Below are 121,896 nucleotides of genomic sequence, written 5' to 3'. Positions count from 1 at the left end.
TAAATCCAATTCACTTGCAAGTCATGGCATCACTTTCCTGATGTCATGGTCCTCTTTGAGAGTGAAGGACAAACAATCACCCCAGCCACCCTTCCTGGGGTTGCTCAGAAGAGCCAATGAAATAATGTCAATAAATTAAAATGTAAAATTGAAAACCAAAATAAATAAATTATAAACTTTAAAACAAACAAAATAATGTTAGTAAAGTGCTTAGCACAGTGCCTAACACATAGTAGGCTCTTGATAAAAGTTTGGTCCTTTCCTCCCTGACATGCCAGCTACTTGGCACAAAATGTTTTATGTCTAGGCTGCAGTTTCTGCATTAGTAAAATCAGGGTTGGGGAGATTAGTTTGTATCAGGGGTTCATAGCCTAGGGTTTGTGAACTTTTATTAAAAAATACTATTTTTTTTAAATATGAAAACTTTAAAAAATATTTTATAATTATTTCAATATGATGGATTTTCTGTGTAATCCCACACGTTTTGTTTTATGAATTTAAAAACATAACCAGACACAGCCAAAGGGGTCCAGGACACAAAAAAGGTTAAGAACTCCTGGTCCAAATGGTCTCTAAGTTTCTTTCCAGCTCTAAATTCACCATTTACTTTCATCTGCTGCCTCACATCCCTTGGAAATAGAGTCAGGAGTCCATACTCTCTAAGCTCCACTGAGATTCATCAAATAATGTGGAAGAGGAGTGTGGTGGAGGGGACTGGGAGAGAGGGATGCTGCTTGTTTCTGCCGGTGTTGGTGATGTGCCCAAGGGTCTGTCTAGATATGGCTCACAGGAAGACAAGAATAAACATCTTTATGTCTCCTCCCCCAACTCTTCTTTAAAACAGTCGTTGATTACTGTCAGGAGGGAAAGAAGGAGGTTGAGTCCAGAGATTGGCCACTCTGCTCTTCTCAGAGAAAGGATTTACCAGGCCTGAAAGGTCCAGGGTCTCACATTGCATCCTGGGTCATCTCCAGTCGTCTTGATGAATATCAGGCCACTGGACCCAGATGGCTCAGGAGGAGATAGTAAAGTTGGTGACCTTGCACAGCCCTCCCTCACTGAAATCAAAGTCAACTTCAAGTCATGTCATCATCTTGACGTCATGGTCCTTTTCAAGAAGAAAGAACAAACACACAACCAGCCTAGGATTACATCTAATTGATCCTTTAAATACAGAGTCAAGGGCAGGGGTGGGAATGTAACTTTTAAGTTCAAGCTACAGCTCCTGGTTGCTATTTTTTTATGGGAAAAGGAATACCCCAAGTTGTATATCCAAAACTTGATTCATCCCCCCCACTTCCCACCAGATGCCAGCTCCACAAGGAAGATACATAGAAAATTGTGAAGAAACCCATTTATTCAAGTAGACATCAAAAGAGAAATCAGAGCAAGTATACATAGGAGAATATATATCAAACAATACAGAATTAATGTTCTCGCTTTGGGAGAACAACTCAACCAGGATAGAGAGAATTTCAGATCTCACCCCAAGGCAAAATTCTCCTTGAAATCTCTATTGTAGCAATCTAGCACACAATCAAAGTTCTGCAAGTTGGTTTATTTTCTTTTATTTTTTGCACTTAATAGTATTATATTTTCCCCTAATTTCATGTAAAGATAGTTTTCAACATTCATTTTTGTAAGATTTTGAGTTCCAAATTTTTCTTGCCCCCTCCCTTCACTCCCCCCTTCCCAAGACAGCAATTTGACATAGGCTATATATGTACAATCATGTTAAACATATTTCCACATTAGCCTTGTTATGAAAGAAGAATCAGAACAAAAGGAGAAAACCATGAGAAAGAAAAAACAAAAAAAGGGAAAATAATATGCTTTGATCTTATAGACCCCTCCCCAAACCTTTTTGAAACCCATGAGGGCCAAAGCCTGAACTAATTAATCAAACTGCTTTGCTTTGCTCTAAAAATGCCCTTTCCTGTGTCAGAAATTTCAAAGACCTGTTTGTGAAAGGATGCCTGTGACAAGAGTGGTGAGACTTTTAGTATCCCAGAGGCATATGCTATACAGGGAAAAACAAATAATCTTGGGATTGTAATTTCTAACTGACACCACTTTGTCAATTGTCTTGTCTTACTGTGTTTATGATTTATTCAACTAAGAAAATTCCTTTTTCATGGTATAGTTAAAGACATATGGATACCATAAATCTGAAGGACACAGACATCCTGGGATTTGTTCTAAAACATATTTGTGTCTTGTATTTTTATGTATGTATTATTTACACATTATTTATTTATTTATTTGTTCATTCATTCATTTATTTATTTGTCTTACATTCTTGTTATTTTCTCCAGTTAGGTTTTGTACTTCCTTTTCCATTTGTCCAATTGTCCTTTTAAATTCTTTTGTGATTTCTTTTTTCATATTTTTAAAGTCATTGGTCAGTTTTTCTTCTATTTCTCCAATTTGGATTTTTAAATCCTTCATGAGCTCTTCCAAGAAAGTTCTTTGTGCTTCAGACTAGTTTATATTCCCTTCTGAAGTTTCAGATGGGAGTGCAGTCTCAATGCTGACCTCTTTGGTATTTGTATTTTGGTCCTTGTCCCCATAGAAAGATTCTATGGTCTTTTCTTTTCTGGTTTGCTTCCTACTCATGATAATAACCCTTTTCCTGACTTTTAAAGTAGATCTCTTCATCTGGGGCACAGGGAGCTCTGTCCCATAATTCTTGTGCCTAAAACTTGAGGCTTTGTGTGTTGTGGCCTCTGGTTCTTTCAGATAGAAGCTAAAATGCTGCAGCTTACCTAGTGCTGAGCTGGCTGGTGTTGGAAAGCAAAAGCCAGGTGAGGTATTTTGGGGTTTCCCCGCAGTTAACCTGGAGCTAGCTCATTAAGTGTGGAGGAGGGATGGTCTGGCCACTGGAGGTCTCCTCTGCTAAGCTAGAGCATAGGCAAGCTCAGTGGTTGGCAATCCTGTCTGTGCTGGTGCCTTCCTGATTCCCCTGGTGTTGGCAGTTGCTGGCTTAACCCCCCTGAGGTTCAGGATCTTCTCCTAGTTTGTTGAAGTGGGATAGCTCCAGTCCTGCACAGGTCCCCTTCAGTCACAGCAAGAGGAACCCTCTTAGCTATCTTTCTAACCTCACAGGCAAAGAGTCTCTTTACCCCTTCTGCTGCTCCCACTGTTCCAGGGCTTTTCCCCAGGGAGATATTCTCTGGGCTTGTCAAGGTCAACAAGGGGAGGGAGATAGCAGTTACTGATCACTCCATCGTCTTGGCTCCTGGAGTGTCTTACATTCTTGTAGCAGGCAGTCAGAACTTATGTTTTGGCTCCTTCTACGTACAAGCTCATTAGCTTTGGCTGACTTTCAGGGAATAAACAATATGAATTTACATATCATCTAACCTGTTTGCCTCTTTAACCAAACTTTCAGGTCAACAATCTACATTCAGATCCCGTAATTCTTTGTCTGGATGTGGATAGCATTTTCCAACATTAGTCTTTTGGAATTGTCTTGTATGGCTGAGAAGAGCTAAGTCTCTCATAGCTAATCATTACTGTTACTGTGTACAGTGTTCTCCTGGTTTCGCTCCATTCATTCTGCATCAGTTCACATTACGTGTTGATTTCTTCTCAGAGTGTTTTACTCCCATTAGCAACTGAAGAAAGGTTAGAATTGAACATCTCTCTCAAAGTTGGAAAACAGAAAAGCATGAATCTCGTCTGTCTAGCTCTCACAAAACCCGCTGGTATGCGTCATCAAACAACCAATCTCTGCCAACAAGCAGGGAGTCCTGTACATTGGCCCTTTGAGCCAAGGGTTACAAGTGATAATAGCTAGCATTTAAATAATGTTTTATGGTTTGAAAATTGTTTTGCAGTTGTTGCTTTTGATCTTTACAACAACCTTGGGAGGTAGGTTTTACTGTTATCCCTATTTTAACACATGAGGAAACTGAGGCAGACTGAGGTTAAAGGACTTGCCTAGGTCACACAGCTAGTAAGTGTCTGATGTTGGATTTGAATTCAGGTCTTCCTAACTCCATGTCCTGTGCTCTATCCATTTCACCCTCTAGCTGCCAAATGTCTGTATGGAGGAGACCATGCTAGATCTAGTTAATGAAATCTGGGTTCACATTGTCTAATTATAATGAGCAAGTTTGGACCCGGAGGAAAGATGACAAAGTGTACCTCCCTTCTTCGCAGATGTGGGGAACAGTGAGTGTGGAACGCTGCATACTTTGTCAGATGAATTGGCTGGTTTTTCACCTCCCCTGCCCCTCAACTTTTTTATTCAATGACTAGACGTGTCTCTGGAGAGGAAATGGGAAAGGGATTTATTCTTACATAAACAGAGGGAGGGGTGTAAAAACAAAAGCTGTCATTAAAAATCATGTATGTATTGAATAAAGAAAATAGATCTGAGTTCATAGCTCACCCCTGACAAATCAGCTGTGTGACCCTAGGCAAGTCACTAAACATCTCTGTGCTTTAAGCCCCTCATCTGTAAAATAAAGACAATCACACCTGTATTATTGCCACATAGGGTCATTGTGAGGAGACCCAAATAAGATCACATATGCAGAATGTTATGTAATCTGTGTGCTCGTCCTTCATTGCTGAAGAAGACCATGCCATCAGAGAAATGATGACATGACTTGCACTTGACTTTGTTTTGAGTTAGGGAGGGCTGTGCAGGTCACCAGCCTCACTTCTCCTCCAGACTCATCTGGATCCAGTGACATCAGGATGACTGGAGATGACCCAGGATGAGGCAACTGGGGTTAAGTGACTTGCCCAAGGTCACACAGCTAGGGAGTGTCAAGTGTCTGAGGTGAAATCTGAACTCAGGTCCTCCTGACTCCTGCACTGGTGCTCTATCCACTGCACTACCTAGCTGCCCATGTAATCTTTAAAGCATGCCAGAAATGTTAGTTAGGGTGAAGACTATTAATTTAATTCCATAACTAACACCCACAAAGATTAGTATTTGAACTCAGGACTTCTGATTCCAAAATACAGGGAGATTAAAGATAGATTTATAGACCTGGGAATCTACATAGAGAAGATAATTGAACCCAGGGTACTGAGGAAGTCACCAAGGGAGAATACAGAGGGAGAAGAGATATTCCAGGCCAGAGCCGTAGGGGACACCTATGGCTAGTGGCTATGACCTGGAGGAAGCTTCAGTTAAGGAGACCTCCCAGAGAGGTAGGTCCCTTTGACTTTGGCCGGGACACAGTAGCAGGCTCTCAGCAGTGGCCCGGAAATTGAGGCTGATCTCCCTCTGCTCTCTAGGGGCCCTTTGGGCAGAGTTTGGCTGCCTCTCTGAAGGCCTGACTCCACACCCCACCCCAATCTATTGCTTTGTCCTACACTAGGAGGGAGGGTATCCTCTCATCCCTGGCCCCTTCCCCTGCCTGAGCACCCAAGTGGTGGTGGGAGAATAGCTCTATTTGGGACCTAGAAATGGACAAGGAGGGTTTTGGTCACTCCCTATTCCGGCTGGATTCCCAGAAACACTGGGTCAGTGAAGGGGGTGGGAGCAGACCTAGACAAACAGACCAAAGGTGAATGGGGCCTGCAGGCCCTTGAGTGAGATCCAGCTAGAATAAGGGGACATGGATTTCCTGAGGTGAGTGGGGCAAGGGGCTGATCCTCCACCCAATCTAGGAATATCAAGCAATTTCCACCTTCCTGGAGAGAGGAAAAGGAGTGGGTTTGTTCTTCTGGGTCTCAGCCCTTGCCTTTCTGAGCTCAACATTAGAGCCAGGCCCCCTGACCCGAGTCCTTCTTTAAGCCTTTGCCACAAACCTCAACTTTCTGTCCCCTAACTCCTGATTGCTGAGCCCTTGTCCTCACCCCTGTGCCTCCAGTTTCTATACCGCAGATACCATAACAGGCTTTTGATCAGAAGCCCACATTTGTAAAGATGTAATCTATGGTTGATTAATCCATCTCTAGATCCCAACCCTGTGCCCTCAACCCTCATTCTCAAGCCCCCAACCTTCACCCTCTGTCCCCCTGACCCACCACTCCTGTCCCAGTCTCTAACCCAAATAATCTGAATCCAGACTCTTGATCTCTGTCCACTTCACCCTCTATCCTCCTGGCCCCCCTGCCTCTGCCCCTTGTCCTTCATTTGAATCCTCCAACCTTGGACCTCTGTCCACCAAACTTTCACCCCTTGTCCCCTTACCCCTCAGCCTCTATGTCCCCCACTGCCCTCATCACCCTCTGTCATCTCCCACTAGGCTGAGTTTCTTACTGGCAATGGTGTTGCAACAAGTGGGCAGCAGCCCACGGCCAGAGGCCATATTTGGACGCCTCACAAGCCCCGGCTTCCCTGAAGTGTACCCCAACAATGAGGAGCAGAGCTGGAACCTGACAGTGCCCCCTGGCTACCGAATCCGTCTCTATTTCACCCACTTCAATCTGGAGCTGTCCTATCTCTGCGAATATGACTTTGTGAAGGTATCTTGGAAGCCCTTGGGTGTGGAGGAGGGTAGTCCAAGGCCAGAGGACAAAAGGAATATGGAAAAAAGACAAGTCCTTGTCAGGCTGCTCCTGGATGATGTCTCAGGCACCAGCTGTGTGACCCTGAGCAGGTCTCTTAACCATTTACCTTTCTGTGCCTCAGTTTCTTTTTCTGTCAGATGAGGAGGTTGGACTCCATGGCCTCTAAGGTTTGATATGGGGGGAGTGCACAGCCCCCTTAGGACCAGAAGGCCTGGTCCCTTGGGTGACTTTGGGAGAAGAGAGGAGACTGGTACCACAGGCAGCCCCAGGATGAGGGGAAGCTGGCTTCTGAAGTCTTAACTCTGTAATAAATGCCCAGGATCAAAGGGTGGGACCCTCAGTTCTAGAGATACATGGAAGCCAGAACATGGGTGACATTCACCGGACCACCCAGCTCCTCTTTACACAGAACAGACACACTTGCTTATCTGCTATGATTTGCCCAGACTCACCCCGTTTTTATTTGTCCACTCGTTTTGCAAATGAGGAAACTGAGGCACAGGCAGATAAAAGGACTTGTCCAGGGTCACACAGCTAGCAGGTGCTGAGGCAGAATTTGAATGCAGGTCTTCTTGACTCCAGGCCCAGGGCTCTATCCTGCCCCATACTAACTCTGTCCTCTCTGCCCTGCCCACCCCACCTCAGACCCAAGGGGTTGTTCAGGGCTCTGTTGACCTAAGGGCTGGTAGACCCAGACTGGGAGGGGGGACATCCTAAGAGGGAGTCAAGAAAGAAGGGCCAGGGGCCTGATAACTCTTCCTCTCTTTGCCCTGCCTGGGAGGTAGCTCTACTCTGGGGACAAACTACTGGCCGTGCTGTGTGGGCAGGAGAGCACAGACACAGAGCAGGCGCCTGGCAACCACACCTTTCACTCAGTGGGCAGCAACCTCAGAGTCGCCTTCCGCTCAGACTATTCCAATGAGAAAGATTTCACCGGCTTCGAGGCTTTCTATGCAGCTGAGGGTGAGTGGGTTGGTGGGCCGGGGCTGTCAAAATGGGTGGTGAGGTCCCATAGGAGCTCCCCTCAGCCTAGCATGTAACCTAACCCCACACACGCATCTCATGCCTCAGTTTCCTCATCTGAAAAGCTGAGTACACACCAACCTGCTCTCCTCTTTGTCTATTTCCTGAAGAGCTAGGGTTAAATGTAGTATCTTAGAGCTGAAAGGGACCTTAGAGAACGTCTAGTCCAATGCCCACCTCCATTTTGCAGATGAGGAAACTGAGGTCAAGAGAGGAAATGACCAGCTGAAGTTCCCAGAAGGAATACACTTGGCAATCAGTTGATGGCTTGATTGATAAGAATTCTTCTCCACTTAGGAACACATCCCCCTCCTTCCTTCTCTGAGAGAGCAGCAGGCCTGGACTAACTCTCTCCCTGGCCCCAGCAGGTTGGGAGTCTGATGGGTCACCACCTGCCCCTCTCTCCTGCAGACATTGATGAGTGTGACGTGCCACCCGAAGCGGACCCCATCTGTGATCACTACTGCCACAATTATCTGGGAGGCTTCTACTGCTCCTGCCGAGTAGGCTTCAGACTCCACAAAGACAAGAGGACCTGCTCTGGTGAGAGGCTGCCCCATCCTGCCACCAGCCCCCCACCTTCCCTGCTCTCCCCCTCCCTCATCTTCCTCCCTGCCTTTTGTGAACACTGCAGGAGGCTCAGTGCCCACCCTTCTCCACCTACAGGCTGCCAACCAGGACTGGGACTCCTGGGTTAATGAGAAGGTATTCCCCCCTCCCAGAGCTAAGGGCCACCATCAGAGAGAAGGGCCACCCTCTGAGAAGCTGCACCCAGTGCTGGGCATGACCTTGGGGGTGAGAGAAGGGTGGGGAAAAGGTGCCATGGTGGCAAGAACACAGGCTCTGGGTTCAAATCTCACCCCTGGTGTTTACCACCTGTATGATATTAGGCAAATCACATTACTTCCCTGGGCCTCAGTTTCCTTCTCTGTAAAGTGAAGAGGTTGGATGAATGGCCTCCAAGGTCCCTCCCAGCTCTAAGTCCATGACCTCATAATTGGACAGGTCTGGCTTTTGCCTCCCTCCCATTTTCTCCCACCTTTTCTTGCCTTCTGCCTGTTGCAACTTCTTTTCCCCATGGTCTTCTGGCTCCTGGCTCCCAGCCTCTTCTGGAGGGGAAGGGGAGCACCTACTGCTGGCCAGGCCCGGGGTGCAGACCCTGGTCTGATGGAATCTCCACAGCCTCTATAAGAAATATTATAACTTGTCATTATTATTAGACCACAGCAGACCAGTTTCTGCTCTCCTGTCCGTCTCCTTGGACAATCTCCCTGGCGTCCCTCCCTTCCATCCCCCTGCCCCCAATCTCTGGGTGAGAGCTGAAAGGGTTGCCTCTGATATAATTTCTCTCCTATCTTTATTTTCCAGCACAAGATAATTAACACCCCTTTAGCCAGGGAAGCCCAGACTGGGCATGGGCCCTGCTGAATGAAGCATCAGTGCCTTGAGGCAGCTTTTGGCTGGGCTGCCCTCAACAGACAATAAACCTGGCTTTCTCCCAGTGCGGGCTAGTGGCTGCCTCCAGGCGTGTCTTTGTGGGGGAGGGCAGGCCAGGGCCCCAGAGGGCCAGGTTGGGAAGCAGTGCTGTGACCTTAGAAACTGGTCCCTTCGGCAGTAGAGGTGGTTACGGATCTATGGGGCTCAGCAGGGCCATGAGGCTTCCGCTGATTTCTCCTCATCTTTCTCTCTTTCCACAGAACAGGGAACTTTAGAGCAGGGAAGGGCCTTAGAATGCAAACTGTCAGAGCTGGGAGGATCCTTAGAACACAGAATGTCAGAGCTGAGAGGGGCATTAGAACAGGGAATGTCAGAGCTGGGAGGGCCTTAGAACAGACTGTCAGAGCTGGGAGGGGCCATATTGACCACCTAATCCAATCTCCTCATTTGGGATACTAGGAAACCGAGCCGAAAAATGAGAAATGACTTTTCAAAAGTTACCCAGTGAGTTAGTAGCAGAGATGGGTCTGGATTTCAGGTCCTCACCCAACCTTGCTCAGGGGAACTATTTCTTCCAAGACTCTCGATAGTTGTGCCAAGACTGTCTCAGTGCAGCCGCCCCACGATCATCTGCTATTTAGGCAGCTCTGGGTTTCTGTGCCCTTGCCCCCCTCCCTCCTTGAGGCCTCACTTTGGCTCTTACATGACTCCCCAACCCTTCATAAGCAGGAATGCTTCCCTCCTCCCACTGGTGGCTGTTTCGCTGCCTTGCCTGGGAAGGCTCAGAAGCTGCCACATCTGTGTCTGGGCCCCAGCAGAGACCCTCTCCAAGCCCCTGCTGCTTGCACTCCTTCAGTCTTGGCAATTCTGCCCCTTCCTTACTTATTGCAGGAATGCTAAATGCTGGGCAGGTGGAGGCCCCTGAATCACTTCTCAGACCTAAACTCTCAGGTCATTGGGATCTATACAATACAGTGGAAAGAAACCTGGGCTGGCATCGCAGGGCCTGGATTCCAATTCTGGCTCCAAAACTTGCTAAGAATGTGGCAAGTTGTCTGAGCACATCCCATCACCAGTCTGGGTTTCAGTTTGCTCATCTGTGAACTCAAGGGGCTCGGCACAATGATGCATGTGGAAAGTCCCTTCTGGCTCTCTACCCATCACCCTGGAATCTCTGCAGGGGTTCCAGAGTAATCCTGCATTGGGAATGGAGCCAAGGAGCATCACTGCCCCATCCATTAGAGCCTAGGAGGGACACGGGGAGCTAGCTTCCAAATCTATCCTGCCTCCCAAAGGGCCAGGCCTGTCTCTTGTCCTAGTGGAAAGCTCTTGAGGTCATTAGATTGGATAACTGGAAGTTCTGGGTTCTAGGCTTGAATGCTCTGACAGAGACAGAGACAGAGACAGACAGAAACAGAGAGAGACAGAGACAGAGAGAAACAGACAGAGGAACAGAGACAGAGATAGAGAGACAGAGACAGAGAAAAGGAGACAAAGAGACAGAGACAGAGGAGGACAGAAAGACAGAGAAGAACAGAGAGAGAGAAACAGAGAGACGGAGACAGAAACAGAGGGACAGAAGCAGACAGAGAGAGAGACAGAAAGACTTTCCAACCCATAGTTTAGATGCATCTCTCTCCTCCACTTGGCAGAAAGTATAAACATAACACAGTGCATAGAGGCCAAGACATACAGTCCAGGCATATAATCAGGAAGACTCTGGGTTCAAATCCTGCCGCAGACACTAGCTGTATGCCCCTGGGCAAGTCATTTAACTGAGGCTCTATTCCTCAGTTTCCTCAAATGTCAAATGAAGAAGTTGCACTTTATGGCCTCTAAAGTCTCTTCTAATTCTAAATCTATGGCCCCAGGAGTCAGGAAGTTCACATCCTGCCTCTGATATTAGTTACATGTCCATAGGAAAGTCACTCCAGCATGCATCTCAGTTTCCTCATTTTCAAAATGGGAATAATAATTCCATAGGTCATGTAACCTAGCCTTTATGACTATTATTGGGCTGCAGTGGGATAATATATATCAATTACTTTTCATTACTATTAATTACTTGATAATGCCGTAGAATTGTAAACTATTATTATTTTTTGAAATCAGAGGACCTAGGTTCCAATTCTGCCTCTGATACACGCTTCTATGTGGCTTGGATTAAATGATTGGATTAGATGACCCCTAAGGTCCCTTCTCACTTGACATCCATAACATGATGAGCTCCAAAGTCCCTCTTCTCCAACCCAGGGAAGGGAGACTGTCTTCCCAAAGATGGATGATGAGAGAAGAGCTGTCCTGGGGTTCTCAGAAGCTAGAAGAAAGCAGAATGATTGTAGTAGCATGGAACCGAGTTCAAGACAGATTCCTGTTGGTGCTCCCCAGCTCATGGTGGAGCCCAGGGTGTTGTGTAAAAAAGCTTAGTTTCTTCAGTCAGAATGTATCGTCCAAAGAAGTAAAGACCCTTCCAGAAAATCAATCTACTCTGTCGGGCATCGAGGCAGTTACAACAAAGTGGAGAAGACATTGGGGTCAGAATCCTGAATCTAACCCACATTCTTGCAGGAATCCCCTCTACAGGGGACCTGATGAGTGTCATGTTGAATTAGAGTTTCCCTAATGTAGAACGGGCAGCCTCAACAATCAGCCTTCCTGCTGGGTGACCACTTGTGGATCATTGTAGGAAGGAGGCTGGAATTGTAACATTGTCATTTCCTGCCTGTGTGGCCCTAGGGAAATCACTTCTCTGGGCCTCAGTTTCCTCATCTGTAGAGTGAGGGAGTTGGGTTAGATGACAAATCCTTCAAACAATCGAGCACTTACTCTGTGTTATGGCCTTGTGCTGGGTGCTAGAAATACAAAGATAAAAGTGATATAGTCTCTGCCTTCAAGGACTGTACAATTTAATGGGGGAAACACCACTGGTCAGAATTCTGGGTCTTGTAGTTTAAGCATGCACAAGATATATGCAAGTGAATAGATGATGGTTTGGGAGGCAACACACTTGAGGAGGGGTCTCAGGAAATATTCTGTGTAGAAAGTGGTGCTTGAGCCCAAACTTGGAGAAGAGAGATTTCAAGACTGAGGATGGGAGAACATTACAAGCTTGCGAAATGGCCAATGCTAAGGACCAGAGATAGAAGCTGAGGTATTGTGTGTGTGCAGAACATTGGCCATACCAGAATGGTTGGGTAGAAGAGTGTGTGGAGTGATGTGAGAGACAATTGAGAAGGTGCAAGGGGTCAGTTTGTGAAGATATGTAAATGCCAAAGAGCACTTTCCATTTGATTCTAGAGATATCAAGGAGTTTTTTGAATAAGAATATGATAGGATGTCTACATTGAATATGGATTGGAGTGGATAAAGGTGGCAGGGAAACCAAATTGGGGTCCAGATGAGGTGATAAACTAGGATTGTGGCTGTGTGAGGGGAGAGGAGGAGACCTACAGGAGAGACACTGTGGAGATAGAAATGACAAGATTTGACAACAGATTGGATATATGAGGTAAGTAAGAGTGAGGAGTCAATGACGACATGGAGGTCATGAGCCTGGCTGAGTGGAAGGCCAATGGTGTTCTTGACGATAGAAAAGTTAGGAAGATGGGGAGGCGGAAAGATAATGATTTCTCTTTTGCATGTGTTGAATTGGAGATACCAAAAAGACATCCAGTTTGGAATGTGCAAAAGGCAGTTGGTGATACCAGACTGGAGTTCAGTAGAGAGATTAGGACCAGATACATAAATCTGGGGGTTATCTGGATTGAGAAGTTAACTTGAACCTATGGGAACTGATGAGATCACCAAGTAAGATAACAATAATAGCAATAATTGTTGTTGTTCAGTCATTTTTTTAGTCATGACTGAGTCTTCATGACCCCATTTGGGGTTTTCTTGGCAAAGATACTGGAGTGGTTTGCCATTTCCTATTCCAGCTCATTTTACAGGTGAGGAAACTGAGGCAAACAGGGTGAAATGACTTGCCTGGGGTCACACAGTTAGTAAGTGTCTGAAGCTGAATTTGAACTCAGGAAGATGAGTCTTCCTGACTCTAGGTTAGGCTCTCTATCCACTGCACCACCTAACTGCCAAAATAATGATATTATTATGTAATAGTAATAATAGCTAACATTTATATATTACCTGCTATGTACCAAGAACTGTGCTAAATACTTCACAATTACTATCTCATTTAATCCTCACAACAATCATGAGAGGTAGGTACTATTATTATCCCCATTTTACAGTTGAGGAAACTGAGTCAGGCTTGCCCAAGGAGCACACAGCAAGTACATGTCTGAGGCAAGAATTGAACTCAGGTCTTTCTGACTGTGCTGTATGCACTGAGCCATCTAGTATAGTATAGAAAATACAATAGAATAGAGAAAATAGAAAAGAAGGACAGACACAGTAAATGGGTGTGATGTGGATGATAAGTGAGCCAAGAATGCTGAAGGTCCAGTGACTTGCCAAGGTCACACAGGTGGAAAGCCAGCATTCTCTGCCCTACCCCACTTACCTCCCAGGGTGACTTGTGGTAGGATCCCAGGGGCTCTCTATACAATGGTCATAGGCAGCTCTTCCTTCCCAGGCAGAGCTTGGTTTACCTGAGAAGTTTATTCAACTGAAGACTTCTCTGAGTGAGCCTGCTGAGCTCCTCTGGGGAGCTGCTGACGTTCGTGGGAGACATCTCAGCAATTCTAGGCTCTCCAGAGACAAGTGGAAAAAGATCCAATGGACTAACTTGGGGTCCCCTTCAATTGCTGGGATCCAGCTTCCCAGTCTTGCCCACCAGAGTCAGAATGGGACTCCCCATGACTTGGGTTCCTTCTTGAGCCAGTATCACTAGCAGTTAGGGGATGTTCCTGGGTTTGGAGCTGGGGAAAGTGGTCAGATGCAAGGGATTTCTATGGTGAGAGGAGAGAGGGGGTGGTCGGAGGAGTAAAACTCTCATTCCAGCTCTTGCCCCGTTCTCTCGCTAGCCCAGTGCTCAGGTCAGGTCTTCACGGAAAGCTCTGGAGTGATTATGAGCCCCAGCTACCCCCAGATCTACCCCAAACTCTCAAGCTGCAGTTACAGGATCCAGTTGGAAGATGGATTCAGTGTCATCCTGGAATTTGAGGACTCCTTTGATGTGGAAACTCATCCAGAGACCCTGTGTCCCTATGATGTCCTTAAGGTGGGTTGCCTGGGATGTTCCCCTACAACTTGGCTCATCTGTTTAGATAGTCAGTGTTCACCCTTTATCCCACCATTTTGTTTCCTGCTCCTGTATTAGTTTCCTATGCCCCCTTCCAATAAACATCCAGACAGGAGTTTGATGCTTCTGGCCGATGTTACTGCTGTTTACCCAAGATTCATTTCCATTCACAAAATTGATCTCCAAAGCTCTCCTGCCTTTCAGCTTGAAATGAATTGCCAACCACTTGAGGTGTCTGTGCAGAGAAGTGAGTGGCCTTCGCTCTAGATCGGACATCCTCTGTCAACAACTGTCCTTAAATAAGATAGTCATTTAGTAGCATGACTCGAGTCTCCCCAAGGGGTCCTGTTGTGTCCGCAGATCCCTTCCCTTTCCCAGGTGCCATGGAGTTGGGAATTCTGGCATTATTGACTTCTTCCTTCCATGTATCACCTCTCTCTCCTCTCATTGATGGTGCTAATAAATAACACATTGCTGCTTTACCACAGAATATTAGAAGTGTGAGGAACCTTAGAACATAAAATGTCAGAACTCTAATAGGCATTAGAACATAAAATGTTAGAATACACAACGACAGAGCTGGGAGGGACATTAGACCACAAGAAGTCAGAGCTGGGAAGGCCCTTCCAACACAGGATGTCAGAAAGAAAGATATAGAACATCAGAAATATAGACTATGGAATGTCAGACTATAGAATGTCATGAATTGTTAGAACATAGACTGTGAAAGCCAGAAGGAATCTGGAATATCACAGTTAGTGAAGATCTTAGAACACTGAATGTCAAAGCTAGAAAAGACCTTAGAACATAGAACATGGAATTAGAGATAGAAGGGCTTTAGAACATAGAACAGAAGACTCTTTAGAGACTGTTTATTTTATGTAGGAGAAAGCCAACCCTCAGACAAGGGCAGTAAGAGGCCTAAGACCTTTCAGTTCAGAACCTCAGCCAGTGCCCTCCCTACTACACAACATTGTTCAGCTTCAAGTTCCTACTCATGTTAGAAAACAGCACAGGACAGTTGACTTAGAAACCCTTAGGGCCCAGATGATAGCCATCACCCCTGGGTGGCTCCCCCAGAACGTGGACACCCAGACTGTGACAGTGGTCCCCTTCCATTCTGATAATGTTTCCTTTCAGCTGTTCCTGGGTTGGTTGCTCTCCATCAGGGTACAGACCATCTGGGACAATTGGAGCTGTGATGGTCAGGAGTGTGCAACGTCTGGTCATGTCAGCTTCTTCTGGTGCAATCGTCACTATCCCCACAGTCACTGCTGCCTCTGAACTTTCACTTCCATGGTCCTCTGTTGCTTTCAATGCAGTCCTGCATCACCAGTTCCTTGGGATTCCCCCAACCACTTCCATTTTGTCCATAGAAATGACCTACAATTTTGTGTGACTTTGTTCTTTCAGATTAAAACAGACAAAGAGGAGTATGGGCCATTCTGTGGACAGACCTTGCCCCCCCAAATTAACACCAGAAGCTACACTGTGACTATCACCTTCATCACTGATGACTCAGGAGACCACACCGGGTGGAAGATCCGATACTGGAGCATGGGTAGGAGTCTCAGGACCTCACCAGAAGTCTCTGGTGTTCCAGCCTTCAGCGGGGGGTGGGGAGGTTGTTGGGAGAGGGGCTAAGTCATGTTATTGAAACTGTTACAGTGCTTCCTTCAGTAGAGTGGAAAGGTTACTGACTCTGAAGCCAAAGGATCTGGATTCTAATCCTGCCTCTTTCACTTACTATCTGTGTGACAAGACAAGTCACAACCTCTGTGAGGCCTCAGTTTCTTTATCTGTAAAATGAGGAGGGTGGAGATGATTTCTGAAGTGCCCCCCAGATTAATAGCCAGATTTGGCCAATCACTGTGAAGATCACTGGAGTCAGGGCCAGGGCTGCCTCCTCCGACCTGGGGTGATGATGTAAGTGATCTTATATATAATGTGGGGGACAACACTCTCCCCTTCTTCACTCCAGACACACCCTCCATCTCTTGAAATATCACTATGAGAGATTGATTTCTTTGGGCTAAGGTTTAGGGCAGAGGCTCTTACTTCTTTGTGTGTTATAGACCCCTTCAGCACATTGGGTAGTGTGTATGGACCTCTTCTCAGAAAAAAGTTTGTTGCCAACATTCATCGTTGAAGGAAATACTGAAGTTTTGTGGGTTTCATTTTGTTGTTCAATTTTTCCAGACTTTTCATGATCCCATTTGGGGTTTCCTTGGCAAAGATACTGGAGTGGTTTTCCATTTTCTTTTCCAGTTCATTTAATAGATGAGGAAACTGAGGCAAACAGGGTGAAGTGACTTGTTCAGGGTCACAGAGCTATAGTAAGTGTCTGAGGCTGGTCTTCCTGACTCTAGGCATGGCACTCTATCCACTATGCCACCCAGCTGACCCAATTTTCCTTTAGAGGTCAGCAAAAATAAAGATACAATTTTTCCGCCATCCAAGTTCAGAGATCACACTGAAACCTAACCATGGATAACCCCTTGATATAGATATAAACCCTATGGATCCCAGGGGTTAAGAATCGCTGGCTTGGAGATTTATACTTTGATGGAAAATTCCTTAAAATAGTCCTAGACATTAAGCTAATACCAGTTTTTACTTCAATTCGACAAACATTGGGAGGTGATAAGAACACAAAGGAAGAAGGGGAAAATAGAAATTTACATGGCACCTACTACATACCAGACATCATGAACTAATCTTATCTCCTGTGAGCCTCATACCAACCCTGGAAGCTAAGCGTTGTTACTATTCTCATTTCACAGTTGAAGAAACTGCAACAGATAGAGGTTAAGTGACTTGTCCAGGGGCACACAGTTAGGAAGTGTGTGAGGCAGGATTTGAATTCAGGTCTTCCTGACTCCAGGTCCAGGCTTAGCTGCCTCAGAGACAAAAAGGAGCAATCCCTGCTCTCAAGGAGGGTGAAGGGGGAAATAGCAGGTACACAGACCAGTAAAAATAAAATCATTTCAAAATGGAAGAAGGAAGGGCTAATTCTGAAAGATCACAGAAAGAAAGGCCTCCAGTGACCCCTGAGCTGTGCTTTGAAAGAGTCTGGGGTTGAGTCTAAGAGATGGAGGTGAGTAGGGAGAGCATTCCAGGAGTGGGAGACAGCCAGGTGGGAGAAGGAATGTCTTATTTGGGGAACAGCCAGTGGGTCAATTGGATTGGAATGGAGAGTGAATGGCGATGGGGATTTTCTCCATGTAGGGAACTCTCAGTGAGGAAAATTCCCTTTACTAATGCAAGCCAGCAACCTCCCAGTCATTTACAGAGTTTCCTGGGGACACTGAGAAGGTGAAGGGTTGTGCCCACTGTCACACACAACCACATCTTCCTGATTCTAAGGCCAGATCTCTATCCACTGAACCACACTTCCTCTCTGGAGGAAATTTATACAGGTAATTACCAAGTAGAAAGTTCATAAAGGCTAATAAGCAGTCAGGGAGAAATCCAAATCCACATGCCTATTTGTCTTCCTGGTTTCAAGTCCTGGACTCTAACCATTATACTACTTTGCTTCTCAGATGACTCCTGAGGTCCCTTCCCACTCTGAGAGTCTAGGTTTCTAAGTTTTAGGTGAGGCCTCTTTCCTGGCTAGATTGGTAGTTCCCTAGATTAGGCCCCGGGGAAGGCTTCTGTAAAACAAACAAACACAAAAACTCTGTATAACCTTACTTGACTCCATGGGGGAGTTGATTAAGCAGGGAGTGATGCAGACAGATCTGGGTTTAAGAAAAATTACTTTGGCAGCTGTGTGAGCGATGGTCCAGGCCTCTCAAATTCACCTTCCGTCAGCAGAGACTTAGCCTTTCTTGGATCATTTGACTGATACTCCAACAGTGACAAACCCTATCTTGTGCATCCAGCACAGGCTTAGAGATCTTTAAAAAACATTTCTTCCAAGTCAGGAAAAGAGATTTATTCTTATTTAATCATCCCTACTTTTGTTGCCTTCTGAAAAATAAGGAACATGGACTTGACAAACGAGGTATGGTTGAGATACTCTCTCCAATTCCTTCTAATTCCCCAGTTACAGAATCTCAATATCTTAGTGTTGCAAGGGTCTTCAAAGGACATCTAGTCCAACTCTGTTCCTGAGCTAACAAAGGAACAAACAAATGAAAAAGCATTCATTAAGTGCTTATTAGATGCAAAGCTGACCAAGATGCCCCATTACAACTTCTGGGTAGGACTCAGTTGATAAGCAAGCAGGCAATAGTATGGTAGAGTGGGAAAAGCATATGACCTGGGTTCAAATTCTAACTTGGACCTTGGACAAGACATTTAACCTCCCTTAGTTTCAGTTTTCTCATATGTAAAATGGAGGCGGTGGGGGAGGGGGGGGGGGTGTGTGTGTGTGACTGGACTAGATGGTCTCTGAAGTCCCTGTCATTATTTTAACTATGATTCTATGAAACAAGCTTATGTTAATATGAGTCACCTTGAACATAAACCATTCCCCTACCAGGAAATTTCTGAATCACAAAATGTCAGAGCTGGAAGAACCTCAGAGGCTGGCTAGCCCAACCCAAACCTCCAGGTATTTATTAATAAGAATCCACTGTACCATGTGCCTGACAAATGGTCACCCAGGCCCTATTTGAAGAGCTGTGATGATGGGAACCTGCCATCTCCCAACGTGACACATTCTACTTTTGGACAGCTTTTCTTTATATTAGACTGAAATCTGCCTGTTAAATAATCAATCAATTAACAAGTATTTAAGTATATGTTATTAGAAATCTCCACTCCAAATGTTCCTGTGGGTTATCTGTGCCCAAACTATGGTAGAGCCTGCTGAGTTTCTATCGGTCTGATCAGTCACAGGTGAACACAATGTACCTTGACTCCAACATGGTGATGTCATTTTGGTCCTCTTTGAGAAAGAGGGAAAACAATCAACCATTATTAGGCTTTGGAGATACAAATACCTAGAATGAAACAATTCTTTCAAAGAGTTTACATTCTAATGGAGGAGACAACAATTTTGTGTGTGTGTGTGTGTATGTAATGTAAGTGAAAAATCACTAATGTCTACAAGTTAGTTCAGTACAAGGTGGTCTGGAAAGGAGGGAGAGTGTTAGAAGTTGAAGGGATCAGAAAGAACTTTATGCAGAAGATGGTGCTTGAACTGAGACTTGAAAGAAGTGAAGGATTAAAGAAGGGCATTCCAGTCATAGGGGACAGCAAGGGCAAAGGCTTAGAGATGGTAATGGAGTGTGATGAGGAAGAGAGAGAAGACCAGTATGACTGTATTGTAGAGTATGGGAGAGGGAATAATGTCCAATGAGGCTAGATAGAGAGGGACCAGGTTGCTAAGGCTTTAAAACTAAACAGAAGAATTTATATTTTATCATAGAGGCCATTGGAGCAAACACTGGAGTTGACAGAGTAGGGTGTGATATGGCCAGATCTGTGCTTTAGGAAAATTCCTTTGGCAGCTACATGGAGGATGCACTGGAGTGGAGAAAGACAGGAGGGAGGGAGACAATTTAGGAGGTTGCTGAAATAAAGTAGGTGAGAAGAGAGACCCAGAGTGCCTGATTCAAGATGGCAGCTCTGTGACTTGAAGGAAGGAGTCAGACAGGACTATATTGTGGAATCATGGAAACGTCAAGATTGGATGACTAGTTAGTACATAGAGTGAGGAGCCAAGTATAAAGGCCAAGATAAGGGAGGCACTTCATCTGAAAATGATCTGGGGTTTTAGTGGACAGCAAGCTCAGGATGAGACAACAGCAAGATATTAGGCTGCTGAAAAGCTTAGGCAACCTTAGGCTGTACTGAGAGAGTGTCCAGGTTTAAGGGGGTGAGCATCCTGTTTCAATCTGCCCTGGAATAGTGTGTTCATTTCTGGGTGCCCAGTTTAGGAAGGGCAATGACAAGGAGGAGACCAGCCAGAGGAATGTGGCCAGGATGCTGAGGCGACTTTGGGATCATGCCATTTGAAGCTCAGGTAAAGCAACAGAAGCTAGATGACCACCGAGACAGAGACAGGACTAGTCGGTCTCTGAGATCTCTTTCAACTCTGAGATTCTCTGATTCTAAAAAAAAATCCAGTTCTTGGTTCACCACCATCAGGATGCTTGCCCCCTTTCTTTCCTCCTTCACCTACTCTACTGGTCCCGCCTACCCAAGACCCATTGGGGCTGCTTGACTCTCACACAGGTGGGCTAAGACCAGAGTCAACACCTCCATTTCTTCCTGTGAGATGGATGGCTCACCAAGTCTTCCCCCTACCCTGCCTCCATGTCTTATGTATGTCACCTACTGATGTAACCTGAGGACCCCTAGACTTTGCCATGGATCCCTCTGCTGCTCCCTTAAGACCCTGGGGCCTTTCGATTTACCCTACAATCTAAGCATTATTGAATGTGCTGTCCCCCCCAGTTGGAATGTAAGGTCTCTGAGGGCAGGGCCTGACTTTTCTATTAGTATCCCCAGCATATAGTAAGTGCTTAATAGTGTCTTTTCATCCATTGATTCATTCGCTTTCACCAGATTTGGGAAAGGAAAAAAAATGTGGGGTCTACACTGATACATTATTTCTTCTAAGACCAAGAGTTTAATCGTGTAACTTTTTCTTTATCCCTGCTTAGCTCAGCCATGTCCTGATCCAATACTGCCACCTCATGGTCACATCGCGCCAGTGCAACCGAAGTACATCCTGAAGGAACACTTCTCTCTCTCTTGTGAGACTGGATATGTCCTTTCCAAAGTAAGTTCCGATAGAACAAGAGGGGTTTCACCCGAGAAGTCCCAACTCTTAGTATTTCTGTTCCATTTTTGGAGGTGAGGGTAGACCGTTTGGGGTAAAAAGAGATAGTTTCTCTCTTTGTTGGCCCCCATCTTTAGGACCCAACGTATGGATAAAGGCTGAGACCAAAGGAAAAACAGGCAGATGAGTTACCTGTCCTGGTTTACTCTCCTCAGTGAAACACCTCTGTACTAAAATGGAGGCAAGTAGTCCCCCTGGCCCAAAGATGACCTTTCTCTGCAACAACTCCTGGGCCCCCATGAACAAAAAAATGAGATGCCAACAGGAATTTGTATATTCTGCAAAGTTATAAATAGTGATCACTGGTCAGGGAGAGGGAGTATAATTTTAAAAAATGCTTAGCAAGTTGCTTGAGTGGCCCAGGTAGGAGATTAACATGTCCTCTTTATGTTCTTCAAAATTGTCACTAAGTCCCTGTAGTAAAAAGTAATAACCCTGAAACGATAGCTAGGCAATCCACAGTCCTGCAGAGGGACAGACACTTTTCTCACCTTAGCAAAACTTCGAGTTCCCCTTTCCCATAATGCCTTAGACCATATTGATGCTTAAACACCTGGATTTCCAGGAAGTCCATCCCGTCATCCTTTGAGTCACAAGAAGATCCCTCTGCCCAAGCTGAATCCCTACTTGTTGAATCAGTGTTTTTTCCTCCAGTGGGAAAAAATTTCAGGATCACAAAGATGACAGAATGGGAAGGAATTTTAAAAATCTTCTCTCATGCCCTCCTCCTTTTACCAAAACTGAGGCCCAGATGAGTTGGGTGACTTGCATATTTCTAGAACTAGTAGGGAAGAGACAGGATCCACATCAGGATTCTTGGATACCCAAACTAGGGCTCTTTGTTATTTTAGTAATGATTTTTACTAGTGGTTTCTTTTTTTTTTTTTTCCTTTTACATCGGATACTTCTTTCCCCCCACACCCCTCCCTGGTAACAAAGGACAGGGAAGCAAAACACATTGACCATGTCTGATAATTTATGCCTTGCTCGGCACCCATAGACACTGAACCATACATAGATTCATAGATTCAGGGCCAGAAGGAAACCTTAGAGGCCCATGAGTCCAGAGAGAGGTTGAGCAATTTTCCCAGAGTTGCACAGCCAATAAATGTCTGAGGCATGTTTGAACTGAGGTCTTCTAGAATCCAGTCCCTGAGCTCTATCCACTGTGACATCACTTCTCTTCCAAGGAAGATACAACTTTTCCATTCCTTCTATTCCCTCCCTCTTCTCTCCCCCTCCTCTCCTTCTCCCTCCTCTTTTCCTTTCCTCATCGTTCTTCTCTTCCTGAACTGAAAAAGGTTAAATGAACAGTTATCCAGCCTCAGATACTTACTAGCTATGTGACCTTGAACAAGTCACTTTACCCTGTTTGCCTCAGTTTCCTTATCTGGAAAATGAGCTGAAGAAGGAAATGGCAAACCACTCCAATAGCTTTGCCAAGACCACCCCAAATGGGCTCAGAAGAGTTCAACATGACTGAAAATGATTGAACAACAACCATCGTCATGCAATTAATATTTCTCAGAGGTAGGACTTGGTCCTGACTCTTCCTGAGTTCAAGGTGGACTCTCTGTCTGCTCTGTCACATGATGTCTACATTATATATGAGTATATAGTATCTTAATAATAGCATAGCAATGGAAACTATGTTACATAGTGAATCTTGTGCTAGGTTTAGAGTAAGGAAATCCTGGGTTCTAGTCTTTACTCTGACATTAACTAGCTAATACATGACTCCCTTCTCAAAATTTCGGGCAATTCCCTGTACTGATAAAGTCACAGATCCTCCTTCTCCCAAGAAAAAATACTGCCCCTCCATCCCATCATACAAAAGCCTAAACACAGCTTAGCCCACAGAAGGATGGTAGATACAGATGGATGGACCAACAGGTAGATGGATAGATAGACTGATAGATGGACAGACAGATGGACTAACAGGTAGGTAGGCAGTTAGTTAGATAGTTAGATAAACAGACTGATAGACAGTTGATCAACAATAGATGATAGATAGATGGATAGATGGATGGATGGATGGATGGATGGATGGATGGATAAACAGACATAATAGATAGACAGATTGACAAAGTGATAGATTGACAGACAGATGAACCAACAAATAAATTAATTAACAAAAGTCACAGGTTCACATCGCCATTTTTGTGATGTCACTAACTTAGAAAACTTTTAGGAACTGGTGCATAAATAGTTTTATTTTCTCTATTTCTCATCAGGATGAAAAGATTTTGGAGTCTTTTACTGCAGTCTGTCAGAAAGGTGGAACCTGGGACCAAGCAATGCCAGAATGCAGCAGTAAGAGATGATAGTGATTCTTTTATGCCTGATAGAGCAAACCAGAAAACAGGTTATAAAAAACAAGCCTGTATCCTACAGAGGGCATGTTTAAGTCCCACTAAGTCACCTATTTGTAAATCATGCTTTCTTCATTTATTTTGATACCAGAAAATAGCAATAGTGACCGAAAATCTGAATGCTCCAGAATCTTGGATTAGAAAAAATGAGAAGCTCCTGAACATATCCTTTTTATGTTTTTAATTTAATGCAAAATTATATATATATATGTAAGTATTCAGGAGTAAGTTCACTGAAAACTATTGAAATACGATGTTTAAATTTTTGTATTTCAGACACACTAAATAGTTATTGAACATCTGCCATGTGCATGGCTTGTCTTCTAGGTCTGATTAACTTCCTTTAAGAGATCTTTCCCCAATAGTTAGTACCCCTCAGAATCCCATTTTTGGTACTAAATTTGTATTTCTGTCTCTGTGTCTCACAAGGCTCTCATCCTCTTTCTCCTTCCTCTTTCTTTTCCTCTTCTCCCTCCCTTTCCCCCTCTTTATTTCTGTCTTTCTATTTCTCTCTCTCCCCTTCCCTCTCCATCTGTCTGTCTGTCTCTATCTCTCTTCCTCTCTCTGCCTCTCTTTCTTTTTCTGTCTCTCTCCCTCTTTTCATTCCTTCCCCCTCTGTTTCTCTCTCTCTCTCTCTCTCTGTTCCTGTGTGTCTCTGTCCACATCCTTTGTCCCTCTGTCTCTACTTCTCTTTCCCTGTCTTCTCTCCCCTTCCCCCTTTCCCACCCTATCTCTTCCCAAATATTTGTCTTAAGGCAAGGCTTGTAACCTTTTTTTTTTTATGTTTTAGTTCTTGTCTTTGCATTCTCACAACCTAGTATAGTACCTAACACATAATAGTTGCTTTAAGAAAATGCTTGTCAAGTTGAATTGAAGTTAGTCATGTGTATTTGCAGCTATCATTCCACATCATCCATTCACTTATTCAGCAAATATGGATTAAGCATCCATTGTTCAGAGCATGATGCTGAAGGGTTCCTGTTCTCATGGAACATCGGTCCAACTGGGTTAGGATAAAATGCAAACACAGATAAATCCAGCACACAATGCATTAGAGAGGGGCGGAACAGAGATCTACTAACACATCCTAATAAAAACTAAAATCCCCCCATTTTATGGCATGACACAGCCCCCTGGATTGTGTCTTTATCTGACCATTTCCAGATCTCAAAGTGATACCTCCCTCTGAGCAAAGAGCCATCCTATTGTCCAGATGCAAGTTTTTACATTCTTTTTATAGAAAAAAACCTAGTGATGGGAAAGAACTTGGAGGTCATCTAGCCCTTTTCCTGTGTGCAGTTTTTTCAAGGTCCTTTCTGTTCTAATGTTTCGCCAAGTTATAAATTGAACATTATCCTTGGAGCCAGGTAGACCGTATCCAATTTTCTCCACCTTCTATCTCTATGGTTTCTATTGTCCCCTCCCAATGCTGGAATAAGAAAGTCGGGCAACTCGAGAAATCCTTTGAAATCCCTTTTCCTTAGGAAGGAAGGAAAAAAGGAGGATCTTATCTATGAAATTCCACAGAGGAAGCTGATGTAGAGGAAGGACAGAGAGGGTCCCAGAGAATAAAATATTGTATAGGAAATGTCAGTCCAGAAGGGATGGGGAGTTACATTTCAGTGAGGAAATAAAAGAGGCTTGTTTAAAAAGATGGATGTGGATGCACAAGCAACTCACTGAAAAAGCACAGTTTTAAAAGGCATTTGCAGATGATGAAGCAAGGGCAGGTAAGAAAGACCAGAGTGGCATCTCCCCTCCTTGAGAATCTCCTTGAGAATCATGTCAGGAGCACTTGAACTTGGAGCTAAGGCTGGTAAGGAAAATTAAGGACAACAAGAGGGATTTTTTTAAAGTCATCTTGGGGCAAAGAAGATTGCCAGAAGGAATAGAATTACTGTTAGGGATGGATGAGGGGACAGTGATGGACAGGGAGAAGTAGAGGTGCCCAACTCTAATTGTTTCTGGGCTGGTTTACCTGTTAAGGAGAATTATTTTTAGAGTTGAAAGGACAGGACAAAAATGCCCAATAGGCATTTTTACCTAATGATCCTTAAAGTGATAGTAAGAGAACACCTAGCTGTATTTCATAGGTTCAAATCACCAGTCTGGTGTTATTCAGTCATTTTTCAGCTGTGTTCAGTTCTTCATGACCTCATTTGGGGTTTTCTTGGCAAAGATACTGGAGTGGTCTGTCATTTTCTTCTCTGACTCATTTTACAGATGAGGAAACTGAGGCAAATAAGGTGAAATGACTTGCCCAGGGTCACACAGCTAGTAAGTATCTGAGACTGGATTTGAATGCAGGAAAATGAGTCTTCCTGACTCCAAGCTTGTCACTATAAGCAGTATCACACTACCTAGTTGTCCCTGATAACTATAGTATAAGGGTATTGGCAGATGAGACTGCCAGGCCGCAGGCAGTAATTGTTGGGAGACTGTGGAGAGTAGGAGATGTGTTGGGGAAGTGGAAAAGGATAGATCTGTAGATTTTCAAAGGAAGAAAGAGAATTGAAGAAGTCTTAAACATGGGATCAAAAGTCACCAGCTTCACAAGTACAAGATAAGGGAGGCACCACTAGACAGTAATTCATCTGAAAAAGATACAGAAATTTTAGTGGACTGTAACTTCAACATGCCACATGATGTGGCAGCCAAAAAGCTGAATGTCATCTTAGGTTAGACTAGGATTAGGCAGGTGACTCAATCTGCTGTGCTCTATCCTAACAGACCACATCTAGGGTGCTGTGTTGAGTTTCACAGCCCATATTTTGAAAGGGATTTTGTTAAAGTCCTTGTGATTAAGTCCACAAGCAGTTATTAAGCACCTACTATATGTTAGGTGGGGTCAGCTAGGTGGTTCAGTGGATAGAATGGTGGTCCTGGAGTCAGGAAAACCTGAGTTCAAATCTGGCCTCAAGATATTCACTAGCTGTGAGATCCTGGGCAAGTCACTCAACCCTGTTTGCCAGTTTCCTCATCCGTAATATGACCTGGAAAAGGAAATGACAAACCACTTCCTTCTTTGCCAAAAAAAACCCAAACAACCCAAATGAGGTCACAAAGAGTGGAATGTGACTGAAAAGCAACTGAACTGAACCCATAGTTAAACCCGCTGTTGAATGGGTGCCTCAATCTGTTTTTGTATGACCCCATTCACTCCTTCTTTTGTATCTGTATCCCCAGTGCCTAGCAGTCTTTGACACATAATAATCCTTTAAGGAATACTTTTTATTTATTCATTCATCCAGGCGGAAGGAATAGATTTGTTCTGTTTTGCCCCAGCAGCCAGAACTAGGATCAATGGTCAGAAAATGGAAAAAGATAATGTCCCAACTACCCAAAAGGCAGTGGAATCCATCTCAGCAGAGACCTTAAGCGAGCACTGGGTGTCCACTGATCAGGAATGTTGCAGGGCCTCTCCAGCAATGGGTGAGGCCATGGGATCTATAGGGTTCCATCTAATTCTGAAATTCTGTGAAAGGTGACCCATCCCTTTCCTTTGGAGGCATCGTCAAAGTCTGATAGCTTAGTATAGAAATGGAAGTTCACTTCTCTGTGGCTTTTCATGTTTACTTTTTTAAAGTGCTTCCTAATTTACAAGAGCAGAAGAACAGAGAGGTTAGGTGACATTCCCATGATCACACAGCTAAGTATTTGACCTGGAATTTGGACCCAGATCATTTGACTTTCGTTCTTTTTCCACAACACTATTACATCTTAGGACAGCTATATGGTGCTGCAGTTGGATAGAGCACCAGCCAGGTCTGGAGCCCGGAAGACTCATCTTCAGGAGTTCAAATATGGCCTAAAATATATAGTACCTGTGTGACTGTGGGCAAGTCACTCTACCTTGTTTGCCTCAGTTTCCTCATCTATAAAATGAGCCAGAAAAGGAAATGGTCAACCACTCCAGTACCTCCACCAAGAAAACCCCAAATGGGGTCACAGAGAGTTGGACACAACCGAAAAAATGACTAAACAAAGCATACTTTAAAGATGGAAGCGATGTTTTGAAATCACTGTACAGCAGTTCTTTCCTTCCCTTACAGATGAAATTAGAGATGCCCACTATGTGCAAGTTAATGACATTGTGCAGGGATGGATGGATCTTTGCTGTCCATGTCTATATGAGTTGCTCACAGGCATCTCTAGATCATTTTCACATTGGTATACAAAAGTAGTTTGCTTCATTTGCTTTCTTCCTCCTCCGCTCCTCCCCCATGTTTATTAGTTGTTGACTGTGGCCCACCCGATGACCTACTCAATGGCCAAGTGACATACATCACGGAGGGTGAAGTGACCACATATGAGGCTGTGATTCAATATAGCTGCAAGGACCCTTTCTACACTATGAAAATGAATAATGATGGTAAGATAATTCTTCTTTGGCACTGGGGATGGACGATATTGAGAACATGTACACTCAAGGCCTGAAAATAAACTTTAACCAACATTTTTGGCCAAGGCTTGAAGAAAGATTAAAAGGCACTTTTCCCATTGCTAAGTGAAATATTATAGCTCAAGTGACATTTAATGTCAATTTGCTAGAATTCGAAAACAGATCTTATCCAGTAAATGACTACTCCAAACACACAATATATTCCAAATGGTTTAATTTAACAAGCCCAAAACCGTATCATTAAGCACTTGAGATCTTGATACATATTCAAGTTACACATCTAAAAGGTTTCCACTTTGCAAGCAAACATGGTAATGCAGAGACCTTCTGTTTATGAAATCATGTAAAATGGTTATTCAGACACCTCCATTTCCCACTGATGCTCAAGAGTCAACATCCTTCAAGGTGGTATTCAGACAAATGACAACCATCTTATATATGCAGTTAATTTAAGCTTTTTTTTTTTCCTTTTCAATGATTTGCAGGTAAATATCGGTGTGGGGCTGATGGCTTCTGGAAGAGCTCCAAGGGAGAAAATTCACTTCCAGTCTGTGAGCCTGGTAATGGATACACTTATATAAGAAATTTATAATTGATGGAGGGCAGAAGAACTTGGTATTAGAATATAACTAGGGCTTTTAGCTGTAGTAGGCAAAATCTGACTCCAGCGACTGGCCCTTAAACCGAGTTACTAGTGCCAACTAACACACATTCTCATTACTCCCTTTCCGAAAATATGGAGTGGTTGTTAGGTGGCGGCTACATTAGCCCTTTGATTGTGGCTGACCTTTTAACTAGGCAAGCATAAAAAGTTAAATGATTTTTTAAACTACTATCTTTACCCATTTGTAAATATGTTTTTCTACTGAGTTACTTTCCTTCTATGTAAAAATGCTATTAAAACCCAGAGCTAATAACTTGTTGATTATTTCCCTAAGCTGCAGCTTTCGAGGGCATCTCATTTTTAAACATTAATGCAATTTGCCTTTAATAGTACTTTAATTTAAAATTTTTACCAGAATTGGCTCTCAAGAAATATTTGAGCAAAGTGATTAAAAAGAGATACCGGAGCCGATGAATATGAGGGCAAGAAGTGCGTTATTACCTTCCTGATTTTTTTCTTTTACTTAGATTCTATCATATAACACTTGTAAATTGTTGTTTTTGTAAGTATCCTGCCACAAGGGGAAGTTGAGGGATGTTGTAATAATCGGGAGTTTAGTTAGCAATAAAGACCTCAAGTAAAATGTAGTACTCATAAAAGCCAGCCAGGGAATAATAATTTCTGGACTGTAACTGCCCCAGCAACAACTGTGCCAGTGTGGGCATCCTATTTTTATACATTAAAACACAGGAAACAAAATGCTCCAAGCTGAAAACACTCTCCAAATCTTGACACCTTGGTCATGAGAGCACCTGTTGTACTGGGATTACAGGGTGGTCAATTTTCCTATTTTTAAAGATGGGGAAACCGAGGCACAGCAGAGTTGTATTCTGCAGTAACAGTACGATTGCTGTGAGGAACAGTGTAGGCATCTCGACCCTTATGATCATTGCCCCATAAGCTAGTTTGGTTATACCACGTTTACATAGTCATAAAAATAATTTTCAGAATCCTCAAAATTAGAAGCTACATGGCAGCTGGGTGGCACAGTGAATAGCCACTCAGATGTGGAGTCAGAAAGACCAGAGTTCAAGTCCGGCCTCAGACATTTACTAGCTGTGTGACCAGCGGTGTGCTGGAGCCAACTGTAAATTTACAGTTAGCACTTACACCTCCAAAATCCAAAGTTACAAATTAGGGCTTGATTTATTTTGTTGATTGTGTAGACCTGTGATGGGACACAATGTTAATGCAGATTAAGCCTGTGTCATGGACACTGGGGGACAGCTGATTGTTAAAACGTTTAACTAGTATATCCCTGTGTATGACTCTGGACAAGTCAGTTAACCTCTGCCTCAGTTTCCTCATCTACGGAACAGGGAAAATAATAGCACCTACCTCCCAAGGCTGTTGTGAAGATGAGGTATTTGTAAGACACTCTGCAAGCTTTAAAAGTGCTACATATTATAAGAGGGTGAAGTATAAAGGTTGTCCTGTCCCTTCAGTGACAATTAGCAGCATATTCTTAAGGCTTGACTGAACTCTTGGTGCTTTGGGGAGCAGTGAAACTCCTAAGGTGTGTTGTGCCTCTGTGATCTGTCTTCACTCCAGAAATGAGGACTGGGAGGTACATGTCATCTTATACGGGCACACAGTCTGAAAATGACTTTTTACAACCTTTTCAAGCTCCACACTTTTCTTGACTTTGCAATAATCTCGTATACATAATGACTGTTTCTACTCTCAACAGTTTGTGGTGTGGCATCTCAGAGAATGGAGAGAATACTTGGAGGAAGCAAAGCCAAGCTTGGTGAATTTCCCTGGCAAGTCATGTTGCTTGGGGAGGTTCTGGCTGGAGGTGCGCTGTTATATGACAACTGGGTTCTTACAGCTGCTCATGTGATACATGAGCAAAAAGACCTATCGTCTCTGGAAATCAGAATGGGCTTTCTGAAGAGATTATCACCTCATTACACAACAGCCTGGGCAGACAAAGTCTTCATACATGAGGGTTACACATATGATGAGGCCAACTTTGACAACGACATCGCACTGATTAAGTTGAAGAATCATGTGGAAATCAACAGGAATGTCACACCAATTTGCTTGCCAAGAAAAAATGGAACTCAAGTGAAAGCAAGGGATTTGGGAGTGGTGTCTGGCTGGGGAAGGACTAAAAAAGCTTTTAGAGCCCATAGTCTAATGTATGTTGAATTACCAGTTGTTGACCAGCAAACATGCCTGGCAGCATTTGAAAACAGTAAGTCCCCAGGAGGTAAACCTCTTGTCCTAACTGACAATATGATATGTGCTGGTTTTCAAAGTGGTGGAAATGATTCTTGTTCCGGTGACAGTGGAGGGCCCTTAGTGTTTCTAGATCATGAGACCAAAAAATGGTTTGTAGGAGGGATTGTGTCTTGGGGCTTAGGATGTGGTAAGGCAAATCAGTATGGAGTTTATACCAATGTCATGAACTACATTCCCTGGATTGAGAACATAATTTTGAATAACTCTTAAAATTGCAGAAACCTCCAATAACTTCTCCCTTACTAGAAAGTACTTTTCAAATATTTTAAGGATCTAATAAAATAGCCTAAATTTGGAATACCAACATGAAATCCAATCAACTGATTAAAAAAAAATGAAAATATTTTCAGGCAAAGTTTTCTGAACACTCAACATGCAAGACTATACCTCTAACTGCCCAAGTTAATTAACCTTACTACTTCCCTCAGAGCAGTAAATATCTGCTCTGAAGAGGAACTATATTCAGAGTGGCTTTTCTAATACTGAATACAATTTGCTTCTTTCCATCCACTCTTCAGCCAACCCCCTTGTGACCAATGGGCAAGGGTACAGCACCGCAAGTCAGAGTCACTACTGCAGGTCACTTCTCTGCATTTATGCCTTCATTTGTAAAATGGAAGTATATGCTCTTACTACTGCTGCTAAGAAGCAAAATGAGATTGTGAAGATTTGTTATTGCAATGTATCAAATAAATGCAAATAGTAAATTCTAAGGTACAACAATCTGGAAAGAAGGGTTATCTTCCTGAGCATTCATAAAATGGAACAAGTTCCTCAAAACTGTCACAAGAATGTTGCAATTGTGACATTCGTCACTCCTGCCTGAGATGCCTGCCTCAAGAGGGGCGCCAAGAATCAAAAATGCTGTGCAAATTTTAAAGGCATCACATGCAAGCTGTCATGAAATCACTGCTTCCCATCAGTTCCCAGCATACACTGTAAGGTAAAATCCAGAGGACAACACACTTAAAAAACTCGGTTCAATCTTATCTTTTTGATATTTAGTAAGTCTATATCCCTAAAACACGAAATCTCTTCAGTTCAGTTGCTTGAAGAAACCATACATTAATAAAGCCTCATTGTGGGGCTGAGTAATTATATACTTTTATGTATGAGACACTTCCTCTGTGTCTTCCAGTTTCCTAGGAACGAACAGGAAAAAACAAGAAAAAACACACTACCATGTTTTTTTCCAGTAAGACTCCAGACACAATTATGGTGGCAACAATAACTTTTATTCAATTAATTTAAAAATAATTAGAATAAATGCATTTAGAGAAGACCCAATAGTTTTAAGACAGTTCTACACCAAATAGTTTAAAAAATATATCTTTATATACTTCACTTTTCCTGAGGGCAAACTAATACCCCACATAGCTGTAGCTGTTTAGTCCCATAAATAGATTTTAATAAGAGACTACTCAACACTGTACGCATTCTATAACTTGATTCTGGATTTATACAAGTGTAAATAAGGGATTAAAACCATGCCATTGACAAGTTAACTTACCATTGGGTTCCTTGAAGGCTTGCCCGTTTAGTCTTTGGCGGTTCCGAATACCATTTTAAGTGTTACCATGTTACTGCTGCTGAGTAATAGTGCAAGGGCTAAAATGCAAAATTCAGATGGTACAGGATTTGGACATCATGCAGCTTTAGATGCAGAAAGAAATTAAAACAACTCAAGATCCTTTTACAGAGGAAAATGAATAATGAAACAACTTGGGGATTACTTAAAAAGCTAAAGGAAATCATGACTTCATTGTCTGAAACAGCTCGAACAATGACAACCCTATTTACTGTAACCCAACTAGCTAAAGGGCTTTAGGAGCAATGACACTGCAAGAACTCTAACGCTCTTACATCAAATACAGTAAGAAAGAATGAACATATTATTGCTTTCAGACTTAATGCAGCACAAGAGCCTAATCTGAGTTTTGCAAATAGTTTTATTTACTGTTACTATACTTCCACTTCAAAGGAGGGAGGGGAAGGGGAGGGGTTTGGGGGAGAGGGAAAGGACAAAAATTTTTTAACCATTTCTCCCCCCGACATAAGCTGTCACATTTCCTAAACGATTATTTTAGGCACAAGATAAACTTTGTGGTTTCTTCAACCTTATCCCCAACTGCAATTCACTCCACTTTTCCTTCTCATATCCACTGGGTAGGGTGTCTGTATACCCATTTTTTTTTTATCTGCTTTGCTACAAAGCATAGGAGCAATCTTTTAAACATTAACTGCTCTACCCAATTTCCCCAAATCAAAACATTCTAAAATGTAGACATGATTTCCCCAAGTGGAAATTCATACAAACTGTGTAATAAGAATATCACCTAATGTGCAGAGGCACTAAGCAAAGTTGGAGGGTACTGCTTACCATTTTAGGTGAGGTCACCCAGACTCATTAAAAACTAGATTAAAAAAATACAAAAAACAAAACTTATTTGGACAATGCAAGAACAAATAGCAATTAAGTCTGGGTATCAGGTGTCAATGCATGACAGGTGATGAATCCATTTGACTTGAGACAACTTTTCAAACATGTTTATTTGAAGCAAAATGAACTATTGCCAAGAAACTTATGAAAGTTCCATCTCAAAAGGGCCAAAAAAGGGGAATTAACTGCTATGAATTCTTTGCATTCAGGGCTGCAAAACAAAGACACATATTATTTAAATCAGTTTTATTTAAGAATTTTCAACATTGACAAATCTTCTAAAAAGCATCCAAGCACAGAACACAGAACTGCAGCAAACAGCATTCTTAGGGGTATCTTACAGACATTAGAACTTCCACCCTTCTTTGAGACACACCCTGAGCTCACTGGTGGACTCTGCTTCAAAGAAACCCTGCAAAGCACACCACAAGCTCAGTCAATGTTCCCAGTCACAGCCCCCATCATCTTCAGGTCACATTACCACACTTACATATCATTTAACAGAAAAGAACACACACCATACAGCATTCACAGCAGTTGACATAAGGGAAAAAAATACAAATAATTCATTTCACTTAACACATTCAACTAGTTGGTTAACTAGGAAGAGAACTCACTTAAAAGTCTTCCAACACATGTGGATGTCCTTTGAATGCAAGAAACATTCGTACATTACTGGCTATCATTGCTCTCTGCACACTCTCTCACCAAAGCCACAGGATCGAGAGACACATCTCGCCAAGTTCAATGCACCACCAAGTCTCTGCACGCGCTCTCTCCTGTTTCTCGCTCATACCATCCTCTCATGCCTCGGCACCACCATCAATCCCACACAAGGTTTCAGAAGTTCAAACAGCCTTCTGGTTCCATATTACAGCCTTGCGTTCATAGCGTTGATACGACTCCATGAAATAAAGAGTAGCGGATAAAAATGGGACACCCACCGTCAAAGACGCAGCATGTGCAGGGTGAGGAAGTATTCTTGAATGAGAAAGCATGTAGACAGAAGTATTCCTATGGCGGAATATTTACAGCACTACTTTCAATGAAGTGCTTCTTCCATAAACATTTGAAATGAGATGAACTGCAGAGATTAAATGAAGCCTTCATATCGTACTTTAGTACATGAGGAGAGACAGTGTTAAAAAAACAAAACGAAAACAAAACGAAACAAAAATACCAACATCATGACACCATGTTCTCCAGATAGGAGACTTTTCTAAGGAGAAATCTGTATGGTGGGGGATCAAATTAAAACAAGGAGAATGTAGTTCTGACTAATGGTTTCCATTTTGAACATGCAAAGAAATTCACTTGACGAGAAGTCCAGGGATAAAGTATCACAGGAGAAATCTTTTTTATAATCAATTGTAGTGTGTTAGTTTTACCCATCAGGCAAATAGCAGTTCACTTTCAACCACTCAATATTTCAACCCTTTATGTAACAAAACTTATAAAATTCCTTTAATTTTTTTCCTCTTTTCCTAAAGAAAAATGTCAAAAATACTGCTGAATATACTGCACACAGAACAAACTGATTCTGAAAATTTTAGTACATATGTATTTTACAATATACTTACCATGAGTTTAGAAAAATTGAATTCCCACCATAGTTATCAGAACTGTCTACATTCCCCAACCTGACGATTTGGAATCCATGCTTGAACCAAAGCCTCCATTGAACCCACTGCCTGACCCCGCATTTGATGCTGAACCCCAACCAATTGCTGCACCAGAGTTAGAGCCACTATACGAGTTATTGCCAGAACCAAAGGCCTGGTTGGGTTCCCTCTGCATGTTGCCTTGACTTTGGTTGTTGCCTGATGGGCCCGACTGGTTCTGCTGACTAGCCAACATGCCCATCATCCCCCAGCTGCTCTGCAGTGCTGCCTGGGCTGCAGCCATCATAGCAGGGTTGATGCTGAAAGCACCAAAATTCATCCCTCCACCCATGTTACTACCTTGGTTGTTTCCCAAACCAGCACCACCCCCTCTACTGTTACCAAACCCACCCTGATTCCCAAAGCCGCCTGGATTACCACCAAATCTTCCACTTCTTTCTAACTGCCTACTGCTATTGTGCTTAGGTTCAGCATTGGATATATGCACGCTGATTCCTTTAATGATCAAGTCCTCTCCACAAAGAGACTGGGCAACCTATAAGACATAAGGGGTGCAAATAAATGAGGTGACACTATGGTTTAGGATGGTTAGAACACTATTAATGTCAAGATTAAAACCAGTATCTAAGGTAGAAAAATGCTGTCCAAATTTTATTCTATTAAAATAAAATAACAACCCTTTTGGCTTTAGTAAAAGCATTTTCTGGTCATTTGTTTTCAGAAGACATGATAACACCATCAGCTGAAATGCTTGCATTTGCAGAAATTTATCATTCACAACATAGTGGTATACTTTCACAAATAATTAACAAATACTTTTATAAGTATCCATGGCCAATATCCAGCATAACCCCGCCCCCTCATTCAAAACGTTACATAAAGGACAAGAGGCTTCAATCAGCATGCTAGACAGTTGGATGGGTAAATTTCATGAATAAAAGTTTACCTAATTAGCAGGCACTAAAATATTAAAGTAAAAAAAAAAAAATACCTGATCATCTGCAAACGTAACAAAGGCGAAGGCCCTGAATGGTTTGGGTATGAAGACATCTACCACTTCTCCATATTGGCAAAAAAACTGCCGCAATTCATCAGCTGTCATGTCCTCTGTACAGCGCCCAACAAACACCTTTCTGCTTCTCAAAGGCTCATCTGGGCTTTGCTAAGTCAAATCACATGAGAAAAGAGAGCAAATGAGAAACTGCCGACAGTATAATGAAGGTACTTTACAAAGTTCATGGCTAGGGATGTAAAAGGTTATTTGGCTGGTCTACTGAGTGCACTTATACCTTATGATGAAGACGGTGTGTTCCTAACAATGAAAGGTTTCTATGCAGAATCACACTTGAAATTTTGGAAATGTGGCTAGATTCTGGCAAGACTTATTTAGTAACGTCCTGGCAGAAAGTAATAGTTGTGTCCCAAATGGACAAGCTAGGTCTTTCTAATGAAACATTCTGATTGTCACTAAGCACATTTTCTAATTTAAGAGACAACTAAGTCAATGACAGGAAAAAATTAAAGTGAACAAAAAGGATGTGGTCAAGAGGCTATTTCCAGCACTGCTGTACAGTGCAAGGGCACAATAATCTAAAACCAAGGCCCTAGAGCCCCACAAAATAGAGAGTAGTTTAAATGCAAAACTTTATAGTGTTTTTCTTGAATGAAGTTAGCAGTTTTAAAAAAGTTCTACTGTACAAAGAAAATAATAGTGGAAAGTACCTTGGAATTAGGAAGTTTACAGTCACACCACCGTCCATCTATCATGTGGCGCTGGGACATAACTTTCACCTGTGTTTCATACTCCGTGAAACGAACAAAACCAAATCCTTTTGAATGACCAGTTTTAATGTCTTTCTTGACCTACAAAAAAGTTTTTAAAGCTACATCAATAGAATTACAGGCACAAATGACAACTATATCCAGTCACAAAAGCTAATGCAAGGGTAAACAGCGAGTGCTAGACAGTAATGATATGGAATAGGGGTTCACAAACAATATTGTCAGGAAGCAAAGAGGCACGACTACAGTGACAGAACCTCAAAACTACCCAGTTCCCAACCTTTATCTTAACAGAAAATGGCTTTTTTGCAAAAGGAAAAGTCATGAATCAAGATGGTGTAAAGGAATACTCAGGTATTTGTATTTAATTTTCAGGTATTTTAATTCATTTTTAGAAAGCCCAACTCCACTTTATCTCCTTAAATGACTTAAATAAAAGATAATTTACTTCCCCTTTCTACAAATAAAACGCTCAGGGTAACTGACCTCTGTAAAACCCATTTTTACAGCATGACCTGATACTTGACCACACCACTCTGTAATAATGGGACCTAACCATACCAAAGTATTGTCATTTATGTATACGTAAAGCAGAAAGCAGAAAAAGTTCTAAGTTCCTCCAGGTGCATTTATGTAAGACATAACAGCAAGCATCTTCTCTTGAACAAGAAGGACAATGATTCAGATAATACTGATGGAAATGCCAGACATAACATTCACTGGGACAAAAAAAAAAAAGTCATAGCAGCATAAATTTTGACTAAACAAAAGCAAGGCTTACCTGCACCATAAGGACTTCTCCAAAAGTGCTGAAATACTCTTTTAAATCTTGTTCAGTTGTTTTCCAGGGAAGACCTAAGACTATTAAATCAGAGGTCTTCTGCACAGCTCTTTTCACTTTCACTGCTGATGAGGCATCTGTTTCATCCATTTTTCTTTTGTTATCTGAACAAATTAAGCAGGAAATCTTTCAGAAATATTTACTCTGAAACTAATTAGAATACACCTATGTTACTATCTACTGAGCTCTGGAGACAAAGGGGCTACCTCAATCAAGGGAACTGTTAATCCACTGAAAATACAACCTACACTTAAAGGCCATGTTGGGGTGGGTCCTGGGGTTTCTCGGTGCTATTCATTTCAAGCTCTGGCTTAGCAACACCCAAGAGCATCTATCTGAATCTTGGGAAATACCACATGGATCTCAAGGTAAAAGAAAACATTTCCCATATAATAGTATGGGGAAAGGAGAATGGTGCAAAAACCTAACGAACTGTTCCAGCTGTATAAGTCTGACGAAGAACTAACTTCTGGCCAATTCCTCAACACAAATAATGCATGGAAAACCAAAATGTGCTGTTGAAAAGGAATCTCAAACTTTCTGGATGGTGCCACTTAAGCACTTTTCCCATCTGGGCCAATTCTGGTACAGTCATGTCTAGAAAGTCTAGAAAAGACATGCAAAAGGACCAGGGAGTGAAAAACTACTACAAAAAAACCTCGAAACCCATAATGGATGGCTCCCAATCACTGTAAATAACATACCATATTCCTCAGTTTTTTTTAACCTCTCTTAGATTTAGCATCTCCACCACAAAAGGTAGAAGAGAGGAAGAACCAAACTAGTTCCTACTAGTTTAAAACTTTTTGAAAATGTGAAGAACATTATTCTTTGGAATAAATAGGTGTGCTTAAGTAAATTAGTGACATAAGACTTAGCTGAACAAACATTAAACCACGTAGCAAATTTGTTATGTTCCCAACTCAACTTTACCCTATTCATCAAACTAGGTTTCCTAAAGCCTTTCATTAAAAATTTACAGTATGTTACGGAGGATGAGAAAATTGGATTTAGTCAAGAATTTTAAGTCATTTCCATTATAAAACGGGCATACTACACCTGGTACTACCCACTTTCCTGAGTTGTTATTAAATGAAATAATTTATAAGCTTTGTTGCTATTATTAGAGCTGGACAGCTTTATTCAAGTAGCTGTGTTGAAAGTGAAAGTCATTTCTTTAATAATGTGACATTTTATTAAAGTCCAGATGAATCTTTTAAAACAGCTATCCATACAGAAGTGAGGTCACAACTATCTATCTCCGTGATGGAGGCCTATCTCAAACAATGCCACATGTTTCCTGAAGAGGTTCAAGATTTCTACCATCAATGACACAAAAATTGTCAGAACACAAACATTCACAAACCTTTTGGATAATTGACAACATATACCAAATTTCCCCAGCCAGCATCAGGAGCATGCAGAATTCCTTCTACCAGTCGCACACCCCTCATACACTGAGACACTGGATTCCGGTAGCGGAGCCCACATGCCCCTGGAAACTGAGCGGTGACCGTGGACAGAAGCACTGTCCCATCATCTTCTGAGGGGATTTCAATAGGTTCATCATTCTCGTCTTCTGTTACCCGAATGTATTCAGACATCTTTACTTAACGTTCCTGCAAGACAATTAAATGATACTTAGTAACAACCAAATAATTGGTATAAGACTGGCCTTAATATGTTGACTGAACAGCTATGAGACCTATCACTTTGTTGTTTGTTGCCATATCCCACCATTATTAAGACCTACAAGAAATCATGGGAAGTGAAGGGTCAGGATTAAATTCTCCCATCAGCCAGTAGCTGAAAGGCTTGGAATGAGAAGACCTGGGTTCAAATCCCAGCACTGACATTACTAAGTCATGTAACTCAGTGGCTTCATGTGCAAACCCAATACACCAGTGCCTTGGTCAAGTCACTGAACTCAATGGGAGTTAATCAATCTGCAAAAGAAGCTACCATAAGCCTATGACTCTGGGATGCAGGGAGCTCTGGATGTGCAGAGAAAAGCATCTGGCTTTGCCTCCATCTGTGTAGCCTTAGGACAGCCCCTTTCTTTCCAGCCCTCAGTTTCCACCTTTGTCAAACGATGACAGCTGGGCTCCAGGAGACCCAAGGTCCTGTCCAGCACTAAGTCTCCGACTGAGCAAACTGAAAAGTTTGGGAATTTCCTTCTCCTATTCATTAGACGGCCAGTGGATGGGGAACCCGGTCCGGTGGGACTTGGAAAGCACCCCTTGGTTTTAGAGCCCAGAAAAGTTTAGCAGCTCCCCCCAGCCCCCTCCCAGTCACTGGACGGTGGGTGCTGGCTCCACACGCGCGGGGGGGGGGGCCTGCGAGCTGCACCCCACTTCTGCCGTCCCTATGGAGAGGTGAACCCCCTGGGGGGGGGGGGGAGAAGCCTGCCTTTTTGTCTTTTTTTTCTTGGTCTTGGTGTCTCCAAGCGCTGGGAGCCCCGGCCCGGGATGAACGTTCATTAAACGAATAACAGGCTGACTCCAAGTTCTCCTGCCACGGAAGGCTGGGCTGCCTCAATTTCCCTAGCAGTCCAAGAGGCTTAGCCCTGCCTCCCGGCCCTTGATCACACAGCCCCCCCCAGCCAAAGCCTCGGAAATCGGGTTGTCAAGAGAGCACAAACTGATCCTCCGGCCGGGCCTAGCGCAGGCCGAGGCCCGCAGGCTGCACGCGGCCGGAGCCGGCCGGTAACCATGGCCACGGGCGCCGCGGAAGGGAAAGACTGCACGCGGGGGCGGGGGGGCGCGTCACGAGCACGTGGCCTGGGCCCGGGTAAACCCCCATCCACCCCACCCCGAGAGGCCGAACCTGGGCCGCCCCCTCCCCCCCAGCCCCGGCTCGCCGCCCTCTTCCCCCAGGCCCGGCCCGAGCCGGCGAGGCCCTGACAGGACGGGGCCGGGCCCTGCTCTCCCGCCGCCACCTCCAGGCCAACCCGGCGCTGCACGGGGGGTCCGCGACTCACCCGCGCGGCCGCCGCAGGGCCCCGGACAGGCGAGCGAGTGGAACACAGGCCGGCCCTGGTACCGCCGCCAACACCGCCACCGCTGCGCTCCGACAAAATGGCGCTCGAGCCGCCTCCTCCCCTCGCCGGACGTCGGGCCGGCCCACCAGGGACGCGCGCGTGGGGGAGGCGAGCCGGCCGCGGGAGCTCGCGACCCCGTCCCAAGTCCCGGTGCCGCCGCCTCTGCGGAAGACGCGGCGTGAGAAAGATTGGAAGCCGGCTTGGAAAAGGTATTTGTGGCCTGGAGGGGGAGGCGGGCGAGGGGCGGCCGCGGGGGGCGAGCACCTCCCTCGCGCAGTCGCGCAGATGGTTCGGCCCCACCAACCGACGCTTGGGGTCGGGAGGGAGGGAGCGAGCTCGCGCCCTTTCGGAGCACGCACGCGCGGCGACCGGCGGGACGCGCGGGCCCCGCTCTGCTATCCTTCAATCGCGGCTTGCGCCCAGCGCCGACAGGTGCCACGGAGGTGCGGCCTCGGCCCACGTGACAGTCTTGCCGGGCCTCGCTGCTGGCAGCCTCCGGGCTTTTGCCTGTTCTGTGCCCTTCGCCTGGAGTGCGCTCCCTCATTTTCTCCCTCTCTTGAAACTTTTTAGCCTTATTCGAGATTCAACTCACGTGTTGCCTCCTACAAGAAGCCTTCCTTGTTGCCCACGATCCCACGATAGTACTCTTTGCCTATAGCGACAATAATAATAGTCAGCAATCATATAGCACTTTTCAGATTTTTTTTTATATAAAGCTTTAAGAGTTGCAAATCACGTTACAAACTTGATTAATCTTCTCCATAGCACAGTATTGACGGGGGCTATTATTAGTTCCATTGCACAGTTGGGGAAACAGAGGCAAAGTGACTTTCCCCAGCGATACGCAGGTGTCTGGGGCTGGAGTTGAATCCAGAGCTTCCTTCCTGCAGTTTCTGCACTCTGCAAAACCTCATCACGTGAATTACCTGCTACTTAGTAGCTACTTGTATCGTTGAGCAAGCAGCTGCAGCTCCCAGCCTCATTATCCTCTGGGAAAGGAGCTTAATGATGGTCCTCTCTCAGCTGCTTTTCGGGGATCAAAGGAGACGTATGTTAAGTAATTTGCCAGGGCCATAGAAAGGGGAGCTGCTATTATTCCTCCAGCTTTCCTCTGTATCAAACGTCTGCTTACTTAGGAATATGGTGTCTGCTTCGTGAGGATGTGAAACTGACTTGTCTTTGTATCCTCCTAGCTTAGCTTCGTGAAGATGTGAAACTGACTTGTCTTTGTATCCTAGCTTAGCTTCGTGAAGATGTGAAACTGACTTGTCTTTGTATCTATCCTCGGTGCTTAGCACAGTACCTGGCCCACAGCAGGCACCTAATCAATGCTTATTGACTATTATTATCCCCATTTTACAGTTAAGGAAACTGAGGCAGACAAGGTAAAGTGACTTGCCCAGGGTCACACGGCTAGTAAGTGTCAGAGGCAGACTCAGATGAGTCTTCCTGACTCCAAGACTGGCACTGTATGTACTATGACACGCTGCTCTATACCTGGTCTCAGTTTGCCTTAATTTTCAAATATAACATCAGTTGAGAGATGGTTCTTATGCTTCTAAAGTTTAATCAGTTCTTTTGATATGAGACATTTAAGAGAGAAACTTGCTACCAAGATTCCCACCCCATTTTGATGATGCAAAAACTTTTGAATTTAGAGAAAATCAGAATTGTCTATTTTATCCTCTATGATCTGATAGTTTGGTCCTGGACTCTTCCCCTATCTGTTGATCTGACCAAGGAAGAAATGATCCTTGAATGGGTTTATGATGTCCCCCTTTATCATTTTGAGATTATCTTGGTATATGGTGTGAGGTGTTGTTGGTCTGTACCTAATTTCTGCCAATCTGCTTTCCAGTTTTCCCAGATGTTTCTGTCAGATAGAGAATCTTACCCCTAGTAACTGATGTTTTTGAGTTGTTCAAACACTGACCTATTGTGGTTATTTGCTTCTGATATTATGTACCTAATCTCTAGTGTTGTTACAGCTTCTTTATTTTTTAACCAATGTCAAATTGTTTTGGTGATTGTTGCTTTCTTATCACTAGGTCCCCCAACTTCTCACTTTTTTCCCCATTACTTTGATGGAGATTTTTGATCTTTTGTTACTCCAAATGAGTATTTTTGGTAACTCTATAAAATAATCCTTTGTAATTTGATTGACATAATACTGAATAAGTAAGGTAATGTAGATAGTATTGTGATTTTTATTATATGGGTTTAAACTATCCATTAGAAATTAATTTTTCTCTATTTGTCTACCTTTGTGTCTTGATAGGCTATCTTATATGTTCTGTAGCTATTTTGAATGGAATTTCTTTTTCTATCTCTTCTTGATAGGTTTGTTGGTAATATACAAAAATGCCAATGATCTATGTGGATTTATTTTATATCCTGCAACTTACCTAAATTTATTTTTTCAATCAATTTTTAAGTTGACTCTTTGGTGTTTTCTAATTAAATTACCTTATTTGAAAAAGCAATAATTTTGTTTCTTCTTTGTATATGTTCATTCCCTCAATTTCTTTTTTGTTTTATTACTATAGCTAGCATTTCTGTCACTATGTTAAATAGTAGTGATGATAACTATCATCCTTCTTTTACCCTTGAAATTGTTTTTCAGAAATATTTTATTTTTCCAATTACATGTAAAAATACTTTTCAACATTTTTTTAAAATTTTGAGTTCCAAATTCTTTCCTTCTCTCCTTCCCCTCCCTCCTTATTGAGAAGGCAAGCAATTTGATATAGGTTATACATGTGCAGTCATACAAAACATATTTTAATATTAGTCACGTTGTAAAAGAAAACAGACAAAAAATAAAATAAAGTATGCTTTGATGTGCATTCTGTCTTTATCATCTCTTCCTCTGGAGACGGATAGCATTTTTCATCGTAAGTTCTTTGGAAACATCTGTCATTCACAGTTGATCATCATACACTGTTACTGAGTACAGTGGTTCTTCTGGTTGCGCTCACTTCACTTTACACCAGTTCATGTAAGTCTTCCCAGTTTTTTCTGAAAGCATTTTGCTCATCATTTTTAATAGCACAATAGCTTTTCGTCACAGTCATATTTCACAACTTGTTCAGTCACTCTTTAATTGATGGACATCTCCATTTCCAGTTCTTTGACATCACAAAAAGAGCCGCTATAAATATTTTTGTACATTTAGGTCTTTTTCCTTTTTCTTTGATCTCTTTGGGATACAGACCTAGTAATGATATTGATAGGCCAAACAGCATGCACAGTTTTGTAGCCCTTTGGGCACAGTTCTAAATTGTTCTCCAGAATGGTTGGATCAGTTCACAGCTCTACCAATAGTGCCTTAGTGTTCCAATTTTTCCACATCTCTTTCAACATTTGTCATTTCCCTTTTCTGTCATAATAGCCAGTCTGACATGTGTGGGGTAGTTCCTCACAGTTGTTTTAATTTGCATTTCTCTAATCAAAAGTGATTTCGAGCATTTTTTTCATATGACTACAGATAGCTTTGATTTCTTCATCTGGAAATTGCTTGTTCATATCCTTTGACCATTTATCAATTGAGGAATGATTTGTATTCTTATAAATTCTACTAAGTTCTCTGTATATTTGAAAAATGAGGCCTTTATCAGAGAAACTTGCTGTAAAGTATTTTAAAGTTATGATTACTGTGTATTTCTCTCCATCCTATTTTCCTCAGTTTATCCTTCTCTCTCTCTTCTTTTACCCTGTCTCTTCTCAAACTTGCTTTGCTTCTGACCACCACCTCCCACAATCTGCCCTCCCTTCTATCAGCACTGTTACGCTCTTATCCCCTCCCCTATTATTTTTTTGTAGCATAAGATAGATTTCTACTTTCAACTGATAGTGTATATCATTCTCTCTTTCAGCCAGTTCTGATGAGAGTAAGGTTCATGTGTCTCTACCCTGCCACCTTCCCCTCCACTGTAAAACCTCTTCCATGGGAGATATCTTATTTTTCCCTTTCCTCTTCTCCCAGTATCTCCTTCTTTCTCACCCCTTAATTTTATTTTTTTTATATCATCACATCATAGTCAATTCATCCTTGTGCCCTCTGTCCATGTATACTCCTTCTAATTGCCCTAATAATGGTAAAGTTCTTAGGAGTTACAAGTAACATCTTCAAGTAAGAGTGCAAACAATTTAACCTTATTGAATTTCTCAGAATTTCCTTTTACCTCTTTATGCTTCTCTTGAGTCTTGCATTTGAAAGTTGAATTTTCTATTCAGCTCTGGTCTTTTTATCAGGAATACTTGACAGTCCTCAGTTTTATTAAATAACCATTTTTCCTATCAAAGTTTTACTGGGTAGGTGATTCTTGATCATAATCCTATCTCCTTTGCTCTCTAGAATATCATGTTCCAAGTCCTCTGATCCTTTAATGTAGAAGCGGCTGTATCTTGTATTATCCTAACTACGGCTCCGTGATATTTGAATTGTTTCTTTCTGGCTGCTTGCAATATTTTCTCCTTGACCTGGAAATTCTGGAATTTGGAGATTTCCTTTTGGAATCTCTTTTAGGAGGTGATTAGTTGATTCTTCCAATTTCTATTTTATCCTCTGGTTCTAGAATATCTGGGCCGTTTTCCTTGATAATTTCATGAAAGATCATATATGGTCTCTTTGTTTAAAATTTTGGACTTCAGGCAGTACAATAATGCTTAAATTATCTCTCTTGGCTCTATTTTCTATGTCAGTTGTTTTTCCAATGAAATATTTTGTATTTTCTTTTCTCATTCTTTTGATTTGATTTGATTGTTTCTTGGTGTCTCATGGAGTTATTGGCTTCCACTTGCCCAATTCTAATTTTTAAGGAATTATTTTCTTCAGGAATTATTTTGCACCTCCTTTGTTATTTGTCCAATTCTGCTTTTTAAGGAACTCTTCTCTGTATTGGATTTTTGTGCCTCTTTTACCATTTGGCCTGTTTTATTTTTTTAAGGTATTATTTTCTTTAATTTTTTTGTGCCTCTCTTATCAAGGTGTTGATTCTCTTTTCATGATTTTCTTGCATCACTCTCATTTTTCCCCCAGTTTTCCCTGCCCTCTCTTATTTGATTTTTTAAATCCTTTTCGAGCTTTTCCAGGAATTCTTTTAGGGCCTGAAATTAATTCACATTTTTTTCTTTGAGGCTTTAACATATAGCTGTTTTGACTTTGTTGTCTTCTTCTAAGTTTGTGTTTTGATTTTCCTTGTCACCACAGTAACTTTCTATGCTCAGGTTCTCTTGTTGTTGTTTTCTTAACTTCTAATTCTATGTTAAAATTGGGCTCTGCTCCTGGGGCAGAGGGTCACTGTCCCAAACATCAGGTATTTTGTGCCACTGTTTTCAGAGCTGGTTCTGGGGGTTTGTAAGTTTTCAGTTCTTGCAACATAGTATGATTTAAGGAGAGGTGTGGTCACTGCTCTCCTGGACTGTGCTGTTGTCTGCAAGTGATCACAAGAAATTATTTTCAGCCCTGGAACTGTGATCAGGGTCCTTGCTCCCCTGTAGCCATGTGGCCTGGTGTACTAGTGTTCCTCCCTGCCCTGGGACTGCAACCCAAGACTGTGACCCAGATTGGCATGAACAATGCAGAGTCTTGCACCCAGTGCCAGCAAAGGGACCTCTGTCATCTCCTTCTGACCATTTGTCCAATCCATCCTTACCATCTGTAGCTGAGAGCTCCAGAAGCTACTACTGTGGATTCAATTGCCCCAAGGCCTCTGCTGGCTTGTGTGGATCTAGCCTGTGCTGGATTGCTTGCTCTCCACTCTCACCCTAGTGAGACAAACTCTTTCTGCCAACTTTATAAGTTGTCTTGGGTTGGGAAGTTGTTTCACCTCATCCTTTAATGGATTCTGCCACTCCAGAATTCATGTTAAGGCATTATTTTAACACTGTTTGGAGTGGAATGTGGGAAAACACAGGTGAGTCCCTCCTCTTAATAAGCCATCTTGGTTTCACCTCCCTACCTCTGAAATTATTGAAAAGGCAGCTAATTTTTCTCCATTACACATAATGTTTGCTCTTATTCTTAGATGATATTATTTGCTATATTATGGAAAAATCTTTTGTAGTCTTTTTAATAGAAGCAGTAGTTGGGTTTTGTCAAAAGCTTTTTACAGCATCTATTGATGTAATCCTATGGTTTTTATTCTTTAAGTTATTATTATGGTTTTGTTTTGTAACTTCTTGGTTTATCATATAGTCATTAGCTTCCCTGAACCCCATTCTCATTTTTAAAGAACTATTTTGGGGGCGGAGCCAAGATGGCGGAGTAGAAAGATGCACATACACATAGCTCCGAACCCACAACCCATAGAACATCTACAAAAAAGTAACTCACGGCGAATTCTGCACCCAGAGGCCACAGAACATTGGAGCGAGGGAGATTTCTGTTCCAGAGAGACCTGCAAACCTCTCGCAAAAGGTCCTTCGCGCCGCGGACTGGGCGCCGGGACTGGGAGCTGAGTACAGCCCTGCTGCGGCCGCGGCACCGAGAGGAAAAGATCCGAGGGCTTCAAGGACGGAATCTCCAGCGGCCACGTGGGTCCTTCCACCCACAGGTGACGGGGGTCGGTGAGAAGGTCTCTTTGGCGGGTTGAGAGGGGAGTGGGGTGCCCTCATAACTCAGGCCCCCTTGGGAGGCAACAGCAGAGACGGGAGCAGACCAGGGCTCCCCAAGCAGGCAGGAGCCCAGATCCATTGTTGAAGGTCTCTGCATAAACCCCCTGAGGGAACTGAGCCCTGAGCACCTGAACTTAATCTCACACTGAATAGCAGCCCTGCCCCAGCCAGAAGCCCTGAGGCTGGCAAGCAGCATTTGAATCTCAAACCCCAAGCACTGGCTGGGAGGATCCGGAGGCGAAGTGGGTGTGAAGAGAATATTCAGAAGTCAAATCACTGGCTGGGAAAATGCCCAGAAAAGGGAAAAGAAATAAGACTATAGACTTAAAAAAAAAAAAAATAGGCTAACTCAATTGGCAAAAGAGGTTCAAGAAGCCAATGAGGAGAAGAATGCTTTCAAAAGCAGAATTAGCCAGATGGAAAAGGAGATTCAAAAGCTCACTGAAGAAAATAATTTTTTCAAAATTAGAATGGAACAGATGGAGGCTAATGACTTTATGAGAAACCAAGAAATCACAAAACAAAACCAAAAGAATGAAAAAATGGAAGATAATGTGAAATATCTCATTGGAAAAACAACAGACCTGGAAAATAGATCCAGGAGAGACAATTTAAAAATGATGGGCCTACCTGAAAGCCAGGATCAAAAAAAGAGCCTAGACATCATCTTTCATGAAATTATCAAGGAAAACTGCCCTGATATTCTAGAACCAGAGGGCAAAATAATTATTCAAGGAATCCACAGATCACCGCCTGAAAAAGATCCAAAAAGAGAAACTCCTAGGAACATTGTGGCCAAATTCCAGAGTTCCCAGATCAAGGAGAAAATATTGCAAGCAGCTAGAAAGAAACAATTCAAGTATTGTGGAAATACAATCAGGATAACACAAGATCTAGCAGCTTCCACATTAAGGGATCGAAGGGCATGGAATAGGATATTCCAGAAGTCAAAGGAACTAGGACTAAAACCAAGAATCACCTACCCAGCAAAACTGAATATAATACTTCAGGGGAAAAATTGGTCTTTCAATGAAATAGAGGACTTTTAAGCATTCTTGATGAAAAGACCAGAGCTGAAAAGAAAATTTGACTTTCAAACACAAGAATGAAGAGAAGCATGAAAAAGTAAGTAGCAAAGAGAAGTCATAATACAAAAGTTGAACTGTTTACATTCCTACATGGAAAGACAATATTTGTAACTCTTGAAACTATTCAGCATCTGGGTACAGGGTGGGATAACACACACATGCACACGCACACACACATGCACACACACACACACACACATGCACACGCACATGCACACACACATAGAGACAGTGCACAGAGTGAACTGAAGAGGAGGGGATCATATCTTAAAAAAAAATTGAAATCAAGCAGTGAGAGAGAAATATATTGGGAGGAGAAAGGGAGAAATGGAATGGGGCAAATTATCTCTCATAAAAGAGGCAAGCAAAAGACTTTTTAGTGAAGGGAAAAAGAGGGGAGGTGAGAGAAAAACATGAAGTTTACTCTCATCACATTCCACCAAAGGAAGGAATAAAATGCACAGTCATTTTGGTATGAAAACCTATCTTACAATACAGGAAAGTGGGGGATTAGGGGATAAGCAGGGTGGGGGGGATGTGGAAGGGAGGGCACGGGGAGGAGGGAGCAATTTGAGGTCAACACTCATGGGGAGGGTCAGGATCAAAAGAGAGAACACAAGTAATGGGGGACAGGATAGGATGGAGGGAAATATAATTAGTTCTTACACAACACTACTATTATGGAAGTCATTTGCAAAACTACACAGATCTGGCCTATATTGAATTGCTTGCCTTCCAAAGGGAAGGGGTGGGGAGGGAGGGAGGGCAGAATGGCAGACAGGGGCAATTAGAACGCTCGGTGTTTTGGGGGGGGGGGAGGGGACAAAAGGGGAGAAAATGTGGAACCCAAAATTTTGTGAAAATGAATGTTAAAAGTTAAATAAATTAATAAACAAACAAACAAAAAAAAGAACTATTTTGTTCAGTGAGGTTTTGAACCTCCTTTTCTATTTGGCTAATTCTGCTTTTTAAAGCCTTCTTCTCCTCATTGGCTTTTTGGACCTCTTTTTCCAGGTGAGTTAGCCTCTTTTTCAAGGTGTTATTTTCCTCAGCTTTTTTTGGGTTCTCCTTTAGTAAGCTGCTGACTCACTTTTCAAGCTCTTCTATGGCATGAGCCCATTTCATATTCATTTTGGAGGTCCTGGAGGCAGAAGCCTTGACTTCCTCTGACAGCATGCATTGTTCTTCCTCATCCAAAAGGATGGAAGGAGATACCTGTTCACAAAGAAAGTAACCTTCTATGGTCTTATTTTTTTTCCCTTTTTTGGGTATTTTCCCAGTCAGTTACTTGACTTCTGAAGCCTTTGTCAAGAGCAGGGTCCTAGTGCTCCTCCATCCCCCCAGGACTGCGCTCAGAGCTGAGATTCAGATCAGCTGCTCAATTCCCCTAGGGGCTTTGGGGTCAGGGCTGTCACTGAGGATTGAGGTTCAGATCCCCTGCTCAATGCCCCCAAAGGCTTTAAGCTGAACCACTCAGGCAATGGACCCAGGCTGCTTCCACGGCCACCGTAGCCACCTGCCACCCTCTGTTGATGCTTTTGCCTCTGCTGCTGCCTGGCGCCAGTGCTGGGAGTCCCTGCTCCCCTCTCGTCCAGATGGGAAAGCCCTCCCACAGTGACTTTTGAAGGGTTCTTTGTTGCTTGTGGGTTGAGGAATCTGGGATCCTCCCTGCAGGGGATTCTGCCCTGGAGGCCTATTCCTGTCTTGTTTCCTCCCTATGCCATGCAGCCAGGGCTGGGCTCTGTTCCGCTCAGTGTCCCGTGGGATAGACCTTTCCTGTCAGCCTTGCAGGTTACCTTTGGCTGGAAATCTCTTTCACTCTGTCGTTTTGTGGCTTCTGCTGCTCCAGAATTTGTTGAGAGTCATTTTTTACAGATATTTTGTGGGCTATGGGGGAAGCGCTAGAGTATGTGCGTCTTTCTACTCCACCATCTTGGATCTGCCCCTCTCAAGTTATTATTATGGTTCATTATGTTTCTGTGGTTCTTTATACTGAATTAACTGTGTAGTTCTGGTATATGTGGTCATAGTGTATATCTTTTTAATGTGTTATAGCTTATTTGTCAATATTTCAATTTAAAATGATCTGTTAATATTTAGTAGAGATATTGGTATCTCACTTTCCTTCTCTCATTTGTCTCTTTCTGGTTTAGAAATTGTTGTTGTTGTGCTTGTCCTTCGTTCTCAAAGAGGACCATGACATCAAGATGATGACATGACTTGCACTTGACTTTGATTTGAGTGAGGGAGGGCTGTACAAGGTCACCAATGTCAAGACCATATTTGTATACTAGAAAGAGATTGGAAAGGTCCCATCTTTTCCTACTTTTACAAATAATTCATGTAATATTAGAATCAGTTGTTCTTTTAATAGATTTTACTTGTCTATCCATCTGGTCCTGGAGTTTTTTCTTTTGGAATTCATTTATGGCTTGTTCATTTTTTTTCTCATATTCTTTACCTACCTTTTCTGTATAACCTCATTGATAAGGGGCTCTCTGGGTTCATCTGGGCCCAGAGAACCCCATAGCACCTGGCATCATTGAGAAGACACTTCATATTCTTCCTGTTAACCAACCTTGGATAAATCAGGAAACTTTCCATTCCCCTACTCTCATCACCATCAACTGCACTCACAGATCTCAAAGCATATAGAAGATGATATCTTATTCTACCAAACACCAACTAGGAATTCCTGGGGAAAAAAAAAGGTAACATCTCCAGTATATGCCAGAGATGCAACTTGCCCTGTACAAAAATGGGAAAGCTGGGAAGCCAGCTTAGGAGCATCCATACTTCCTGCTTGTCCCAATCAGGGAGCTGATTTGGAGATGCATAGTTGCCCCTTCCTGTCTACAGTCACTTATAAAGGAAACACTTTAATAAACCTTCTTTGGACATATAAACCTTGTTCAATGAGTCCTATTTCCTCTCCCTAATGCAGATTTGAGATTAACACATAATCATGCATTTGTCACCAAATGAAGGAATTGAAATGGGCAAGAGAAATGGATCACATGTCCTCAAGCTCCATGGCCTTCATTCCAGTTGGTCCTGGGAGTGGCTTCTCCCACTCCCCAAGTTTCTTACATCCCCATTTCTTTCAACTGACCCTCAAACGTCACGAACTCTTCACCATCTTGTTGCCCCACTTTGGATGTCCTTTTCTATCCTAAACTGAACCAGACACTCTACTGCAGATGTGGTGACCAGGACAGAGGGCAGCCAGACTGTGGCCTTCTTAGTCTGGGACACTCTGCCTTTGTTAAGGCAGCCTAAAGGCATCTCCTTTTTCTTACAATTCATATTGAGCTTTCAGTTGCAGTTCCTTTTCCAGTGAAGTCTTGCTTCTCCTATCTTGTACTTAAAAGGGAAACGTTATCTGGGGAAAAAAATATTTTTTAAACAAGTTTCTCTTGTAAAGGTTTCATTTCCAACTGATTCAAATTTATAAGAAGAGTCATTCCCTGGTTGATAAATGGGTCAAAGCTATATGAAAAAAATGCTCCAAATCACTACTAATTAAAGAAATGCAAATTCAGATGATTCTGAGATTCTGCCTCACACATATCACAGTAGCAAAGATATCAAACAAACAAAAAAGGGAAATGATAAATGTGGGAGGGGTTGTGACCCAAGGATGATGGAGATGGGAATGGGTATAACCATTCTGGAGAGCAGTTTGGAGTTATTCTCAAAAAGCTACTAAACAATCCTTTGGCCCAACTATACCATTGCAAGGCCTATATCTAAAAGAGATTGAAAAGAAAGAAAATAGTCTTTAGCTTCAAAAATATTTATAACAGCAATTGTGATGGTGGTCAAACAAAACAAAAACTCAACCAAACCAACCTAGGGCAGCTAGGTGTTGCAGTGCATAGATCTAAGTTCTGATTTAGCCTCAGGCACTTTCAAGCTGTGAGACCCTGGACAAGTAAACTAACCATTTGCCTCAGTTTCCTCATCTGTAAGATGAGCTGGAGAAGGAAATGGCAAACAATTCCAGTATCTTTGCCAAGAAAAACCCCAAATGGGGTCATGAAGAATCAATCGCATCTGAAATGACTGAACAACAACCCCTCCAAAAAACCTAGAAACGTAGGGGATACCCATCACTTGGGGATAATACAATAATCTGTGGTGTATGAAAGTGATGGAATACCATTGTGCTGTAAGAAATAAGGAAATAGATCATTTCCAAAAGACCTGGAAAGACTTGTATGAAGTGGTGCAGGGGAAAGTGAGCAGAAGTAGAGAACAATTTATACTAGGAGATCAATGTTATAAAAATGAACCATTTTGAAGTTTTTTGTTTTTTTTTTTTATAAACTGAAATCCTAAGAACTCCTGAAATGATCATCCATGACTCCAGAGGACCAGTGGTGAAGTGTGCTATCCATTACAGGGAAAGGATTGTGGATTTAGGGCATGGAATGAGATGCTGTGATAATTGTGAATTTGGAGACATTTTGACTGATGTTGTTGTCAATGATAAGACTCCAGTATGGAGTCACTTAGGCTAAGTAGTCCTAATGTCTATCCACACATGAGCAATGACAGATAGTTTATTCTTTTCCACTGTCCTGACTCATTTTGACCTTGGGTCAAACATGTCAATGATTGGATTGAACTGGATTGACTGCTGATTAGATTGGACTCTGGTGGATTCTGTGACTGCAATGCCAAGTCTCATTCCTAGGGTCTCCATTACCAACTCAAACGCTTACCCAAGTTCTGGTCCCAGTTAAGAAATTCCCCTGTCCAATGCTACTATTGATAAGTAGCTTGGAAAAATTCCCCATTGCATATAGGTCTAATTAGGAATGCCCCCTCCTATACCTGGCGTGAATTACCTATTCAGCCAAACCCATCTTTAAGGTATAAAACTTCCCTGCTCAGATCCTCCTTCTGAGCGTGTTCTATCCCTCATCCCCTCCCCCCACCCAGATCTTCACCACAGTATATACCTCCCAGTACACATCTCCCTCCCTCACATGAGTGACCGTGGCTGTGTGTGTGGCCAAACCTCTATTTGTCTACATTGCTGTATAATGTATGGGTATATGTATGCTTTGTTTTTGCCACCTCGCTGCACCACATAGTAATAAAGCTCTTGCTTATGCTAGCTTCCTGATTACCAGTTTTCTATATAGTCTCCAACCTGGGTCTTTGCTCTGTCCTGTGCCATGAGGCCAATAAAATGTGTATGTGCATACATGCATACACATGTATGTGTATATATGTATATACACACATACACATGTGTGCGTATATATGGATATACATACACATGTATGTGTATAGATATGTGTATACATACATACACATGTATGTGTATGTATGTATATACATATCTATACACATAGATACATATCCATGCACATATATACACATATGTATGCATGTACATGTGTGTGTATACCTCTGTCTGTGTGTGTGTGTGTGTGTGTGTGTGTATTATCAAGCAGAGACAATATGGTAAGATGCAAAACATGTGATATTTGGAAATAGAGGCCCTGGAATCCAATCCTGGCTCACACTTATTTATCTGTGTGATCTTGTGAAACTCACTCAGTCCTTCCAGATCTCAGTTTTCTCATCTGTAAAATGAGACAGTTGGAACAGACCATCTCTGAAGTTCCTTTTAGCTCTGCATCTATGGTCTTTGATGATAAAACGTGCTACCCACATCCTGATGGAGAGATGAGGGACTTCCAGTGCAGAATGAGACATGGATTATTATTTAGACATGAGCTAGGAGGGAATTTATTTTGTTTGACAATGCATATTGTCATAAACACAGGTTTTGTTTTTCTTTGTGTGTTGGGGGAGGCGAGGAAATAAATGCTTATTTGAAAAAAAGTCCCAAAATTACAATTAAAAAAATGATGGTCCTGTGATGCTATAATCCTCACTCCTGTTCTCCCTCCTTGGCTTCTGTAATACCACAGGCCCTCAGTCTTCTCCAGTCATTTCTTCTCAGTCTCTTTTTTTTTTTTTTTTAATGTTTAACAATCACTGCCATACAATTGCGATTTTATCCCCCCCCACCTACCTCCCACTACCCCCCTCCCTCCCCACGACTGCATACAATTCTGTATAGATTCTACATATACTTTCCTATTGAGAATATTTTCACTATAGTCATGCTATGTAGTCAGACTAAGATAAATGAAAGAAATCGTATAACAAATCAGAACATGATACACAAACACATACACATACACAAACATGATCTGCTACATTATGTGAGTGACTTCCATATTTCTCTCTCTTCTCAGTCTCTTTTGCTGGTTCACCATCCATCTCCTGGTTCTTCCCTGGGTCTTCTCCATCTCTTGGTGAGCTTACCCGTTCCCACTACTTTCTTGCCATCTCCAAGCCTGTGTTCTGGCCTCTTCTGCCTCCCAGTCCCTGGGCCCTGAGCTCTGATTGGTTAGCTCTCCCCAGCCCATCTCCACCACTGGTGGGCCTTCTCTAAGCCTCATCACTGCGTACTCTCTGCTGCGCCGCTACCAGTCCCCCTTTCCTCCATATGTAGTGTTTTACTCCAGTGAAATGTAAGTTCCTTGAGATCAGACATGGCCTTGCTTGCTTAGATGCTTCATACAATGCCTGACACATAGTAGGTATTTAATAAATACTTTTTCATTTCATTTAAAATAAATTTTAATAAATTATTTTTTGTATGTGGATAGCATTTTCCATCATTTTAAAAAATTCATCTCCATGGATTCAGTTATCAACTCTATACAGTTGCTTATCAAATCTATATATCTAGCCTTCACCTCTCTCCTGAGCAATAGTCCGGCAAGACCAACTGTCTACCGGTCTACTCCTACAAGCCCAAAGCTATCTCAAACTCAACATCTGTGTCTCCTCCAGATTTTCCTGTTTCTTTTGGGGATACCACCATCCTCCTAGTCACCAAGTTTTGTAACCCTGGAGTCAGCCTTGACGCTTTCCCCAGGTATCCAGTCAGCTACAGACTTCTGTTGATCTTACCTGTATACCTGTACATATCTGTCACTCTCAGTGCCTTCATTCTTCTCAGACAGCTATAAACAGGTCCTTATTCCTTGTCACTTGGACCTTTGTAATAGCTCCAATCTAGTCTCCACATAATGGTCAGAATAATCTTTTAAAGGCACAGATCTGATCATGCCACCCTCACTGTCTCTACCACCTTTGATGACTCCCTGTTACCACAAGGATAAAAATGGAAACTTTTTAGCCTGGCATTTAGTACAATCTGACTCCAGCAAGTTCTTCCATCCTTATGTTACATGATTCCCCTTCACACACTCTAACCTTTCAACCAACCTGGAGTAATAGCCGTTCCCTGAACCAGACATCTCAGTTTCTTGCCTCTGTGCATTGGCAAAAGCCAGCCTTCGGGGCTCATCTCTGCCACAGTGCAGAGGCTTTCTCCTCCAGGGAACTATTCTAATAAGCCCAGACTTCCTCTTCAGATGTCCTATTGACTTCTCTGCAGACAGGTTGTTAATCCTCTTAGTAGAATTGAAGTCAGGCACTGTTTGGACTTTAGTGTCCTGTATCTATCTCAAATCCAGGATCTCATCCATGAGGCTCCACAAATACTCTGCCTCCTTTCCTGGTTGTCCATTTCTTAGGGGGCTAGAGTTCATGGGGAGAGCATGGAAAAAAACATACATTGATCACCTACCATGTGCCAGGTACTGTGCTGAGCACTTTACACATCTTATCTCATTTGATCTTCATAACAACACTGAGAGGTAATTGCTAAGATCAGTTCTCTTTTACTGTTGAAGAAATGGATGTAGACAAAGGTGAAGTGATTTGTCTAGGGTTACACAGCTAATTGGGGCAGCCAAGTGGCACAGTGTCTTAGAGTCAGGAGGGAAGATCCAAGTTCAAATCCAGCTTCAGAAACTTCCTAGCTGTGTGACCTTGGACAAGCCATTTAACCTGTGCTTGTCAGTGGAGAAGGAAATGGCCAACCACTCCAGTGTTTTTGCTACGGTCAGAGGTCCACGGGGTCACAAAGAGGGAGACGTGACTGAATAACAACATGCAGCTGGTTAAGTGTCTGAGGTCAAATAGGAACTCAAGTCTTCCTGACTCCAGGGTAAGGGTTCTACCCAGTAAACAAACAACTTACGTCCATTAATCTGCTTCCTGCATAGCAGTAATTACTGAAAATATATTGTAGTCTACTTACTCCCACTGTGTGTCTCCATCATCCTTTGGATTATCTATAAATTTGATTCTTCGGTAATTGTGGTGTTCCATGATTCATAACCATACAGCCCATTGGCAGAACATTTGTACTTTTAAAAGAGAGGTCTTTGGATGGAGGAACAACTCAGGATCGTTAAAAACACTGTAGCATTCCCTTCTAAATAATTCAGCCTGTTCTTTTCTTTTCATTCAATTTTGGACCCAACTCACTGTATATTTTAAGTGTCCCTCCTGGAATTATGTACTGATAAGTTAATTGGCTTGCCAGTTCATACTGGAAAAGTAAGGTGGATAAAAAAAAAAATGCCATGCATGCGTATAATCGGTGTCTAATAAACGTTTGCTGAATCGAATGCTTTGCATACAGGTGGCGCCCAATAAATGTTTGCCAAATTGGATTCTAGTTTCTTCATCTGCAAAATGACCATAATTGTGATGAACCTTCTAGAAATTAGCTAATTTAAAATACTTTGAGAACTTGACCTTTGATCTCAGCATATGAAAAGGAGCCAATGAGTGGGTCCACAGTTTCTGCTTTGAAGAGTGGGCGGAAAATAGTTCGGCTCACAAAATAACATCCAGTTTAAAAAGGATTTTGCAAGTTCTTGTTTGAAAGAGAGGGAGGGTATTAATAAACCCATGATGAAAACCTAGTGTGGGTGTGATAATATACATATGTAGCCAACACCCAATGATTTACATCTATTGTGTAAAAGCAGTTGAAAAATAATTTTCAACTTGACTAAACAGGAAAAGAAAGAGATAAAAATTGTGCTTAAGAGCACAATAGGGGACTATACTTGGAGATGTGTAAGATCCGGGGTTCAAGGACCTATGAGTGGTTTTGGGCAAGGTACTTAGGCTCCCTAGGGATCAGTTTCCTTATATGCAGTATGAGAGGCCTTCTAGCCCACCTATACTATCAGTTTGTTAGAGGTTTACAAAGTACTTTATTTCCCTATCCCATTCAAGCCATAGATGGATTATTAGCCCTGTTTTATAGATGAGCAAACTGAGAATCAGAGAGGCAAAAATGATTCTACAAGTATCGTTGGGACCCAAGCCTCCAAAGCAGCAAAACAGATAAATAGTTTTGGAAAAAAATGTCAGTGGAGAAATTAATAATTTGTATTAAATAAATAAAACACACTCACATAAATAAATAAATGCAAGTTTAATTAATTAATTTAATTAGGGAATGTAATAGGGTGCAGTGGACATTGACGTAGGTTTGTAGTCAGATGACCTGGGAATCTTATCTCTGCCACTAACCATCCATGTGATCTTGGGCAGGTCATTCACCTGATCACTGGGCCTCAGTTTTTTCCCCTATAAAATGAGAAATTTGAATTGGGACTAGAAAACCTGCTTTGTCTATTTCTTGTCTATTTTCTTTTTCTTTCGATGTTTAGGGACATTACGGTAGGGGTGGGTAACCTTAGCATTCCTGTGTGAGACTTTGTGGGAAGGAGTGAAATGTCCTATGGCCCTTTTAAGAACTTGAGGGTTCAAAGATTCCTAAGGAGCCCCTCTGAGCTCTCACCCAGCCAAAGGATCACTTTCCTATTTACTTCTCTCTGGCTTGGCAGGGGGCCTCACATCTGACATGTCCTGTTGACTGGTGACCACACTGGAATCCCTAAATGTCACATCATAGTCTTCACTGGCATTTCCTAGTAAACTAGTAAATGTTTGAGTGTTGCCTGGGAGAGCGGGGATAGGAAGAAGAGCTTATTGGCATTAGGGCGTTGGGAAGATCCAGACATCTAAGCGGAGAGAGTAAGGTGGCGGAGAACTCCAAAGCCTGAATGTATGTGGTGACATTCCCAAGTGAAAAAAAAAAACCCAACCCACAAACAAAATGAGTGCCTGAATTCATTGCTTCTGAGTCCGTAGGAGGAAAAAGTGAGGAGATACTGAAGCCTCCCTAATATTTTTATAAAAGATTATTAAATTTCAATACTACTAGTTAAACTTGCTTTGTAACTGTACATTTAAATACGTTTCAACATAGAACATGTCGTAACTTTTCAGTCACTACAAGTCTGGGTCTGCCTGCCTCAAATTTCTCCTCACTCCAATCGGTCCTCCATTCAACCCCCAGTGTGATTTTACTAAATTGAAGATCTGACCATGTCACCCCCCACCCAACCCCATTCCATAAATTTCATTGACTCCCTATCACCCTCAGAATCAAATACAAAATCCACTGATGCTCAGACCTCTTTGATGCTGGTCTCTGGCTGTTCCATGAACTAGGCCCTCTACCTCTCTCCTCCAGGCATTCTTTCTGCCTCTCCCCCATGCCTGAAATGCTTTCTCTCGGTTCATCTCTGCCCCATCTCTGTTCATCACCTCCTTGACTTCCTTTAAGTCCCAACTAATATCCCACCTTCTACAGGAAGCCTTCCCTAATTTTAGTGCCTTCTCTCTTATAATTATTTCCCATTTATCCTGTATACAGCTTGTTTCTACATATTTGCTTACTTGTTGTCTCTCCTACTAGAACGTGAGCTCCTTGAGGGCAGAGACTGTCTTTTACCTGTTTTCATATCCCAAGGAGGGATTGCTTTGTAGACTGGCGCATAGTAGGTGCTTAATAAATGTTTCTTGGCTGACTGCATCATGAGTCATTGTTTCTTCATTGTTTCCTTCTCGTATGTGCTTCCAATCAGTATGCATCTGCCCGGTGTTTCTGATTTTACTTTTTGATTTGCATTATTTCATATAGTTCTTTCCAGATTTTCTGCATTTCTGATACTCATAGGTCTTAATTACCATTGAATTAATGTGCGATTAACCCATTTAACCATTCCCTTATTGTTGGGCATTTAGTTTCCTTCTCTTTGTTTCTTTTGCAATTACATGTAATGCTGCTATGAAAAAATTTTAAATAGCTCTTTTGTTTTTGAAGATACTCCTCCAGGTATAATCCAGCGATAGAATAACCAAGTCAAAGGGCATGGTTAATGTTGTAGCTTTCATCGCACGCTGCCAGAACGACCTAAAAAAGTTATGTAAGTTTGCAGTTCCACTAGCAATGAATAAGTACACCCATTTCTCTACAGCCTGCCCCCAGCACAGTACCGAATTTCATTGGATTCAGTTGTCTTTATCAATTTGATAGGTATGAGAGGATATCTCAACGTTTTATTTTCTTCTGTTTGGTTATTAGTATAACAAGAGTGTCACAGGTGCGGTTTTACCCCTGTCAATTAAGTATGTCCTCATGCGTCTGGGCAGCTTGGTGGCACGGTAGATAGAGGAGGCAAGAAGACCTGAATTCAAATTTGACCTCAGACATTTAGTAGCTATGTGACCTTGGGCAAGTAAACTAACCCTGTTTGCCTCGGTTTCCTCATCTGTAAAATGAGGTAGAGAAGGAAATGGTAAACCACGCCAATATCTTTGTCAAGAAAACCCCAAAAGCAGTCTTGAAGAGTTAGAAATGACTGAAAAACAACTAAAGAATCATGAGTCTGTTTAGATTTGGCTAGCAGTGAGGCAAGAATAGATATTTCTAGAATCTCCTCCTCCTACACTTTTCCAAGGCAGTCTTTGACTCCTCCCACTAGTTAGGGAAGCTGAAGAGTGGGGCCATATTTGGCTATTCCATTTTCCTCAGAAAGAGAAGGTAACAGGCTAGGTTTGTATCTGTTTGCTTCCTTAAATATATTATTAGTCGAGGGGATGTACTTTTTAGCTGAGAGAGAGAGAGAGAGACAGAGAGACAGAGAGAGAGACAGAGAGACAGAGAGAGAGACAGAGAGACAGAGACAGAGAGAGAGACAGAGACAGAGAAACAGAGACAGAGAACAAAACGCATTTCACATGGGGAAATTCCCTGAAGTCTCTAGCATAGCAAGTATTGGAATCTTAGAGACTGCCAGTGCCTCTCACACTGGCTTCTCCCTCAGTCTTGCTCTCCTTTCATCAGCCTCAGGAGAGGCTGAAATGACCACCTTCTCTCTCAAAACTGGGAGTCAGGAGAACCTACGGTCTCTCTCCTTTTTCTTTTCCTTCTCCCTTTCTCTCCAGTTCTAGCCCTACCCCATGGTCACAGGATGAATAAGAATTGGTTTTGTACTTCTAGAGCAGAGTTCTTAAAGTGTGGTCCCAGGACCCTATGGGGCCCCCATGACCCTTTTAGAGGGTCTGTGATATCAAAACTATTTGTATTTTAGTATCAAGATATTTTTTGCCTGTTAAAATCCTCCTTCCTTTTCAAGCTACACATTTGTGTGAAGTCATAGATTTCAAACACAAAATAACCCCACAGATTGAAAAAGATAAAGTCTAATTGTTTTTCATTAAGCTGAACATTAAAAAGATTTAGGACAGCTAGTGGCACAATGGATAGATACAGTGCCTGGCCTGGAGTGAGAAAAACTTATCTTCCAAAGTTCAAATCTGGCCTCAGACACTAGCTGTGTGACCCGGGGCAAGTCACTTCACCCTGTTTGCCTCAGTTCCTTCATCTGTAAAATGAATTGGAGAAGGAAACGGAAAACCACTCTAGTTTGCAAAAAAAAACAAAACCAAAAAACCCAAATGGGGTCACAAAGAGTTGAACATGACTGAACAACAAAACAGAAAAAAAAAATTGCAAAAAATGTAAAACAATGCCACTCTTCTCATTAAGTTGTTTTTGTTTTGGAAAATATAGTTTTTTCATAAAAATATTTTTATGTTAGCGTGTAATAAACAGGTTTGCAATTGTTTAAAATGAATAGATATTTAGAAATTTTATGTTCATTTCTGATGTGGTAAATGTAAATAGATATGACCTACATAAACAAAAGCTCTTTGAAGTCCTCCATAATTTTTAGGAGTATAAAGGGGTCTTGACACCAAAAAAAATTAACAGCCTCTACCCTAGAGCTAAGCAGATGTTTAACAAATGTTTATCAAATTGAATTGATGTGGGATTTGAACCCAAGTTTCTCCTGGTGATATGTCTAGGGGTCTTGCTACTACACCACACTACCTTTGTAGGAAAGATTATTGATAGGATTGCTGGACAGTGATGCCCTTTGCCCATTGACATTATAACTTGAGCATGACAATATTCTGTTCAGAATACTGAGCGATAACTGCAAAGAGAGAAATCTTGGCTGGATTCAAAGGAATCTCTAATAATTGGAGGCAGCCCAGAGTGGAATAGACTGCTTTGGGAGAAAGAGGGTTCCTGGTCTTTCAAGGTGTTCAGAAAAAAGATTGGACAACCTCTTATTGGGAATGCTGCAAAGAGGACCCTTGTTCAGGTAGGGGTCAGTCTAGTCTAGGCATTGTGAGTCTGATCTGTGCCATGGACCCCTTGGGCAGTCTGATGAAGACTATGGATTCCTTGCAATCAGGTTTATAAATGCACAAAATAAAATACAGTAGATTACAAAGGGAACCAATTAAAAAGATGTCATTTCACCTCCATCCAAATTCATGGACCCCTTGTCCCTTCCCTCCCTCTGGAAATCTATGCATGGGCCTGTAGGTCCATGAACCCCTTCATCTACAAGATGACTACCCAGATCCCTTTGAGCTTCTCGGTTCATCATTCATAAACTTTTGCCAAGTGAGTATGGAACAATTCAGATGTAAGCTCTGAGGAATTACTTTATTATCTTCCTCATTATTATTATTTCATGTGCCCTTGCAGCTAAAGCAGACAGTCTCACTAAATTGGAATTGGTTTCTCTCTCTCTCTCTCTCTCTCTCCTTCTCTCTCTCTCTCTCTTCTTTGTTTTCTAACACCTAGGTGACATTTTGAACTTAGGATTTTCCAAACCAGGAATGATTTGCAAATGTAGGGTATGGGATGAGGGGAGAGGCATTGAGTTTTCATTTAGGCTGTTGTTTCTGCCCATGGCAACTGGATAAATTCTCCTCCTGAGACTAGAGAAGAACCAGCAGAGGGATGAAGATGAAGGGCCCCTCCGCTACAGTCTGGTAAGTGTCCCCTGACTTAGTGAAAAAGAGGATGGAAAATACAGCCTCAGGATACTAAGACAACCCTACTAGCCCTTGATCAGGCGGGTGGTTAGTCCATTTCTAAGAGCTTCAGCAAAGGTTTCACGAAACTTTTGTTAAGCGCCAATTACTATGTGCCAAGACTATGTGTTAAGTGGTGGTGTCACTCCAGGTTTCCAGTAGGTCTGAAATCATTGTGGACATTCCCTCCAATGATACAGATTGCAACTCATTTTTGCTTGACCTTTTTATCTGACTCTCAACCGTGTCCTCCCATAAATCCAATGCAAGTGCTGGGGCTACAATAATAAAAAATGACATTCTATTGGTAGTGATAATGTCACCTGTACCTAGATAAGTATAATGCAAAGTAGGAAATGATTAGGGTAAAGGAGAAAGATACAGACAAAATGCTCTTGGAAAATTGGAGGAGGGAGAAGACTTTTATCTGGGGAAATCAGAAGGCTTCATGGAGGTGGTAGCCCTTGAATGGAACATCATAGGAAGACAACATTTTTTCATTTTAAAAATATTTAATATTTTTAAACATTCTTTTTTTAAAAAAAATGTTGAGTTCTAAATTCTCTCCTTTCATCCTGTGCTTCCCGCTTGGTGAAAGCAAGCAATGTGATCCATTATAAATGGAAATCATTCCATATTACATGTCACAAAAAAGCAAGAAAAATGAAGAAAGTGAGAAAATTGTACTTTGTTTTACACTCCAAGTTCATCAGTTCTCTCTGGAGGTGGATAACATTTTTCGTTATGAGTCCTTTGGAATTTACAGACAACCCTTGGAATGGCCAAAATTTAGTAAGAGATCCAAATCTCTCAACCCCAAATCAGAGAGAAGGAAATTGTGTTAGAAGGAAATGATGTTCAATTAGAAGCTATAGAAATGGTTTGATTGAGACTGAGATGAGCTGGCTATGTTTCAGCTGGATATGGCCTATGGTTCATGTGATAATATGATAGAACAGTATGATAATATTTTGATAAACAATATAATAAAATAAATATTCTAGAAAATATGATAGAAAAGCTGTCCTATACCTGATAACGTCTGTTAACTTAAGTACTTGTATAGGAGCTGGAGACCCTGTTATTCATAATTGTGGAAACCTAGACACAAATAGTTCTATTAGAAAATTCTTGGAGTAAATTCTGAGTGAGGGCAAGCATGAACCAAAGAGAGAATGCTCTTTTAGGGTAGTTTCCAAGATGGAACCTGGTCCATCTGAGCCCAGAACCAGGATCCCTGGGCCATGGGTCCCCCATATTTATTGTTGGAATACTCTACAATGCTATGGTTGGAAAATAGTCCTAGGGCCTAGCTTCTAGATTCTCTGCTTTAGTAATTATGACTTATTCACTCCATATCATGGTGACTCAGCTGTTTCCTTTGTCAAATTACCAGAATTGTGTTTATTTATGAAGTGTTCTGAAATTCTTGGGAGTTCAGTCATTTCTGTTGTGTCCAACTCTGAGAGAAAAATAGACTGTTCTCCAGGAAAATGCTTTTTTTAGCCAAAAAACTCAAGCAATCTTGGACTTCACTAAAAGAGGCTGAGTATCTAGGACTCGATGAGAGCCTTGCTGGCTAGACACCATCCAGTTGTGAATATCTTAGGAAGGACATTAATAAGCTGGAGGGAATTCAGAAGAGGTTGACTGGATGGCAAATGGCCTGGATATCATGCCTCATGGGGAATCATCTGAAGGAACTGGGGGTCTTTAATATGGTGAAGTCTTGGGTGGGACCACTGACTTCAAATATTTGAAGGGTTGGCATATGGAACAAGGATTGAATCTGTTCTGTTAGATAGCAGAACCAGGAGCTATAGAGGGATGGAGAGCTGGAACTTGGCCTCATATAAGAAAAAGATTTCCTAGCAGTAAGAGCTATCCTAAAGTGGAATGAGTTGCCTTGGGAAGTAGTGAGTTCCCTGCTGTTAGAGACCTTAAAACATTGGATAACCACTTGGTGGAAATGTTGTTCATTATAGGTTGGGGTAGATGACCCTGGAGTCTCTTTCAACCTTGAGATTCAGTGAATCTGTGAGACATTCTTCAAGGTGTCAGGTGTAACAAGGCATGTTTGAATTTCACTGAGTCTGCAAATAAACATAGTTTGTCCTTTCCCAGGCATTTTAGCACTAATGAAAAGAAAGAGACCAATGTCCTCGCCAGCACTTTATCATTTATTTCATTTTAAAGGATTTTTTGTAGTGTGGGGGATATAACTGGGGGTGCGAAGGGGGCAGGGGAGTATCCCCATCTGGCCTTGTTTAATCTGGATTGAATGTAACAGTAGGAAAAAGACTTTCCCTTCTCTGTACTTGATGCTAGCATCAGCCTCCCCAGCTTTCTTTTTTTCTTAGTTAATGTCCTCCTCTCTAGCTTCAGATTTACTCTCCCTCAGAGAACCTTCCTTCAAGTGCAATTGCACTGGCCAGGTCTTTGTTTTGTGGATTAATCAAATAATAATAACCTTTTCTCCCACTGGGTGTTGAATGAAGGCAGAGGGTTCCAAGGCCTCTGACTAATGGGGTGACCAAGGTAGGAGGGCATATTAGAAGAAAGCTCATTGTTTCCTTCCATTGAAAAAGAATAGAAAACTTCTCAATTGTGTGGCTCTTTCTTCTCTTGGCGTGGCAGGTTTCTCTGCTTTGGGAAGGGTTTTTGCCTCCCCCATAAATGAGTCGGATGAATGTGGGACATCATTAGGTAAAGATTTGGCTGATTTGACAAGTGCTGTGTTACTTTCCTGGCTGGTAGTGAGCTCTACCTTATGTCCTGAGACTGTTCAGTTCCTGCTTGATCTCTTGGTGCATAGCACCAAGGCTGAGCATATGCACTTCGTTGAAACTCATTTATCTGGGCCATCCAAAACCAGTGAAGAAGTAACTAGGGTGGGGCATTTGAGTCTTGTTTCCAGGCTTCTGGAATTTAGAGGGCACTGACCACATTTTCATGAGTGTGGCAGTGTAGAAACAACTAAAATAATAAGTGCCTAGTGCATAAGGATATTTAGTTAAAATATGAAATTGACAGCCCACTTCCTCCCCTGTCCCCTTGCTTCTCCCCGCAAAGAGAGCAGTGCACTTAAGTTTCCCCCTGGTCCAGCATAGTGGACTTGAGATATACTCCTGGGATCTCTCCTCTCCCTCCACTGATCTTTAAGTTGATTTGAAAGCTATTTCTGGAGTGGTTGCCCTGAGTACAAAAATGGATAGTTCTAACTGTAAGGTCCAAAGGAAGACGCAAGAACCAGTGGGCCGTGCTGGGGGCTGAGCCTGGATCCTCACTCCAGGTAAGTGAGCACTTTCGTCTTGGCCAGACTGGATCCTCCTCTTGGCTGCCTAGTAGAAACCCTTCCCCAAAGGCCAGTAGGACCTGTCCAATCAATGACAGGGTATGCTGGACAGGGCCCCCAGTGCCCTGTCTTTCAGCACTGCATCACACACTCCTGAGGGCCATTATGGTGGAGAGGCTGGATCTGGAGCCAAAAACCCTGGGTTCAAGTTTCAGCTCTGCTGCTTCCTGCCCATTTGATCTCGGGGAAGATTCTTCATCTCTTGGTGCCTCAGTTTCCTCATCTGTAAAAGGAAAGGGCTAGACTTGAGGTTCTCTGAGCCCCTTCCCAGTCCTCATGCTAGTCATATGACCCTACCCTGCAATTTGGCATCTCAAATTTTTTGCTAAGTAGCAATGACCTCAGGTGGCTGGTACCAGCTTCCCCACATAGCTGTGCCCAAGCCTCCTTCTCTTTTCTTCCTCCATTACAGGGTCATCTGTCTGACATGTGCTGTCCCAGGGGCTCTTTCTTTCAATTCGGAGGAGGACAGGCCAGACCAAATGACTGAAATTTCGACAGGTAAATAAATCAGCCTTTTGACATCTTGGGAGGCAACAGCAGCCGCTGACCTCCAGGAGATTCCCTTGATGAGCAGGGTAATGATCCTAAATTATTATAGTGGAGGGACTTCTAAGGCAGGGAATGTGTGGTCACTTTGGGGAATCCCAGAACTTTAGAGGGTCTTTAGATACAGCTGCAATTGTTTTATCTCTGGTATCTAGTTCTACTCTGGGGCAGTTAAGGCTCGAGGAGGGGCAACTAGGTGAAAGAGCACCTGATCTGGAGTTAGAAAGACCTGAGTTCAAGTTCAACCTCAGGCACTTAAACTAGCTGTGTGACGGTGGGCAAGTCACTTAACCCTTTTTGCCTATAAAAATGAGAAGGAAATGGTAAACCACTCCAGTATCTTTGCTAAGAAAACCCCAGATGGGGTCATAAAGAGTCAGATGCAACTGAAAAATGACCAAACAACAAAAGGTTTGAAGCCAATGTGTTTTGTGGGTCACATGACTCAGAAGTCTGTAAGGATCCTTAGAGATCATCTTATCTGACTCCTTCATTTTGTTTTGTGAGGCAGTGACAGGATCTGGATTCAAATCTGGCTGCCTCTGTTCCTAATCTGTAAAATGGAAAGGGTGGAATAGATGGATTCTAAGGTCCCTTTGAGTTCTGAATTTCTGATCTTATTATTCAGTCAGAGGCCCTGGGTTTGAATTCCATCTCTAACACTTGTTACTTAGGTGACCCTAGGAAAGTCACTGGCCCTTTCCTCTCTCTTCAGTGGCCTCCTTAATAAAAAGAAGGGGTTGGTTTAGGTAACCTCCCAGGTCCTTCCTAGCACTTAAACCTATGATATATTTGACTTTTATTGACTTTTTCCATCACAGGCCTTTCATTAACAAGAAAGCACTCCCTTCCATTGGCCAAACCTTTCTCCGAGAAAGGATTATGTAAATGCATGTTTCATAAAATCACAGCCCTCTAGGGGACTCTAGAAATCATCTTAACCAACCCTGTCACTTTACATGGGGAGGACACCAAAGTCTAGAGAGAGGGGTTAAACAGCTGTGCCCGAGGTTACATGGGCAGTCGGTGGTAGAGCCACTTGGACTTGGAGTCAGGAAAGACCTGACTTCAACTCTAGCCTCATTCACTTACTAATTATGTGACCCTGGGCAAGTCACTTAGCCCCTGTCTGCCTTAGTTTTCTCATCTCAGTAATAGGTATGATCGTAGCACCTACTTCTTAGAGTTGTTGTGATACCTGTAAAGCGCTATAAAAATAATAAAGCACATGTGCTTTAATATTTTCAAAGCACTTTACCTACATCGTCCCATTCAGTCTTCATAGTAACTCTATGAGATGGGCATTATTATTTCCAATTTTACAGATGGGGAAACTGAGGCTCAGAAAGCTTAAGTGATTTGACCAGGTCACACAGCTAGTGTCAGAGTTGGGACCTGAACCCATTCTCTTTGTGACTCTTTCTTTTCTGCTACACTGTCTTATGTGACATGGAACAAAGGCCCTCCTCTCAGTCTCCCACTTCACAAGTTACCTTGTTTGATGTTGAGATCTAGCATGCCACAGCAGATGGTGTCCAGGACCAGGAGTCAGGGAGACCTGGATTCAAATTCCATCTCTTATATTACTAGCTGCGTGACTCTGGGCCAGTCACTTCACCTCTGAGAACCGACATCCCTGCGCTATCTTGAGGCTCAAATGAGACAAGGTGAGCAAGGTGCTTTGCCGAGTCTTTTCATAGGTGTTAAATATTACTGTCCTTTTATCCAGACTCCAAAGCACTGAACAGCTTCCATAAAATGGAATTTGTTCTAATTATCTGATGACAAGCGAACAGGCTAATATCAGGGACTAATTTTTAAAAGGCATTGTCCAAAGGGTAAGAAAAGATATACCCCCCAACCTCTTCTACCTCCTACATCTGAACAATATGAATCCATATTCAAAAAGATGTTCCTGAGACCCTGGGAGATCCTCATGAACCTTCTGAATCATCAATTAAAAAATTAAATTATATTCAGCCCATGTTGAATTTGTATTCTAATTCTTTGAATTAATCAAAATCCAGCAATTAACGAGTATGTACTGAGTACCTACAATGTGCCAAACACTGTGCTAAGTAAGTACTGGGGATACAGAAAAAAAAAATTGACCCTGTTCTCAAGGAGGAGGGAGAAGTATCACGGAAAACAAGAGGTACGTATATAAGTACGTGAAAAATAAGTACAGTCTATACAAAGTGATACAGGCTGGAGGAGGAGCACTAGCAACCAAACTGGGGACATCAACACAGGTTTCATGTAGGAGCTGAAGTGAGGGAAATTTGGGAATCTAAGAGGCAGGGAGTGCATTCTGAGCATGGGTCACACCCTGTGCAAAGTCACGGAGGTGGGAAATGCAGTGATGTTCATGAGGAACAGGAAGAAGCCCAGTTTGATAACCAAACAAACAGTGGACTAGGAATCTGGATAATTAAGCTGAATCCCAGGGATGGGACAGCTGGAAATGTCAGGATTTGACCCCAGGTCCTTTCTCATGAAATCCAGCAGTCGTATGACTTAGGGCAATTGAAAGAGACTTTCTTCTGTCCAGATTCCAGACTCCAAGTTCTCCATAAGCCTTGATATTCTGTGATCTATGATCTGTGGTGTATGTGATATCTCTTAGTCACTTGCCTTTCTGGATAACAGAAGTTTACCGTCTCACTACTCATTGGCCAGTGCTCAGCACCTCAAAGCTCTTTTCTCTCTTGAATGTTTTTGCTTCCGATAGATGACATTGAATGCTTCTCAGATTACATGGCACTATGGATCCCTAAGAGCCATATCCATGGGCTGAAGCAGTGGCTGTCCAGAAGCCTGAATGTGCCAGGTAAGGGGTAATATCACACTTGTGATGTCAGAGGGCTGATGGGGAAGGATGCCTTTCATTTCTAGGCAAAAAGGTGGTGGACTATGGGTGTGTAATGAGGCATGCGTTTTTCCCACATGACCATTGACTTCATTTGTTTTGCTTGGATGCATTTCATTGATGTCAGAGAGGGTTCTGTGGGGATGGGGAGAATCTTGGAAGAAGTGATAATAATATAAAAAAGAAAGAAAGGCACCAGTAAATCAGTTAAAATTTAGAATGAAAAAGAGGGCATTGTTACCTGGAGAGTGCCAAGAATAAGCATCTCTGACCTTTCTATAGTGCTTTGAGGCTTAAATAGCACTTCTCAGACATCCACTAGGGTATCACACCTATCCTGGATGGTGATTATTACAGGTGTTATCCCCCCATTTTACAGATGAGGAATGGGAGGAGCAGAGAAGTTAGGTGATATGGCCAGTCCTGCAGCTACTCTCACTGGCAGATTGGAACCCAGCTTTTCCTTCTCCTCCATCTAGAACTCTTCTTTCAGAAAGCTCTAGATTGTCTCTTACTCAGAAAGATATAAATGGCACCTCTAGGGCTGAGGAGGAATTGGGGTAAAGGACCTGAATTCAATTCCCACTTCTGGTGCTTTCTACCTCTGTGTATCATTTTCGTTGTTCTGGTCCTGTTTCCCTATCTGTAAGATGGGCTAGTTGAACCAGATGGCCTCAGAGATCCTTCCCAGCTGTAGGTCTGAGATCCTATCATCTTGAGAAATACCCTCTTGGTTGTCAAAGATCTCAGAAATAAAAACCACTGTGGAGGAGAATGAGTCAAGAGATGAAAGGGGGATCCTGGGCATCCTTGCATACCTAGAAAGGGATTCCATGCTTACTGAGGTAACTATACTCCCAGAGTAGCAGTAACTGCCATGGTAGGTACCACAGAAATCCCCCAACAGAGGGAAAAGGGAATGGGGTAAGCTCAAAATGTTGATTGTATGGGAATGCCACCTTGTACCAGATCCAGGGCCAGGGTGCTGGGGTGGGGCAGAAACAAGGATAAGGAGAAAAGCTCAAAGAAATCTACTGCCATCACTCTCCTCATAGTATACATATACATCTACACATCTATATAGAAAGAGAGAGAAGCAGAAAGAAGGGAGTCAGGAGAGAGACGGAGAGGAAGAGAGAGATGACAGGGGGAGAGAGAGGAGAAGAGAGAGATGAAAGAGGAATGAGGAGAGAAGGGGAGGAAGAAGGACAGAGAGGGGAGTGAGAAGAGAGGAAGAGGAGGAGAGATGACAAAGAGGGAGGAGGGAGAGGAGAAGAGAGAGATGAAAGAGGAATGAGGAGAGAAGGGGAGGAAGAAAGACAGAGAGGGGAGTGAGAAGAGAGGAAGAGGAGGAGAGATGACAAAGAGGGAGGAGGGAGAGGAGAAGAGAGAGATGAAAAAGGAATGAGGAAAGAAGGGGAGGAAGAAAGAGACAAAGGTAGAAAGAGAGAGTCAAAGAAAGAGAGAAGAGTGAGGGAAAAAGGGAAGAGAGAGAGAGAGAGATCTCTTTTTAAAGTTCACAATCTCAAGAGGACAGCAGTTTTATTTACATGATCTCATTTGGACCTTACAACAGCCATTTGAGGTGCCACAGGAATTATGTCCCTCATTATATAGAGTAACAAACCTAATCTCAGAGCAGTTAATATACTTGTCCAGGGTCACACAGCTAGCAAATGTCAGAGGCAGAACTGGGTCCTGAGGCTTCCAGATAATCAAGCCCATGCTCCTGTCCCTTAAGCTATTTTGTCTCTAAACTCCATTCCAGGGATACTTGGAATTCCTTTCCCCATCTCCACCTAAAGGTTGAAGTTGAGGGTCAAGGGTTTCTAGTCTTTTCTCTACGGAGGTGTAGTAGGTAAAGTGCTACATGTGTAGCAAGGAAGATCTGGGTTTAAATCTAGCCATACAACCATCGACAAAGTGTCATTTACCCCTCTAAAACCTCTAAAGAGAGGCCTGGGCTAGGTAAACTTTCAAAGTCCCTGGAAATCCAGGATCCTCTCCTTGAAGGGATGGCAAACCTGTCAGCCTTCTGCTTTTTCACCAAAGGTCTAAAAGGGCCCGGAAGAGTCAGGCAGTCAGTTCATGGGTGAGAAAGTCAGCAGCTAAACGAACAAGCCATGTTTGAAGGCTCTGGCTTTGTGTGTTAAAAAGCCACTTTCCAAGAAGAAATCTTCTGGATACATTAAGCTGTCGCCTAGATTTCAGTGGGCTATTATTAATGGAAAACAATAGATTAATAGTTCTTAAACGCTTGTTCAATAAGTAATTTTTATGGCCCCGGATAGAGGCCATTAAACATTTCTGTGTGTTATTATAAAGAAGTTTTAAGCGTAAAATCATAAAGTCAATAATCAGAGAATTAGTCGCAGCGGCCAGCCATAGACCATTAGTTTTAGGTCCTGTCAGGGACACCTGTAGCTTTCACGAGATACTTTTCATTTCAAGCCAAGGCCCCAGCACCACCAGGTGGGATCAAGGAAATGATGCTGCCTGCTGTCTTCTATAAACTTAAGAGGACAGCAGGCAGGTGCAAACAGCATGGAGCCAGGCAAATATTTACAAAGTGCAAAGCTGAAGGCAAAACAAAAATGTGCCGGGTCAATTTGCACATCTAGACCTAGACACTTTATTTCCCCAGTGAGGCTGTACCTTTCATATCCTCTCCTTTGCCAAAGGCATAACACTGATCTTGTTCTAAAGTGCATTTTAGGAAAGATGGTAGCTTATCAGGGTTTTCTTTGGTGTAAAGATCTTAAGAATAATTCTCTAAAATACTACATTATCCTCTGTGATATAATATTTTAGGTGCCTCTTGTTCATGGGCCCCCCAATAGCTACCCCAAGACTAGGTTCTTTGTGGGTTAGAATCTTCTGCTAGTCAAAGCCATTGAGCCCCCTCTGATGTGTTGGTTTTTAGGAATCATCCAGAAGACATACTTAGTTCAAAGCAAAGGCATTTAATGCAACAATGTATGAGAACTGGAAGGGCCTTCAGAGGTCCTCTAGTCCTGTGCCCTCAAGCATCTCTGAATCAAGAGTCCCTAACCTGTTTGTGCGTCAAGGACCCCTGTGGAGGACTGACCCCTTCTCAGAATAATGTTGTTAACTGTATAAAATAAATTACATAGGATTACAAAAGAAAACAACTATACTGAAATAGAATTATCAAAATGTTTAAAAAAAAGAAAAGGAAAAGACAAGCTCACAGACCCATGGGTAAGAAAACTTCCTCTAAATCATCTGGAAGTCTCAGGAGCCCCTTATCGGTACTTTCTTGTCCTAATCCAGGTAGATCATAGGATCATAGAATTAGACCAAAAGGAACCTTTGAGATCATTGAGTCTGACCCCCTCATTTTGCCCAGAAGGAAACAGAGAACCCCCAAGTCACTCAACTAGTCAGTGACTGAAGTGGGATTTAAATCTAAGGCTTCCTGACTCAAAAACCAGTGCTTTCTCCAGTACACCATGCTGCCTCTTGTTAAGACAAAGAGCCCTCTCATATTTAGGATCATGGAAGTATAAATTTAGAGCCATAAAGGGACCTTATAAACCACTCCCCCCCATTCATAGACAAAAAAAAAATCTGAGACCCCAGAGAGTAACTTGCCCAAGGTCATACAGGCCATAAGTAGCAGAGAAAATATTTTAATCCAGGTCTGTCCTTTCATCTTGTCAGTGAACTGGGAGTCCATGGAATGGCTGAATTCTTTCCTGGCCAGGTGTGGTTATTTCCTGCACCCTGACTCAGCTGGCAATTATATTTTCCAAGCACGCTACACAGCCTGCTTTGTGCAGCAAGAGGTGGGTCTTTTTTCTTGCTGGCTATTATAATATTGTTGTTCAGTATAGATTAGTATTCCATGGCTTTTATATAAAGTCTGGGAAGAATGATCCACTACCTCTTGAGATACTTCCATTCTGAGACACAAAAGCAATGAAATGCTTTATAAAATATAGGAGGCTAAAGGAGGAATAGATGCTAATCAATTAACTGACACTGTTGCTTGTACATGGCATCCTGTCCCCTATGCCTGGAATGAGGCAACTTGGTGGTACCACAGCAAGACTTATCTTCCTGAGTTCAAATCTAGTCTCAGACACTTCCTAGCTGTGTGACCCTGGGCATGTCACTTCACTCTGTTTGCCTCAGTTTCCTCATCTGTAAAATGAACTGAAGGAGGAAATGGTAAACCATTACTCCTGTATCTTTGCCAAGAAAACCCCAAATGGGGTCACAAAGAGTCAGACATGACTGAGAATGACTAAACAACATACCTGGAATACATTCCCTCCTTACCTCTGACTGATAGAAACTTGGTTGCTTCAAGGCTTTGCCCAAGGGCCAGGATGGAGGCCCATCCTGATTCTCTCAGGTGCTGCGCCTATCACCCTAAGTTATTTTGTATCTATTTTGAATAGATTTTATTTTTATTTTTTCTGTGTATATATTGTTTACCCCTAATAAAATGTAAACTCTTAAGGTCATGGACTGATTCATTTATGTCCTTGTCTATACTGACTGGCAATGTGCCTGGCATGTAGTAGATGATTAATAAATGGGTGTCAAATGAAGAGAGGAAGCATGGCATAGTGAGTAGGGTACTCAACTTGGAATCAGGAAGCCCTGGGTTCAAATCCTAATGTGTGGCCTTGGGAAAGTCATTTTACCTTGATGGCTACCAGTTTCATCATCTCTTAAAGAAGAGGATTGCAACAGATGACCTTTGAGGTCTCCCACAGTTCTAAGTCCCTGAACCCATGAACCCATGAATGAATGTTCTGGTACATTCCATTTCTGAAGAAATAGAAGAATGTGTAAATTATAGTCTTGGAATTGCTTCTGGCCCAGGTTAATAATTGTTGCTGTTCAGTAGTTTTTGGTTGTGTATGACTTTTCATGATCCCATTTAGGGCCTTTTTCTTTTTTTTAAACAGGCAGATTTTAACTCAAATATTTTCTAACAACTTCTTTATAGATCTTTGAAAAAACTAAAGCCGGACGGCAGTTTAATTTTTCAGCATCTGATTAGATTTAAAATTTATTCTTAGTTATCTGGAGAAACTTAACCCTAGACTCAGTGCTCTCCTCTGTAGTGGCAGAGAAACACCATACACAAAACACAGCACCAACGATAATGCAGCACTTAAGAAGACACAATTTCCTAATTTGGGGTTTTCTTGGCAGAGATCCTGGAGTGGTTTTCCATTTCCTTCTCCAGCTCATTTTACAGATGAGGAAACTGAAGCAAATAGGGTGAAGTGACTTGTTCAGGGTCACACAGCTAGGAATTGTCTGAGTCTGGATTTGAAATCAAGTCTTCCTGATTCCAGGCCCAGCCCTCTATCCACTGTGCCAGCTAGCTGTCTCCATATTAATAATGTTTAGCATTTATGTAACATTTTAAAATTTACAAAGCACTTGACACTATCTCATTACCTGTGAGGTAAGGGCTACTATTATCCCCATTTTACAGAGGAGGAAACTGAGGCAGAGTTGTTAATCGACTTGTCCAGGGTCACATAGCTAGAAAACATCTGGAACAGGAACTGATGTCAGGACTTCTTGACTCGGAGTCCAGCCCCCTATTCCCGGTACCACCTAGCTCCCTGTTCACAGTGTTTTCCTCTTTGATTTTCATGGATGAATCTACTTACAGAAATCAAACTACCTACTGGAAATCAGGATATTTCAGAAAGGTGTAAAAAGTTTTGGGCAAAGTTACATCCTGAAGTGTCCAGTGATAACCTCCAAAGTGAGACAAGTCAGCATCCTTTGTGGACCAGATGCCATTCAGGTAAAGGGATCCCAATGTGTTTGCTGCTTCAGAATTTCCTCTGCCCTCAGATTAATTGTGCATGACCTCCTGCTCATTGGAAATGGCAATTCACGTGCTCCGAGGTCCAAGGAGAAAAGCTAGCTCTTTGCACAGTCTGACACCTTCTACATCCATGCCAGTGGAGGCAGCACTAAGAGCTTGGCTGTTCTTCCTCATGACAGTGATGTCTCACCCAGGGGAATTCCAACTCAAGAGGTTTGGTTTTGTAAGACCAACTCTACAGAGGCTGGTTATTTCCCATACCAGGCCTGCCGATATGGTGGCCATCAACCTGTGATCGGTGTGGCTCATTAATAAATCGCCCAGGAGACCTGCTACAGAGAAGAGCAAGTAGCGGTAGCAAACACTGGATCCCACCGTTGAGGATTTCTCTAGAATGATCCCAAAGCACTTTCTAAACCTGAGGTTCCTGTTCAGTTCAACGTAAAGTACCTACTATGTGCTGAGGGCTCTGTACATGAGACACACAGTCAAAAACAATGCAGGCCTTGTGCTCAGGGAGTTTACAATCTATTGTAGATAATACCTCTTGCACCCTGAAGTGGGTAACCACCTGATTTTATATATGTTGTTGTTCAGTTGTATCCAACTCCTTGTGACCCTGTGGACCATAGCATATGCTGTCCATGGCAAAGATGCTGGAATGGTACGCCATTTCCTTCTCCAGTGGATTAAGGCAAATTCAGGTTAAGTGACTTGCCCAAGGTCACACAGCTAGTAAATGTCTAAGGCTAGATTTGAACTCAGATCTTCCTGACTCAAGTCCTAGCACTCTATCCACTGTGCCACCCAGCTGTCTGATTTTACTTAAAGGGGAACAATTGAATCATAGATTTAGAGCTGGAAGGGACCTTAGAGATCATCTCATATAACTCCTTCATTTTACAGATGGGGAAACTGAGGTCCAGGGGGGTGAAGTAGCTTGAATGAATGAATGAAAAAACATTTATTATTTACCATGTGCCAAGCACTGTACTAAGAGTTGAGAATACAAATGCAAAAAGCAGAACAGTCCTTGTCCTCAAGGAGGGAAAATCTATGTGGGAATTGGAGGCCAGTAGAGGGGGTGGTATTTTGTTTTGGAGAGTAACACAGATGGTGAGTGGCATCCCAGGAGAAACACGTTCTTTCCAGTAGTTGTGGCAAACTTGGTTTGAGATCCCATATAGTTAGAACTGGGGTTCATACCCCATGTCCTCTGACCCAAATCCAGTGTGCTATCTACTTCACTAGGGCAGCTAAGTGATGCCATGGATAGAGCACTGGACTTGGAAAATCAGGAAGACTCATCTTCTTGAGTTTGAATCCAGCCTTAGACACTTACTAGCTGTGGGACCCTGGCTAAGTCACTTCACCTATTTGCCTTAGCTTCCTCATCTGTAGAATGAGTGGGACAAGGAAATAGCAAACCTCTCTAGTATCTTTGCCAAGAAAACCCCAAATCGGGTCACGAAGAGTCAGGCACAATTGAAACAACTGAACAAGTCCACTTTCCCACAGATTCCAAGAAGAGAAATTACTTTCTTTGAAATAAGCATTAGGATCAAAGAATCATAGATTTGGGGCTGAAGAGACCTCGAGGGCCTTCTAATCCCAAATGCCCATTTTGCAGATGAAGAACTGAGGCTCCGATGTGACTTGTCTAAGATTGTCCATCTCATCATTAGCAGGGCTGGGATTCACACCCAGGTGCTTTGACTCTAAATCTAGCATTTTTTGCCAGCTTGCTACACTGCCTCCCTAAAAGACAGTGACGAATTATAGTACCCCACCCCCTCCCATCTCCAGGCCCTTTTCTCTTAGCACGCTTCTCCTTCCTGAACACCTCACCTAATCGATTGATTCATTCTGCACAATTTCTGCAACCCGTTTTCTCGGCTGCCCTTTGAACCTGCATTAAGTTTTAATTAAGCCAGTTACGCCAGCACTGCCCTTGGTTAAATGCAGCAGTGGGCACTTGGCTCTCCCCTGCTGATGGCTCAGTGTGCCCAGGGGTGTAGACAGAGCCGGTGCCCAGCTAGCAGCTATCGAGCTCAGCTCACTTAAGTGTGCCCATAGGCACAGCACGCAGTGCAGTACAATAACTATCCATTGCCCTGGGTTAAGTGTGCCCAGGGGTGCCCCTAAACTCAATGTACTGATTAGCTATTGCTCCCAGCAAAGGGGACCCAGAGGCTCTAATGAATGTCCACAGGCACCTAAATATAACCTTGTACTCAAGGATTCAGCTGCAGACATTTAAAGAGCCCTGAGTGTTTGTCTCTGGGTATTTGAGAAATGCTTCCTTCCCCGTCTTCTTATTTAGAATTTGTCTCCCCTCCTCCTAAAATCCAGCCTCGCTCTGTAATCTCATTTCCTCCTCTTTCCTCCCCCTCCCTTAAATCAAAGCGAAGCAATTTGAAACTGGGAATAAGTCAAGACAAGGATGTAGAAGCTGAAAAAATATTGGCCATTATCTTGCTTTCCTTCCATCACTGGCCAATGGAGTCTTTCTCACCTTTCTTCTCGGTGAAGATTCCAGAGGAGTCTTGACTAGATTGGAGACGAGTCAACTCCCCCCTGGAGAAAGTAGGCTCCCTGAGGGCAGAGTTTGTATTCATTTATTTCTTTGTACCCCCAGCACTCAGCACAATGCCTGGCACGTGGTTGGCAAGTAAGAAATGCTTGTTGATTAATTTATTGAAAAACATCCAAGGATGAGATCATAGGAAGTGATAGGAACTGGAAAGGACCTTACAGGTAATCTCAAAGGTACCAGACTCACAACCCTGCCTGCTGCAAGAGGCTGCAGAATAGCTGAATGCATCCAGAACCTGATTAAAATGTAATTGGGAAATGTTGAGCAAAATAAATAAAAATACAAGGCAATATAGATAACGCTAATTTGTGGTTTTCTAAGGCAATATATGGCCTGCAGGGATCAGTTTCTGTTTGAGTTTGGCACCAGCCTATCTTATTTTACAGATGTGGAAACTGAGGCCCAGAGAAATGAATTGATATTCATCTCAGGTTATGGTGTTACTAAGTAGTAGAACTAGGATTCCAATTAAAGTTCCCTGGCTCCAAATTCAGACGCTCAAGGAAGAAAACTAGCCAGGAATTGAGCACAAGGAAGGTTCATGGTTCCTAGCAGTAGTGGCCATGGAGGAAGGCTTCTTTTTCAAAAAAGGAGGCTACAAAAGAAAGTTGGAGCTAAAGGAGCTTTGGAAAAACTACTGACTCCAAAGTCAGAGGACCTTGGTACAAATCCTGTTTTTGATCTTTCCTTTCTTCCCTCCTTCCCTCCTTCCTTCTTTCCTTCTTTCCTTGTTTCTTTCTATTTCTTTTTCTTCCTTCTCTCCTCTTCTTTTTTTCCTTCCTTCTTTCTTTTTCTTTCTTTCCTTTTTTCTTCCTTCAATCCCTCCTTTCTTTCCTTCTTTCTTTTTCTTCCTTCTTTTTCTACTTTCTTTCTTACTTACTCTTTCTTCCTTCCCTCCCTCCTTTCTTTCTTTTCCTTCTTTTTCATCCTTTCTTCTTTCTTTCCTTCCTTCTTTCCTTGTTTCCTTCCTTCCTTGTTTGTTTATTTGTTTCTTCCTTCCTTCCTTTTTTTCTCTCTCTCTCTTTCTCTTTCTTTCCTTCTTTCCTTCCTTCCTTCTTTCTTTCCTTCTTTCTTTCCTTCTTTCTTTCTTTCCTTCTTTCTTTCTTTCCTTCTTTCTTTCTTTCCTTCCTTCCTTCCTTCCTTCCTTCCTTCCTTCCTTCCTTCCTTTCTTTCTTTCTTTCTTTCTTTCTTTCTTTCTTTCTTTCTTTCTTTCTTTCTTTCTTTCTTTCTTTCTTTCTTTCTTTCTTTCTTTCTTTCTTTCTTTCTTTCTTTCTTTCTTTCTTTCTTTCTTTCTTTCTTTCTTTCTTTCTTTCTTTCTTTTCTCACAGTTAAACGACTTTGCCCAGGGTCACACAGCTAGTAAGTGTCTAAGGACAGATTTGAACTCTGATCCTCCTGACTGCAGGGCCAGCTGCCCCCAATATTTATTTCTTATGTGATCTCAGGCAAATCCCTAGGTTGTGTCTTCTTCATGTCAAATGATGAAATTGCACTGGTAATCGTCTGAGGTCTCTTTAGCTTGAAGTCTTGGGGCTCATGATATGCCAGCTGTTGGACTATGAGGAAGTCTCTCTCTCTCTCTCTCTCTCTCTCTCTCTCTCTCTCTCTCTCTCTGTCTCTCTCTGTCTCTCTCTCTCTGTCTCTGTCTCTCTCTCTGTCTCTCTGTGTCTCTGTCTCTGTATCTCTCTCTCTCTCTGACTCTGTCTCTGTCTGTCTCTTTCTGTCTGTCTTTCTGTCTCTGTCTCTCTCTGTCTCAAGTAATTCCTACGTTATAAGTGAATCAAAGACGCAGAGGATTCAAACACAAAACCCAAATACTCCCTGCCCATTAGGATCTTACATTCTAGGGAGGAATACATTGGAAATACAGAGAAAGAAACACAAACTCTATATCACGTGTAGCAACTCTAAGATTATTAGGTTATAGATTAATTGCTGATACAAGGTAGCAGAGGGCACCACCATGCTGGTGATGAAATCCCAAATCTGAAATCCCACTCCCAATCCTGTAATATCACAAGGGGGAATGGAAAATCAGGGAAGGCCTCATGGAGGAGGCCTCAAGGAGCTGAGCCTTGATTCTAAGTGGGGAAGGAAGGAATACATTCAGGAATGAGGGACAGAATCGGAAGATGGAAACCATGAGAAAGCTAATGTCTAGAGGAAGTGTGACCTAAAATGGAAAGGAAAGAGACAGGAGATTTTAGAAGTGAAGGGAGAGCCTAAGGGAGCGATTTTAGATTTTAATGTCCTGCTGTACTCTACGGAAAATGTTTTGGTCCTGATTTTATAATACTTTCCTTCCCCCACCTACATTGAATCCCCTCAGGCTCCTGATCACTATCCCTGTGGCTGCTCCTAGATCCCTGCCACAGCCCAGCCTCCCTCCCTCCCCTGCCTTCCCCCCCTGCCCTACCTTGGTTCCCCTCCAGTGAAGCCAGCTTGAGCACCTGAGGCTTCCGACAGCCCCAGGCAGCTAGAGACATCTCCCCGGTTCTATGGCTGAGACTGTTGACACTTTGGTCCCCAACATAAATGACTTTCTTGTCTTAATGAGCAAGCATCCTGGGCTGAAACCTTCCTCTCTTGTCTGGCCCCCTGCTGCTCTAATTGCCAGCTTTTAGATGTTTACTTAGAAAACGGTTTATTCACTCACCTTTGCTTACTGCTTGCAGGAGAGACCAACGTTCCCTCCTCTTCTTTCTGTAGGTTTCTCGGCCGATGCCCCAGGGAAATGCCAGCCGACAGGTAGGTGAGGCATTCTTTCTACCCCCCTCCCCACCTTGGATTCTGCCAACATATCTTGCCAGCCTTTTCCTGCCTGGCATTTTGTACCTTTCTCCAGCCAGAGAGATGCCCAGGCAGCTTCCTTGGTCTCTGGTATCTATCTTGAGGGCATTTCTTTGTCCCCTTAGCTGTGTGAATGATGTGCAAACAGAATATAAACAAGTGGCCAATCCTTTTTTCCCCTTCTGCCCACCCAAAGGACATCAAAGGACTGTGAGGGTTGGTTCAGGCCAGGGGTGAAAACCTCCAAGTCTTCAAACTGAGACTGGATAAGAGTTTGTCAGGGATGTTGGGGAAAATGTTCCTCAGTGGGGTTGGGCAGAAGGTCAGAATGACTGATCTCTCCTGGTCCTTCCAACACTGGGAGTCTGTGACCTAAGGCAAAGGGCAGAGGAGAGAGGGAGGCAGAGTGAACAGAGTGAAGGACTTGGAATCAGGGACTTGAATTCAAATCTTACCTCTGACACTCACCAAGTCAATCCTATCTATAAAATGGGGATATCAGTAACCCCTACCTAGAAGAGTCAGTGTGATCCAGGGCCAGCTTTGGAGTCAAGAAGACCCCAGGGGTAAGGTCTGCCCCTGACCACGTTATGGTCCAGTGGAGAGAGTGAGGGGGACTTAGAGTCAGAGAACCTGGATTGAAGTAACAGTAACAACAGCAGTAATTCACACTGACATAAGAGTAACATTTTAAAAACACTTTACATATTGTCTCATTTGCGAATCACAATACTCTTGTGAGGTAGATTATGGAGTATCCCCATTTTACAGAAGAAGAAAACTTCAGCTGAAGTTTTGTGATTTGCCGAGAGTCACACAGTTTAATAAGTCTCTAAGGCAGAGTTTGAACCCAGGTCTTCCTGTCTTCAAATCCATTGGAGTACACTGCATGACCTTTAAGTCTTACCTCTCATGCTTATTACTTATGTGACCTTGGGCAAGTTGTAGCCTTTCTTGGGCCTCAGTTTTTTCATCCATACAATGGGGAGGTTGAGGTCCTGATAACTGTCTGATCATGGGCAAGTCCCTGACTCTTAGTATCCCAAGGAAACTGAGTTATGGAGACAGGGTAGCAGGAGTTTTAGGGCCAGTTTTGGAGGCAGGAAGACCTGGGCCATGGCAGCAACAAAGGGGGAAGGCTACCCTAAGTCTTTCCAAGTCCTGCCCATCTTTGATGAATACTGTGTTACTCTGGGTGAGTCATTTAACTTGTCATTACTCTGGGTGAGTCATTTAACTTGTCAGTATCCCAGGTAACTGTAAGTTACAAATGTGCTGGCTAGGCAGGCTGATGAGAGGCCCCATCCTGAATGAAATTACAACTTTGGGAGACCCTGTCCCCCCTAAATCAACAACCTCACTCCCAGGGTTATTTGTGAGGCCCAAATGATAAGTGAACCTTAAAGGGTTATGTAAATGTCAGCTATAAATTTTTATTAAACTGTAGTTGGGAAGGATACTTTTCTGTAGGAAACCAGCATCTCTTGCCCTTCAGTTCTCTTTTGCCTTGGTGCCCCTGAGGGTCCAAGCCCCTCGAACTGCATAACTGATTCACATCAAGATAGACCTAACTCAGCTGATATATGGGCTGGGGATTTCTGGTCTCCTCCTTGGATTAGAGGCAAGAGGTCCTTGCACTCCCTGCCAGCCACCCCCAGCCACCCCCTGCCACCCCCTGCTAATCATGTGTTTTCTCTGCTCGGCTGGTTTATCTGATGATCCTCCCCTCCCTTTGTTGCTGCCATAATACCTTTCCCCTGTCCCCATAGCTCAGAGCTATGTCCCATCCAGGAGTAGGCTCTCCTCTGTAAAGATTTCCTGCTACTTTCCTTCCTGGGATAGTGACCCTTTTCAGCTGTCAGGACCTCCAATAAGAGAGAGGTTTCTGGAGCTTGTCTCATTTGTCCAGAGCTCCTGGCTGCTGTCTCTCCGAGGTGAGCTGATGGCTTCCCTAGAAGATGCCAGTCTTTTGGGTTTATATGTGGAAACTAACAGCACTGCCATTAGCATCTTGGGCCCAAGGCAGCAGCTTCTACAAAGGAAGGAGGTAAGTGATGAGCAAAGGGATAATTTGATGAAAGTCAAGTGTGGTGGTGGGGCTAGAACCTTGAGCTTGGAGTTTAGTGGCTCTGGGTTTAAATTCTTTCTTGGACAATTATCAGACAAAGGACCTTGGACAAATTACTCAATTCTCTGGGGATCTTTCTCCAGCTTTAAGATGGGGGCGGGGTGCGTGTGCTAGATGACTTCGAAGTCTTTCTAAATCTTTGTTCTTCAAACTTTGGAAAAAGTGGCCTCTGAAATGTGGCATTCTGATTTTTGATTCTTAAATATTTTGTGAAAGTCTGTTTAAAATAAAAAATTAGAGTTTTTTTCTCATTGTCCCTTTCTGCCCCATAACCATAGTCCCTCGAACCCTCCTGTAACAAAGCTAACTAGCCGGTCAGCAAACATTTATTACATGCCTACTGAATGGTAGGTAAGGGACCCTCATTTACTTAGTCACCCAAGACTGTTAGGCCTGGCTTTGACAAATACTGGCTGTGGGTCCCTGGACGAGGCATTTAACTCTACACTCTCAGATGTTAAATTACACTGGTGGAATAAATCTTCACACCAGAAGTTCCCTATACTGATGAGATCACAGGTTCAGATCTACTCTCTGCCCACACATATCCACTCCAAAAAAAAAAAAAAGGCAGGAAGGGGGAAAGGAGAGGTAGTCTGGGTGACCATGGAGTTAGGAAGACATCATTTAGAGTCCTGCCTCTGATCCATACTATGATGTAAACTCTCAGTTCAGTAAGTATCAAGTTTCTAAAATCTTTAAGGCATTGTGCTAGAGATTGAGGATATAAAGATGGAAAGAAATTAATCTTTGTCTTCCAGCGGGCTCCAGTCTACAGGGAGGGGAGAAGGAACAACATGTACAAAACATATACATAGAGAATAATGTATACAGAGTAACTGAAAAATTAGGTCAGGGAGAAAATACTAACACTGGAAAGGGAGGGAATTGTGAAATGCGTCTGAGAGAAGAAGACTCTTGAACTGAGTCTTGAAAGTAACTCAAGATTTCAAGAGGCATAGATGAGGAGGGACAGCATTTCTGGCATGAGGGACGGACCACCTATTCAAAGGCATGGAGGAAAGAAATGAGATGTTGTATACAACCAACAGAAGTAGATCAATTTGGCTGAAAAGTAGAGTGCCTTAAAGGGAAGAGGAATTAATATGAAATCAAACAAAAAAAAATAGGTTGGAGACAGATTGTAAAGGGATTTAAATGTCAGATAGGTGATTTTTAACATTTTTATCCTTGCGGTAAAAGGAAGTTAGTGAAACTCCTTGAATCCTGGAGCTGTGTAGTCAGATGTACTCTCAGTGCTCCAGGTGACAGACACTCGGAGATGATAAAAGAGAAGATTTGCTAGTGGTATCCGTGGAAGAAGTGGAATCCCAACTTTGGAGCCCCATTGCTCACCCCAAATTTAATATTTTGTCCCTGTGGTCTCGCTACCTTTCTCCTGAGATCTGACTAGCATCTGCATGCTTCTGTATGACGGCTTCAGTGTCTAGATCAGGGATTGGTCAGATGTAGGCACCCAGATTTGATACTGGGGGACCCCATTATTGTATCGTCCTCTCCTTGGGAGATGATAACATGCTGTAATCACGGATTCCGTTCCTCCTGATCACAGCGGCAGGCACATAATTACCATCTCCTGAAATAGCCCAAAGTTACCGTGTAATGGAAGACGACTCACATGACATTTGCTTAGAGTGATATTTCTGCTATAAATATCCTGGCTAGATAATAACTCCTGGCGAAGTCATAGCAAGAATTATGGGCCCTGGTTTCTGGACATGTGGACTGACTTCTTCCAGGGACCTTGACTTTGAGGATGTGGGGTTGGTTATGGAGGGAGCTAGTTTTGTGGAAAGGGTGGGGTTTTTTTTGAGATCATGAAAGGCATGAATCTCTCATGACTTGACAGGTGATGAACACAAGTGTGGATTTTTTGTCCCTCTGGATGGTCAGCGGATACTTTGCCTATTCCCTGGAAGCTATGTGTCCCATGGGTAAGAGTCTATCCCCATTCCGTGCTCCCTCTAATCTCTCAATATCCCCATGTTTTCCTGCTACCTTTCCCCATTCTTGATGAGCATGTCTTTCTTTTCCTATCCGTCCCTGACTCCTGCTCCCACTTAGCCCCAATCTTAGTTCAAAAAACCAACCAACCCTCAGGAAAAAATCTGAAGGTCTCTGAAAAGGGACCCCTAATTCCTGTGCTCCTGTCTCTTTTTAGGGATGATATGGGATAGGGTGGGGCTGCTAGATAAAATATCTAGACTATTTCTCAGCTGCTTTAATCAGTGTGGTATAATCCAAGGGCAGCTAGGTGGTGCAGTAGTGGATAGAGCACCAGATCCAAAGACAGAAAGACTCATCTTCCTGAATTCAAAACTATCTTCAGACCCTTCCTAACTATGTGACCCTGGGCAAGTCACTTCACCCTGTTTGCCTCAGTTTCCTCATCTGTAAAATGAGCTGGAGAAGGAAATGACAAACCATTCTAGTATCTTTGTTCAGAAAGCCCCAAATGGGGTCATGAAGCATCAGACATGACTGAAACTGAACAACAAAGTTAAGGTACCAAGCATTTATTAAGCATTTACTGTGTGCCAGGCACTAGAGTTACAAAGAAAGGCAAAAAACAGACCCTGCTCTCAAGGAGCTCACAGTCTCATGAAGACAACATGCAAACAACTGTATACACACACAGGATAAATTTGATATAATCAACAGAGGGAAGGCATTCACATTAAGGGGGACTGGAAAAGGTCTCTTGAAAAAGGAGGGATTTTAGTGAGACTTAAAGAAAGCCGGGGAAGACAGGAAGCAGAGATGGGGAGGGAAGGAGTCTCAGGAGGCCTGAGGGCAGCCAGTGAAAACCTCTAGAGTCCGAAGATGGATTGGGCTTGTTCAAGGAAAAACAAAGGAGGCCAACATTGCTGGATCAGAGCACTTGGTGTGTGGGGTAAGGTGAAAGAAGACCTGGAAGCTAGGGGGTTAAGATGGGCTTTAAAAGCCCACCAGAAGGTTTTCCACTTGATCCTGGAGGCAACAAGGAGTCACTGGAGTTGACTGAATAGGGAGTGACATTGTCAGTCCTTTAGAAAAATCAGTTTGTCAGTTGAATGGAGGATTGACTGAATTGGGGAGAGATTTAAGGCAGAGAGAACAAGCAGCCCACCATTTCTGTAATCTAAGTATGAGGAGATCAGGGCCAACACCAGGGTAGGGGCAGTGTTAGAAAAGAGAAGAGGCTATATATGCGCGATATCACGAAGGTAAAATTGACAGGTCTTGGCAACAGATTGGATGCAAGAGTTGAGAGAGCGTGAGGAGTCAAGGATGATGCCTACCTTGGGAGCTGGGTGACTGAAAAGATGGTGTTGCTCTTAACAATATGAGATGGAAATGGGAAGGGTTTGGGGAGAAAGAGAGTGAGTTCAATTTTGGACACGTTGAATATCTTCATGGCCTTGCAGAGTGGCTGGCACATGGTAGGGTCTTAATAAATGGTTTTTGATTTGATTTAAATCTAATCAAGTTGATTCAAGACCTGGCTTCAAATTCAAACTCTGCTAACTTACTACCTGAGTAACTCTGAGAGAGTCACTTAGCTTCTATGGACTTCAGTTTCCACATCTGTAATATGAGAAGTTGGATTTGGTCATCTTTAAGGTCCCTATTCACTTTAGATCCACGATTTTATAAGTCTTGGCGGGGTGGATTTGGTAACCACAAGTGGTATCACTTCAAGTCTTTTCCTGTAGCCCCAATCACTCCCCATTTTGTTCAATGATGCCTTTAACAAAAGACACAGACTTGCACTGAGATATGAAATATCAGGTTTGAAATGTAGATACTTCTGGGCATGGAGAGAGAACTGAATCTGGAATTGGGGAATTCCACAGTCTCTGAGTTGGAAACCCCCAGAAGTTATTGAGTCCAACACATAATGGAAAAAATGCCCTCTGCAACTGCCCTAGCAAGGGGTTACCTAGCATTTGTTTAAAGACCTTCAGTGATGGGGAACTTACTACCTTTCAAATCAGCCATTCTTGGACAGCTATCATGATTAGAAAGTTTGCTTGTTTGTTTGTTGAAATTAATCATGGAAGGCAGCATGGTATGGTGGAAAATCTTTGCCATCAGAGAGTTGCCACAGTGCACAGAGCGCTGAAATTGGAGTCAGGCAAACCTGAATTCAAATACAGACCCAGACACTTTCTAGCTATATGGCCCTAGGCAAGTCACTTAACTTCTGTCTGTCTCAGTTTCCTTGATTGCAAAATGGAGATAACCTTGTAGGGTTGTAAGGATCAAATGAAATAATATTTGTAAAAGTACCTGGCACATAGTAGGTGCTACAAAATGCTTATTTCCTTTTCTTTACCTCTCTCAATGCAGTCTAAGAGTTGATGGCATTAAATTTCTTGATTGCCATGGCACACTGTTGATCCCTATTGAGCTCTCAGTTCCACTCATACCCTCAGATCTTCTTTAGGCAAGCTACTATAGAACCATGCCTCTGCCATCTTGTCTGCACCAGCAGACCTGGATCCAAATCTTGACTCTCCTATGTGTATTTACATTAATAAATGCTGACTTCCCCTCATAAGGTCTTAGTTTCCTTATCTGTAAATTGAGATCACTAAGGTAATTTCCACTTCTAAAGTCTATGAATCTAGGTGGCAGATCTGTGATGTGAACCCAGGTCTCTCATTCTAAAAATGCTGGATAGTGGTAATGAGTATGACCTGATCCTTTCCTTGAAAGTAGCATTTGATAGGAGGTAGTAGATGGTAGAAAATCTGGCAGAAGACCTCGTCTATTTGGCAACTTTGCCCTGAATGCAACATCAGCAAACCTTATCTGTTTACATAAGTTCCACATGGGACCCATTGAATAAGGGTGACCTTCATCTCTTAAGTATTAGTTCAGCCTAGTTCAGCACAGGCTAATTATAAGAGAACACAAAACAGTCTTAGAACTCTCCCTAGGAACATGTGCTGGCCCAGCCAGAAGCTTGGGCTGTCAATTAAGATGCTGGTGGCAGGGTGGCTTTATTCATCTGTGGGAGTTTACCCTTGATTATGCTTCACAATCTTTTTCTCTCACAGTCTCGTCTCAGCCAGGGCCAGAAGTCTTGGTTCAAATCCCCAAACAGGGACTGGGGCTAGTGAAAAGAGGATCCAGATACGCAGAAGCACTGACCCTGAGAGATCTCAGAGTCAGCCAGTCAAACAGCTTCATGGTCACTGAAAACAGAGACTATGTTGTGGTGAGCATCCCAGCCAGTGCTGTGCTCCAGAGCCAGGTCAGTCAAAGGGAACCCCAGCTCCAGCTTAGAAATTTTCAAGCTAGCTTTTGCCACTTATCCCACAATGTATTCTGACCCAACTTACAGGACAGACTTTCCGGAAAATGGCTACCCTAGAACTGCCTCCCTAAAACTATCGATCATGAGCCCCCACCAATGTGTTTTCTCTCAACAGTCAGCCAGATGACACAAGTAGCTTAAAGCAGGGCATTTATTGAAATAGTATAGTAAGAAAGGTAGCAATAAAACATATACCAGGGGTTTACTCTTCCACAAATACACCAAGCACAGTACTTGACATCTGGTAAGCACTTAAAGAATATTTTTCACTCACTCACTCACTCACTCATTCATCTAAACAAGGCAGCATAATGGAATTGAAATAACACTGGAATTGAACTCAGAAAATCTAACTAGGAACACACTCCAGTTTTGTTACTTAGTAACCTGTGTGGCTTTTAACGTTTCTGGTAAAGTCTCATAGACATATAGGAGATACACACACACACACACACACACACACACACACACACACACTCTACATGGGCAGCTAGCGGCACAGTGTATAGAGCACCAGGCCCAGAGTCAGGAAGACCTGAGTTCAAATTCTGCTTCAAACACTTACTGGCTGTGTGACACTGGCCAAGTCACTTAACCCTGTTTGCCTCAGTTTCCTCATTTATAAAATGAATAGGAGGAGGAAATGGCAAGCCACTTTGGTATATTTGCCAAGAAAACCCTATGGACACTAAGACTAGCATTCTACCTATGGAGCCATCTAACTGCCTCTTTTTTGAGTTCTACACATTATTATAAACTCTGTCCAAAGCAGTGTGCTAAGTGCTAAGATTACAAAACCAAAATAGTACCTTCCATCAAGAAGCTCCTTTTTTTTAAAGTAAGAGAATTACTACAGATTTTGTAAGAGATATATATAGTTTGCACATTCGGCAACACAGAACTAGAACTTGGAATATGGAAGTAATAACAATAACAACTCTCAGTTATATGGTGCTTTAAGGTTTTCAGATTCTCAGCATACCCCTAGAAGGTAAGTGATATTATTATCCCTGTTTTACAGATAAGAATACTGAGGCGGTGAGAGGTAAAACAATTTGCCTAGGGTCTAGAGCTAGTAAGCGTCTATGGCAGGATTCAAAGTCAGGTTTTCCTGACTCCAAGTCCTGGCCTCCAACTTCCTTCCCAACCTCCTTCCTCCCTTTCATCCCCCCAGGCAGCTAGGTGGTGCGATGTCTAGAACAATGGACCTGGTAAAGAAATCCTGAGTCCAAATCTAGCCCTCCTATCTGTGTGATTCTGGACAAGGCATTTCATCTCCCGTACTCTCGGTTTTCTCATCTGTAAAACTGGGGATAATAACAGGACCCCCACCCTCCTAGAGTTGTTGTGAAAATCAAATGAGATATTTGTAAAATGCTTTGCAAACCTTAAAATGAAGTATAAAAGCTAACTCTGCAACCATGTGACAGAGGATGCCTCTTGTCTCTTCAGCAATGCCAGGAAGGGCAAGGAGCCCGCAGGATACAATCATTTTATAGGCTAGACCTCAGCCTGGAGTTTGCAGAAGTGGCTGGCCCAGTCCGCTGGACAGTGGAGAATTTTTTCCATTGTGCTGGTAAGTAAGATACCACTAATGTTCCTTGCAGAGAACCTCTGAGACCACTTCACTTCACTTCAAGTCAATATTTATCAAGCACTTACTGTATGTCAAATACTGCTCTAAGAAATGGGGGATACAAGGGCAAAACCAAAACAATCCTTGCCCTCAAGGAGTTTCCAATCTCTTGGGGTAGATACAACCTGTGTTTAGATTAGTGAAGATGAGTATCTATAAAGTAACAGAGTGTTAAAATAATTTCAAGAGAGAGAGAGGGAGGGGTACGGAAAAAAGGAGGGAGAGGGAGAGAGAGGGAGGGAGAGAGAGGAAAGAGAGGGGGAGAGAGAGAGAGAGGAAAGAGAGAGAGAGGGAGAGGAAGGGAAAGGGAGGCAGGAAAGGAGGGAGAGAGAAGGAGAGAGTGAGGGAAGGAAAGGGGGGGAGAGAAGAAAGAGGGGGAGAGAGGGAGGGAGAGAGAGAGAGAGGGAGAGAGAGAGGGAGAGAGGGAGGGAAAGAGGGGGAGAGAGGAAAGAGAGGGGGAGAGAGGAAAGAGAGGGGGAGAGAGAGGAAAGAGAGAGGGAGGGAGGGGGAGAGAGAGAGAGAGAGAGAGACAGAGAGAGAGAGAGAGAGAGAGAGAATATCACCTGGAAGGAAGTAGAAAAGGACTAGCTTTGAAGGAAATGAATGATTCTCTGAATTTTCTTTCAGCCAGGATATGGTGTCTCTGAGACTTCCCTTCCTGTGGGGCAGTTTCCCTATCTAATAAAAGAAGTTGGTTCACTCACTGGTGAAAAGAATAGTAAGCTTTCCTTCTACTGGGGGCTCAGAGGTATATCTTTCCCAGAGAATGTAAACTCTTCCATTGAAGGCTTTGTTCATTTTTGTCTTTGTCCCAGCACTTAGCAGTTACTTGTCTCATAGCAGGCACCTAATTATAGTGTTTGTTGAGTTGAGTCACAACCACTCATTAGACTGTGTGACCTTGGGCCAGTTACAGTCTCTCTAGGTTTCTCTTTGCTCATCTTTAAAATGGGGGTGGTGGTGTCTGGATTAGATAAAATCTAAAGTCCCTTCCAGCTCTAAATCTGATGGATTCTGAGAGGCAGAGGTGAGTGCTTTTCCAGGCTTGGAAATGGAGATTGCATGTGAAATTTGGGAAATAACTAGCAGGCCAGTTTGGCAAGAATGTAGAGGACAAGAAGGGAAGTACCATGAAATAAGTATGGAAAAGTGAATTGGAGCCAGATTGTGGGGAATGTCAATGCCAGGCTGAGGGGGTTATGTCTTATTTTAGACCAAGGATTCTGGACTTTCTCTGTGTCATGGATCCTGTGGGTATGTTAAGTTTTAGGGGTGCTGGAGCCCTGAAATAGAGACATGTGGGTCCTGCCTCAAATGAATTCTACTCAAGCTTTCTTTCAGCCCAAGACAAAGTTTATTAGAACACCAAACAGGGTAGGTATGATTCTAAAAAACCACACTGGTGGCCAGATGTTAAGAATCTGAACATTGGCCAGATTTAAGGAATCTGAGCATTTGTGATGCTTGTGTTGACAAGTGGGCCAGATTGAATCTGAGTAACTTAATGGGGGATGAGGTGGGGCAAGATAAACTTTATATACTGAAAGACTGTGGGAAGGATCTAGGAGTGACCAAGTAGTCTGGTGTGACTGTGAGGAAACAGAAAAGGATGAGGTACCCTAGGTGAATGCCAGAGACCTGGACCATGTGGCTAAGAGAGAATGCATTCTAGATGGAATTAAGGGTGGGAAATAGCCCAGCTATCTGGAGGTAACAGACCTTGAAGGGCTGGGCTATGTTAGAGGTAATAGAGAATTGGGAGACTGGGCATAGGTCACAATAAAAAGCTGGTTAAGAAGATTACTGGGATGAGTCGATGCCTCAGGGAAATGCTAAAGACTTGACCATGTGGGAAAATTCAAGGAAAGTTGTCTGGGAGAAGGGTTTCCAGGACCTATACCATGTCAGGCATACTGGTGAAGCTTCTTGACGCTTTCTCAGAATGATGCTACAAATAAAGTGCATAGGATCACAAAGGAAACTGATTATCTTAAAATATAGCTGTCTATGTCTACTATAGATAGACCATCTACCTACCTATCTACCCCCTTCTATCTCTCTTTCTATCTGTTATCATTTCTATCTCTTTGACCTTTCTATCTACCCTACCCAGTCAATCTTTCTGTCATCCATCCATCCATCATTTATGTCTGTCATCTCTTTCTAACTCTTCTATCTCCCCTTCTATATTTTGATCTTTCTACCACCTATCATTTCTCTTTATCTGTGTATCATCTCTTTTACTCTACTTTTTATCTTTTATGTCTATCATCTCTAACTCTTCTGTCTACCCTCCTATATTTATCTATCATCTGTCATTTATCTCTATTATCTACCATCTTAATCTCTTCTGTCTCTAACCTCTATCTATCTATCTATCTATCTATCTATCTATCTATCTATCTATCTATCTATCTATCTATCCGTTTGTTGGTCCATCTGTCTGTCTGTCTATCTATGTGTGTGTCTATCTGTCTGTCTGTCTATCTGTCTATCTATCTGTCTGTCTGTCTGTCTACTCCATCTACTCTATCCATCTATCTATCTAAGTTTTTGGACACATGTCCTAGATGGAATGGGGAACCACTGAAGATATTTTGACTGGGAGAATGACACTTGTGTCTTGCTTCGGAAGATCATTTTGACTGCAGTCTGGAGGATGGGTAGGAGAGGGGAGAGCCTGGAAGTGCCAACCAATGAGGAGGCTATTGTAGGGGTCCTGAGGTGAGGTGATGAGGGCCTGAGCTAGAGTAGTGGCCCTGTAAGTGCAGAGGAGGGAACCGATGGGAGAGGATTTGCCCTGCCATGACCCAGCTTCCCAGCAACCTGGTATAAACACATGCAAAACCACCAGAAGCAAAACCTATTAAAATCTTCGGGGAGGAAATGTACCTAATTCACAAACGCTGTGGCCACTTTCATCTCCTGGCTCCTCACTGTCCTCAATAGAAGGCAGACCGTGAAGGATATTTGATTCAGATGTTTGGGGCACAGGAATGCCCTGGTTACCAGGATATGATGTTTCGGTGCTGCAGAAAAAATGTAATTATATTCAGAACCATATTGAAAGATTAAAGGGGAATTGCCTTCCACATCTAGACCCCAAATTTAGATTTTAAAAGGAAAGCCCCATGGGGATGGGGAATTAGGAGGAGGTTCTAAAACTCTGCCCCAAATGGAAAGCTTTCTCTTTCAGCTTGACACATTCAGGAGCCCCATTTTGGTTCTTTTTTTACACTTCCCTGTAAGAGTGGTGTTAGTTTCAAGAACACTGGTCTCACAGTGGTTTTTTTTCCTTCCTAGAAAATAGAAGCTCGAGAATGATTTGGCATTTTTCCCCCAACTAAAGGGAAAATGTTCATTGTGGTTTTGTAGCCGATGTTGAATACAGTGCCAAAATCAATATGATGAGAAAAACAGACTTTAGAAAGATTTGTGCATCTTTTGAAATGTGCGTATAGGAAAATAAACTCATCCTCCTCATTTCAGTTGAGTAATATTACCACCTAAAGCGAGTAGGGTGTGATGAATACTGTGTTACAGATATCTGGGTTCAGATCCTGCCTATGACACTTACTGGCTGTGAGACCCTGAGCAACTTACATAACCTCTCTGAATCTCAGACTCATCTTAGAATGCTGGAGCCCAAGTCTGGAGAGATCTGGGTTGGAATTCTGTCTTTGACACTTAAGTGTTATTTGACCATGGCTAGATAACTAAACATCTTTTAGGTTGTGTCTTAATGTTTGCAAAGTATTTCCCAAAGGTAATCTCATTTGATTCTCGCAACAACCTTGGCAGACAGGTGCTATAATTATCCTCATTTTACAGTTCAGGAAACTGAGTCAGACAGAGGTTAAGTGATATGCCCAGGGTCACACATCTGAGACCAGATTTGAATCCAGGTTGATTCCAAGTCCAGAATTCTATCCAAATCATATATGGTCTGGTGGAAAGAGAGTTTATCTTCAATTCAGTTAGACAAGCACTGAGTTATGAGATAAAAACTGACAAGTAACCCTTCCCCTCAAAGTGCTTATATTTTGCTAGAACCCAGAAGAACTGGATTTGAATCCCAACTCTGACTTGTGCTAGCTATATGTGGGCAGATAGACCACTTAATCTCTCTGAACCTCAATTTCTCCATCTGTAAATTGTATTACTTATCTAATAAGGCTGTTGGGGGAGTAAGCATTTTGGAGAACTTGAAAGTTTTTGTCATCATTGTTTTAAAATCATAGATTTAGAGCTGGATAGAACATTTTTAGGTCATCTAATGTGACCTCTCCTTTTACAGAGGGGGAAACCAGGACTCAGTGCGGTGATCAGGCTTGCCCAATATCATGCATGTACTAAGTGGCAAAACCATGGCTCAAGCGTGTAGATCCTCTGATTCCTAAACCCAGACAGAATCAAAAAGACCAGAGTTCCATTACTTCCTATCACACTTGTCAGCTGTACAACTGTGTGCAAGGCTTTCTGTTTCTGTGAACGCCAGTTTCCTCATCTATAAAATGGGAACGGTGATAGGCTGGTTGTGAAAGTCAAAGAGTTAATAGCTAAAGCACTTTCCAACTTCAAAAGCATCCTATAAATGTCAATCAAGCTGGGTTCCAGTTCTGCCTCTGACATATATTGGCTCCATTGTGACCCTGAGAAAATCATCGAACCTCTCAGGGTCTTGGGCAGCCCTCCAAGTTCATCAATGGCAGGACTGTAACTGACCGGCGCTGGGGGGAGGGAGTATCGATATTCACAACATGAGTGAATCAGAATCGAAGCAGAGGTTCTTAACTCAGGGGCCCTGGGATTGTTTTATAAAATGTGTATTTAGATAACTATATTTCAATATAACTGGTTTCCTTTGTAGTCCTCTGTATTTTATTTTGTGCATTGAAAAACATGATTCTTAGAAGGAGCCCACAGACTTCACCAGACTGCCAAAGGAATCCAGGATGCACGCGCGCGCACACGCACACACACAGAGTAAAAACGCCCTGATCTAGGTCTGGGAGTGGCCTCAGAGACCATCTAGTTGACCCCTCCTATTTTATCAATGAAGAAGCTGGGGGCCAGAGAGGTGAATGAGTTGCCCAAGGTCACACAGGCAATGCTAACAGCTAGCAATTCTATAGCACCATAAAGTTTGCAAAGCTTTGTTTCATAGGTTATCTCATTCAGTCTTTACAACCACCCCATGAAATAGGTAACAGAGGTAGTGCTGTGCTTAGACAAAGAGGGAAGAGGAGTTTATTTTAATGAACTGTCTTTTTTTTTTTTTATTGATGTCCATTTCCCTCACCCTCAAAGACCCTTCATTATCTGGAGTGACAGACCCTGAATCCTTTTCAGCAGAAGTTAGCCCATCAATCAAAAAACATTTAAGTGCTTCCCATGTGCCAGACACAGAAGAGTTGAAGTCAGATTTGCCATCCTCATTGACTATCCTGAATACTGTGCCCTCACCTCAACCATCTTCTCCAGCTCTGCCACCATCGACTCTTTCAGTAGGCATGCAACCGGCTTCCTCATTCTCTCTCCGAGCAGCAGGATCAGCTTCATCGGAAGGTCTGCAAAAAGAGCCTTTTGGGAGTTTTGCCTTGGACAGTGGGCAACGTGAACGAGCACCAGGCACAAAACCAGTGCCATGTCTTCAGCTGAATATCTTCTCCAATTCCCCTGAGAAGTACTCAGCATCAACCAGGTCAAGGTCCGCATTCAGTTTGGGATGCTTGATCCCAAGCAATCCCACAGCTCCTTCAAATTCAACTAGCCCAACTCTAGGAGCAAGTACTTCTGCCATTGTTTCTTTCCGGGAGAGTAGTGGAAACCCCAAGAATCTCCAATCTAAGAGTGCCACCCTTACAGCTCTCCTCCCTGGTCTCTGGCTTCACTCTCCTGCCTTGAATCATGATAAAAGGAGACCATCAGGGATTCCAATGACTGTCCCATCAAATGAAGGATCCCCTAAAAGTGAAAAGCCCCCAGAAGCCACTGAAAAGATCCCAAAGGATGTTTCAAAAGCTATTGCGTCTGAACTGTCAGATGCAGATCAGGAGGGGCAGGCCTTCCTGCAAATGTCCACTACTTTGGCTGCAGGTCAGGATGATAGCCCAAGACATCCAGGATCCAGAAGAACAAATTCTGTCCTTTCCAAAAACTTTTCAGGTGGCATCATTCATCCTCTCTTCTCTTTCACTACCCACTCTTCAAAGAAGGAGCGAGAGTTTCTCATGAATCCACAGGCTGTGTCTGTGGGGATTAGCCAGGACTTTATCATTTCCAGTGTTCCTGGAGCAATGATGAATCAGCAAGGCACAAAGAACCTCACAAATGAAGGGATAGCCCTGTTGCCACCTTCAGTCATGTTTCAGGATGATCCTACACCTTCGTCAGTGACCACAGGTGATCATTCCCAGCTAACCCACCCGGCCCCAACAACAGCTGGTCAGCATTATTCAGTGCCAGCCTTGCCTCAGTTGGTCTCCTTTGGGTCTACAAAATTCTTAGGATCCCTGATGCATTTACAAAAGGTATTTACTACCCAAACTGATGGTCTCAGAGAAATAAGACCTGAACAGGACTTGGCACAACTGTCAGAGCACCCTAACCAACTCAGAAAATTGATGGAGGGGAGCAGGACAGAGACAGATGTGAGCCCACAGTTGGAGAATGGCTGGGTCGGTGCAGGTCTCCAGGGTGGCAATCACCTGGCAGGTGAGTCCTTGGCAACCACCCTTACTGGAAGAAAGGCAGATACCCATCATGGTCACAACCAGACACAGGAAGTGGCAGGTCTCCAGGGAGTACTCTTCCCCACGTCAGAAATCACTGTGGCAAATCAGAGAGACTCTCACTTTCTCCAAAATAGAACTAAGGGGATCTTGGTTGCAGATCTCCTCCTATCAGGACCAGAAGAGGCAGGCCAGCCATCTCTGCAAACTGAGCCACAGAGTAACAGTCCCTTATCCTGGAGAGATGTAGCCTATACCAACCGAGGGACAGTTTTACATAATTCATTTCCAGAAGGAATTGTACCTGATAGCACTGTCACTTACCAAGAGTGGCCAAAGACTGATGGACCTACTTCCCCTATAGGACACATGCTAAAAAGTCAGCAGGCTTTTGGCCATGCTTCTATTCATCCTTTCCTCCTCCCCAGATTACTGACAAAGAAACAGTTGTCAAATCCTCAGAGGAGGACCCTAGAAGGCATCAGACGATCTACAGTGGCATCCACTGAGGGGGACAGGAAGCAACTCTCTAGGAGCTTCGAAGGCATCAGGACCCAAGGTCCAGGGTCAATGGCAGCTGGAACAGGAGGATGGGTTATAACTCCGACATATAGTTTATGGCCTTCCCGGACACTGCATCCTGAATCATACCTCTCACAAGTTACTGAAGCTGCTTCATCATCTATTTCTAACCCAAGAGAGCCTGGAGACCTTTTCTCCACAGGCTATTAGTGTGTCATTTACCCCCAAGAAGTGCTTCTAGCAATAGTCATTAGTGACAGAACTGCTCAGGATATTAGAAGAGAAATCACAGTGCAAATAGGCTGTTTCGTATTTTTCCCCTTTTGTTCTGATTTCTCTTTCCCAACATGACTAATGTGGAAATATGTCTAATATGATTGTACATATATAGCCTATAACAGATCGTTTGCTGTCTTGGGGAGCGGGGAGAGGAGGATGGAGGGAGGGAGAAAAATCTGGAGCTTAAAATGTTATTGAAGTGAATATTGAAAACTTTCTCTACATGTAATTGGAAAAAATAAAATGCTATTAAGTGGGGAAAAAACCCAATAGGCTGAGTTTGCTGCTGTTCAGTCACCACCCCCTACCCCCACCCCTTCCCTCCAGCTTCTGACCAAATTCTTTGGATCAGCTAGAAGAAGTTAGATGGATCAGGGAATACAGTATTGGACCTGGACTCAAGAAGACCTAAGTTCAGTTCCCGCCTCAGACACTTACTAGCTATGTGACCCTGGGCAAATCACTTCACCTTTATATATGTCAGTTCCCTCACCTGTAAAATGGTTATAATAATAGCAGGTACCTTACAGGGATGGTGTGAGAATGACTTGAAATAACATGTGTAAAGCACCTGGTCAACATTAAAGTGTGTTACAAGAGCGAGCAGACTGTGACTTTGGTTGTACTGTGGCATATTGAAGCTTGATGTCAGAAAAAAAATTGATCACCATCCTAAGGTGGGCAGGGCTGCCTTGGGAGGCAATAGGCACCCATCGACAGAGGGCTGGATGACCCCTCATCAGGGAAGTCACTGAGGAGGTACTCAGGGATGGATTTGATTTGATAACCTGGTGTACCTGTCTGATGTTGTACTTCTGTGACATTGCCATCTAAGTATCCACAAGGCCACCAGCATTTATGAAGCATTGAGCTTTCCCCACTAGGATTTCTATCCTAGTGACTACGCCAAGGGCTTCTAGGTGGTACCATAGTGCATAGAGCTCCCAGACCTGAAGTCAGGTAGACTTGAGTTCAAATCCAGCCTTAAACACTTCCTAGCTGTGTGACCCTGAGCAAGTCACTTCACTCTGTTTACTTCAGTTTTCTCATCTTTAAAATGAACTGGAGAAGAAAATGGCAAAATCACTCCACTATCTTTGCCAAGAAAACCCCAAATGGGGTCATAAAGAATCAGACATGTCAGCCACTTGGGCCGAGAGTTGGAGATGCAGTGACAAAAGTGAAACCATCCTTGCCTTCAAGAATCTTATACTCTATCAAGGGAGATGTGTATGTATATGTAGATATATACTTATATACACATGTATATATGCATTATGTAGTGGATAGAGAACTGGAAGCAGAAGCCAGGACCCCTGGGTTTGAGTCCAGTTCCTGACACGTCTTGCTGTCACCCAGCCTCCAATGTTCCAAGTAACTCCCCACCTACAACTGGAAGGTGCAGCAGGGTAGGTGCAGATCTAGACTGATAAGAGACAGATACTCAGCACGTGGAATTTGATGAGCAGACAGAATAACACTAACACCACTTCTGGTCCCCTTTAGGGTTTCCAAAACACTTCATGTGCGTTATGTCATTTATTCACAGCAGCCCTGGGAGGTGCCAGTGCAATATCCATTTTGCTGATGAGGAAACTGGGATTATAAGAGGTGAAAGAACTTGTCCAGAATCACCCCGCTAGTATGTATTTGAGGCTAGATTTGAACTTGGGTCTTTTTGGACTCCAAGGTTAGCATTCTGTGCATTATCTCACCTCTTGGCCTCACAAAATCTTGCCCCCTAGACCAGGGTTGGGGAACCTGCAGCCTTGAGACATGTGGCCTTCTAGGTCCTTGGTTATGGCCTTTTGACTAAGTTCAGATTTTACGGAACAAATCCTTTTATTAAGGGGATTTGTTCTGTGAAGTTTAGATTCAGTCAAAGGGTCACACTTGAGGACCTAGAGGGCCACATGTGGCCTCAAGGCTGCAGATTCCCCATCCCTGCCCTAGACCATCAAAACCAGGGATTTAATCAACCAGCAGCTATTTCAAGAGGAATTAACAATGACTGGTGCCTGGTATGCAGCAGGTGTTTAATAAATGCTTATTGCCTGGCCGACTTTAAACTCATTTGAAAAGATCCAGACATCCAGAATTACCTGCTAGCAAGGAGGAGGGAGGGACCTTTGAGATCATCTGATATAAGCCTTTCACTGAGAAAATATTTCTAAAATATCAAGTACAGTGCCTAGAATATAGTAGGCACTTGTTAAACGCCTATTTCTTTCCTTCCCCTACAGATAAGCACACTAAGGCCCAGAAAGGTTAAGGCATTTGCCCAAGGTCACACCAGGCATTAGTAGCATGAAAGAAAAGAGAATATTTTTGTTATATTTAACCCAGTGAGGAATGAATCATACAACCCAAGGCAGAATTTTTTTGTCTGTGCTGGGTCCGTCTCTGTTACTATGCTGCTGGCTCTAGCTGGATACTGATATTCATGCTCATAAGACTTATGAACCCCCAAAAGGATTGGGATCTTAGGGAACAGAGCAACCCAAACAACACCATTGCCTTAGGCTGCATTCAAAGAGACACCCGGAGAGTCCAGAACAGACCACAGCTGAACTACTCAGTTCTGAGAGCCTTAGCTACATTGATATGAGGCTTTAAGATTAGCAAAGTGTCTTACATACAGTATCTCATTTGATCCTCACGAAAATCCTGGGAAGCAAGTGCTATTATCACACCCATTTTATAGATGAAGAAACTAAGGTTGAGCAGGGCTAACTGACTTGACCAGGGCTACATAGCTAGTAATGGTCTAAGGCAGAACTGAACTCCAGTCAGTTTAGTATTCATTCCACTGTGCCACATTTAGAAAGGACATTGACAAGAGAGGGTGCAGGTGAGCTGGACTATATCAGGTTAAGTTGAAGGAATTGTAGATGTTTAGCCTGAAGAAGAGATAGTTGGAGGCAGGGTGGGGCATATTGTATTAGCTGTCTTCAAGGATTTGAACGACCCTCTCACATAGACCTGAAAGGGACTCCAGAACCTGTCTAGTCCAGCCCCCTTATTTCACAGTTGAGGTCCCTAGAAGCTGAGTGACTGGTACAGGGGTCATCCAAGTAGCAAGTAGTAGAGGCCATTTTTCAGGGATGATTCACAGGGGATTTCCACTTAGCTTTGGACTGACTAGCCCTGAGATTTAATAAAATACATGTCAAGCTAGCTTCCAAACAACAAAGCAAGGGTGGGGTAGGGGGAGCCTCAACAGAAATGTCTATGGAAAAGGCAAAACTAGAGTGGGAGTGGGGGCTAGACTGACTGCGACACCAGGTCCCGGTGGCTAAGAAAGGAGGTAGTTGGGTAGAGAGTCTGGGTCCAGCGTTTTCCTCTTCTCTCTTTCCTCCTTCCCACAGCAACTGCCTGAGAGGAGAACCCCTGGTGATGCCCCCCTCTCCAGCCCCTGTTCCTCAGCCTCACAGATAGGTGAGCCTGAGCTGGCCCCTACTGTGGTCTTGAACTTGGGAGGATTCCCTGTCTTCCGGCAGCGGCAGCCACCGCCTTCAGCCTGGAGGGCTGGCCCTTTGGAGATGCTCGGCAGCCCCAGCTCTCTGCAGTCCCAGGCCATCACGGGAAGTAGGTTTTGTAATGCTGCCAAAGGAGAGAGCAGTTCTGTCAATTACACGCGAAACATCAAATAAATAAATGAATAAATGATCAGCCTTGTCTTGGCTGATAAACTGTTTCTACCTCAAAGACTTTTCCCCCTTTCCCAGTCCCTTCTCCCCTCCTTCCTCATTCTCTTGGCAGATGCATCCCAGGCAAAGTCTAATAGCCCCATTTAGGGTGTTGTGTGTGTGTATCTTTTTTTCTGTTCACCGCGGAATTGAACTGCTCCTGCCCATTATGAGGTTTTCAGGTTCTCTCTGAAATCAAATTACTGAGTCCATTTAATTTTTTAAAAGCTCATATGATTTCCCTTCTCCAATCAAAGAAATGACTTCAAGGCCAGACCCCCTGGCAGGCAGCTGATTCCCCCGCGGGCTCTGCCTAAGGAAGACAACCCCGTGTTCAGGACAAGGCTGACATCTAGAGGGGGAGCCGGCTGGATACCCCCCAACCACACCGGCTTCCTCAGACACCAGAGTGGGGCCATGTCTCAGGGAAAAGGGGGAAGCCCCCAGGGCTTCCTGTGGGGTGACTGAGCCAAGAACATCTCCTCGGTAGCAGGTGCCTGCTCAGACCTTAGGTCTACAGGTCACTCAGTCTGATTACCTCATTTTACAGAGGAGGGAACTGAGGTACTAAAAGGTTAAGGGACTTTCCTAGCTGGTAAGTGTCCGAAGTGGGGTTTGAACCCAAGTTTCTCTGTCTCCATAGCCAGTGCCCTACCCACCATGCCAAGCTGCCTCTCCAGAGAAGAAGTGACCCCTGGATAGTTTTAGCAAAGTAAAGAGAGACAGAGACACACAGAGAGATGGAGCCAAAGACAGAGAACGAATGAATGAATGAATGTAGGTAGCTCAGTGCAAGCGCCTTTCCACTATTGAAAAATGAAAATCCCATAGTTCAGAAGAAAGGACTGCCTCATTAGCAGAGGGAGGTCAGTGCTGCTGAGGGGTCACAGGGAGGCTGGGTACTTGCCAGGAAGGCACCTGGAATGCATACAGCATCTTCTGCTTTAGAGAATTGACACGTGGCCTTTCTGGGAGCGGTTTTCTCTTTTTTCTCTTAATTCATTCATGTATTCATTCAACAAATATTCTGATGTTCTAGATACTGTTTTGGACCCCTGAGATAAAATGATAAAGATACAGAAATAGTCTTTACCCCCTCAAGAATCGAATGTGGGAAAACATGTATCTGGGAAAGTATTTACAAAGACAAGGTAATTGGGGGGGGGCATTAACAATGGGGATGGGAATGAAGGACAAACCTCCTATAGGAAGGGAGCATTTGAGCTGAGCCTTCAAAGACACTAGAGACTTTATCAAGCAGAGGTGAGGAGGGAGAGTGTTCCAGGCATGTGGGACTGAGGGCTTACCTTTGGGGGACATTGTCAAATATTTTTGATACAAATATCTGCCAGCTACCAACACCACTACCAACACCTTCTTTCCCACCTTAACCAGTAAAGGGAAAAGGCTTAATGAAATCGTTGCCATTTACCCAGTATAAATGGTACAAATGAGAGGCTATTTGCAAGGCTGAAAGAGACTGAATATTAAATGTTTTGGGCATACTCCATGTGCAATTTGGAAAAAACAACCTTTCCTCCCTTATCTCTAGATACTGCTTCTTTTCTACAGCAACACCACTGACAGTGTGACTTTTCTTAAACACAGATCTGACCATGTTCCTCTCCTGCTCAATAAACTCCAGTAGCTCCCAATTGCCTCCAGGATCAAATAGGACTTCTTGGTTTTTAAAGCTGAGACTTTGGCTCCAACCTATCTTTTCAGCCTAATTGCACATTACTTTCCTTGCCAAATCCTACGGTTTAGTCAAACTGGTCTTCTGTCTGTTCCTTAAGCACAGCTCTCCATCTCTGATCTCCGTCTTTGAATTTGTGTTTCTACCAGTTAGCATGGTACGTGGCACATAGTAAGTGCTTAATAATTAATCGTTAATTGTATTTATTGTGTCTCTGTGAATTCTGCACAAAGTCATTTATGTACGTGTTGACTGCCTTGACAGAATTTAAACTCCTTGAGAGCAAAAGGTATTTCATTTCTTTCATCTTTTTATCTCGAGTTTCCTATTGTAGTATCTGATACAGTAAGTCCTTAATAAAGGCTTGTTGACTGAATTTATTAGAAGTGCTTTGAAATCTCTATAATACTTGCTTAGTGCTCACCCAAGGCTTTGAATAGGGCATGAGTTCAGTCTGATCTTGGGTGGCCATGGATTAGAGCACATGGTTATACTATTGGCATGTTCCTTGTGTATGTGTGTGTGTGTGTGTGTGTGTGTGTGTGTGTGTGTTTGTGTGTGTATGTGTCTAGGTTGCTTCCTTGCTGCCTAGACCTCCCAGGTCTTGCTCAGCCATTTGTTCTGTGACTGGCACATGGGCTGGGAGCCAGAGGAGGATGAGTGGAGATCACGTCAGGGTGACGTGTTCCCCCTAGGGACCAGCACCCAGCCAGACTGTGATCATCAAGTAGCAATAGGGAGGGGGGAAGGACTCTGCTGTGGGCCCCTCCATGGCCACACTTGAACCAGTCTGAATTCTCACCCTGTTATCAGCAGCTGTAGTTGTGTCTGTGGGATCCAGGTGTGGGGGTGTGTTTATTTCCTTCATCCCCAGTTAAAAGGTTACAGTAAACTCCCATCAAGCTTCCTCTCCAATTTTCCCTCAATGAACAGGAGACAATCGCAGCTTCTTTTTCCCCTCCCATCACTATCAGAGGCAGAGTGATTTTCTTCCTTGTTATTTTAAGGTTGAGAGGTAGTCAGGGTTCAGTTTCCTCTGAGAGTGAGTGCCTTATCACAGAATATAGAACTGAAGAATTGCAGATCACCAGAGGTGAGGAGGGATCTCAGAACACAGAATGTCACGACTGGGAGGGCCCTTAGAACACAGAATGTCAGAGTTAGGAGGGGCTTTAGAAGCCAAGTAATTAAATGCTCTGTTCCTTTAGCTGCAATCCTATGGTAGGCATTTAAGTATTAATTAAATTAGAATTGTCTTGATTAGCTCAGCCAGCTCTGAATACACTCATCAGAGAACCAGTAGGTTGGTACAGTGGAGAACATACCATGCCTTGTCAGGAGATCATGAGTTCAAGTCCTCATCCTGTCATTCTCTTGCTCTGTGAGTTTGGGTAAGTCATTCCTTTCCTTTGGGACTCAATTTCCCTCTCTGTAAAATAAAGGGATTAAATGATCTCTAAGATTCCTTACAACATCCCATGTTCTAAGGGACTTTTCTAGGCTCTAACACCCTATGTTAATAATAATAATTTGTATTTCTGTAGCCAACTCTTTACATATATAATCTCATTTGAGCCTCCAACAACTCTTTTGAGGTAGAGGTACTATTACAATCCCATCTTACTGATGAGAAAATTGAGGCTTATAAAAGTTAACTGACTTGCCCAGTTAGTAAGCACCTAAGGTAGCATTTGAATTCAGATCTTCCTCAATCCAGTCCTTGGTTTACTCGCCTCTTTGTGCTAAGCTTCTCCTTGACTGTAGTGTTCTTTGGTTGTTTTCCATGCACAAATCCGGAAATTACCTTAATACTCATAAGCGCTTGGTGGAGAACTCCTGACATAGCTCTGTTAGAACCCCTTCCTCAGACCATTTCCTTGAGTGCATGGTCTAAGCTACCTTGCAATGCTACCTGGCTGCACCCTCCAGCCTCCTGCCTCATTTCTGTCCCTACTAACTCAGCTTGGTCTTGGTTCTCCCTGGAACCTGCAAGGGGTGCTGAATGATGTCAAGCTACATGGGGTGATGGGATGATGTATGGATTGATACCTATCGCCCACCCCCCCCACCCCCCACCCCCCCAGCCAGCAGGTGAGTCATAGTATCTTAAAGTTGGCAGGGCCTTCTACTGGAATGCCGTGTCATTATGTTACTTCCCTAGCCCCAGGGCCAACCCTCCCAGATCTTAGATCTGAAAGGAAGGGGACCTAGAGGATCCTGGGAGGCAAGTGGCTGACTTGTTAGCTCTGGACTTCTTAGCTCAGATGGGGCCTAACCAAAACCACTTTTTCTAAGTAAACAAGAGTCATTGATATGCAAGGAAATGTCCATTCCCAACCTCTCCTTTTTAGAGGAGACATCCAGGAAACATAAATCCCATGAGGCAGCTGGGTAAAGAGCTGTGAAAGGAGTTACATGTCAGGGAGATGGGACTTTATTCCTCAATGAAATAGCCTTTTTATGGTTGGAATAAAAATGCCAGGAGAGCGTAATGCCAGGAAGTCACACACTTGATAAACTTCTTGGTGGGGGTGGGAGTGGGGATGGAGAAAAGGAAAGCTCAGATTCACAGAAGGGAAACCTGGCTATCCTGCTTCAGGAAGACAGACAGAGACAGAGAAAAAGAGAGTAAAAAGGAGAGGAGAGAGAGACAGAGAAAGATAGGTAAACAGAGAGACAGACAAAGACAAAGGAGAGACAGACACAGACAAAAAAAGAGAGAGGACAGAGACAGACCGAAATAGAGAGGAAAAAGGAGAAGACCAGAGAGAGATAGACAGACAGAGAAAAAAGAGGAAAAAAGAGAGGAGAGGAGAGAGAGGAGGGAGGGAGGGGTCTGTGGATGATCCCATGGATCCCCATATGCTTGCTCCTGCTGGGTTACGTCCCTCTTTTTTCCCTCATCCTGGAGCCCCAAGCCTGGAGATGCCCTGCCAGTGGAGATGATGATGTAGCACTGAGTGGGCAGCAGGGGGCAGCATTTCCCACTTCACTGTCCTCTCCAGAGTTCATTCGGTAGGGGCTGGAAGTAAAGGACCCCAAACAAAATCTGACCTTCCAGATTTTGGTTGCACAGCCAAGAGTAGCCCAGCCCCCATCCTTTTCCCATCTCCCCCAGTCTTTCCAGATAAGAATACATAACTTCTCACATGCCTTCCACTAAGACCCCCTGCACGCCTCTCCCTCCCCCTTCCACCAACAAGGTCCTAATAAAGACAGCACAGTGGAGTCTTCTCAGACTTTCTCAGCTTCACCAGAAACAGGCCTGGTCTCTGGAGCTCCAGAGTTTACCCCGGTAATGCAGTGTTATGGGTAATAGTGCAAGATTTGAAAGTCAGAAGGCCTGGATTCGAATCCCATCTTTTACATTTGCTACCTAGGTGACCTTGAGCCAGTTCAAAGCCTCATTTTTTCCCCTCTCTAAAGTAAAGAGGACTAGATAGTTTCTAAGGTTTCTTCCAGCTTTTTATGATCCTATGACCTTGTCACCTAATCTCTGAGTCTCAGTTTCCTCCTCCATAAAATGAAAGGGAGGGGCTTGGATTAGATGGTCTCCAAGGTCCTTTCCAACTCTCCGTGATGCTATGATTCTAAGTCACTTAACCTCACAAAGTTTCTTCCTTTGTAAAATAAATGGGGATTGGACTAGGGGGCCTCAAAGGTACATTCCCCCTCTTTGCGATCCTCTTACCCTTTCTGAGCTCATGTTTCATCATCTATAAAAATAGGGATGATAATAATACCTGGGGTACTACCCTTCAGGGCTGTTGTGAGGCTGTGACGAGATAATAATGTGTAATGGAGAGAAAAGCACTTTAAAAGCACTTTGTAAATGCCAGCTGTTGTTATTATTATACAAGACAATTAGGATTTTGGCTTCTTGAGAGGATTTGAGCGATGGAAGGAACACTGGACCCAGCCCCAGGAGAAACCTGCTTTTGAACTTCACCTTCTATGCTTTCTGGTTGTGTGATGATATACAAGAGAGGTGGGCACAAGATCCCAGATGGAGAGGTGGAAGGGTCCTTAGGAGCCAGCTAATGCATGCCCCTCATTTTACAGAAGAGGAAACTGAGAGCCAGAGGCATAATCTGCCTGACCCCCAAATCACCTTCTCCTTCTCTCTTTGAACCCAAAGGTTCAGATCCTGGCTCTTCTCTCTTTTCTCCTCCCCTCTTCCCTCCTCTTTTGTCCTCTCCCTTCCCTTCTCCTCTATTTCCCCTCTTCTCCTCTCCATTCCTCTTCCTCCCTCTTCTGGCACAGATCACAGCCTATATTTCCCCTCTTATCCTGTTCCAGCCTTGTATTCCTACAGATCCCCTACAAAGGATCAACCCAATCATACTTCTTCTTCTTTTGGTGTTTTGGGAATACTGAGGCATTCAGAACTTGGGCTATCTCTTATCCATCAATCTCTTGACTGTCTATAATCCATCTTCCACCCAATTGCCAAAACAACACTCCTACAGCACAAGTCTGATGATAGTATATGCCGTTCTCCTATTCAAAAAGTCCCTCTTGCTCCCTCACCTTTAGGATAAAATGCCAACTCCTGTGTTTGGCATTTAAAGCCCTTCACAGCCAGACTTCAGCTGATCTTTCCAGGCTTATTACCCATCATTCCCCTTCATTCACTTTGCATCCTAGCCAAACTGAATATCCTATTGTTCCTCACACGTAACCTTCCGTCTTTCTTCCCCTCTACCTCTGCACAGGCCATTCTCCATGCCCAGAAAGCCCTCTCTCCTCAGCTTTTGACTTAAAATCCTGGGTTTCCTTCAGACTCAGCTCTTGCCCTCCTTCCTACATATGGCTTTTCCTGATCCTCTCAGCTACCATCACCCTCCTCCTCACATCACTTTGTATATATTTTGCATTTATTTTAATAATAGCTAGCATTTATGTAATGATTTAAGGTTTGTGAGGTGTTTTGTATACATTATCTGAGTTGATCCTCCCAACAATCCTGAAAAGTAACTACTATTATTATTTCCATTTCATATATGAAAAAAATTGAGCGAGACAGAGCTTAAATAATTTGCGGAGGGTTACACAGCTAATGTCCAAGTGGTTGAGACTGGATTTGAACTTAGGTCTTCCTCACTGCAAATTCAACGGTCTACCCACTGCACCACTAGGCTACCTTTTATGTGTGTGCATTGCTTTGCTTGTATAGAATATAAGCTCTGTGAGGGTAGAGATGCTTTCCTTTTGGGCTTTTTATTACTACCAGGATGGTACCTAGCACATAGAATAAAGACTTGGTAAATGCTTGGTAACTGAATGTTACCAACATATCAAAATATGTCTCCCATTGTTCCCTCCCTACCTCCACCCCTTGCACTGCCCCGGGAGAACACAAGCCCCTTAAAGGTGTTCCATTTATGTCTTTTCATTCCTAGCACCTAGGACAGCTCCAGGCACCTAGAGTAGGGGCTTAGTCAATGCTTGTTGATGGGTTGATTTTTAAGTTACATGTTCTTTATGAAGTATTCTATGCCATTTCTTGTGCAAAACGATAATCATTTATGGAAATGAAAACAAAATCCAAAAAAAAAAAAAAAGGGAAAAAAGAAGGAAGAGAAGGAGGAAAGGAAGAAAGAAAAAGAAAATCTTCTAATTTGAAAATGTCCTTGATTGGCAGGTTTGCGGCCTCAGGAAGCTGTGCTCGGTATTCCACACAATCAAGTCATTTTTAAAAATAATCTCCCTGCTTAAGTCGTACACGCTGCTAATTGCATTTTAATAAGTCTCTTAAAATCTTGCCATATTTTTTAATATCCTAATATTAGGTAAGTGATTGCGGGGGACACTGGAGGGCATTGGAGTTTACGTAAAGGGGAAGGGCCATAATGAAGCTTTATTGGTGTGGTAGAACCAAACAGGCTGTAAAGTGTGTGTGTGTGTGTGTGTGTGTGCGCGCGCGCGTGTGTGTATGTGTGTGTGTGTGTATGTGTGTATTTGAGGAGAAAAGAAGCCTCATGTGGGTGTCTGATAAAGCTACCCTCTACTGGTTGTGTTGGAAGAGGGTAGTGGCCCTGACTGAGAATCTCCTTTTATTTCAGTTCAACAGACATTTATTAAACCCATCCAATTGCCAAGCACAATGCTAGATGTTGAGGATACAGAGACTAAATGAAATGGTCCCTGCCCTCAAGGAGCATATATTCTCTAAAAAAAAACAACATGGACTCAGAAGCACAAGGGAAGAGGGATAGGGGTCACACATACACATAAGACAGGCAATTCCCCTTGTAGGTGATGCCTTGGAGAAGTGAAGTCACTTGGTTAGAGGTCCCACTACTAGTGAGTACCAGAGGTAAGATTTGAACTCAGGTTCCTGACTCTAAGGCTCACATTCTACCTATTATGTCATACTACCTTTCTATCTGAAAACTAAATTTCCTTTTCTGTAAAATGACAGGATTGAACTGAGGTTCATTCCAGCTCAAAATCTATGATCCTTTAATTTCTCCAGCCTCAGTTTCCTCAGTTGTAAAACAAGGGAGTTAGGCTTCATAACCTCTAAAATTTATTTCCACTCTAAATCTAAGATCTTGAGAGACAAGTTACCTTTTTTCCTGGTCCTACCCTGACCTGCCCCAAACCAACATGTCCAACAACTTGGCTTACTGGGATTCTTGTTGGCTCTGGTCTAGTTGAAATGGAGAGTGACTCTGGGTACTGACCTGGTTCTGATATGAGCCTCTGCTTCAAGGGAGGAAGATGTTTTTGGATCCAACCCCTTTGACCACTGGAGCATGAATGGTGCATCAGGCTTGATCATGGGCTACAGCCATGTTGCCCACTTAGATGGCTGCTTAGATATCCAGGCCAGGAAGAAATAACTGTGACTACAAAGACAAATCCTTTGGGGAGGGGGGAGGATGGTACAAGAAAATTTGTAAAGGGTAGGTATTGGATATTGGAGCACTCTTCCCTCATTCTCTGCCATTTAAGGAGACTCTTAGGGAATCTACCTCATCATTTCCCACCTGGTGACCCCTCTGGATTTCATGATCTCCAGAACCTGGAAACTCGTCATTCTGAAAGATGAAATTAACTCTGTATCTCACACCTCCTCAGATCAGATCCCCCAAGCCTCTTTTTATACATTGTTTCCCCCATTAAATTGTGAGTTTTTTGAGGTCAGGGGCTGTCTTAGGCTTTTCTTTTTATCCCTAATGCTTTATCTAGTCCCTAGCACGTAGTAGGCACTTAATAAGCTTTGATTGACTCTGAATCTGACTCTGATAACAAAGACAAATGCTTTGGGGGGAAGGTGCTAAGAGGGGAATGTGGTATATCATCATTCACCACAAATCTCACCATTCTTCTGGGACTGAGGGCTAAATTAACTGCCTTGTTCACAAGCTCACTTGTGTCTCAGAGACTACCTTCAGACTCCAAGGGTCTGGATATCGTACAGGCTGAACAGAGTGGTGCCCATCTGGGGACTTGGTCAGGATCAAACTCTCTAGACACTCAGGGGTCAACCTCAGGCCCCCTCCTTGGGGGCAATCTTGGTCTTCCAAGGACAACAGCCTCTCCTCATCCCCCCAACTACATTCACACACACACACACACACACACACACACACACACACACACACACACACACACACACACCACGTCACAGGCCTGCTGGTGCTGAGAGTCAAGATGGAAGGGATGGAGGGGACCTCCTTCCTTCCTGTCCCCGGAGCTAAACGGCTGCCCGGGGTCTCCCTCCTCTCCTGCAGGCTGGGAGGCACATGTTGAGGGAACTTCTTAACAGGAAGTCGACGTCCAGGTCATATTTAGACCCTTTCATGTGGTTCTTTTAATCCCCCGGGTTGGGTTTCAGACGCGTTTTACAGTTTCAGTTTTACAAAGCAAATCTTCCTTTAATGTTGGCATTTTTCAGGAGAAGGGGGAGAGAGACTTCAGTCAAAACATGTGCGTTTTACATTAGCCAGCTGCTGCCTGGTGGGGGGGGGGGGGAAGGGGGAGGTCCACAATGTGGCAGCCAGCACCCCAGCCCATGGGGGCTTCCCAAGAGGGGCTCCTCAGCCTGGGATGGAGGGGCCCCAGGGTAGGGGAGGAAGGAGGCAAAGGGCCAGGAAGACTCATTTCACTCTCTCTTGCCTTTCCATCTCCCCTGTCCCCCAATCCACTCCAATTCAGCTGCCTCCCTTTCCCCTTTCTCCTACTGTCTCTCCCACATGCTATCATTTCCCCTGTATCTGTGGATGAGTTGAGAAGCAGAGTTCCAGTTCTTCCCTCCAGAACAAAAAGGTGGATTTCGTGGCAGCAGAGCTCTAATTGATCTGCGACCTTCTCTGAGTTCCCACAAGGCGAAGCATCAGGAAAGCCCTCTGAGCATTTCTGATGGGGCCAGATCGAATGCCCCATCCCTGAGTCCTCTCATCCCTCTCATCCTCTCTACTACCCATGAAGCCAGGTGAGGCCAGAAGGGTTAGGAAGAGGCAGCTTGGCGGTACGATGGATAGAGGGCTCTTCCTGGAGTCTGGAAGACCTGAGTTCAAATCTATCCTCAGATATTTACAAACTAGGAGTCCCTGGGCAAGTCACTTAACCTCTGTTAGCCTCAATGTTCTCAGCTATAAAATGGTGAATAATAATCATAGCACCTACCCCTCACTGGGTTTTTTTGTAGGTCAAATGAGATAATAGTTATAAAAAGTGCCTAGCCAAGCATCTGGCACATAGTAAGTACTTAATAAATACTTATTTCCTTATATCCTTCCCTAAAAAGGCAGGAGAGTCAAGGGTCAAAGCTTATGAAACCTGAGATTTCTGGTAAAGCTTCAATAGTCCACTTGCTCAAAGAAGATGAAGGCAAACTGATCTGGAAATTTTAAGAGTCCTTGTAGACTGACTCCTATACCCCTGGACTAAGAGTCAAGTTTCTGTTCTTTCACTCTTTTGATAAGTGACCCTGGGCAAGTCACTCATTGTATCTCTCTGGTCTTACTTCTGTAGCATGATGGGGTTAGAATAGATGGTCACGTTCAGCTCTAGATTCATGATCCCCTAAGCCTCAGTTTCTTCATCTGTAAAATGGGATGAGGGGGCTAGATGGTTTCTGAGCTTTCTTCCAGATCTATGGTCCTATGATCCAGGTCTGTGCTTCCTTTTGGTTCACCAAAGTGGGTCAGGAGAAGGTGATTAGGATAGTTAGGGGACCAGATTCTGCTTGAAGGATCTAGGAATGTTTAGCTGGTAGGAGAGAGGGCTTAGGGGGAGCATGTTGGCTCTTTTCAGAGTTCCCCTTGTTGTCTTCTGCTATGGAGGATGGAGGAAACCCTGGGCAGAAGTTACAGAGGCACGAATTGAGGGCTGGTCTGCAAAGACTTCCTGACGATTGGAGCTGCCCAAAAGTTGGATGGACTGCCTTAGGAAGTGAGGGGGATCCCCTCCTGGGAGGTTATTCCCCAGAGGCCGGATGTCCACTTGTTTTCTGTTTTTGAAGGGAGAGAGAAAGGAAGAGGGAAAGTGAGAGGCAAGATCTTAGTAGGCAGTGATAGCTTATTTTTATTTCTGCCTCCTCCGGTCACTATTGTTGTTAAATTGTTTTTCAGTCATGTCCAACTCCTCATGACCCCATTTGGGATTTTCTTGGCTGAGATATGCTGGAGCAGTTTGCCATTTCCTTCTCCAGCTCATTTGATAGATGAGGAAACTGAAGGAAACAGAGTGAAGTGACTTGCTCAGGCTCACACAGTTAGTAAGTGTCTGAGAATTCCTTCTCCAGTAAAGGTTGGACTGGATGACCTTTGAGACCCCTTCTACTATGAGATTCTGTGGTTTGGGTCCTACCACCCCACCCCCTTCCAATTTTTACACCTTATTGCTTTACCCTGGGCAGCTAGGTGGTGTCATAGTGCACAGAGCACCAGACTTAGAGTCAGGAAAACTCATCTTAATGAATTCAACCCCAGCCTCAGCCACTGTGTGACTGAAGGTTAGCTGTGTGACCTTGGGCAAGTCACCTAACCCTGGTTGCCTCAGTTTCCTCATCTATAAAATAAGCTGGAGAAGGAAATGGCAAACCCCTCCAATATCTTTGCCAAGAAAACATCAAACAGGGTCACAAAAAGTCAGATACAACTGAAAAACAACAACAAAATTGTCTTCTCCTTTGGGGGACCCTGAGGGCCAACCACACACCCTGCTGTGATGCTCAGCTAGAAGACCTATAAGATTACTTTCAGATCTAGAGCTTTAATCTTGTGGTATAGAGTAGAAAGTGCGCTGGACTTGATTGAAACCAGGAGACTTGGCTTTGAATTCCAGTTACTCTGTTACTAGGTATGTGAGCATGGGTGGCTCATGAATGTCAGTCTTCTCATCTGTAAAATGGGAGCCATACTTGTTCTAACTACCTGTTCATAGGATCATAGACTCAGAACTCCAATCTCAGTTGATGCAATCCCTTCATTTTATGGAGGGAGAGCCTGAGACACAGAGACATGAAGCTCACACAGCTAGGAAGTGGTAGATTCAGGATCTGAACCCAGGTTCTCTGACTCCTAAGCCAGTGTTCTTTCCACTGCCCCACACTCTCTCTAGGGTTGCTGTGAGGAAAATGCTTTATAAACCTTAAATCCCTCTACAAATGTGAAATGATAAATTTTTGTTGTTGCCTCTGTCTTCTTGGGGTTTCCTTAGCAAAGACACTGGAATTGCTCACCATTTCCTTCTCCAGCTCATTTTACCCTGCAAACAGGGTGAAATGACTTGTACTGGTCCCACAGCTAGTAAGTATCTGAGGCTGGATTTGAACTCACAAAGATGAGAATTCCTGACTCCAGGCCTAGTTTGCCACCTAGCTGCCCAAAATAATAACTAATTAATTATAAATATACCTACTTTACCCAGGCCATGATTCTTTAGTAGAGAGGACTCTTAGGGACAAACTATCTCTACTGAGGTAGGTCAGAAGCTTCTGGGCAGCAGAAAACTGTCCTGGGTATTGAGGGATAGGGACTGGACCAGGGTCTCACAGCCTGTTTATCATAGATCCAAGTGTTCCTCCATTTACCCTGTCATACCATTCCTCTAATATGAACGTGCTGCAATTAGCATAAAGACCAGAGTAGAGTCAGAATTTGAACTCAGGTCCGCTGGCTCCAGGTTTAACAACTTTCTGGATATATCATACTACTTCCATAATAGCGCAGACATTAATTACCATTGGATGACCACCTATTTTGCCAGTCTACCTGACTTGAAGCCTGTTTCTTTCCTTTTGAACCTATGGGCTTCCCCAGGACCCCCAACCAGGTCCCCTAGGCCAGAGCAACATTCCTATTTTGGGGAGGAGGAATCCCAACACATTCCCCACCCTGCCCAGTTCCCTGGAGCCCATATTGTGGGTGTGGCAGGCATCACCAAAGGTTAAACACAGGAGGACTCAGGAAAGGTCCCCCATTGGCCCCCAAACCCCAGGACTCTTTCTTTTCTCCCTTTTCCACATAAGCTCCCTACCTCCCACCACCCCCCTCCCTGCCCCCAGCCCCAGGGCCACAGCCTGAATTTAGGGAAGCCAGGCTGGAGGAAGAGAATGGGGATGGCAGCTGCAGTGGGGCCCAAATCAAAGACAGCCCATGTGGGCCCCCCTTTCATCTCCAGCTTCAAAGAGGTGCAAACAAACCCTGTCTTCTTGCCAAGCAACAGCAGCGGGACTCACTCTTCACCATCCCATCCCTCCCTCTTTTCCTTTTTCCTTTTCTCCCTCTTCTCCCTCTCTTTCCTGCCTTACTCTGTCTTCATGTGGAAATCTGGAGTCCTGGAGGCCTGGTAGAAAGGCCCACTGCTTCAGCACTCCCTGTCCTGCTCCCCCGCGGGGACAATGGGAGGTGCCCACACTGCCACCCTGACAGGTCCCTAGGCCTTCTCCATCCCCTGCTCGCCCCAGGGACTGCTATCAGAAGGAAGAAAGAGGTGACATCATACAATGCAGATTGTCTTTGTTCTGAGACCTGAGGACCTGGGCTCAAATTCCCTCTCTAGTGTCCAAAGCTGGATTTGAACTTAGGTCTTCCTGACTCTAGGCCTGGTGCTTTAGCCACTGTGGTACAAACCAGCTAGATACACTAGATCCCTTTCCCTCTTCAGCTGCAGTTAGTCTGAGCACTTAGGACTAGTCTTGGTTCCTATTTGGCCTCTCTGGGCATCTGGGCATCCTATCCCTTCCTCTTGGAATATGGGCATGGGCTAAGACACAGCACTATGAGACAGGGTCCATGGTCCAGGGGCTCCAGGATTTCTCACTGGGTGAGCTAACTCCCTGAGAGTGGGAATTACGATTTGATTTTTATTTTTGTATCATCTGTGACTAGCACAGTGCCTGACTGGATGAACTGAAATTAATTGAGTTGTAGGAAGAACTTTTTTGGAATGAGTCAGGTGACCAATAATGGTTCTTCCAGTTCTGAGTCTGTGATCCTGACCTCAAGAAGCTTACCATATAGTTGACAGGTGAGGTATTCATCAATCCATCTAATCAAGCCACAAGCATTTATTAAACACTTACTGTATACCAGCACTGTGTGAGGTGCTGGGGATTCAAGTTCAAAGAATGAAGTAATCCCTACTTGCAAAGAGATTATGTTCCAATGAGAGAGATAAGTCTATATAAAAAAGCACACAGCATAAATAACAAGTTGAGTTTGTCTGGCGCTCATCGTACCTGGTTTGGCTGGATCTCAGACAGCAGATGCCTGCTCCCTTACTGGGTCTTGTTCAAAGCTGGGGTGAGAATGGGATTAGAAGCATAGATTTAAAGCTGGAACAGATCTTAGAGGTCCTCTCCCCATTTTTACAAATGAGGAAATAGAGACCCAAGATGGAAAATTTAGACCCCCGATTCCAAGTCCAGCATGTAGCCACTGCATTGCACCATCTTGTCACTGGATGGAGGAGATGGGATGCTGGATGTTGGGTGGAGACATTGGGTACCACATGTCAGGTGAAGGGGCTTGCATTTCTCCTTACAAGTCATGGGAAGACCCTGAAAGTTTGGGGGACAGGAGGGTCCTTGATAAAAGCAGGGGGAAGGATGTAGGGAGGAAAGGAAATCACAAGCCTAGAAGGTCATTCTTCCCCCCTCCCATTCCCTCCCTTGACCCCCAGAGAGCAGTCAAGGTAGATCCTGGCTGGCGGTGGATGGAGGAGGCATTGAACCTGGTCTCTGGATCTCCTTCTCCAGGACAGTAGCAGGAAATGGAAAGATTAGAACCAAACGAGAGACCGAGAGAATCCAGATGTGACCCTGGGGTGAGAGGGTCTATAAGCTCAGAGATGTTTTCCTTCTGTCTTACCCACCCGGGGAAGGTCTTGGGGGAGGGCGTGGGGGTGGTGGCAGCTGGTTCCCAGCCTTGCCCAGAGGCTGCAGCAGCATGGGCTTGTGGTTTAGCTTCTGAGGGGTAATTGAAGCCAAACAGGGGTGGCGATTTGCATAACCATTCCCATGATGCCTTGCAGTCCTGGAGGAGTTCCTGGGGTTGGAGAGAGAAGATGGACCATGGCATGGACAATTTCCCCTAAGCCATGAACGCCCACTGAGCTAAATGAATGCTGTCTGTTCTTTGGCAAGGGGGGTCCTCCCTGAAAGTTTAGACAGCTTGGATGTTGTGGGAATCATTCAGTCAGTCAATTCACATTTATTAAGCACCAATTGTGTGCCAGTCACTAGAGATAGAAAAAGAGGCACAAGCCAGTCCTTGCCCTCAAGGAGCTCACAACCTAAAGGGGGAGACAACAAGGAAACAAATATGTACAAACAGGATAAATGAGAAATGCTTAAGAGAGATAGATAATGGAAAACATAGGTCCTTTATTGCATGGGGCCTTCCTGGGGTCTAGGAAGATCCCATAGTTATCACACATTTGATTTAGCATGACCAGATAGGAGGTAGGGGCAGCTAGGGGGTGCCACAGTTCACAGAGCTCCAGACCTAGAATCAGGAAGACTCACTCATCTTTGTCAGTTCAAATCCAGCCTCCAACACTTACTAGCTGTGTGACCCTGGGCAAGTCCCTTTGCCCCATTTGCCTCAATTTCCCCATCTGTAAAATGAGCTGGAGAAGGAAATGGCAAACCACTAGCTGTGTGACCCTGGGCAAGTCCCTTTATCCTTTTTGCCTCAATTTCCCCATCTGTAAAATGAGCTAGAGAAGGAAATGGTAAACCCTTCCAGTATCTCTGCCAAAAACAAACAAACCCAAATGGGGCCATGAAGAGTCAAATATGACTGAAGTGACTGCTAGAGGGTAGGGAGCAGAGTAACCCTACAGCTACATTAGAAACACATGGATTTAGAACTGGAAGAGATCTGAGAATCTGTCCCTCTCATTTTACAGATGAAGAAACTGAGTCACAGGGAGGATGAGTGATTTGTCCAAGGTCACATAGATGAGTCATTTGGCTGGGACTCGAACCCAGGTTCTTTGACTTCTAATTCAGGGCTTACCAGACTTTGTAGAGAATTCTTAGCCAATAGCCAGGTCTAGACTCTTAGACAGCCCCTTCCTTCTCCTACACCTTCGTCAAACCCTGAAGAAGAAGGAGAGGGAAACTCATCTTCCTTCAGCTCTGCTGCTTTTGTGTTCTGGGCCAGGAGTGGAAGGAAGGATGGTCAGAGTGGTGAGGAGATGTGTCGGGCAGGGGAGTCAGCGAGAAGAGAATGACCTGAGGGCTGAACTTCCTCTCTCAGGCTCTCTCTGAACACTGGCTTCCCCTCCTGCCTCGGTCCTTTCCCCCCACCAAATGCTCATAATTGGGATACAAAGGAATTTCAGGCACTCTGGGATACCCGCCCTTTGAGTCCCTGAAAACATGCTGTATAATTAATTAAAGACTTTGGATTCGGAGGGGCCTGCGCTTGCTGCTGCCTCGGCTGGGGCCTCAGACTTCTGACTCTCCCGTTGCCTCTTCTTGCTAAATTTTTCAGTGTTTTTAACATCAGACTGATGTTACGTATAATTACCAACTTTGCACCCAAATTATATTTGACATGGCTTGTGTGGGAAATTAGACCATTTCAGACACTACAAATTCACCTGGGAAGTCAAGGCAGGCAAACCGCAGCCGTGCAGAGTGGAAGTAATTTGAATATTACATGTGCCCTCGTGAAAACGCCAAAATCACTTAAACCACAAGAATAAATTTTTTTGGTCCCCCCCACCTTCAGTTTTCCACCTGTGCTGGAGGGACTAGATCTGAGGCCCTGTCTCATCACAACCTTCAAGGGCCTCCCCACTGTGACAGGAACAGATAGACTTCTCTTTTCACAGGAGCTTTGGAGCAGTGGTGGAGGTCACAAGAGAGGCATCCTGGCATGGCAGGGAGATTCTGGAACTCACAGCACTGGATTTTGAGCTGGAAGATGCCTCCAATGTCATCTCATTTTGTAGATGAGAAGGCTGAAGACTTAGGGGATGTGAAATGACGTCCACAGTTACACAGTCCTATTTGTTCAAGGTGGGACTTGAACCCCGGACTTCCAAGCTCCACAGCCAGCTTTCTATCCACAAAGCTGCGCTGAATGTATACAAAATAAGTAAATACACGGTGATAGTGACTGTTGACAGGGAAGTGCCTGTTTGGGGCTGCTATGATGGTGTGTGTAACCTTATCCCAAAGCTGCTGACATTGGTGTGTATGGGAGAATTCCTGCCCTGCTGCTGAGGCCTGGGGGGGTGGGGGGGGGTGGAGGGGCTGGGCATGGACTTCAGACCCCCTGACTCCACTCAGGATGCTGAGGCTTCAACTTTACCGCCTGTACCAAGTAGAGGGCTGGACATCATGGAGTCATGAACTTATTATCATGCCTCCGCCGCCCCTGGGCTCACTTGGCCAGAAACAGAAGTGAACTTCTTGAGCTTTTGGCTTCTTGGCTTTTGTCTTTGTATCTTCAGCTGCTAGTACAGTGCCCTCTTGGCCTAGGATAGGAGCTCTTTGTCTATTGTATTGGATCGAATGGTTTATTCAGAATATAAATCCTTTAAGATCAGGGATTGTTTCATTTTTGACATGATAGTCCCATTGTCCAGTGCAGTGCCCAGCACATAGTAGACATGCTGTTGGGTTGGATAGGATTCATGGCACCTTACCCTCCCCCCCAGCATCCCAGTGACCACTTGGAACAAGGTAAGCCCCAAAGTGGATTCTCTTGGTTCTAAATTAAAACTGGTTCAGATAATCCACATCTTTACCAGCTCGGTTTCATATGGTACTGTGTAAAGAATACCTAATCAAAGCTCCGATCCGTGAATGTTTAGGGCCAAAGGTATCTAGAAAACTGTCTATATGGAACCAAGTGAATGGATTAAAGCTGGCCCTTGACAGTGTGGCAACCACTAGAGAAGCATCATAGGAGAGCTGTCCATAGTTCCTAAGACTCTTTGTCTTGCCATTGACGTTTTAAGTTCTAAGGTCCTTTTAGCTTGGACATTTCATCTTCCAAGGGCCCTCCCAGCTCTGACATCCTGTGTTCTAAGACCTTCCAAGCTCTGACAGTCTGTGTTCTAAGCACTCTCCCAGCTCTGACATCCTGTGTTCCAAGGTCCAACCCCCCACCAGCTCTGACATTCTGTGTTCTCCCCTGTTCCTCCCAAGCCTCTACCCCAGTGATGACCCCACCAACTCATCCCTCAGCCCAGCCTGGGCAGGGAAAGTCAGTCAGAACAGAAAGAGAGAGAGAGATAAATGTGAGAAACCTCTTTCTTTCATCTTCTCCTTCCTTTCTGCTTTCTGATCATCGATTTGTTTAACGTTAACCCAGCGTCTGCTGCAAAGGAAGAGAGATTCCGAGCTTTTTCGAGGTTTTCCTGCCCATGGCGTGACCGCACAGGCCACCCACCGGCTGGCAGTAATGGAGGGAGGTCCCACCTGCTGCCGCTGGGAGCCCACTCCCCTGCTCTCCAGCAGGGCTCCGGAGCGCTGCTGGCCTCCCTCCTCCTGTGGTTTAGGGCAGGGCCTGGGAGCAGCCCCAGCCGTGGTTAGACTGCAGTCATTAGCACGGCCGGGCTGAGGCTGAGAAGGGAGAAGGAGACACAATTAGCTCCTCACGGCCTGGGCGAGCAGGAGCAGACGCCAGACGGGAAAGGGTTTCAGAAAACTGTGTGCCCAGAGTAGGAGGGAACTCCCTGCTTCTCCCCCTCCCCACCCCCAGCTTGGTGCTTCTAACACCTCCCAGGGGCCTCTGGGCAGCAGGGATAATGGGGCCGGCATCTCTGCTGCTGTACTTCTAAGGAGGGGGGAAGCCTTCCTGTGGTTGGCAACTGGACACCCTTTGGGGGAAGTTTATGAGGCACACTAACCATGATCTAGGGTTTGGCAATTAGGACTCAGACATGCTCAGAATCATGGAATGCTAGAGCTGTAAGGCCCTTAGAACCCAGAATGGCAGAGCTGGGAGGGGCCTTAGAACAGAGAATGTCAGGTCTGGGAGTGCCCTTAGAACACAGAATGTCAGGTCTGGGAGTGCCCTTAGAACACAGAATGTCAGGTCTGGGAGGGCCCTTAAAACATCGAAGGTAGGAGAGGCCCGACGAGAGAGAATTTCAGAGGCAGAAGGTCCCTAAAAATAGATTACTGGACCTGGAAAGGACCTTAGAATATAGAAAGTCAGTGCTGGAAGGAACCTTAGAACATGGAACATCAGAAATAACAGAGCTCTTGATGTTAGTACCTAGAATATTCGAGTTGGGAGGGCCCTTAAAATAGAACGCTGGAGTTGGGAAAGCCTTGGCTTATACAATGTCACCACCAGAGGAGGCTTGAGAACAAAGAGCTTTAGAGTTGTGAGGGACCTTACTTAGAACATGGAACATTAGAGCTAGAATGGATCTTAGAACAGTGTCAGAGCTGGAAGGGGCTTTAGTACAAAGAACATCAGAGCTGGAAGTGAATTCAGAAATGAGGACATTCAGAGCTGGAAAAGACTTTTCAAAACTTCTAAGCTAAATTTCCCCCCTTGTACACCCTCCCCACCCCACCCCCATCATGCAGAGGAAGAACTTAAAACCCAGAACAGGGAATGCACTTGAAATATATTCTTCAGTAGAATACCACATCTGTTCTAAAGTCCCATTCTTCAGACATGTTTCCAGCTGGCCCAGGAACCAATATCAGGATGAAATGGGATGATCGAACTGGTGTCTGAAGTTGAATTTCCAGCATCCAAACATCACAGGCAGTCCAGTGGCCCTGGGTTTAGGCCAGTTTCTCCTTAAAGTTCATTGTCTAGACTTCTGCAAGACTACAGTCAAGGTGTGGCTGGGCTGTCTTGCACAGTGGGCTTTGGGGCTGTCTCCTAAGGCTCTTGCTGTGGGTCTTACCTCCCTAGAGGAGGGTGTCTGGTCAACTATAACCTTGCCTTAACTTATATAGACTGTAACCTTAACCTTTAACACTAAAATTCCTGTCTATGCTCATGTAACAGATAGAGTATGAGTGACTGATACCCATGAGAGGAAAAGAACCCCTAACAACTTCTAATTGGTTGTGAAATCAGAAGAACTGATGACTCTGGGCTTGTTAAGTGGAAACTGAGTACGTATACAAAAGTGGGTGGTTTGCCCCTATTCGACTCCTTTTCTATTTTCAGCTGCAAGGAGGCAGGACTACTTTGAGTAGCCTCCCTGAGGACTAGATTGGGGAAGGACAGCTGCATGTGTCCCTGAGGTCAAATCTAGCCTCAGATACTAGCTGTGTGACCTTGGGCAAGTCACTTAACTGGTTTGCCTCAGTTTTCATAACTGTAAAATGGGAATAATGATAGCACCTTCCTCACAGGGCTGTTGTGAGGATCAAGTGAAATAATATTGATAAAGTGCTTAGCATAATTTCTTTTAGGGCCGACAGGTGGCACAATGGATAGAGTGCTGACCTTGGAGTCAGGAGGACCTGAGTTGGCCTCAAGCATTTACTAGCTGTGTGACCCTGTTTGCCTCAGTTTCCTCATCTTGTAAAATGAGCTGGAGAAGGAAATGGCAAAGCACTCTAGTATGTCTGCCAGGGAAACCCCAAACAGGGTCATAGAGAGGCAGACACAGAAACAGTAGCCTAGTACCTTGTACATAGTAGGTGCTATATAAATGCTAGTTACAATAATAATTATTATTATAATATGTAGTAAAGTACAACCTAAAAGTGCTAGACAAATGTTGTGTTATCATCACCATCATTATCATTATCCTTATTATGAATTTGAATAAATGAGTGAAAATGTATCCAACTCACTAGACCTAGCTGGCCCTGGACCATACCAAACTTCCCATCCCATCCAACTTTGCCACCCAGGTCAAGTTGCCATCTGGCCTAATATGTGTATACCCAAGTCCCCTCTTGCCACTTCTTTGTGCACAATAATTAAATCAATATCACCATTGCTTCTGGATAGAGCATGTGAGCTGACTGCCCTATGAATCACAGATCATAGATCTAGACGTATAAGAGGGATTAGAGGCCATCTATTTCATCCCCTCTCAAATTACAGATGAGAAACTGAGGCCCAAGGAGTCTAAGGAACTTTCTCAAGAGTATCCATGTACATTTATCCTTTCTGTATCCTGACTTTCCCCATCGAGGTTTCAATATATCACAGGTTGGTATAAGAAATTAA

The 121,896-nt window shown here is 43.5% G+C and overlaps 3 protein-coding genes across 5 annotated transcripts; 2 read left to right on the top strand and 1 right to left on the bottom strand.

Moving 5' to 3' along the window:
• The first annotated feature begins 5,489 nt into the window (after positions 1-5,489).
• Positions 5,490-31,334, top strand: MASP2 (MBL associated serine protease 2). Its single transcript, XM_072608845.1, has 11 exons — positions 5,490-5,593; positions 6,213-6,432; positions 7,263-7,440; positions 7,912-8,043; positions 13,920-14,116; positions 15,551-15,698; positions 20,758-20,876; positions 23,171-23,249; positions 27,543-27,680; positions 28,196-28,270; positions 30,065-31,334. The coding sequence occupies exons 1-11, from the start codon at positions 5,580-5,582 to the stop codon at positions 30,829-30,831; spliced, it is 2,067 nt and encodes a 688-aa protein (XP_072464946.1). The 5' UTR covers positions 5,490-5,579; the 3' UTR covers positions 30,832-31,334.
• Positions 31,335-33,292: 1,958 nt separating this feature from the next.
• Positions 33,293-40,384, bottom strand: TARDBP (TAR DNA binding protein). 2 transcript variants are annotated; one of them, XM_072608847.1, is made up of 6 exons: positions 40,287-40,384; positions 38,673-38,925; positions 37,247-37,410; positions 36,406-36,546; positions 35,675-35,845; positions 33,293-35,218 (listed from the first exon to the last, which is right to left on the bottom strand). In XM_072608847.1, the coding sequence occupies exons 2-6, from the start codon at positions 38,908-38,910 to the stop codon at positions 34,688-34,690; spliced, it is 1,245 nt and encodes a 414-aa protein (XP_072464948.1). In that variant the 5' UTR covers positions 38,911-38,925; positions 40,287-40,384; the 3' UTR covers positions 33,293-34,687. The 2 variants fall into 2 exon arrangements, with proteins under 2 accessions (XP_072464948.1, XP_072464949.1); XM_072608848.1 differs by lacking the exon at positions 40,287-40,384 and adding an exon at positions 39,716-40,020.
• Positions 40,385-40,473: 89 nt separating this feature from the next.
• On the top strand, positions 40,474-97,463 carry CIROZ (ciliated left-right organizer protein containing ZP-N domains). 2 transcript variants are annotated; one of them, XM_072608844.1, is made up of 11 exons: positions 40,474-40,555; positions 66,031-66,119; positions 68,899-68,997; positions 72,721-72,845; positions 74,702-74,839; positions 80,169-80,207; positions 82,159-82,296; positions 84,248-84,332; positions 87,444-87,640; positions 89,156-89,279; positions 94,650-97,463. In XM_072608844.1, exons 2-11 carry the CDS (start codon positions 66,101-66,103, stop codon positions 96,803-96,805), a joined length of 3,120 nt encoding a protein of 1,039 aa, XP_072464945.1. In that variant the 5' UTR covers positions 40,474-40,555; positions 66,031-66,100; the 3' UTR covers positions 96,806-97,463. The 2 variants fall into 2 exon arrangements, with proteins under 2 accessions (XP_072464945.1, XP_072464944.1); XM_072608843.1 differs by lacking the exon at positions 40,474-40,555 and having other exon boundaries at positions 64,507-66,119; positions 94,650-97,461.
• Positions 97,464-121,896: the final 24,433 nt, after the last annotated feature.

The sequence above is a fragment of the Notamacropus eugenii genome, chromosome 5 (genome assembly GCF_028372415.1).
Source record: "Notamacropus eugenii isolate mMacEug1 chromosome 5, mMacEug1.pri_v2, whole genome shotgun sequence".
Lineage (NCBI taxonomy): Eukaryota > Metazoa > Chordata > Mammalia > Diprotodontia > Macropodidae > Notamacropus > Notamacropus eugenii.
The sequence above is the reverse complement of the archived record's forward strand: the minus strand, read 5'-3'. Positions and strand labels throughout refer to the sequence as shown.

Bases quoted from the DNA above. Each gene is read 5' to 3' on its own strand.
- TARDBP (XM_072608847.1), bottom strand. From the start codon at position 38,910: ATGTCTGAATACATTCGGGTAACAGAAGACGAGAATGATGAACCTATT. The intron at 37,411-38,672 runs GTTTGTGAATGT...TAATTTGTTCAG, and splicing joins TGTTGTCAATTATCCAAAAG to ATAACAAAAGAAAAATGGAT. The intron at 36,547-37,246 runs GTAAGCCTTGCT...ACTTTTTTGTAG, and splicing joins GAGAAGTCCTTATGGTGCAG to GTCAAGAAAGACATTAAAAC.
- MASP2 (XM_072608845.1), top strand. The intron at 6,433-7,262 runs GTATCTTGGAAG...CCTGGGAGGTAG, and splicing joins GCGAATATGACTTTGTGAAG to CTCTACTCTGGGGACAAACT. The intron at 27,681-28,195 runs GTAAGATAATTC...AATGATTTGCAG, and splicing joins TATGAAAATGAATAATGATG to GTAAATATCGGTGTGGGGCT.
- CIROZ (XM_072608843.1), top strand. From the start codon at position 65,954: ATGACCTCAGGTGGCTGGTACCAGCTTCCCCACATAGCTGTGCCCAAG. The intron at 68,998-72,720 runs GTAAGGGGTAAT...TCATCTTGTCAG, and splicing joins CAGAAGCCTGAATGTGCCAG to TGAACTGGGAGTCCATGGAA. The intron at 84,333-87,443 runs GTAAGAGTCTAT...TTTCTCTCACAG, and splicing joins GGAAGCTATGTGTCCCATGG to TCTCGTCTCAGCCAGGGCCA.